Consider the following 127,798-nt stretch of genomic DNA (forward strand, 5'->3'; position numbering starts at 1 on the left):
CTTAAATTAAAAGACAGTCAGTTAGCCACTTAATTACTAGAATATATATAAGGAAGAAGATTAGCATCTTAATTATTAGATTATATATAACAAAGACATTTTTTATGATGAAGGTGTCAAAAAAATTAAATGGGCTGCCCAGAGAGCTTTATATGCCCCATCCCTGGAAACATTCAAGCTCAGGTTGGATGGAGCTCTGGATAACTTGGTCTAGCAGAAAGTGTCCCTGCTCTTTGCATAGGGGTTGAATTAGATGATCCCTTACTACCCAAATTATTCTAGGATTCCATGAGTGTTTCCAGTAGCTTGAGGTTCCCCTCTACTCAGTACTAGTGAGGTGGCCCCTGGAGTACCGTGGGCAGTTCTGGGCCCTCAGTTTAGGAAGGACGTTGAGACTCTTGAGCCTTGAGGAAGGCAATGAGGCTGGTGAGGGGATTGGAACACAAGCCCTGTGAGGAACAGCTGAGGGAGCTGGGGTTGTTTAGCCTGGAGAAAAGGAGACTCAGAGGTGACCTTATCACTCTCTACAACCTTCTAAAAGGTGGCTGCAGCCAGTGGGGGTTGGTCTCTTTCTCCAGGCAGCAGCTGACAGAAGGAGAGGACAGTCTCAAGGCTGCACCAAGGGAAATATAGGCTGGGTATTAGGAAAAAAAATTCACAGAAAGGGTGGTAAAGTACTAGAATTGTCTGCCCAGGGAGGTGGTGGAGTGACCATCCATGGATGTGTTTAGAGAAGGACTGGATGTGGCACTCAAGGCCATGGTTTAGTTGAGGTGTTAGGGCTGGGTTGGACTCGATGATGTTGAAGGTCTCTTCCAACCCAGTGATTCTGTGAATTCTGTGAATTCTGTGAATTCTTTGAATTCTATACTGTCTCCCCAATAAAAGAGAGACATGGATGTGCTGGGGAGAGTTCAACAAAGTGGCGTGGAGATGATGAAGGGACTGGAATGTCTCTCCTATGAAGAATGCCTGGTGCAGCTGTGAGCTTTTACCCTGGAAAGAGCAGGTTGTAGTGGGATATTATCCATGGATGTAACTATCTGAGGATAGGATGTAAGTGGGAGACATGCACGTTCTTTTCACAGTGCTGTGCAGTGACAGGACAGGAGCCAATGGGCACAAACTGAAACATGAGAGGCTCTGTCTGAGCATCAGCAAAAACATTAAACTGTGACGGTGACCAGGCACTGGTACAGGTTGGCGAGGCAGGTTGTGATGTCTCCATGCTTGGAGATGTTCCAAAAACACCTGGAACTGGTCCTGAGCAATTGGAGCTTTAGGTGGCCTTGCTTGAGCAGGGGCCTTGGATCAGACAACATCTGCAGGTGCCTTCCCACCTCGACCATTTTGTGTGACGGTAGGGTAGTGTCAGTGTGCAGCAGAGTAGAAAGCAGCTCCAATTCATGCTCTGGTCACTGTCTGCATGCAAGGTTTTCCTGTCTGTGACTCATAGATCAGTGGTTTGCAGACAGTGTCTTCAGGGTGGAGAAGGCTAAGCTGGCTGCACCACAAAGGTTTGGGTGATACCACCAGAGCAGGAAGGGGAAGTGGTGCTGAGCAGGGATGTGGTGTTCAGTACGGTGGCCTCTGTGAGAACAGATATGGGGCTGCCTTCACGCTGCTGTGGCACCAGACACAGGCAGTTCTATGGACCCACAGAGGAGCTATGAACCCACCTGAGACCAGGGTTAAGCCAATCAATGAAGCTGGTGGTGACTCTCCAAAAAAAAATATTTGTAAAAGGGCAAAATGCTGCATGGTGGTGAGGAGTGAGGCAAAACAAAGTGTGAGAAACAATCCTGTGAACAGCAGACCACAGAAGGAGAGGGGAGTGCTCCAGGTGCCAGAACAGATATTCCCCTGCTGTCCTTGGGACAGACCGTGGTGGAGCAGGGATTCCCCTGCAGCCTGTGGAAAGGACCCCACTGCAAAAGGCATCCAGCCAGTGGATGAGACAGACCATGGTAGAGCAGGTGGAAGTGCCTTGAAGGAACTTGTGGAGACCCCCTGTGAAGCAGGCTGACCCTGCAGGACTGTAACAGCCCTCCTGAAACAGGATCTTAAAATATGCCCCATCTATCCAGGCAGTTTCATCTGGAGATTTCTCCTCCTTCCTGAATGCAGCCCAGAATGAGCTCAAGAGGATGTCCAAAAGGAGGAGCCAAGTGCTGGAAGTTCAGTTAGCACTGGAGCCCTGACCTGCTCCTGCTTACCCCAATGCCCAGTGGAGTGGGACTCAGAGGGCTTTAGGAGCTCATTTGCTGCTTAGGGAGAAGTTTATCCTTCATTTCCCTCCCTGACAGCAACACTGACATTGGTAAAGCTGACTTCTGCTCAAAACTTTGGCTTGTGATTCTTGGGCTTGAAAACTGACAGTCTCCTGAGCTGCACCAGGACAAGCAAAGCCCATGGAGGGAAATGTTCTTTTCCTTTCAAGAAGCCGTGGTTAGACAGGCTCTGGAATCCAGTTTGGGATCCTCCAGGATGAGAGAGTCTGATGGAGGTGACCAAGATGGCCAAGGTGCTGGAAGAGCACAGTGGGTTTGGTGAGACACAGGGAATGGGGGAGTTTCCTGGAGAACAGGAGGATTAGTGAGAGATCCCCAGTCCCACTGGACTGGCCACTGAGAAGGCAAACACAGGCCCTTGAGAGAGGTACCTGAGAGTGGGACACAACAGCAGTCACAGGCTGAGAAAGCAGAGGTTCTAAGTGATTTTCAGGAAATTGGGAAATGGCTCTGACAAGAAGGGTGCATTCACAGTGGTCTGTGGAAGTCCATCTTTCAAGGCTTTGCAGGATGGGTCTGGGCTAAACCCTGAGCAACCTGGTCTGCACTGAGGGTTGCTCCTGAATTGAGCATGAGGCCCCTCCATGTCTGAGTGAGTCTGGAATTCCATGGTTTCCTTTTTCAGACAAGTGGTTTAAAGGCCAGTGTCATATGCCAGACTCCTATAAAAAGGAGTTTCTTCAAGTTTCATGGTCCTTTCAAAGATTGGAGACTTTTGGGCTTTGTTTGTTCCTGGTCCTGCTGCCCGGGCTTTGCATTTGAGCTCTTCCCAAATCCGCAGGACCAGAGTGAGATGGAAGAGAAAAATTACATTGTCACCCATCTCACAGTTTATCCCATGAAAGAGCACTTTAGATTAACCCCATTTCTCGTGTCTTTACCTAGGCAGGCAGCTCCTTGGTTCTTGCCTGGCTAATCTCTCCATCCTCACCATCTGACACTGTGCCAGACCTTGTTGGTTCTGGTGAATCCTCAGAACCTGTGTGGACATGGAGCAGCTGGAGAGGAGCACAGGAACATGCCCTGGGGACACCCTGCTCACCTTCCACATGGCCACTGGAGCTGCTGACGACTCCTCTCCTGCTCACATGCCTGATGCCTTCGAGTGGCTACCTGTGAAGCTCTAGCCAGGTCTGGACAGAAGACACTAGGCACGATGGTATCTTGTTTGGACTTGGTTGTTTATTATGTCTTATCTAAGTTACAGCCTCATGAGGTGTGAGCTCTGTCTAACAAGACAAGAAAATGGCTGCTTCTAACTCATTTCAAGGGCTTTTAAACAATAAGCAAAACCAATTAAAACCCGACACCTAAGTTATTTTTATTTATAACCCAATTAAAGATCACTCATTGTCTGCAATCTGGCTTTCACTAACCTCTAACTCTTATCTTAGAAAAGATCACCCAAACCTGAGAAGAAGGAGGAAGATGAAAGTGAAGATGAAGGACTCAGGCAACATCCAAATGCCTCCATATTGTCCCTTATATATATTACTATATTCTATATCCCAAAACCCCAAACTTTAAGTATTTCATCCTGTGACATTACACACTTCTATACAAGTACACACACACATACTCTCCCAGGGTTATCATTCAGCTTTGGAAGCCATTCCCACAGCCTCAGGTCAAAGGCAGAGCCCTCCTGAGGGTCATCACCTGTCAGAGCAGAAAACCTGATATTTTCAGCATCCAGGGTTCCAACAGCTACCTAGAACAGAGGCAAGACAAAATTAAGAGAATAAAGTGGGTACTTACTAAAGGCCTTCAAGAGATACACATCAGATAGTCAAAAGTCTCCAAGAGGGGCTACACCCAAAATAGTCACAAGTTTTTCAGACAGTTTTAAGTTTGGTCCATTTACATATCAGGGGTTAATCCTCCAATTACAGCTTCAGGTAATGAAGGCCTTTACCCCCAGTTTGCTCCCCCCAACTCACTTTTATTTATACTTTTCCTGAGGCAGTGAGGTGTCCTTGAATTTCAGGCCTAGAAATGAATTGTTTTGTCTGACCAAAATATGAAGACAGTTAAGTAGCACTCCATATGGAGTTTAGAGTTATACACTAATGCAGGATCTAAAAAGTATAAAATCCAAAATCCTAAGGCATCATGGCATACATTGACTACATGAAAGAGAAGAAAATGCTGTACCTAGAGAAGGGTGTGTGAGGTGGAATTTGGGTGGAAAGGGCCTTTATAGGGTGGCAGATCAAAGCCAGGGTGGTACAGGACTGGATGGAGTATGGAGAGGGCATGTGCCAGATTGTGGGCATACCTTGGTCCTTTCTGGCCATGTCCTCATGTCCTCATTCTCTCAACACCCAACCCTGAGATATTTATACTCACTTATGAGATTCCCTCTCATTCTTCCCTTCCTAGACTGAACAGGCCCAGCTCCCACAGTGTTTTCTCATCAGAGATGCTCCAGTCCCTTAATCATTTGGTGGCCTCTGCTGGATCCTCTCCAGTAGCTCCTTTGCTTTCCTGTTCTGAGGAGACTAGGCCTGGGCACAGCAGCCCAAGCGTGCCTCACCAGGGCCAAGTAGAGGGGCACAATCCCCTCCTTGACCTGCTGGCCACACTCTTCCTGATGCACCTCAGGATCCTTTTGGTCCTCCTGGCCCCGAGGGTACACTGCCAGCTCATGGTCAACTTGTCACCCACCAAAACCCCCAGGTCTTTCTCTGCAGAGCTGCTCTCTGGTAGGTCAGCCCCCAGCCAGGAACTTGGGGTTATTCCTCCCCCAGTGCAGGACCCTACACTTGTCCTTGTTGAGCCTCTTTAGGTTTCTCTCTGCCCAAATCTCCAGCCTGTCCAGGTTCCACTGAGTGACAGAAGAGCCTTCTGGTCTCTCACCTACTCCCTTCAGTTTTGCAACATCAGCAAACTTGCTGACGGCACATTTTATGCCTTCTTAGATGATCTCATGTGATCTCCCCTTGCATGTGGAGATGCCTCTGTTTCTGAAGGGCTGGATAAATGTTGTGTACAGGCTGTTGGATCAACCTGCTGGCTTGACTGCAAGAGGCTGATGGAGACAAGGGGAGCATTTGCAGCATTTGGGGACAGACCTGTACTGCATGTCCCACCTACAGCCTGGCTCAGGTTCTCCCAGAGAGTGTCATCTCCTCCTTCTCACACTCAGGGTTTGCACCCTGCTCCCAAGAAGGCTGCAGACACAAGCAAGTTTGAACATGCTTTTATTGATGGCCAGAAAGCAGAGCTGGAGCAGCAATGGGAGAAGGGGAACAATGGGGAGCTGTGTGTACTTGGGAACTGCATTTTCACCTTGCCACGGAGACTCTTCTGAGTGCCAAAGCCTGTGCCTGCACCATGGGGGCTTCTCTGACTCCACTTCAGCTGCCTCAGGAGCTTCTGAGCACCAAGGTGTTTGATGCATTGTGGAGAAGGGGCACTGAGCATTTTAGTCGAAGGATGGAAAATCAGGCAGCTCTTGGAGTGCAAAATTCCTCAGCTGCTCACGTATCCAGGGCTCAAAATACGAGATCCTGGTAAACACCTCAGGGAAGAGGTTGCTTTCACGTGCATGAGAAACAATGCCATGAGCCTTCTGTTTGCAGACTAATGGGCCACCAGAATCACCCTGTGTCAGGAAAGGAGTGACAGGGGTCAGACATGCCACAGCACAGCTCTCCCTGCCTTAAAGAACAAGCTTCTTTGAGGGCCCTCAGCTCATCTTTCTGAAAGTCCTGGTTCATTCTGTTGTCCTTTTACTTTCACCTGTCCAGCCCCAACCCCCTCCCAAGCTTGCAGCCCAAAACAACACTTACATAGTAAGTTGCCTTTTTACTGAAGTCATCACCAACACAGATCATGGACTGACGCTGGTATTTCTTGAAAAGCTGATGACATATTGTCCCATTTTGCACCTTCAGTTCCACCTCCCTCATCACATTAGTCGTGTCCTGTGTTACAGATGTCCAGCCCCAGCCAGCCACCTTACATTTAGCTCCTGCTCTCACATGTTCCTTTCTACTGGGGATGGAGATAAGCTGCACATACTTATTGATCCTGGCCTTTGGCTTCAGCTGTCAGGCAGAGAGAACGTGGGGTCAGAGCCAGCAAAGGATTAGGAACAAGTTCAGAGGTTTGGGGAGGTGAGCAGAGGGAGATGTGTTGGGCCCTACCTTCAGCAGCACAATGTCATTTTTGAAGCCATCACGGGAATATTTGGGGTGGATGACCCAGTGTCTGACATGGATCCTCTGTTGGCTCCGCTCTCGGCCACGGATGTTGTGGGCTCCCAGAATCACAGTGATTCTCACTTTCCTGCAAGGGAACACCAACAACAGCTGCATTGGGCACAGGAACAGCCCCCAGTGCAGGTGGCTGGAGGGAGGTGATGGTGGGATAAACCTCCCCAGAGAGAAGCCCTCAGTAATTTGCCCTCTGTAACCTGGGTTCCCTCCACAATCCAGATGAGGATCCCTCACCCCACACTGACACAGGTGGCAGCTGCCCCATTCGGCAGACAAAGGGAAGCAGGGAAGGGGAGACACTGGACCCTCTTCTCCAGCAGCAGCTCAAAGCCATGCTAGGAACCATCACCCTGGAGGCCACTGTGGGCATTCCTGTCCCCAGGGAAGAGGGGACAGCCCCTGGCAGACAATTCCTGCAGCTCACAGAGGATAGCTCAGCTCAAGATCCCTGCTCTGCCTGAGGAGACACAGGGCACTGTTTCAGCCCAGAGCAGAGCTGAGGCCTTTGGGGACTATGTGAGGCTGGGAAAAATCACCTGTACAACCAAGGCAGGCTCTTACCCTTCCATATCCACACAGTGAGCTGCTGAGAGCACTGCATCTGGGCGAATCAGGAACCCTCCACAGGAAAAAGAAACTCTGTCATTTTGAATTTCTAAATAAGCCATGTAGGGTCTGGAGTGGGGCTTAACTTCCCGTCCACCAATGATCCTTGCTGGAAGAGAGATGGGAAATGTTAATATGACATATGCTGCTATCTCCTGTCAAGTCTGGGGCTGCATGAAGGGAGAGGCTCATCCTCTAATGTCATGTGCCAGTGATGCCAACAACCCTCCTTCCTGGGCCCGTCCAAAGCACTGCTGGTGCACAGTGGAGAGAAAGACAAGCAGCACTGTCTGGGGGACCGACCACACCTGGCTCTGGGTGGCTGAAATGCCATCTGAGGGCACAGCTCTAGTGCCTGTAATTCCTCACTGATTTCAGGCACAGTCTGAGCTGAGAGATAAGAGGAGAGAGGAAAGTAGGAGAATAGGGAAAGGAGAGAAGGCGAGGCAGGAATCTTGCCTGAGATTGACTACTCTGTGTCCAACATTGCATGTTGTCCAAGTCCCATCTCTGTGTACTCACCAGCCCCAGTGCAGGGCAGAAGGACAAAAGCACTTGTGAGCAGAAGGAGAAGCAGCATCTTCTACCACTGTCCTGAGGAGCCAAACCAGTTGCTATGGCCAGGCAGGAGACAGGTACAGAATAGCAACCTCTATATATTTTATGTGGAGCTGAAACAGGAAACCTCAGCCTGACTGCAGTTGTCTCATTTGCTGACTGCAGTTGTCTCATTTGCTGCTTTTGTTCTCACAACCCCTGACTGTGGCTTGGTGAGGGGTTCTTGAGACATTCTCTGCATTTTTGTGACAATCTTCTCAGAAAGGTAGAGAGATCTGGGCTTGTTCAGAGTGCACAGGGAGAGGAATGGGGTATCTGTTGAGTCCATTCCCATCCGAGACCTTTGGAGAGAGACACTGGGACCCTGCATGTGGGCTGGTTCCATCTGGATTTTTTTCTTCTTGTTTTTTGTTTCCCCCCTGTCCACTGACAGGAATGGGGAGAACTGACCAGGGCCAGGCAAAGATGCTGGTTCTTATCAGAGGGGCTGACTGCCATCAGAGATGTCCCTGTGAAATCAGACATCGCCAATCAGAGCAGCATGGGGACAAGGCCAGTGGGAGCCTCCCAGCCTCAGGCACTGGTGTTCTAGATGAGCTGACAAGTCCATGGTGAGGAGAAAGTCTGAGGTCCAGCTGGGGAGTCAGTCTGTGGGCCTAGGTCCAGATCAGCAGGTGCCCTGGCCAGGTGCAGACCTGGCTGAGACACAGCTGGAGCTCAGGTGAGGACCGGGCTCAGGGTGTCTGCATGAGAAGGGAGCAGCCCTGCCTGAGGCCTCTCTGGGTCCTCCCTGCGAACTCTGTCTCCAGTGTTACAATCTGCAAGGGACTCAGCCCCTGTTTCCCTGACCCTCCTTTGGCCGTGAGCCCAGCCACTTAAAGCTCCAGGATGCTCCCAGTTTTACATGGCTTTGGTCCAGATAAATTCAGTAAATTCTCTAGAGCACACTGCCATTGCCCCTTCCCCTGTGTTCTAAAAAAGACAATGGACTGTAGAATGTGTCCTGGACATCCTCCTGAAACCTGTTTGGGGGAAGGGAAGGGAGGGGAAGGGAAAGGAAGGGGAGGGGAGGGCTGCCATCAAAGCTTGCAGAGCAGAAGCAGCAATCCTCCAGAGCCAGAGTGTGACTGGCTCACAGTAAGAGGTGACTCTGCCTTGTCCCAATCATGGTCTGTAATCAGCCCCTTCAGGGCTGCAGTAAGGTGGCCTCAGCTATGGTGTAAATGGAGCTTTCCCTCTGTGGTGTAAATCTGATCTACATCGATGTGGTATGAATGGACCTTTAGGTCCAGCCATCCCTTTCCTTCAGCACTGTGGACGCTCTGGAGAAAGGAGGTTTGTGCAGAATAAGGAGGGAAAAAATACAGGAAGGAAAGAGGCAGAAGCAGGAGAGGCTATCCCAGTGAGTGGAGGGGCAGGGTATCTGTGCAAGAAAAGCTTGAATGACCCAGGCTAGAGGACAGGGTGGGTGTGATCCAGCTGCAGGGCATCAGGTGGGAGTGGGCAGGATAGAGATTTGGGGTGACACTGTGGGAGCTGGATCCCTCCATTACTGGAGGCTCTCTGCCATGAGCAGCAGGGCACTGCTGTGTAGCAATCTTTGCTTTTACTGCTTGGACAGAGAATGCCAGGCCAGCAGCCCCAGCGCAGATATGAACCTGTTTAGTACTTCAGGTGTTCAGTATTTAAGCCATACAACATTGTTTTCCTATTTCACAGGAATATCTTGAGAACAATGTATTTCTGGCATATAACCATTATGTACTTAGGCTGTTTCTTCTCTTTTTTTGTTGTCTTAAAAAAGTAAAAATAAAGTAAAAAATATAGATTAAAAAAATTAAGAAGTAAATATTTGGATGAAGGAGGGAAAATTATGGCCACTATCCCGAGACTGAGTACATAATCAGGGTGAATAATTTCTCCTAATGCTAAATGATGATTCAAATGATGATTTGTGTTCTTCACTAAAGCTCTGATTTTATATTAGAAAACTTTAAAAACATAACTATTAGATAGATTCTTGATGGGTGCTCTGGGGTGAACAAAGGAGGCCACTCTCATTCACCAAAGGCAGAATCAGGCCTTCAAGGTATAATTTCAGAACTAGTGGGAGATCTGGACAATTCACATGAATTCCGTCCTTAGAGTGTTTTTTCCTCTCTGCTGACCACACAGGGGGACTGGCTCAGAAGATCACCAGCACTTGCATGTCATCAGATGGCTACAGAAAAGAAATCTCCATTTGCTAACCTCTCGTGTATGGATGAGAAGCAAATGCTGTGAAATTAAAAGATTCAGTTATTGAATTAAGAAACTTCATTTTCCCCCCTCACTTCAATCTCCTATTTGTTATTGACCCCTTCACCTCTGATGCAAATTTGGTCCTCATTCTCTGGTTTTCTTGTCAGTCTTTTTCCAGACCAGGTGTGTCTGAGCACATCAGGGAGTGATGCTGCTCACAGCTGTGTTTAGGTTGGTACTAAGTACAGATTTAATTTGTGCAATTCCAATCAAATCTGATTTTCATTTGACTGGATCTTTTTTTCCTACTGTAATTGATAGGAAATTACCCGTATTTGTATTGTTGAGGAAGGAAGGCACCAAGGCAGGAAGGAGGGCAGGAAGGGAGGAAGGCAGGAAGGATTCACACTTGTCAACAGTCACTTAAGATTGAAGAATGAACTGTGAGTGGCTGGAGTTGAATGAAAATTCTCCTAGCAGAGACAGCACTGCCCCTAAAGGCACCCAGCCCAATTAAACAAAGGCAGCAGACAACATCGGGCTAATTCTGTCCTCGGAGTCACTCATCCCTTGATGTTTCCAGCTGCTGCTCAGACCTGTCAGCTTAACAATCAGCCACCAGCTGCTGAGGATGCAGAGTTCAGAGCCTTAGACATGTAAGACAGGAGATGCCTGTGTCTGAAGAAATCCCTCTGGTCCCTCTTTACAGAAGCTGGAGGGAAGGCTGCCATCCAGAACAGCTTCTCAGGGCTGTTAGAAGGATGTCATTGTTTACTCCATCCCCTTGCCCACAGAGGGAGCACGGCTCTGAGCAACCATCCCTGACAGACCTGAACTCAGATTAAATCAATCCCACCTGTAGGGGATTTAGGGCTTTCAAGAGACTCTGCTTAAGCCAGGTGGAAGAGGCAGCTCAGCTGTTCCCTTCATGGGCAAAAAATAGAGATGCTTTGAGGTGTCTGCCTTTTCAGCTGCTGTCAATTCAAATGAGATGAAACAAATCTAAGAAAAACCTTTCCTTTCTCTCTGTGAGGTGAGTCTTTGGCTGATTTTCTATGGTGTATGCCATGTGTTAATGTCAACAGATTATTCCAGCTGTGGCAGAAGATCATCTGCATTTAAAATACAGCTTTTAATCTGCAATGTAAGTTGACATTAGGAATCATCAGCCTAACACCATTCCTAATGTAAGAAAACAAGGGAAATTCTTCTATCAAAATTTGAACCACCCATTTTGGAGGCACTGGATGGCAGAATTGCTGGAGGTAGGACACTTTGCTTCAAAATGTCTATTTTGAATGTGTAAAGAAAATCCAAGGAAGAGCTAAGCTCAAAACTAACTTAAAGGGCTTCAGAGCCACTACATACAAATGACATAAATAGAGGGTTGTTTCTTAGATGGGTTCTGAATTAAGGAATAAAAGACTAACTGTCAGTAAAACAGTGGCTGCTGTAAGTGTTGTTGACTTTAACAAAGAGTTAATGATCACAGCGACTTAAGTCTAAAATTTTCATATGGGCTTGGAGACCAGAACTAGGTCGTTTCCATTTCAGCCACATGGATCTAACAAGTTAAGAAAACCAGTGTGAATGTGTGCTGTTAGGGACTGCACGGAGGTTTTCATGTCCTTCTCTACCTGTAATGTGCAGGCTATATTGAGATATCCCTCAGAAAAGTGTCCGTTCATTCCTCTGTTAATGGATACAGTCAAACCCAGAAAGATCCCTTTTAAATACATCAGACCATCAAACGTCGGAAAATATTGGGAGTTTCTTGATTGTTCTTGTGTCTTAAAGTCATCTGTGGCTCTGAGATCCACACCTTGCACCTGAAACCCACAGATGGAGGATCTGTGTGAGTCACAGATGTCTTGTGAGTTACAGCCTGAAGGGGAAACCAGACAGAGTCAGCCTGAGGGTGACTGGTCATGGCAGAGCTGTGGCACTGCTCTTGCTTTGAGGCTCTGTTCTCCTCTGTGTGCCAGCTCTGTTGATGTGGTTCCTGTGCTTACAGAGCAAAGGATGCTTCCCCCCTCTGTGCCCATTCACGGATCCATTTCTGATGGCAAAATGCATTTTGTGCCTTGAGATTTGCTGGGGTAGGGCTGTCGCTGGTGGCCCCTTTGGTAAGTGGTGCTGAGTCTGAAGGACACAGAATTAACCACCCCCCTCTCTTCTGTGGTGGACTGATCTCTTCTCTCTTTCAGTGCCTCAGTTTCCTGTCCTGGGCAGTGAGAAACCACAGTGCTGGTCCAGCACTGCGTGAACATCCCACAGACACCAACACCCCTCAGGGGAACGAGGCCATGTGAGTCATGAACTGATGGTCCTGAGCTTCACCCTCTGCAGTTCCTTATCATTCTCTCTGGACACCTCTGCCTTGAATTGTTCCTTCTTCCTTTGCCTGCCTACAGACAGATTTTTTCTTTACTTTAGTGCTGCTTTCTTTGGTCTGAGTGTGTGTTGGTGGATAGGAGTTGGCTTAGGTCTTCCCTTCACAGCTTCTGCTTGCTCCACTGGGGAGTGCTTTCCCCAGAGCTTGGCTCCTGGAGGTATTTCTGTCCCACTGACAGCTGGGCATTGATGTGAATATGAGACAAAGCCTCCTGCAGCCTGAACTTCCCTGGCTTTCATCTGAACTTGAGTTGCTCTAAAGGTGACTTCAGATGTCTTGGAGGAAGGCTGCCTGCCCTGTCAGCCCACTCAGCAGGAAAAACAGAGTGCAAGGAGCAGTGCCCACTGCTCCCTAAGCTAACAAAAGGTGTTTTCTCGCTTTGGTCTGTGCTTGTTTCTGTTGTCACCTGGGCATTCCCCTCACTGCAGGAGGTGCCTGCGGGACCAGCTGGGAGCACAGACCTGACATCTGGGGGGAGAGCACATCCTCAGCAATTAACCCTGCAGCCATGATGGAGCCACCCCTTAAATGCCCACCCCTCTTAGACCAGGGCTTGGTGACTGTCTCAAGCAATGACACTTGGGGGGCACTGACACCGCACACAGCCATTGCCTCCTCCATGGGCTCAGGCCAACCTGCTCTAGAGTTCCACCCTTTGTTCCAGCATCTCTCCAGGCATTCCCAAGACACTCCTGGTTGGAGTAACTGGCTGAAGTGCTGTGCTCTTGGTGCAGCAACTACAGCTCTGAGAGTCTGTCCCTCTGATTCCTCCCAGATGGAGCCAGAAGAGGAACAAGTTGCAGGAAACCACACCCTGCTGACTGAATTTGTGCTCTCTGCATTATCCAGCCGCCCAGAACTTCAGCAGCTGCTGTTCTTCACAATCTGCTTGGTTTACAGCATGACTCTCATTGGGAACCTTCTCATCTGCATGGTCACAGTGCACCCCGCCCTCCACATGCCCATGTACTTCTTCCTCCGTGTCCTGTCCCTCCTGGATATTTCCACAGCAACGGTCGTTGTCCCCAAGATGCTGGTGAACCTCCTGTCAGAGGACAGGAGCATCTCCTACCTGGGCTGTGTCACACAGCTCTACTGTGTGGTTTTCTTAGCGGCCACTGAGTGGTACCTGTTGGCAGCCATGGCCTACGACCGCTACGTGGCTGTGTGCAGACCCCTGCGGTACTCTGCCATCATGAGCACCAGAGCTTGCCTCTCCTTAGTGCTGCTCTGCTGCTGCAGTGGCCAAGTGGTGTCGGTGGTGCAGACAGCCTGGGTGTTCACCCTGTCCCTGTGCGGGCCCAGGAGGATCAACTACTTCTTCTGTGACATTCCCCCGCTCGTCATGCTTTCCTGCACGGACACCTCGCTGTACGAGAGGCAGCTCATCTCGGCCACAGTGCTTGTCATCTTCACACCCTTCTGCCTCATCCTGCTGTCCTACATCTGCATCATCTCCAGCATCCTGAAGATTTCCTCTGCAGAGAGCAGGCAAAAGACCTTCTCTACCTGTTCCTCACACCTTACTGTTGTAACGCTGTACTGTGCAAGTGGGACTTTAATTTACTTACAGCCCAAATCCAGTAATTCACAAGACGCTAAGAAAATCATTGCTCTCATATACACAACTGTAATTCCCACATTAAACCCCCTGATTTACAGCCTGAGGAATAAAGAAGTGAAAGAAGTACTAATCAGAGCGATGGCTGTGTTGATGAAGAAATAAAGATTTTCTTGTCCATGAAGGTGTGGATTTAAAACCTTATTTCCATTTTTGGTGGGTTTTAATGGTTTACTAGCTCAGGGGAAACTGCAGGCACAAAGACCTCTTTCACAACTGTAACTATTTTGTCTTCATTCTTTGTTTCAGAAGCAAATAATTTAGAATTTCTGTCTCAATTTCTTCCTTAGGAGTACAATACATATACCGGACATTTCTTCTAAAGCAGAACACTTCCCATATCTAATGCAAGTATCCAGGTTGGAACTTCTCATTTCAATTGCAGGAGTTCACCTCACCCTCTCACTGAAGAAATATTCTTTCATAGTGAACTTTCCAGGCTAAGCATACACTAATTGATAGGGACTACATGTTTTGCTTTGCCTTTTTTTTTTTCCTTTTTATATATTTTCCATTCCTTCCAGCAGAAAAGAGGTTCACTGAATGAATAAGGAAATTAGTTCACTTCTTTCAGAGCCTTGTGTTTTTCATTTAACGTGTGGGAAAAGTAAAGGGAAGGAAGATTAACTAATGCTCATTCCTTATTTCCAGCAAGAACCCAGCATTTAATACAGTGCAGTGCCCACACCCTCCAAGCACTGTGGAGTCTGAGTCATGGGATAAGAGTATTCTGCAAGTGTCAGCTGGAAAAATTCACCCAGGCATGAAAAGAAGAATTTCTGGAGGATTAGCTGATATCTGCAAGGGCACACAGAGAAAAGGGCTGCTACAACATAGGAGTATTCCTTTGGGAGGCTTTTGAAGTTTATTCTGAATAGAACAGCTGCTCTGGCTTGGTGAATAGCTCAGGCCTGAGCCTGTAATATTCAAACTGTACTTTCCATACTGAAGTCAAGCAAAAGAAATCTTCATTCAGTGTGGCCACACTGACCTTTGAGGGCTGTGTCTGTTTCATCTGACTGAGTTCCTGATCATAAAGGCAGTAAAGGGCAGTAAAATTGAGTTTATTGTTCTTCTTTTGGTTTAGTTGCTTGTAAAAGAGAAAGGCAATGTAAGTCATCTCAGGATGAAGTCACTGCCTGACTTCAGAAACTTCACAGCAGTGAGTTAATGACAAAGTGATTAATTAATTGCATTTGGCAATGTTGTTTGCTTAGACTCCTCTAGGGAACTTGTCTCTGTATTGTTGAAAGCCTTTTTTCTTCATAATTTGAACACTGGAGAAAGAGTTAATGAAGCTTCATTTACATTTCTACAGACTTTGCTTCTGGGAGCTGATCTACTTTTACCTCTGTAAAAACAGAGATTTTTTTCTTGTTTTATTACTTGAAAAGATAATACCGAAAGAAGCATTTCTTTAAAAAAAATTAATTACTCTAGTATAATAACAGTAGTGTTAATCACTTTAAGGGACATTGCATTCCAGATAGTTAAAGCTTTTAATTTTGTCTCTTTTTATGATGTTTCAGGCCCAAGGAGAAAGAGACATCCAGAATCATTCATCCTTTGGAATAAGCCTTTTTTATACCTGCTTCAGTGCCCTCCCAGCAAACACTGTCAGCAACTATCTGTTTTTCCTGAATTCATCTCTTCTGTTTTCTGCTTCCAAATGCCACATGTGCATGAAGGATACCCCAAATAAAAGCTGCTGTGGTAGAAAGCAAGACAGGTGTTCAGCTGGTTAAATCAGAATATCACCTCTAGCAAGGAGCACTGATTTTTGGTCTCTAAGAAACACAGCCATCGGTTTTGCCAGAGCCGAGCTCACTTACACCATCCTCTCCTCTATGAAAAAAGGGACGTTCTGGTTAAATTATGCTGTTCAGTGGATCACAGCTTCACAAACAGACCACGACAGAAGTTTGTGCCTGGATTCATCTCCCCATCCCCAGTATGTGAACCATTGATCCTAGCATTTTTATAGAAGAATGCATTTTTAAAAATCATATATTTTAACATTTTAATTTCTTTCTATTAATTATTTTCAGAAGTCTGTGTGAAATGGTATTTAATAACTAATTAATTTACCTTTTCTGGTAAAAGTTGGTACTGATTTAAATGTCTGTCTTGATATGGGCTGCTGAGCTCTTGCCATGCTGCCACAATTTATGGCTCTGTCAAATCACCTCCTGTCATGGATGCACTTGATCTCCTTAAGGAAGCTCCAAGAAAACAGCTAAATTAGTCATTAGATATGCAGTATTTGATTCTTCACTCTAGAACCACATAATAAAGTCTTTGTATTGTTGGAATGTGCTGCTTCTTTAATTCAGCTTATGACATTAAAGGTCAGTGTTGAGTTTAATGTTTTATTAGCATTACAAGGGGTTTAGTAATATACATGTATCTATATAGTATCGAATGGAAGGGAGGAAGGGAAAGGAAAGAGAAAGAAAGAAGGAGAAAAAGGGAGGAAGGGAGGGAAGGAGGGAAGGAAGGAAGGAAGGAAGGAAGGAAGGAAGGAAGGAAGGAAGGAAGGAAGGAAGGAAGGAAGGAAGGAAGGAAGGAAGGAAGGAAGGAAGGAAGGAAGGAAGGAAGGAAGGAAGGAAGGAAGGAAGGAAGGAAGGAAAGTTTGATTTATTGAATTAACATTATAGGTGATCTGGAGAATTCTATATGATAGCTTCTAGAGGTCACATGGTTCAGGAATAATATAAGTTACAAGAAATAATAAATACAACAAATAATTACAAATAAATTAATGCACCTTAGAGCTTTAAGACCCCATGGCACCTGAGTTAGCACTCCGGAACCACAGCTGATGCCACAATTCTATAATTATCACCCTTGGAGCCAGAAACAACCAGCACACTGAGAAGACAGAGAAAACTTTATCTAAAGGATGCAGAGGCAAACCCTTCCCCAGTCTCTGCCACACGATGTTCACCCTCCCTCAGCAGAGACTGAGTGCAGCAGCTCAGATCAGAGGCAGTCTGGGCACAGCCTCTAGTGCCAGTGCTGACATTTGGGCAGGCAGATGAGTAAGGATTAGCAATTAATTAAATTAACTGAGAAATTAAATATCACTCAATTTATACACAGCCAGCACAATGGGCCCTTCAGCTCTCCATGGAGGGAAGGAAGAATGGAGAAAATAAGGAATGTCAAGAAATGTTTTATTTCAAGACATGACATGAAATTTTGACCTTTAACAAAAGCATCAAAATGTGACATAAAGAGGTTTTGCCTCTTGTTGGCTTTTATTACTTTTTTTTTTTCCTTTTATTATTCTGAATTCTACTTCCTCTTATCATTTTTTTTTTTCCCGTCAGTTGTTTATATGTTTTGTGGGAGTTTTTTTTCCTACTGTCAAGAGGGATTTCATTTCTCACTTGTCTCTCTAAGGGAATTAAACTCAAACAGATCTAAACTGAAATGATCCTTACAAGTCTGAGAATTTTCTCCCACTAAAGCATTTTCAGAATGCTTTTTTCTCTATCTTATCATTGCTGGTGAAGTTACTAATGCAGTAATGTGCAGATGCCATTGTGCTGATGCCAAATAAATTTTTGGTTTTTTTTTCTTTTATATATTCTCTGTATTCTTTACACATATTTGTATCTCTACAGCCTATTATTGTATTCTAGTAGTTTTCCCAGTACTTTTCCCTGCCCTAATAGGTAGAAAGACAAAACACATTCCAAGGCTCCGATCCCATCTTGGTTCTCCCTAGGAACCAAGGTTGAGACCAGCTCTTCAAGACATATTTTTATGAACAAAGTTTACTTTCCATCTGAGGGGAGAGGATGCAGAGAAGGTTGAACTGGGGGAAATTGTATCACCTCTTGTGCTCCTAATTGGTGATTTTTGCCAATTATGCTCATTTGCTAAACTTATAAAACTGTGTTCACCCCGTGGGGGGTGGACATTTTGTGGATATTTTTCCATATCTGCCACTGGAGTCCTCTAATAAAGACCAGCCTTTATATTCCCTCCTATACTAATATTATCTCAAAGTGTTTTATTTCCAGGTTCAGTAAGGCATCAGTGCTAACTTAGAGATGAAACTAAGAGTGCTAAAGGGAAGTGAGACATGCTGGAGTGGAAGCTCAGCTGTGATTTGCACAGGAGAGAATGAAGGGGTGGGTGGGGGCCCTTGCAGGTCACTGCCCAGGGTGTGTCATGGGGATGTCTTTGCAGGTCATTTATTGCAGACAACTTTTATTAAGCCCTAGACATTCCACCATACTGCACACTCCATGTGACTGACCTCCCTAAACTGATGGGAGGTGAATGTTCTCCCCATCTCACATCTAGAAAGTTGCTCACTTACTGAAGGAGCAGTAATATCATTGATGAACACAGTTTACTCATGGAAACACCAGATTTGATGTCTTTGGATCTACTGTCCGGGTTGGTTTCTGTATTCCTGCTGACAAAAATATTTTCCCCAGTGTTCTCCTGATGGCCTTTTTCATCTCAGTGTTTCTCAGCGTGTAGATCATCGGGTTTAGCATTGGAGTGACCACAGTGTAAACAATGGAGGCCACCTTGTCCCTAGGGTATTTCTTATAAGGCTGGGCATAGGTGAATATGCAGGGTATGAATATTAAGCTCACAACAGTTACCTGTGTTCCACAGGTAGACAGAGCTTTTCGCTTCCCTTCTGTGATGCATGTCCTTATCTTAAGCAAGATGGCAATGTAAGAAATAATCAAGATTACAAAAAGGGTGATGAGGACCCCTCCATTATTAAAGATCATTTGCATTTCAGCCGTACGAGTGTCAGTGCAGGCCAGCTTGATGACTTGAGGGACGTCACAGTAAAAATTGTCCAGTACATTTGGGCCACAGAATGGCAGCTGGAGAAGAAAACCAATTTGTATAACTGAATGAAGAAACCCACTGAACCATGCAGCTGCCACCAATCCTGTGCACATGTTCCAGTTCATGATGGACAAGTAGCGCAGTGGCTCACAGATGGCCACGTACCGATCAACTGTCATCCCTACGAGCAGAAAAGCCATTGCACCTGCAATGAAATGGAAGAAGAACATCTGGAGGAAACACTCACTGAACGAGATCACTGTGTGCTGGGTGAGGAGGCCTGACAGCAGTTTGGGAGTATTGACTGAGGAATCGCTGATGTCAAGGAAAGCGAGGTTGGCCAGGAGAAAGTACATGGGGGTGTGGAGCTGCTGATCCACAGCCACAGTGGCAATGATGGTGAAATTCAGGAGCCAAGTTATTATATAGATGAGAAAGAAGATCACATAGAGACAATACTGCAGCTTGTGATTCTGTGTCAGGCCCAACAGGACAAATTCTGTCACAGTGGTGGTGATGTTCTCTGATTCCATTCTTTATCCCTGCACAAACAAGAGCTATAAATGTGTGTCAGACTATAGAATTATTAAAACATAGAATCATACAATAATTTCTGTTATGGAGGGATTTCTGGAAGTCATCAGGTCTCACAAACTCTGTGGAATGTTCAAGTATATGACCAGTCTTACAGAAAAACAAACAAACAAATTCCCTTACATTGTGTCTGTTACCTTTCATCTTATTGTTGTACACTTCCAGGAAGGCTGTATCTCCTCTGCATCCTCATCTCACCAGCTAGTTATACACAGAAATGAGGTTTCCCCTTAGCCCTCTCTTCTATATGGGTGAACAAATCCAGTTCTCAGCCTCTTCTGAATGTCAGGTGATCCAGCTCAGTGATTAATTTGGAGGCCCTCCAAGAAGTCAGTCGAGTGTATGTATCACTGTCTTTCTTGTCCTGGAGAGCTGTGGTTTTGAAACAGCCCTGCACTGATGGAGGGCTGGGATCATTTCCCTGCATTCGCTGGCCAGACCTTTGCTTGCAGAGCTGAAGCTAACTCCTCCTTGACAGAGGAACACATTCCCATCTCCTATCCAGCTGTTTGCCCACCAGGGTCATACAAAGCTGCTTCCTGGACAGACCACTAGCCTGATTGCACAGGCTTGTCCTTTCCCAGAAGCAAGATGACACATTTACTTATGTCAGATTTTATGATGTTTGTACCAACCTATTTCTCCCAATTGTCCCTACAAATATCAGCCCTGCCATCCAGTGTACTGATTACTTTCCCCATTTTGCTGTCCTCAACAACTCCTATCACCACATGCCTTTGTATAAAGTCCCTCTATTTCTCTTGTAGGCCACTTTCTGGTACTGGAAGGCTGCTGAAAGGTTTCCTCAGAGCTTTCTCTCCTCTCCATACATTAAATAACTCCAGATCACTCAGCCTATTCTCACAGGGGAGGTTCTCCAGCCTCCTGACCATGTCTGTGGCCCTCCTTGGATCAGGAGGTCCATGGCCCATTTGTGCAGGTCCATGTGCTCCTTTTGCTTCGGGCCCCAGAGCTGCAGGTGGGGAGTCAGGAGAGGAGAATTTATGGGCAGAATTATCTCCCTTGACTTGCTGGCCATGCTGCTTTTGATGCAGCCCAGGACATGATTGGTTTCTGGGCTGTGAGCGGACATTGACAGGACATACCGAGTTTTTCATCCACCAAACACCCCCTCCTCTGCAGGGCTACTCTCAATCCAAGCATTGCCCAGCCTTGGGATTGCCCTCACCCATGTGCAGGACCCTGCACTTGGTCTTGTTGCACTTTCTGAGGTTTGCCCCAGCCCACTTCTAATGCACCTCACCTAAAGCAAGGATTTGCAAGTTAGACTGAGCTGAAGCTTATCCATGGAGCTGCAGGGGCTTTCTGTCTAAATATAGACAAAAGAGTCACCCACACAAGACCTGTTTTCCCTAATCCTCCATTCTCATTGTTGTGGCTGGCTGGACCTATAAATCCACATGAGCCAGGTGACCTGTGCACTAAAAAATAAGTCAGGACAAGGGAAGTGACTGTCTCAGCTCCCATCAGAGTCAAGAAGTCTGGAGAGGGAATGTGCTCACCCTAAATGTAACATCACTGGCCAAGCTACTCCTCCTTAGGCTTCATGGACAGATAAGTCTCAACTCCAATTTCTTTCCAAGTTCTAGTCTTCCCTTACATTAGATTATCACAAAGATCTCTGCATCACAGTCCTTTTTCAAACTTCTTTTCAGTCAGATAAATGGCATGAGTTAAAAATCACAGAGACAGTGTCTCAAGATTTAGAAAAAATGAAGTTGTTAAATCCAGTGAATTTGGAGACACTGTGGGGCAGTTGTAAGAGTAGATGGCAAGTGCCCACCTGCACCCACAGCCCAAGATGACTGAGCCATTTCCCTGATGGGAACTTACTACCTCTAGTTGGCTGCTGAAACAAAAATCTAATTTCTCACAAGAAAAAGCCACATGCAGAATAAACTACAACTTTTTTATTTTCCTCTATAAACTGTTAAACTACTCCCATAATGGAATTTCAGAGAACTGTAGAAACGAAAACTTCCTGCAAATTTCCATTGCCTCTGGTGAATACTCTGCAGGGATACTGTAATTTCTTCCCATCACAGTTTGCTCCTTAGTGTCAGTGAATAATTCCATTTTAAATCCTTATATGCATAATCCCATTTTCTGCTTGCAAACTGCAGTTTTCCACAGATCCAAAAAGGAAAGCCACTTTTGGTATGAAATCATGTTTTCTAACAATCCACAGTTAATCATGTGTATTCTTTGTTCTCATTTCCCATAAAAAATAGTATTTTCATAGAAGCTTGGAGGACAGAAAAAGCTATTTGCTTTCAACTCTAATCCAGCCTTTCTCTTTTGCCTCAGTAATGTCCCTAACATAAAAGTAAGAATTTGCTCCAGCAAAAACCTGAACTACAAAAATGCTGAGACAGGAATGACTCATGCCTGCCTTCCCTCAGATCTCTCCCAACACATGCAGAGTGTCTCTGAAGATGACCCTGTTAAAGTAATATTATACATTAAAAGTGATAAACAAGCATTTTCAGGTCATTTTCTCTTCCACAGTATAATCACTGTCACTGGCAGCATGTAGAATTACTCATCCTTCCAGTATTTTTGGCAGAAATAGCAAATACCTTCAGCAAACTCCTGTTTCTGTGATCCAACTTCACACAAGCTACGAGATGTCATCCTCAAGTTACAAGATAAAACAGCACAGCCCTAGTCACAGAAGCAGGGGATGCAAACCTACCTCCAACACAAGACTCCAACCACCTTCCCTCATAGGATTCCTGATGCCTTTCTTAAGGGAAATGATGGGATTCAAGAAGAAAGCAAAATCTCAAATCACCTTGCACTTCTGGTCATTCAAAAAAGAATAACAATAATATAATTAGCAAAACTAGATATTGTCACCATGGGGCTAATTAAAAAGTTCTTGTAGTGTTTCACGTCATGTGGATCAGGACCACGTGCAGATGCAGGACCTTGTGATAATTGGAGCAGAACTAAAATGGGAATTTTCATGGTAGTGTAGTCACTTCTCCCCTTTGCAAGATGAAAAAAATGCAAATTATAACTCTCCCAACCACAGCCTTGCTGCCCTGGAGCTTGTGTTCAACTGTGCTTTGAAATACAAGTTCAGTCATTGCTACAGGATTGTCCTATCAGTAAAGCCTTCAGGGCAGTGATTATTCCAAAACATTTCTCTGCTCCTTTACAAAGTGAATCTGCTTGTACAATAAAAAGTTGGTCTACACATACACAAAGGGGCACAGATGCCCACCAGCAGGTAGGGACTGCAAGTAGCTTGGTGAGGGTTACCACTCCCTTGGCACCACTGCTAAGGTCCCATCCAGCCCCACAGGCTTATGTGAGCCTCAGCTGTGTGGAGGTCACTGCCCAGTTCCCCTTGGATTGTGGGGCTTCATTCTGCTCTCCCTGTCCTCCAGCTCAGGCAGGTGAGTACCCCAAGAACAACTGGTATGAACTGCAGCATCTTTTTGGGTTCCAAGCAGGATATGTGGGAGCCCTCACCAGGCATAAAAAGGGCTCAAAAGCACAAGTGTTAACAGCAGGGACTGCAGGAATGAGGCTTGTCCATTTCTCAACAAAGGAGGGTGGCTGAGCACACACTGTACCTCACAGCCCTCACTGGCAGGTTCAACCAGCATGAAAGCCAAGAACCTCTCCTGGACACAGAAACACAGATGCTTGCCTAGGATTTCAGCTTCAGATTTAGTTTTTTAAGCTGTGAGAAAGGACAGGGTAGTCACAACATGCCCTAAAATCTTGGAAAACTGCCCCAGTCAAGTTTGAATCATGGTTCAGTGGAAATTAAGGGGTATAAGGAGGGGAAATACCATTCCAATTAGGAAGTCAGTGTCTTACAGATCGTGAAATAATGTGTAAAGCAGATAAACAAAACAAATGGTGCAGAACTACAGCCAGTACAGAAAACTCAGAATTACAATGCCTTGCTGTATTTAATACTGTGTTGCAATTCAGCAGTCAGCCCAGAGCTAACCCCAAAGCAAGGCACCAGTGCAAATAACTGAGCTCTGCCAGAATGAGACCAAAGCTCCAGGATCCGCCTGGTCACAGACAATCACGTGCCCTGGTGCCTGGAGAGATGAGGCTTTCACAGCCAGACACTGGACTTGCCTGTAGAAACTGATACAAAGGTGCTACTGATCCTGAGTGCCTCAGTGTGATCCTGCCTATTGCCTCTGATGGGGGCCCAGTGACTGCAGCCCTTGTTGGCACACGCAGCCCCTCCAGTGCCCAGAGCGGTCACTGCCCTCGTGAGTGCAGCCCATGGAGAGGCCCATTCAGGCCCCAGGGAGTGAAGAGTGCAGCCTCTGTGAGAGTCCTGCAGCAGGGCAGTGTCAGGGATATCATTTGGGGATATCTGGTCAAAGGTGCCATAGAAGGCCTAGAGATAAACCAGATGTGATGGGAGGCTGTGATGAGAACAAACCTGATCAGCCACCCAAACGGGTAAGGATGTGTGAGGCTAACACTTATTTTTACAGTAGGGAAGTAATGGGAGACACAGTCATAAAACCTGACCAACTAGTGTTAAGGCAAATAACCACAAACAAATGGCATCACTCACAGCATCTGATGAGCTCTCAAGAAGCTACAGGCAGCCCAGGACTTTGCAAGTGATAAGGATGCAAAGCTCAGTGTCCAGGATGTCAGATGAAGACAGTGGGATGTCGGCTGTTGAGGAACTATGCAGGGACACAGAGCAGCCAAGAGGGGTTAGACAGAAAAGCCTTGTAAGAGGCTGGGTGTAAACCTGGGCCAGTCAGTGCTGGGCTGGCTGAGCCCTACACTTGACCACCACAGTCCTGGCTTATTTAATCTTTCTGTAACTCTCTGTACAACCTCCCAGGGTCCCATTTGTGTACTGCAAGGACCAAGTGCCAGCTACTGGGCAGCCAGCATGTGCAGATTCGGGCCTAGTTCCTGAAATCAGACAGAGGGACAGGGAGAGCAAAGCCCCCAGCCTGTGGTAGCAGCTCCTGGAGCCAGTGGGAACTCACCCTACAGTCACTGAGGCAGGAATACTTCATATCCACAAGAGCAGCTGCTGGGGGGGCAAGCATGAGCAACGGCAGTGAGGGGCTCCATGCCAGCAGCTGGAGTAGGACAGCCACTCACAACTTGTGCTGATTCTAGGGGAGGCAACTCTGTGTACATCCCACAAACCAGGTGACCAACATGTGTATCCAGCAGCAGTAATTCAGAGAAGCTGCCAAGTAGGGGACTCCAGGTATGGGCAGAGTTATCAGGAGGGCAAGGGATCCATGTTGGTACCTGGAGACACTCAAGTGAGGTGTGCCTTTGGGATGAGCATCTGAGTGATGCTGAGTCTTTGGTGTGACAAGCTGGGGCAGCTGGCAAGGAGGGGAGCTGTGGAATGGGTCAGGAGGCTGTGCTCCATGCTGGAGCGCTGGGACAGAGGGGTCACACTAGTGCTCAAAGGATTCATGAGTGTGCATGTCCTTGTGAACCCTGAAGGTGTCACTGAGTCTGCCAGCCCCATCTGCACAGTGCCTGTGTCACCTGTGTCCTGTGTGGGGGTGCTGCTAACAGCCATGTCAGTGTCATCTGTGTGTCACTATCCACATGTCTGTGTGTGACAGCAGCTCAGCATCAGGGCTGGCGGACCCTTCAAACAGGAAAGAACAGCTGTGTCCTCAGCTTGGACAGAAACCCTGGCTACCAGGCCCCAGGCTGGGATGTCAGTGGCCACACAGGAGGGTCCTGGGCCAATTCTGCTGAAGGCAGCAGCTGCTTTCTACAGGGCTTAACAAAAGCACTCACTTTAAAGGAACAGACACCTGCCCCGAGGCAGAGCGGCACAGCACTAGCTCAGATATGCCTGCAGAAACACTCTGCTAGCCCTGAGCACTGCAATGCCAGAACTGGGGTAACACAACAGTGTTATCTGTATTCAGGATCACAAAGCCTTTGCAGCCTGGGGACCCGGGCTTCCTTAAGGTCACCAAAACTAGACACATCCAATCGAGACTTCAGCCTTCTGTCACCCAAACATGCACCTTTTCTGGCTCAACTGCAGAGACAGGGGAATGGGGCATGTGTGAATTCATCATGATGGAAAGTCTTAACTGCACTCAGAACAGTGCTTCCAGATCCCATATACAGATTCAGATGACAGAAGCTCATTTAAACCTTGTGATGTATTTAAGCCAAACACCATACAGAGGCAACGTTTCCAAAGTCCTGAGTTAGTTACATACACATCCAGGCAGTGAGTCCAAGGCCTGGGAACTCTGCTTAGTGGCAGTTCTCTGTGGGATACAAACAACTCTTCCAGAAGGGCTGAAGGTGGCAGCTCTTCTCCAGCCTTACTTGTTCTCATTATCATCAAGGTTTATACAGGTACAGCAACAACCTAACTGGGCTGGTTAACCAGTCTGGCTGACAGAAGGCTGCTGCAGACCACAACATCTGTGGAAGCTCTGAGGCCTGAGGCTCTAAAAACTCAGCTGAAATAACTAAAGCAGCACTGATGAATGTCCCCATTGTACTGGCCCACAAGGAACTGGGTCTGTATCTCCAAGTATGTCAGCCTACTCTCACAGACAGGAAACTGAAGCTCTTGGGAAATGGAAGGAAGCTGCACCTAACTTACAGGCAGCAAAGGTACAGTCTAAGCAATCCACATGCATCTCAAACTATGTTGCTTTCATGACTATTCCCAAAGTCCCATTTCACCTGGCTGTGCTTACACTAACTGCAAGGACTATCCCTCTACAGTCCTACTCTAGTTTTCTTGCCTGGAAAGCCAGCAGATTGCCATTCTGTCTCCAGTATGTACTGAGCAGAGTCAGGAAAGTGAGGCATCTGGACTTCGCCAAGACTGATCCTTCACCTACTCTGACGAGAGCATGGCATAAACCAGAAACACACGGACTGCTGTTGTTCTGAGTGGTAAAGAGTAGGTCTTTATCTGCCTGAAGTGCCTTTTAATAGGATTTTCTAGCCTCAACTCACATCACACTAGGAATATTTCTCCAGAAGTATTGATGTAACAAACTTCACTGCTCTGTGAACTTCACACCCTGCAACCCACTTTAGGATATGGAAGTGTGTCAAGGGAAGCATGTGGATACATTTCCTGCCACTGTGAGATGGTGAAATTGCAATCTGCTTTATGAAGGAAGAGGTACTGCTTCCCAAGGCAAAACAGCATAGTCTCAGTGCCCTGTCAGGGGGAACACCCTGAACACAAGCACCACCTCATGGGATCAGTAAAAGGAAATCACCCTGATCTGAGGTAAGCACAATGAAGGCAATAGCTGAAATGCTCCTTTAGACTAAAGCTGTGACTTGCACTGCCTCACACTGTGATGTAGCACCCAGCTATCCTGAGCTCAAGCTTAGATGTAATGGGCACTTAGCAAAGGCAAAGCAGTCCAAGGGCCACAGTCTGACTGTCACCCTTTCCCCTACAGGCCAGCAAAGCAGTGTTCCTCCTCATTCCTGCCACAGCACCAGGGGTATGGAACCCTGGAAGGGTGTAACTCTTCTGTAGACTCAGCTGAAGGTACTGATACATCAGCTTGGTACCAGCCAAGAAAAGAGTGGACAGAGTCTCCAAGCAATCGGTATTCAGCACCCTAAGATGGATCTTCTCCTACAACCACCAAGACTAAGAAAGAGACTTAGGCTCTTCTGCTTTGCCTGGATCATCATGGGGAAAAACAGAAAGGGTGACTTCCAGTACCACGGAAGAGTCACAACAGCATTAGGACCTGTTTCCTGCTGCCACATCTCTCAGGGGAGAAGCCATTACACCCCAAGCTGCTTTGCCAGCAGTTCACACACACACCATGCAAAAGGGAAGATGGGCAATTCCACAGTCCTTTGAGGGGCTGGTGCCCTTCCCCAAATGCACGTAATGGCAAGATTCAGATAGCAGTAAGAGTGATGATTCCTAAACTGGGGGTGCACACAGTGAGATACAGGAGGGAGGGATCTCTCACCCTTTCTGTATGGGGCAGTGTCAAGGGGCAGGGCTCCTCTCTTTCAGGCGTGTGAGCTCACACAAACAGGGCCCAGCCCAGCCCAACCGGGCAGGCCTTAACCCACAATGTCCTTCAGGGCTGCAGGCAGCTCGGGGAAGATGAACTGGTACCCGCTCTCCAGGGTGCGCTTTGGCAGCACCCTCTGCCCCTCCAGCAGCATCCCCGCCCGCTCGGGCCCGAAGACGGCGCGCACAGCCCAGGCCGGCAGCGGCAGCAGCGCCGGGCGCCCCAGGGCTGCCCCCAGCGCCCGGGCAAAGCCGCCGTTGGACGTGCCAGGGGAGGACGGGGAAACACCGTTCAGGATGCCCCGCACAGAGTCCTTCTCCAGGGCGTGACACACAATCCCAGACAGGTCCTGGATGTGGATCCATGGGAAGGGCTGGAGTCCAGAGCCCATGGGGCCTCCAAGTCCCAGACGGAAAGGCAGGAGCATCTGAGAGATCGCACCACCATCTCGACCCAGCACTACACCTGTGGGGAGAAGAGGGTGACACCAGGTGCCCCTACCCTTCACACCCAGACCTACAAGCAGGAGAATCCTTAGAGGGCTGGACTGCAACAGGACCCCAACAAGGAGAGACAGAAGAGCTGATGCCCTTTACCCACCCCAGCAGTAAAGCAGAGTCACCATTAATAAGGATGATGCCCCATCTCACCTGATCTCACCACAACGCCACGAGTTGGGCTCCCAGGGGTGAGAGCTGCAGCCTCCCACGAGCTCACCAGACGTGAGAAGAAGTCAAAATCCCCTCCTGGACTGTCTTCAGTGTACTCAGCTGTGGGGCTGGGGCGGTAATAACCTGCAGGGTAACAGCAGAAAGGGGGTCAGGGTTGAATGATGACACCAAGCCCCCCCTTCCCCATCAAACCATCTTCTCTGCCTCCAGGAGCCCAGAACTACTGTGAGGAAAATCCTGAGAGAACTGGGATTGTTCAGCCTGAAAAAGAGACGTAACTGCAACTTTCCAGTACCTGAAGGGAGCCTACAAGAAAGAGAGACTACAAGGGCCTGGAGTGCCAGGACAAGGGGGAATTGCTTCAAACTGAAAGTCAGTTTAGATTGGCTATTAGGAGGAAAATCTACCCTGTGAGGATGGGGAGGCCCTGGCACAGGATGCACAGAGAAGCTGTTGCTGCCCCTGGATCCCTGGAAGTGTCCAAGGCCAGGCTGGACAGGGCTTGGGGCAACCTGGGACAGTGGAAGGTGTCCCTGCCCATGGCAGGAGGTGGGACTGGATGGTTTTAAAGGCTCCTTCCAACACAAACCATCCTGGGATTCTGTGAGCTCGATCACTCCACCAGGGACATCCTCACACGAACAGCACAGGGTCTCTGATGGCAATGCTGACAAGTTTCTGAACTGCCAATCTGCTCTACAGGTTCAGTGGGATGCACTAACACTCAAGCAGCCCCAAAACCCAAACAGGCCTGCAAGCAACACACTGAACTGGCTGGAAGGTGCCTGCTTTAATATTGGGCCTCACAGAGGATAAACCATGGCAGTTTAAAGACTGCAGCAAGCACAAAGTTGGAGATAATGCAGAGAGCTTCAGCTGAGGCCTTACACAAATTGATTCTGTGGGATGCCCAAAGGCCTTCACAGGAAAACACAGAAAAGCTTCTGCCCTAATGACACTAAGACAAAGCACAGGGACCCAAATTCCTCTCTAGCAGCACTAAAAAGCCAATCAAGGCTTGCCTAAACACAGTGACACTGAAGGCAATAAAGCTGACATTTCAAGGCAAGACACGTGCTCCTGTGTGGAGGAACAGGAACTGTGTTTCTGTCTGCAGGCAAAGCCTCTCCAGGTCAGCACGAGTGATGTCCTGGCCAGGCCCCACCAATACCTACGCCAGTGACGAGGACCCAGGCACAGGGGGGCTGCTCAGCAGCAGCAATGGCCTTAGCCAAGGTCTTCGTGGTCTCCACCCGGCTGCTGATGACCTCCTTGCAGAAGGCATCACCCCACCTGGGAAAGGGAGAAGCCGGGATTAAACACCTCACAGGGACACCCCAGGAAACACTGCCACCAAGGGGGACCCAGCCAACACCAGTTCACAAGCACAGGAGAGGTCACAGGAACTCCCCTCACCCCAGGGCAACGGGAGGACATCATGTTACAGCAGAAGTGCAGAGGAACTTTGGAAGATGGCTCTTCACATCCCTTAAAAGATTGTGGGGTTTGGACTGCCTTTGGACCAAGTCAACAAAGAGCTAGACACCAAAGCTGGTGTTCCTCCTAGAACTCAAACTTTGGTTCTGATTTTGCATTATCAAATGCAGGCACTGCACCCAATGTCCTTTTGGAAATGTGGAACTCATTTTTTCTGGTCTCCAGCTGTAGATCCAGGAGAGAACCTTTCTTCCAAAGGTCTCTCCAAACCTACCATGCTGACAGAAAAATGTTCTGGATACTTGAGGATGCAAATGTCAACAGCTGGCTAACTCAAGAACTTCCTGGTCATGTTGTTTCCTCCCTTTCCATATTCTCTGACAACTCAGGACTGTCCTGCCTCCACCTTGTCCCAACAGGACTGTGGAATATCAAGTTACCTGCGGAAAGGGTTGAGGACATTTTCCCCAGCCAAGTTGACCACAGCATCACACAGGGGCAGCCCGGAGCGGGACACCTCTTCCTAGGCAGGAGTAACAGAGATATCACACATCAGCCCTCCCCTCTGCTCAAGCCTTCCCTGCAAAGAAGCAGGGCAGGCTGCTAAGAACTTCCTGACATTTGTGGACTATAAGCACGAATGGAGAAGGTTTTGCTCCTTGGAGCTACAGTAGTACCCATTCCAATGACTGTGACCCATGGAGCACCCAGCAGCCCAAAAGAACATCCACAGGAGCCAGACCTCCCTTGGCAGAGCACTCTCTAAGCCATGGAAAGCCAGGGCACGCAGGCTGGTTTCTCGGCCCTGTCACATTTCCCCTCCTGTGACCGCTCTCATCTCATACCCAGGTGATCCGATCCTTGCCCTGTCGTCGCGACACATGGGTCACTTGGTGCCCTCGGCTCCGCAGCAGCTGGGTCAGGGCTCTGCCCACGAAACCTGTCCCACCACCTGGTGACAGAGACAGAGAAGCCGTCACGGCTGTGTCCTTGGGCCATCACCCCCGGCAGCAAAGGCGCCCAGCGCCCGGGCGTGCATCACCGCAGCCCCAGCAGCGCCGCCGGGCCCTGGCCCCCGCACCACGGCCAGCCCCCCACACCCGGGGGGAGGAGACTCCAACCCAGCGGGCAGCGCCCGCCATCCAGGACCGCCTGCCCCTTCTCTAAAACTCGGTTCCGCTCGCAACTCCCGCTCCCTCATGGACCCCGCTCCCTCACGGGGCCCGCTCCCTCACGGGCCTACTCCCTCAGTGTCCCCGCACTCACCCACCACCACCCGCATTGCGGAGCCGCGCATGCGCACGCAGCGCCCAACGCGCATGCGCCCCCCGCCCCGCACGGTGCCCCCCAGCGGCGGGGAGGCCCTTAAAGGGCCAGCGCGCCTCAGGGTGTGCGGGGTTGGGATGTGTCGGACGAATCGGGTCGGTGCGGGGCTGGGGACACTCGGGGCACGGCCCGGGGCTGTGGGGACACTCGGGGCACGGCTCGGGGCTGTGGGGACACTCGGGGCACGGCTCGGGGCTGTGGGGACACTCGGGGCACGGCTGGGCCCAGGGGCTACGCCTGGCACTGCGCTGAGCAGGGCAGAAGCGGGGACGCAGCAACGCGAGGAGTTTGTCAGGGCAATTTATCAGTTCGTTCAAAGCGCAGGAGTGAATGCCCAGAGCAGCTGTGGCTGCCCCTGGATCCCTGGAAGTGTCCAAGGCCAGCTTGGACAGGGCTTGAGCAGCCTGGGACAGTGGGAGGTGTCCCTGCCCATGGGAGGGAGTAGAACGAGGTGAGCTTTAGGGCACCTTTCAACCCAAACCAGTCCAAGATTCTATGATTCTGTTATTCTATGAAGTGATTTTAATACTGCTAGTGGAAAATGAAGAATCGTGCAGTTGGGAATTGGGCAGGGGCTGTTGTCACTGACCCTGAACTTCCCTTCTCTCTGAGACCTGCTTGCATGTCTTCTTGGGGTCATGGGTAAAGAAATTCTTTCAAGGATGTAATTCTGGCCACTGGGCTTGAAATGTCTCTCCTGAGATGCAATGAAACACATCGGAGACACATCTAACCACCTGCAGGCAGCTGGAGCAGCCTTTGCTTCACGCAGAGTTGCCCGTGTTGTCAGCTCCTTTTACCTGTGTCCTGTGAAGAGCAGAGGGTGACAACAGCCTGTAGGCAACATCTCTACACGTTGGTGGCTCTTCAGGAACAGGAACAAATGCTTAGTCCACCTTGTCTGCACATACAGCTGTAGCCATTGCACCACCTGTCCATCCATCCATCCATCCATCCATCCATCCATCCATCCATCCATCCATCCATCCACACTACAGAGCAGTGTCACCTGAAAGCTCTGGGCTGCCCCTGATGTGCTGCAATGGTCTGAGTGAGCAGAAAAGAAACAAACAAGCACAAATGAGCTCTTCACAATTTCACACCACTGTGGAATATTTGAAGAGCAAGACAAGGCTCTGTTGGTACCCAGGGTAATGACAGCTTTGGATATGACAAAACTCTTGGCAGCTGAGGTGAAGCCACTGACAGCTTACGTTGCAGGTCTGTGTTAGAAAATGGTGAACAGTGAAACAGTGAAAATTCTGGGGAATACACCTGCCTGCAGCCAGCACTGTGCCCAGGGCTGTCCTTGCAGCAGAACTGCTACATATAAAGGCCAGATGGGTCTGCACACCTCTAACAGCAGCAACGAGAATATCATTCCCACTCTGTCTCAGTCCCTAGAGCAGGAGACTTTTAATGTTGGGGTTGTGTGTTGCAATGTGATGGTAACCAGGAGGGGCCCTGGGCTGAGGCTTTCTGCAGCAGGGTGAGCCAAGTAAGAAAATTGTTAGAAATTGTTAGAGCCTTGTTAGAAAATTCTCACCTCCAAGTGCAGAAATCTCCCTTGTACCTGAATACAAATATCTGAGAGGGGAGCTGCATTCCATGCAGGTGTTTTCTACTAGTTTAGCTCCTTTGGAAGGCTGGTGGGCACTGATGTTACAGTAGTGGCTGTCGGAAAATGCTCACAGAAATTCTGGTTCCCACAGTCTTCACAGAGGGATTGATCTGGTATTTTTTCCAACCACATAGGTTGGTTCTTATGCAAGGGGAAATAGATGTGTATGAGCTTATGGTACAGATACCTTTAATAGCAAAGGGAGAAAGAGGTGCCTATGGGTACTGATGTATTTTTTTCAAAGTGATCTTTTCTTTTAAGGAGAAAGTGAACAAATAATTGATTTAAATAATTACTTCCTCTGAAATGTGATTGCTGATTTCTAGTCAGCCCTGGGATTTATCTTATGATGAAATACAATGAGAATTGAGGAGTTTTCTGGTAAAAGGGTGCTTCAAAGTAAGTTCATGCTTCAGAGACTTGATCCAAAAGCTTGAAGTTGGTATTTTTGAAATGTGCCTATTTTAAACCAGAATTTCAAACCACTGCAAGCAGCTGTAACTTAAACATTATCTTCATGTCAGATTGTGTTGTTACAAGCTTACCTAACAGTCATGTGAACATGCACACAAACACATGGAAACGGAATCCTGCTCTTTTTTTGCCCTTTCTTTTGTGTCAAAGAGCATTTTAGGCACAGTATTTCAATTGTCCTTTAATGCTTAATGATTGTAACCTTGATTTCAGTGGTTCTACTGAAAGATAAGTGATTAAAAGCAAAACTGAGACAAAAAAATTAGAAATACTAGGAGTCACAGACAAATCTTCCAGTTCACTCATGTCTGACTTAATTTAGCTGTGGATGTGTAGAGTGAGAATGCCTCCACCTAAACTGGCTGTGTTCCAACGCACAGAAATAAGGTACTGCCAGAGTCTGAGTTTTGTGTCCTATTTTAGCTGCTCAGTACACTTAAATACTCTTCAAACTGTCCGATCCAGTAGTATTAATTGTGGCTTTAAAATGCTGGTATCTTTTGAATGGCTACAAGAGGCCTGTAAATTACAGGTCTGATGGATTGTAAATGTCTAATGATGGTTACATGAAACCTCACTTTCATCTGCTCTAGAAAAGGAATACAGCTAGCCAGAGGAGAATAAGAAAAAAAAGATGCTTTTGTCCACAATAATGTAAAAGAAAACATCAGAATTGTGTGTCACTGTGGTCAGCCATTTAACAGATGTGTGGTCTTGGCTTAATTAATTGACCTTATTCTTGAATTCTTTTTTTTTTTTTTATTCTGGTTTTATGTGTAAGCATCAATGATTTAAGTGTAATAGATGTAAACTTATGAAATAATTTCATGATAATCAAACATAGTGTCCATTGAAGGATATCCTACATCCTATCAAATATTATTTAGTTGAAATAACAGTTACTAGATTCTATTAGATTTATTTCTATTTAATGCTTTTACTGACCTCTAGAAACACAAAAGACTCTTGAAAGCAGGTCCTGATATCCTTTATTTTACATTCTAAGCATCTGTCTGTACCAAATTGGACACTGTGCACATTCTCAACTTCAGTAAAGGTGCTAAAAAAACCCTTTCCTTTTTAACAGTTTTTTCAGAGACACTTTCACCTCCCTGTTTCGGAGGGTGTAAATGAAAGGGTTTAGCATGGGAATAACAACAGTGTAGAAGACTGAGATAGTGTTGCTTTTGTTGGGTGAAGATGTGGCTCCAGGCTGAGCATACATGAAGAACGCTGTCCCAAAGAACAAGCAGATTGTCATCATGTGAGAAGAGCAAGTGGAGAAGGCTTTGTGCCTGCTTTCAGCTGAAGGCATTTGGACTATTGTGATGATTATATAACCATAGGAGATAAAAACCACCAAGGCAGTGCCCACAATTATTGACCCACACACAGCCAGCATGACGAGTTCATTGACAAGTGTGTCGGAGCAGGAGGCGTGGATCACTGCAGCAACATCACAGAAGAAGTGTTTTATTTCTCTGCGCCCACAGAAGGACAAACTGAACGTGAAGCCTGTCTGAATGGTGCTGTTGATGCAGCCTGACAGATAAGAGCCCACCACCATGAGAACACAAAGCCTTCTGTTCATAATGACTGGGTAGAGCAGTGGGTTGCAGATGGCAGTGAAGCGATCATAAGCCATCACAGCAAGGAAGAAAGCTTCTGTTGTACCAAAGAGAGAGAAGAAGAACATTTGTGAAGCACAGCCATTGTAGGAAATGCTTCTTCTGCCCAGTAAGAATGCCAGTGCCGCCCTGGGAGTGATGACAGAGGAATAACAGATGTCCAGGGTGGACAAGTTCTCTAGGAAAAAGTACATTGGGGTGTGCAGGTTGGAGTCCATCCTGATGATGAGAATCATACAGATGTTTCCCACCACAGTGACAATGTACATTGTGGAGAAGAGAACAGAGAGGAGGAGTTGTGATCCTGGGTGGGATTTGAAGCCAACCAAAATGAACTCACTTATCCTGGTGTGGTTTTCCATCTTTGCTTTCAGATGATGTTCCAAAAGGAAATTAGGATGCAGTAGATTGCAGATAGTTTGCCCGGAGAAGCAATTATAGAAGAATAAGACAAACAATGAGATATATGAAACATAAGAAATATTATATATAGCGAGACAGATGGAAAAAAAATTACAAATTCATTGATATATCATATCTGCAGATTTTTGTCAACAATTACAGGGTAATTTGTAAACTAATAATCCTGTAATATTATCTTCAGTATAAAAAAAACATTCTGCATGCAGCTTATCCAACCCATTTTAATTTCATGAATTTTACAACCAACTAGAAACAGATATTTCATTCTACAGTTGATGCCCTATTTCAGATTTAACTGGGCAAAAAATAATCTCATCCTAAGACTGCAACTAACCCACAAAAGACTGCTCTCCCCTAAATAAAAGAACAAGGGAATGTGCTTCTTCAGATGATGCAAAACAATTGAAAATATATGAACCAAGAAATGTATTAAAATAATGTGGATAATTGTTTTTAAAAAACAACCCAAGTCTATTATTTTTAAAACCCACATTGTTTCATGTGAGAAACTGAGTTTTTTCTTTTATAAAAGTACTGAAAAAAACTCTTCAAAATTGAGATTTCTGAAATAAGTTTCTCTACTCAAATATTAATTCATTTAATGTTAAAATTGACTAATTGACAGAATGTTTCAAGTAATTCTTTTTTAATTCTATTTAGTAATTTTAATTTTAGTTTCATAAACTAGTTGTCCTCTCACCTAGGCTTGAATGTATTCTGTGGGTTGATGCCTACATTAGAACTCATAGTTTGGGTGCCTTTAAATTCAGTGGACAGAGAGAAACACTCCAGCATTAGAATATTTACTGTAGATGGTATGAATCATGTTTTAAGATTTTCTGGTTTTCTCTATTGATCTAAAGGGAAGTCCAGCTATTCTGTCTGTGAAAAGATGGACATAGATGTAAAAAGCATGTACCTAATCTTTTCAAAGCACCGAATTAATTTTTAACACATTTCTCCAGCTACTCCCCCATAGTCCTTGAAATGTAGCCTCAGCTCTGGGTACCCTCAGCAGCTCTATATAATCCTTTGTTCTTATTTACCCATGAGTCTTAGGAAAGGGAAATAAATTTGGAGAAGGAATTTCTCTTTGCATAACCTTGCTCATCAAATATTTTGGCTGGTTTTCCAGGGGAGTTTTGTGTGCAGAGAGCTCAGGTTTAGGCAGCCAAGCTCCTTTTCCAGTCAAAGCCTTTTCAAACCTGTTGTCTACAGCTTTCACAGTTCCTAAAGCTTCCTCTATTATCAAAAGAGAGAAATAGATGCATCCACAATGGGATTCTTCTAGTCCCACGCTACCTGTTCAAAACAGGGGAAAAAAAGTCCCTTAGAAAAAGCTGTCTTTGTTAAAAAAGGAATACAGCTAGTCAGAAGAGAATAAGAAAAAAGAGATACTTCTGTTCACAATAATGTAAAAGAAAACATCAGAATTTTGTGTCACTATGGTCAGCCATTTAACAGATGTGTTTGTGGCTTATGTAATTGACCTTATTTTTAAATTCTTATTTTTATTCTCGTTTTATGTGTAAGTGTCAAGGATTTAAGTGTAATAGATGTAAACTTATGAAATAATTCCTTGATAATCAAACATATTGTCCATTGAAGGATATCCTACATCCTGTCCAAAATTGTTTTGCTGAAATAACAATTACTACTGCTTTAAGTAAACGGCTTTTTAAAGAGGCTAACAAAAACTTCAGTTAAGAATGAAGATGCTGGAGATACTTTTTTAGCCAGTGAGAGGAGAAGATTTTTGATTCACCTGAGAAGTTCCTGGAACTGTCTGTCTCTGACTGGTCAAACAGAAAGTCTAGAATGCAGACACATTAAATACTGACTTCCTGTTAATGCACCTAATTTCCAGAAGAACTAACTGTATTCATAAGCCCTAATTACTACATGCTATATAATGAAAAAAAGATAAAATACTTTTTAGTCCAGTTCTGTCACTAAATTTAACAAAGCTCAGATTTCACACACCACAATACACATACCTTGTAATACGGTCATTAAAGCCAGATTTGGTTTATCGGAATTCAGGTTTCTTGAACACGTTGCCAAAAAATACTGAACTTTTTTTTTCTCCTCGGCTGAATTTTTAGTAGTCTCTTGTAATAAACACATCACTGACCTTTCATCTGACTGGTTCTAAGGGCATTCTCCTTAGCATGTTGCTTATATATACTTTAATAGAATTGCATAAAAACACCAGGGATTCAGTTTCCAGAGTGCTGGACCTTCACAGCAAACATCTGAACCTCAAATGAGACATTTTTCCCTTGTGCCATTTTTCTTTGCCTTGCAAAAGAAGAAAAACATAAGGACTAGAGAGACTAAAATAATAAGGAATAAAACACAAACAATAAAAGTGTAAAGCTGTTTCTCCGTGTCTTCTACCCGTACTTTTTCACTGTTTCTCATGCAGAACCCTTCCTGCCCCTTGTAGATTTCTTTCTGCTGAGCAAAACACTGTGGACCTAATCAAGACCTCATTAGCCATTAGAATCTGCTTCCTTCCAGATTATCAAAATAGAACAGACACAATTGCCTTCTCCCCAAGCAGTTATGCTTCTCTTCTCTAAACAAAAGCAAATTTTCGCTAAGTGTATTCACTTCTCTGGCTGGCAGGGAGAGTGCACTCACCACCTAAAACTTGGAAGTTTGATTCAGATGAGGGTGCAGCCTCTAAGGGAACAGTGATCTGGAGTGCAGCAATCACTCCAGGAAGGGAAAAAGCATCTCACAATTCTTGTTTGGGTATCTCAGGCACCCTAGGATGTGGCTGTTTTTAAAAAGCAGATTTGCATTCTTCTCAGCACGTTTAGTTACAGTAAACTATATTAATTTTTCTGTGTTTTGGCATGTGGTTTTAAATAAACCTACATGAAACAGATGTTTCTGTTTTTGATATAATAGCTTCCCAAATTTTGCGACTGACAATAGATCGATATCTACTAAGCCCAGACTATCTTACATTTGCATACATTCTTATCAGCCCCAGAGGCAGAGAGTAAGATTAAGAGAGAAGGGCAGAGAGTAAGATTAAGAGAGAAGGGAAGTTTCTCAAAAGCTAAGATTGGATTTAGCTTTAAATTCTTTACCTGTGGCTAGTGACTTATTGACAGTACTTTAAAGGCACTCAAACATGATTTTGTGAAAATGTTTATTAGGAAAACTTCCAGAAATAAACTTAGTTCTTGCATTCTCAAAAGGTTTGTGTTTGTGTAAGATTTTTCTGTGTTTTCTTCTTCCCTAAGAACACTTGAGAACCCCTGTTGAATAGGTTATGAATTATTTGTTTCAGTTTTTCTAACAACATTATTATTAGTGTACATAAACCCCATAATAATTGGATGATAATCCTCTTCACAGTGTATTTGAAAGATTTTCCTGACATTATTTCAAAACAATCACTTCAGATCAGTGCTTTAAAACCTGTCAATGTGTGCAGCCAAATGACTGTCTTAAAGGAACTTTACACCTTGCAAAATTTCAATGAAAAACTCACTAAGGAGTACTGAAATGCTGTGGTTTGCATTTTACATATGAAAAACTGAAACAAGAGAAGAACTAGATCAGGTGATTATTGGTGTATCAGTACTTTAATCCATTGCAATAAGAATGAAGCAAGCCTGATGCTGTTCTGATTTTGTCTTGCATAGGGACTAAATAGCTTGTATGGGACTAAATTCTGGATTTGTGATGAAAACCATATTGGGAACACAGGAATGTTTCAGTTATTGCTGAACACTGCTGGCACAGGCTGGGAGGGAGCAAGAAGCTGTGAGGGGACACAGCTGGGACAGCTGGCTCCAGCTGACCAGAGAGACATTCCAGGCCATGTGGCATCATGGTCAGCAATGAAAACTGCAGGGAAAAGGAGAAACGAGTGTCTTTTCCAAAGTAACTGTTAAGTGTAATCCCCATTTTCTTGGAGATGGCTGAACATAAAAGCATATGTTATAGATAAAGAATGTATTTCTAGGGTGTTAATCCATATCCATGAGTAGTAAAGGTGCTGAGGGTAGTTTGCTTAGATGTCTAAGTAGACGTGTCTAAACTTTAAATATTTTTTAGAAGAATTCATATCTAGCTATATCTGTGGCTCTTGATTTTTAATGCAAATCTAAAGAACTCCTGGATTATTTCTTGTTCCTTTACAACAGTTCATACCATAATGTATATTCATTTTGTGTCAATTATTTATTTTCTCACAGCAGATTTTCTGCTAATACCTGGATTACAGCCAGCACTCCGCATTTCTGGTGAGAGCTCCCCACTATGGTGAGCTTCAAGCTGTTCCTAATAATCTCTCCTAAATATTGTGTCCAAGTCCTCAAAAAGGTCTTGTGTGAAACAATTGGCAATACATGGCACAGTATGCATAGAAAAGTTTCTTCCAGGTTTCTTCCCTGGAAAACTGAATGCTTCATCTGCAAAACTGGAGAAGTCAGTATGCTAGTACAGAGCATAGAATATCAGATACCATGGTCTCAGTCATAACTTAATATGGTCACATGGAGATGCATTCTGCTGACAGATTGATTTATTTGTTTATTACAGAATATTAAAAGTTCTGAAGCACTGTGATAGTCTGAAGACAGAGCAGTTTTCTTAGAGGCACCATTTTATTTCTAATTGATAATCAGATTTCCTCACAGGTGATCCATGTTCTGCTCAGATTCACCAGCTGTGTTTCCAGACTCCTGCATGAGGTCATTGCTCCTGATGAAATACTGCTGCATCCAATGCAGCCTGAAGGAAATATTGAAGTGATTTATCTTTTTAGGCGTGTCAGAATTTCTTCATGAAAAACATATTTTGGTGCACATAAGGTTATTTAGGGTGCCTTGGTCCTGTTGTGAAGCTGAGACAGAGGCCAAGTGACAATGCAGCTGTAGCATGAATACAACGAGCAACTCATGTTAAACCTTTTCTAATGCCATATTAGAAAAATTTTCTTCTTCAGAGCATGCTTCCTTTTATCCTACACCAGGTATTTAGGAATGTTACTATTACCCATCCTTTTCTGCTGCCTATTTCTTTCAAGGGATAATAACAAAATCTTGGACTAAATGAATCACACATAGATAGCTGATTTTCACACACATTTTACAATGTTTTCTGGACTCTGTTCCATCTAGGGCAAACAAATCTGGGGTTCATTTTCTAGCATTTCCAAATATCTTTAAAAACAGAGCAGTCATTCAGCCAGAGACTTTTAAGAAAGGGTGACAGCATAGATTCTTAGGGAGAAAACAAGCAAAAAAACCCCAAACTCACACATCTCAAAGTCACAGTAAATACACAGATCTAACTTAGATATTTTAAGGGCTAGTTCAATAAATATGAGTAGTGTTTGCATGAATAGGAGAGTTTGGCATGGATTAAGGTGTGGACCTCCTGACTTCAGCTCATCAGCACTGCCAGTTGATCTTCATGAGCAAAGCCCCTTCTCTGGGACTGTTTAGTTGATTTCTCCGGTGTGTCTTCTGCAAGTAAAAGTCTTTCTCATGGCAGACCTGACTTCTTTGTTTCTAAGACAATATATGAGAGGATTCAGCAGTGGCACAACCACCGTGTACAGGACTGACACCAGCTTGTTGGCACGGTAGGTGTACATGAGCTTGGGGTGGGCATAAGTGAAAAGAGTGGTGGAGTAGAACAAAACCACCACGGTCAGGTGGGAGCTGCAGGTGGAAAAGGCCTTTTGCCTCCCCTGAGAAGAGGGAATCTTCAACACGGTGAACAGGATGCAAATGTAGGAGGCCACCACAGTGCACAGAGGCACCATGATAACCAGCAGAGCCAAGATGAAGTCCACGAGCTCAGCCAAAGAGGAATCGCTGCAGGAGATGTTCAGTAGGGGTGAAATGTCACAGAAATAATGATTGATCCTGTCCACATCACAGAATGAGAGCCGGGCTATAAAGCTCAGCTTGATGGAAGAAGTGGTCAAGCCACACATCCAACAGTCAGCTATCAGCTGAGCACAAAACCTGTGACTCATGATGAGGGGGTACCTGAGAGGTTTGCATATGGCCACAAAGCGGTCATAGGCCATCACAGCTAGCAGAACATACTCAGTGCAAACAAAGGTCACAAAGAAATGCAGCTGTGTCATGCACCCCTGGAATGAGATACGTTTGTCATGAGATAGGACATCTACGATCATCTTTGGCTCAATGACAGAAACATACCAGATCTCTAAGAAAGATAGGTTCCCTAGGAAGAAATACATGGGTTTTTGCAGGCTGTGGTTATTTCGGATGGTGAGAATGATAAGGACGTTTTCCAACACAGTTAATAAATAAACCAGAAGTAAAGCAGAGAAGAGAAGCAGCTGCTGTTCAGCAGTGGTGGAAAAACCCAGGAGAATGAAATACATGACTTTGGTTTCATTCCTCCCACCCATTCTGTAGAAGAAAGATGAACCTTATCCACCTGCAATAAATTAATATAATGACACCTAACTACAGAGGCTTAAATTCACAGCCATATGTTACACCACCACTTAAAGACACTGTAAGAGCTCAGACATTTTGTTGCCAGGTTTTTAGAAATTAACTTTGTGAAATCTATCTGCTCAATTCAACATTTTTCATTTTAAAAATCAAAGCATGCTTTTTAATTTACATTTCATGGAGATAAATATACATTACAAATCTTGTCTCATCTAAGACAAATGATGAATGATGCTAATATATTATTTATCCAGTATAAAGAAATCACAGGTTATGAGCTTATAGAGAGACATTCACATTTCCAATGCTTTAGTTTCTACATCTAAACATTTCTAAAGCAATATCATATATATTCCATGAGCTGTAAGAGAAATGTGAAGTACCACAAGGATACTAAAAAGGATAATAAAAAACCCTCCAAACACATCTGAAGTAGCCGACTAGAGGTTTCTGTATCTGGCTCTGAGCACACTTACATCTAAAGTCTATTGAGATGTTACATGTAGCATCCCAGACACAGCATAAGTGCAAGCAAATTAAAATTCTGGGTCTGGTTTGTTTGCAACTAACTCAGGTTAATCCTTCAAAAATAAGAATGGCTCAGCCTTTGCTGCTAAAAAGAAAGCTATTCTCAACCTTCTGTAGTGGGCATCCACTGCCTTAGTTGATCCTGGAGAATATGATCAGTAGGGTGCAACTGAAGTGCAGACTCATGTGCCAGTTGTGTGATTTATACCAGCACGGATAAATCAACACTTTATTTACCTTTGGTGTCTCATGAGATCTGATTCAGAAATTATAGCTAGCCTCCCAATGGAAGCAATCACAGAAAGAGGAGGGATGTTATTGTTTCCTCTGTGATTCCATGCAGAGTAGAAGAAACTCTGAAGATTTTTTTTCTGAGACAATGAACAATGAAAAAATAACAGCTAGTGTCTACTGATTTTTATAGGGCAGAGGAAAGTAAAAACATGCCCTGAAGGAGAGGATATGGCAGTCTTTTATGAAAAGGTAATCTAGAAAAAAGTTTTAGATTAGTGCCCTAATCTAAATCAGTAACCTTAACTTGTAATTGCTTTTGGAATAAGTGATTTTGGGTAAGTGTGGTTTCACCCACATTGGAGTTAGGTGTACAATTTTCAGACACACCAATAACCAAGCTATGCATTTTCTGAATTTTGTGATACAGTGCAAATATGTCAAGAGCAAAAGGAGGATCAGAGATAACATTGATCTGTTACCTGTTGAGGTCAGTTGCTTCCAAAGTAAAGCTGAGGTGCTGCTGCAGGATTCTGTAGCACAAAGAATACAAAACCTGCTCTGGTGCCCCCCACACTGTCAGGGGGGAGCAGTACCTGGAGTCAGCTATTTGGAAAATCACCTTCCAGTTGGTCCCATGTGAATCAGATACCTTATTTAAGCCAGAACCATGATTAAAATTGCATTCATACAGTGAGAATAATTGGGGTTTAGCATCTAGGAGAGCTGGAATTACAGAAGTTTTTTGGCTGTTGGAGCATACAGTTTGATTTATTTTCCAAATATGTAAAAATCTAGTTACATTTGACATACCTTATGGTATGCTGGTTGAACTCTATTTACTGGCCAAAGCCATATGTGCATGCTCAGGAATGTAAGGACATTTCATGAAGAAGACAGCTTTAAAATAATGTAAGTGCATGGAGAAGGGAGAGCAGTGCTCTCAGAAGCACGAGTGTCAGTTCTTCCCTCATTTCTGTTAGGCTGGTGAGGGTCCAACTCCCATGGACCAATTTTGGGATCCCTGCAATTCAAGGAAAATATGGATAAACTAGAGAGGTGCTTACTAAAGCCTGCTAAGATGTGAGGATATGACTCAGGGTACATGCACCATGAAAAGAAGTTGATGTAGCTGGGTTTGTTCAAAATGGGGTAATGGAGGCTGTGCTGTGGTCTAGCAGTGACAAGCTATAAAAAGGGACAAAGACAATAATTTGCAACTCAGTAGCTGCTATTTAGGCAATTAGAAGATGTGAGGTCAGAACAGTGCTTTAACAGCTTCCCTGAGAGGTTTCAGTACCTCTGACATTTTCAGCTCTCAGCTAGACCAAACCACAGCTGTCATTATAGAGATATGGCGAGAGTTATGCTATAAAAGGAAACTCAAATGAAATATATTCATATATAAAATATATTCACATCTGGAGTGCTGCATCCAGTTCTGGGCTCCCCAGTGGAAGAGTGACATGGATATACTGGAGAGCATCCATTCCCTGGATAGCACACACCTTGAACACATTGCTCATATGTTGAAATCTACTCAGTGGGTACCTACAGCCAGATTCACTTCCCTGAACATCAAATTCTGTTGCAGTTTGAGATGCCACAGGCTTTTCCATTTGACATCCAGATCAAAGAATCACACAAAAACTTGGGTTGGAAGGACAGAACTTTACTTCCAGAATGTTTTAACTCACTGTGCTGTCACAAACATATTTCAGGGTGGTCAGGTTTTTCAGGGACTTGTCAGGTCAAGCTTTGAAAAGCTCAGAGGACAGAGATTTCATTACCTTTTTGGGACTGTGTTGTGGTGCTTTATCACTCTGATTGATTTTGTTTGATATTTTTCTTTTTTGGACTCTCTTATCTGAATTTAATTTGTTGGAACAAGTTCCTGTTACTTTTGGCTTTTCAGGCATGCACCATTAAGAATTGCATCTATCTCCTCTACAACACCCTTCAGGTGGTGGCAGGCTTCAGCTAAACTCCTCCTCAACATTCTCTTTCCCAGACTTTAAAAACTGCTTCCATCTGTCTCTCTCTGTATGCTGTGTGGTCCCACCCTTCTGTCATTTGGTCACTCTCTGCTGGACTGTCCATTTTGTCCTTCTTATGGTGGGGAGCGCGAAACTGGACACAGTAATGTTGATGTAGTCCTGGGTAACAAACAGAGTCAAGGATCATTTGCCATCAGGCCTGATTGTGCAAGATTTTGCATCTGTGTCTTAAACTACCTTAAAGTTCTTCCTGACCCTCTCCTTTGAATGTTACTTTAGGAAAGACCTGTGTTCAGACAACTGATTCTTCGCTTACTACTTATATCTCCTCATGTAATGTTGAAGGATCACAGGAAAATAACATTTAAAAACCGGGAGTCTTGTTTAGCATTTAAAATGGAAATTAACCCTCTTCCCCAAAAGTAAAGGTTTGTTGTCTGAATCTGAGCTAACTCCCAAAGTTATATTTGAAGTTAATAAAGAAGAAACTTCTCAGTCGTGGCTCATGGTCTCCTATCACAGCAATCTAAAATGACTGTTATTATCTGAATTACTGCAGTTCCCATCCTCATTCCTGTGAAGAAGATTGACATAACTATTTATTTGGTGCCTCAGGTTCTTGAATCCTAGTTTCATGTTAAGTTGGATCAAGGTCAGAGTGCAATTTTGTTCTTTGATGCATATCAAAAAGAATACATTAAGAGAAGGCCATTATGTTTATTGCCTTTTCTACTCCTCAGGAATGATGTGTGATGTGTTCAGTTAGAACATTTTACATTTTACATTCACATAGATTCACAGATTTAACTGAACATGCAGATTGACTTGGGAGAAGGAATTGTTAAGCACTGATGTTGAAAGAGAACCCTAATAACCAGTCAAAGTAAAAATCTTATTAGGCTTTCATAGGATTCAGACACATTTAGTTGGAAGATTATCTTCCAAGCATTACATTAGTGATCAGATGCAGAAACTCTGGAGACAGCAGCCCTGCTTCGCAAGAACTTCAGTAAAGTGTCCTTCACTTCCTGGTTCCTCAGGCAGTAAATTAATGGATTTAGCATTGGAGTGACTATGGTATAAATTATGGAAATCAGCTTGTTGAGATCCCTGGAGTTCACACTCCTGGGCCGAGCGTACATGAAGAGGGTGGCTGAGAAGAAAATTATGACCACAGCCAGGTGAGAAGCACAGGTGGAGAAAGCTTTCTTCCTGTTCTGGGCCTTGGGAATGAGCAAAATGGTTCTGATTATGCAGGTGTAAGAAATGATGATGACAGAGAGGGGGATCAACAAAGTAAACAAGGCCGAGATGAAGTCCACCGTCTCAGCGAGTCGCCGCTTGGCGCAGGAGAGGTTGAGCAGCGGGCTGATGTCGCAGTAGAAGTGGTTGATGACCCCGGGGCCGCAGAAGGAGAGCTGGGAGATGAAGGAGACCTTGAGCACAGATATCAGGAAGCCGAGCAGCCAGGAGGCCGTGGCCAGCTGCAGGCAGGCCCGGTGGCTCATGGTGAGCGCGTAGTGCAGCGGGGCGCAGATGGCCGCGTAGCGGTCGTAGGCCATGACGGCCAGGAGGACGCACTCCGTGCACACCAGGGCGATGAAAAAGTACAGCTGGGCCATGCAGCCTGTGAAGGAGATGCTCTTATTCCTCACCACAAAGGTGACCAGCAGCTTGGGAACGGTGACTGAGATGTAGCAGGCCTCCAGGAAAGCTAGATGGCCCAGGAAAAAGTACATGGGCTTGTGGAGCTGGCGGTGGGTTATGATTAAAGTGGTGATGATGATGTTCTCAGTGACAGTCAGCAAATACACTGCCAGGAAAATCACAAACAGCAGAGCCTGTAGCTTTGTAGTGGTAGGGAATCCCAAGAGGATGAACTCATGGATTTGAGTGTCATTTTCTTGTTCCATGATGACCTCGAAGGCCTGGAATGTGTGAGGAGGGAAAAGGAAAGAAATAGGGAACATTTTGTATTATCTCCCCCAAGCATCTTCTTCACACTGGACTTGCAAATACAGTTTAAGTAGAGATTCCACACCAGTTATTTAATTGACATTCCTTATTATTCAACCGCTTCTGATTTTTTTTTGTCTGTGTGTCCTACAGCAGGATTGGTGATTCGGACACTGGCTCCAAGAAAATATTTGGGCTTCACTGAACTTTTTCACAGACCTTCTTACCCCTTTCTTCACTTAAAACACAGTCAAAGGGGAAGAGACAACATTATTAAATGTGGATTTGATCTCAGTTCTGAGCTACCCCTCCGACAGAAGCACACTCTTGCTGAGTGACTGCACTCATGCACAGCAAACTTGGCTTCAGCTGTTTTATTGTCTCACTTACTCTTGAATATTTGCAGAAGAAAACAAGTGTTTGTTCTCTCCCATAGAGTACTTGAAATTAGTTTGCTGTTGTTAAGGGGTATCTGCATTTGGGTTTTTTCTTTTGAAATTGGAAAGGACCTGTGCATCTGAAAATTTCTCTCATTTTCAATGAATTGACTACTTCTCCCCCCAAATAGCAGTTTTTACATAGAGTCTTAGACTACAATAATTACAGTAGTCATCCATAATTTTTCTTCTGCATAAATCAATAGAATTAATCTTTATTTTTCACAAAATATCTGAAGTTTGATGTTTATGCCTGTTCTTTTCCACTTCTTAGGGAAGATTTCAAATAAAGTGGTTTTTTACCTATTCCTGCACATTCCTATCCAATACTCAACTAACTTTATAGAATGATGTTCAGTATTTGTTATTCACTAAATATTTTTCATATAAAACATTAAGGAAAAAATCCATAAATGTTATGAAGAAAAATAAATATGTATTTTTGTGACATCATTATTTATTTGTCTTTGAGTTTCAAAATATTTATTTCAGATTAGATTTTCCTCTTGCATATGGATAATCTGTGTAGAATCAGTCTGTTTACACAACTTACATTTTTCATTACAAGTACATCACTGCTGCCAAATAATAAAGTGACAGAATACTAAATACAATTTCATTTCTAAGGATGGCTTTCACATCTCCCAGCCTTCCATGAGATTTAAGCTGTGGTAAATACTGACAGGTAAGGCAGGTAACTCATTTTCCAGTATAGCCAGTAGAGATTCAAGCAGCAGAAGGAAAAAAACCTAGTTTAAGTGATTTAGCATGCTATAGAATACAAACCATAATTGAAAAGTGCCTGAATGAAAAGCTCATCAAAAAGAGAAAAGAGAAATTATGGCTCCCCGTTCCAATATAGGCTTTTAAAATTCCCTATCTACCTTATAGTGCCTTAGAATATTGACTGGCATTACTTTAATTTTAAAAGGGTGATTAATTGGAGGATTTCAGGTACCTATCCTCAAATAGCAGATCATTCCCAGGTGGCACAGAAAGATAACTTCCATGTTTCAAGAATGAAGCTTTTCAGGGTAAAAATAATGGTGAAAGTTTTTTACATTCTAGTCCACTGAAAGTAGAATACAAATGCCTTTTTTATCACATAAACATGTTCAGTAGTACTGCTACTGCATAGAAAACACAGAGAGAGAGTGAGGGAAAGGTTATATTTAACTTATACTCTCAACAGAGGTCATAAGATTTTTAAAAGCACATAAAGTACAGTGAGAAATTTCCATATTTCTAGTCTAATCTGTTAAGTCCAGCTCTGTTTTCCTTTGCAATCAATCCCTCTCTCTTCTCTCTCACGCTTTGAGAAACATGTCCATGTTTCTCTTGAAAACTACTCACAGATTCACAGAATCCCAGAATGGGTTGGAAGAACTTTAAAGCTCAGCCCATTCCACCCCTGCCATGGCAGGGACACCTTCCACTGTCCCAGGCTGCTCCAAGCCCCAGTGTCCAACCTGGCCTTGGACGCTTCCAGGGATCCAGGGGCAGCCACAGCTGCTCTGGACATCCTGTGCCAGGGCCTCCCCACCCTCCCAGGGAAGGATTTCTTTCCAATATCTGATCTAAACTTACTCCTTTTCAGTTTAAAGCCATTCCCCCTTGTCCTGTCCCTCCAGTTCCTGATAAGAACTGGGAATGACATTTCCAAGACACTCACAACTTACATTGGAATTCTCAGAGCTCAGGTGAGATCAGATGAGAAGAAACATCTGTAACAAACCTAGAGGAAAAGAAATTAAATGCTCTTTGTCTGAGCAAGAGATCAGTATCTAAGCTTCTTTCTCTCCTTCGTTTAGCTAAAACCTTCCCCCTTTGCTTTCCTATTTCTCTCTGAATGGCTGGAGGCTGGTGGATTCGTAAAAAGCTGTGAGCATAAACAGTTCCTGCAGGCTTCTGTCGCTTCAGCTGAGCCTAAGATTTCCCAGGATGGTAAAATATCTCTCAGCACATTATCCTTCAAAGCCCAAGAGAACCGGGAACAGAAGTAGAGGGAATAAATTTCCCTCCTCTCTAAACCTCATGGAAGGTGTTGCTCTGCTGGTGGGTGGTTGTTTGCTTGTTAATTTTTTTATGTGCTAACTAGCTATTGTAGCACTATTCATACTTTTTTTATTTCTTTCTCCAAAGTCTGTATGACAAAGCATCAGACTAGAACTCAGGACATTTGTACTTTGCTGGTGGCTCATGATGGGTAGCTCTGACCAGTAAAACTCTTCACTTGTCAGTGCCTTAATTTCTCTATTCATTAAATAATTATTGTACTGGTCTTGAATATCACTTGAGGTTCAGCAGAGAAAGTGGTACTCAAGTATTAAGTATCATTAATATTTTAGGTGTGAAAGACACCATTCAGAGGGGAAATCCAACTCCCTACAGCTACAGCTTAGAGTGAAATACAGCCCAGAGAGAGGACACCCAAATACAAGGGAGAATGGTGCAAATTTCCATGTGGGAACTACATGACTGAACTCCCAATAAAGTCAACAGGGAGAGAGTCAACAGAAAAAAAGTCTAGACAGTGTTTCACCTCATTCAAAAGAAACCAAATTGTTTGGGATTCAATTTTCAAAATGTGTATCTTTTCAAACACTGCTGAGTGATATTCACAGCCTTCAGCTCTGTATTTTTTGGGATCTTCCAGACTTGTGAAGATATCCTGGACACCCAAGGCACTAAGAATCTGTTCCCTTCTCCAGAGGATTCAAATAAAGCAGATGTATCCCAGACACCTATGTGTGGCTACAGGAACTTCAGCTTTGTGCTGCTGGAGACTCCATTGCTTGGAGTGTTGTCAAACAAAAAGGGAGCAGTGAAGCACTCCAAAAGAGACCTGTTAAGTTTTCAGGCAGGCCTGCATGGATTTTTGCAAATAAATTCTGTTTCTAACTTAATCCATCGAAATCCTGAGTTGTCCATTAGACACACCTTTATGCGTCATGCAGAGTTAAAGATCCCAGAAGCCAACAGTCTGTTTGACAGAACTGAAAACACACTTTTCTGGACTGTAATATAACTTGGAGTTACTTCAAAGAGAAATCTCAAAGAGTTCACAGCAGTACAAGACAGAACACAGGGAAGACTTGGGTGAAATGCTGTGATGTGATGAGCTCATAGCAATCAACTCTATGGGTTTAATTGCCAGGTAAATTTGATCAGGGGGGCATGGATCACTTGGGGTGGGCTGTTATTAACAGCAGACCTGAAGACAGAGTTTGTATTTGTCGTATTTATTGATGCTCTGACGAAATTCATGTTAACAACTGGAACTGTGAATAAACTTTTAGAGTTGTACCAAGCATAATTAAAGACATAAATAACAACCAGTTTTGAACACGGTACTTTGGGTGCCTGCAGACTGGGAGGATGAAATTAAGAAAAGCTGGGTATTTGTAAGTCTAATTGTGGCCTGCTAATTCTCATTCCCTGCTTCTCAGTATTCTGTTAAATTAATGATCTTTCAGGGATATAAACAGTAATGATGCAAGAGAGCTCTGCAAAACATTTAAATAATTTTGCCTATGTGACCACTGACCTTCATTTTTATGCCTTATTTTCTTGTTACTTCTCATCTACCCTTTCTTTAGTCTACCTATTTCATTATTCCTCATACACTTTCTAGCATTTTCCTAGCATTGTAAATTAGAAGTAAGCTTCATTTTTAGGCATGTAGGATGCTGTTGTCCTGGTTTAGGGACATCCTGTAACAGACTGGCAGCAACAGAACACAACACCTTATGTAGGTCTTGAATAATTCTTTGTAGACAACTCTATTTTCCATAAGTAAATGAAGATAAACTCTCAGTGGAGTCACTCCCTTAAGCATCCTTTAGCTCTGGTGTATCTAAAGGTCTCCTTTAAGATGAAATTAATTGTGAAATTACCTGAAAGTGTTTATTTCTCTCCTGTGACTACAAGAAGCTTTTTCATTTCAGTGTGGTTGGAAATGTTTATATTATAGATATTTGCCTCTAGGACAACTCTTAAAAAAATCTACATTCCAAAAAGAAAAAAATTCTCCACATTGAAAGTTTGGGCAGTCACCTTCTTGCTCATCAGAAATCTCAGTGTTGTGATGCCTTAGGATTTGAGCTTTTATATTTTTCATGTATTTGTAATCCTGTAATTCTTTAGAGTAGAACTCTAAACTCCATACACAGTGTGAGCTGCTGCTTTCCCATTCTGGTCAGACACAACAATTCCTCTCCAGGCCTGGCAATCAAGGACACCTCACTGACAAAAGTCAGTTGGGGGGAGCAAACTGGGAGTAACTTCATTACCCGAAGCTGGAAGAGGAAGATTAACCCCCGATATGCAAATGGACCAACCTCATAAAAGTGTGAAAACCCATGATCCATGGTCCATTTTTGGGGTGTAGCCCCTGGGGGGCTTTGCCTGCCCTAAAGGTACCTAAAGGCCCTTCAATAAACAGAACAGTTTTTTATTCCCTTAATTTTGTCCGCTTTTAGGTAACCCATAAAGGCGTCAGTGGCAGTGCTAGGGAATAAGTGGCTGTTGCAGGTTTGTTGTTGTTTCCCCATCGCTCAGCAGAGCACTCCCACAGAAGGTGACACCTGTGTGTCACCTGGCCCCGAGCCCGGGGCTGACACGGGGCTGAGGCACAGGAAAGATCTGCCTCAGCAGGTGGGTGAGCACAGGGGAGGCAGGAGAGCAGGAGAGCAGGAGCTGCTGAGCTGTGAGCTTTGAAAGCACCACGGTGAGTCTTGTGGCTGGGGTTAGGCTGAGGAAGGAGGAGATACTGGAGAGCAGCTGAGAGCAGGGGATGGTAACACTGACAGGCAGAATGTTCCAGAAGGCTGGAACAAAGGAAGATGTGGCTGAACCATAGGTGTGAACAGCCCCAGAATGGATGGAGAAGCTGACCTAGAGAAAAGGGTTGTGACCTTCAACTTAGAAAGAGAACTGCTGCAGTGAGAGAGAGTAGAAAGCCCAAGGAATCCAATGAAGTGAGCTCAGAAAGAAGAGCTAGATTGGAAAACAGGGAGAAAGAGGGAGAAAAAAGAAAGAAAGAGAAAGAAAGCAAGAAAGAGAGCAGGAAAGAAAGCAAGAAAGAAAGCAAGAAAGAAAGCAAGCTAGCAAGAAAGAAAGTCAGACAAAGAAGGCACTGGCTGGGGAAAAAAATAAAACCTGATTCAGGTTTGATTGATCTGAAATGAGAATTACAGGTTTGAACAATTTAAAATGGTTTACTATACTATTTTAAAATGAGAGCTCAGTGTGTAGCATATCTATTGAAAAGATGTAGTATGTGTAGTATGTATTATAAATACCTAGATGTAAAACTTTCTATCTGGAAAAACTATTTTTTCTCTGTATATGTCCAGACCTGCAGGGCAAAACAAAATACTTACTCAGTATTTAATAACTACAGTGTTTTCTGCCTTTTTGTTTTTGTGTTTTGTTTTGGTTTTTTTCCACTTTGCTGTCAGTCCAGATTTCACAATCTTTTTTGCAGCACTAAGGACATGGGAATCACAAAATTACATGGCCTGGCTATTCTAGTGACAGCAGGAATCACTGGTGCAATCTGGTGGGTGTTTAACCTTTGATAAATATTCTCAACTAGCATTTATTTCTATTGCCCAGACTGAGACAGGTTCCTTCTAACTACGCCTATGCAAATACAATGTAAGCATTTACACAAAGCTAAATTCAAAATCCCCTATTACATTCAAAAGATGAAAATAAGCAAGTGTGGACACTTTTAACCTCTTCTGTGAAATTCTAAAATGATGATTAATTGTCTCTGTATATTCCTGTGAGCCCAAGCGTGTGTTTTCATGTTTACATCCCACACCTCTGTGCTCCAGTGATCCTGCACAGGGATCCTGGCCCAGAGCTGGAGCTCTGCGGAGTGGATTTAGCTCCACAGAGCTAAATAAACACATTTAGTGTTTATTCTGCACCGTGGTTGGTTTGAGCCTGCCTTGGTTCTCATGTCTGTCACAGCAAGGCCTTCACAGTGTCTATTCAGTGCTCTGGAGCCTGAAATCACATCAGGTGGGGTTAATTCAGAGTTTGCTGGAACAGTTTTGAAGATCTGTTCCAATTGGAGGAATTAGGACAAGGTTTTCACCCACACACTTTCTCTGCAGCAGAGCATCTGTCACAAATGCTCACATTTTTGTTTAAAATTACAGTCAGGCTCACATCAGAGGACATCCTCTGATGGCCAGAGCAAAGTGAACACCTTCCTTCAAGAGGCAACTGCACAGTCAGTTTTCAGCATCAGCTGAAGCCAAGCTCAGCTGTAAAGCAGAAACATTTCCTTTGGTGCAAGTAGTCTTGGGCAAATTAAATCATTCACAGATCCTCAGAGTTAACAGATCTTCAGATAACTTTAGGCTAAACACCTGTCTTGAAACAGCTGGGATTTGCAAATCCTCATCACCATCCTGATCCCAAAAATGTGTATTCTGTCAGCTTTGGTTTATAGTTTCAGTCACAAAGGGAGTGGAGGAGAGGTTGATTTTTGTTTTTATCATTGACTCATTGCTTTTTTATCCTATCCAAGGTACCACTACCCCTTCACCCCAACCAGAGCCCAGGAACACGAAGCCTCCCCTGAAGGGGATTCAGTTCTGTAAGTTAATTCTGCATGAATTCTGTCATTCCAGGCCACGAACACAACATTCATCTAAAAAGAATCATTCTTAAGCACAAGATCCATGCCCTAGAAGTGTCAATTTCCATTTTAATAGAAGCCATTCTCCAGCGCCCAGCAGAAACTCAATATGGGCAAACATGAATCCATTGATGCAGCTCCCCCAAAATCATGCAATGAAAAGGCAGCTCAATCCCACCTGGTTTGGACTCCTAGAAGCTGCTGTCTGTACAAGGAACTCATCCAAGTTTCCTCTGTATTCATTAAAAAAGGTGGGCCCTTTGGGATATTGTCTACTTCCCCTGATTTAGTGTTGTCCACAAACTTGATAAGAACCAACAGATTCTGGATATGGAATCAAGAAAGAGTTCAACATGGTAGTTTACCACACTGAAACTTCCTTTTAATGGGTTTTTAATGCTTAGTTTCATTTAACTGAACCATATTTTACTACTGTCTTTTTTTTGTGTCTTACGAATGATCTTTTCTTATCCCCACTGCTTTTTCGGCTTTGGTTTCCCCCCTTGATCACTTCTTTTATAATACACACAGTTGTGTAATTCTCTAGAAATGCTATTCTAAGGAGTCTAGCATATATGACTAGGGGAGAAATAAACTTTAATGCTAATAAAGCAATATGACAGAAATAAACTTTACTGCTAATAAAGCGATATGACCAAAAACAATGCATTCTTTTTGTAATTAATTTGAAAGTTAAAAGATTCCAGTATGAGACAGCATTTTCATACCACCACTACTCCCCCACCCCAACAGAAAGTTAATACGGCTACATATCTTTCTGGTTTTGTGTGTATGTGATTCTTTTAATTTCCCTCTATTGGCTTGTTTAATCTTTTAATTTTTCTAAGTGTTTCCACTTTACAAAACCTGTTTTTCTTGGTGGAAAATCTAGGAATCAAGACTGGTGGGTTCCCATTCAGTGACCCATCCACAGGAACCTGCATATGAGAATGGAGAGCAGTGACCTCTGCTCTGTGTCCTGTGGATATCAACCTGCCAGAAAAATACAAACTTTGTGCAAGGGGTTTGGCCTTACTGGACCAGGTTCTCACTGTGTAGAAGTAAAACTGAATTTTCCAAAGATGCACCACAGAAACAGACACGTGGAAAATCATTTTAAAACTGATAAATTTGGATTCAGCTCTACTTACAACATCTGAGTCTGTTAAATGTAGCTCACATTGTATATGAACTAATGTAAACAATATAATAGTGTTTGTGATGGACATTGAATCACAGGGCAGTACACAGAGAGATCTCTTGTGGGACTCATCTCTCAGAAAAACAAAATCTGAAACTTCTGTGCTATCATGTATTTACGTATCTTTCATTTCTCCCTCATTTGCAGAAAAATAAACTTACATGAAACATCTCTGGTGCTGCCATGGTAAGTGTAACTCCTCTGGCTTCATTAACAAGAAATCCCATTGTTCTCAGAAACAGAGTCTGACTCTGGCACAGACAGGTCAGGGCAGCTGAGAGCCAGATTGAATGAACAGGAAAGGATGTTTAACTAGAAAAGCAACTCCTCCAGAAACCATTAGAAGGGCATGGATGAAGAATCTTTAATTTGTTACTTTCAGAAAGGAAACGGAGGAATTACGGTGAATATTGAACATATTTTGGTTTAATTTTATCTTAATTCATTTTTGCATCCTCTGTCACCAGTCATCAAGCTAAAAAACAGGAGGCCTTGGCTGATACTATTTTTAGTGGTAACAGTCAGCATCATATATGATGTGTAAATGCCTGTAGAATGAACATTTTAGGTCCCTGAGATGAATTATTTTCAGGAATTGCCTATTATAGAGCCATTTGCTCTAGGGAAAAAAAAAAACCAAAACAAAATTAAAAAGTAATAAAAGAGGTATAGACATACTGGAGAGAGTTTACCAAAGGCTCATGAAGGGGCTGGAACATTTCTCCTGTGAGGTAAGGCTGGGAGAGCTGGGACTGTGCAGCACAGAGCAGAGAAAGGTCTCCCATCTGCTCTGGAAAGAAGCCTGGCTGAACTTATTAGCAGAGCTCTAAACTCCACTCCTTGTGGGAAGGGGATGTTCTTCTGAGTGTCAGAGATAAACCAGTAAATAACACCCTAGGAAGCATCAGGGTGTTGTGACCTGTCCATCATCCCAAAGGAATTAGGGAGTGCTCTTTCCAAAAGAGGAGGAAATCAACAGCCCAGCTGAAGAGCCTCCATCAACACAGAGGTGACAAGCAGAAGGAGCAGAAATCTGTGGTGCAATCAGAGATCTGTGGCGCAATTGCTGTCACAGAAACACAGTGCAGAGCTGCATATCTGGAATCCTGCAGCTGAGGGCTGCCAGCTTTTCAGAAGGGACAGGCTGGGAACAAGGGGTGGGTGTGCTGTGCTCAGTGTTAAGGATTGGATGGATTGTGAAAAGCTGCCTCTGAGTGGCAGCCACCAACAGCTTGGGAGCTGGTGGGTGAAAATCAAGGATAGACAGCTATTTCAGGTGTCTGCTCCAGGAGAAGGTGGCTCATATCTCAGATTTTGCTGACAGTAATTTCTTGACCCCGAATTATTTCAAAGGGAGATGGGTGTGGAATCCTTTGAACCCCTCAGGGGAATTCCCAGGGCCATGTCCTGGAAGAATACAGCACAGAGTCTGCACCTGGGCTGAAAGAAAAGATTTCCCCCATGGTGCCCTGCAACACTGTGCGATCTACCCCAGTTCTGATCTCCCCATATGCCCCCAGTTCTCGTGGTTTCTCCTTTCCCTGTTTTCCCATTGGTTGTGGTATCCCTGGTGACTGCCCCATGTCCCCTACAGGGCCCTTTGTACCCCCCCTGTGCCTCAGACCACTGGCCACTGACCCCTCCTTAACCACTGAGCACCACGTGGCCTTGGTCTTTTGTTCCTGGTCCCCTCTGGCGTGCTGGAATGAACCTTTGCTGGAATTTATCACAAAAAAGGCCCTTCTTGCCTCTCTTGGCTGAGCCAGCCATGGTGTGTGTGGTGTGTGGGCTTTGCCTGAGTGCCTCCCCAAGCAGCCTTTCCAAAAGAGCTTATTGGGAAGTAGGCAGCAGCAACCACCATCTAAACCCCGCATTGCTACAGATGGGGAAGATTAACTCAGACATCTGTGCTGAAGAAGCTTGTGTTTGTCTTCATGAATGTCCTGGGCATTCTAAATTTTAATCTAAACACTGCCTTCATTCTCACCCCCTTGTAGGAGACAGGATGTGCTGATGTTGACACCATGGTTGGCTCCAATTGTCTGGGAAGGCACATTCAGCAGAGACATCCTGAATGCTCAGTATCTGCAGAAGAACTTGGTCACTGGAGTGGTCACTTTTGCTGTTGAAAAGTATTGGTTTGTCATTTATTTCTTGTCAAATAGTTAAACCTCTCACCTGGCAGTTGTGCTGCAATGCTGCTCATGCAGCACAAGTGAAAAACATTGCAAAGACTGAATATGAGCAGCTGTAGACTGGGAGAAATGTGACGTGTGAGTGTCACCTTCCAAAGTGAGGCAACTGGCTGGGATATTGCTTTGAATAGGACAAAAATATCCTTGGAAAAATAACTAGCATTCTGACCCATTGAAATAAAAATTCTAGCTCCTGCTACATTTCTAACAACAAGCTTTCCCTCTATCCTGCACTAAAAAATAGAAAAATTCTGTAAAGCTGAGATTTTATTGGGTTTCTGTAAGAGTTTAAAGGTAAAATGTTAGCTCTAGTGAAAATATTAACCACACTGTTGTTTGAGGAGGTTCTTTTTCGAGTTTCTGAGTGAAGAGCTATACTCTCTCTATCTCCACTGGCACCTCAGAGTTACACAGCTACTTCAGGTAATTCAAGGCAATCAAAACTACTTAACTGATAATTTTGACCCTCTCCTATGCAAACAGGCTAAGACAGTTGGGATTGTTGAGCCTGGAGGAAACAAGGCTCCAAGAAGACCTTGGAGCCCCTCCTGTACCTAAAGGGGCCCTACAGGAAAGTGGGAGAGGGATTTTTCACAAAGGTGGGTAGTGACAGAATGGAGGAGAATGGCTTTAAACTGAAAGAGGGTAGATTTAGATCAGAAGAAGAAATTCCTCCCTGTGAGGGCAGGGAGGTCCTGGCACAGGGTGCCCAGAGCAGCTGTGGCTGCCCCTGGATCCCTGGCAGTGTCCAAGGCCAGGTTGGACAGGGCTTGGAGCAGCCTGGGATAGTGGCTGGTGTCCCTGCCTATGGAATGAAATGGCCTCTAAGGTCCCTTCCAACACAAACCATTCCATGATTCCCTGTTGATCCTCTCTAGGAAGTTCAAATATTCCAGAGCAGAAAGAGTGCCAGGGAGCAGGTAAAATGGAGGGATGAGAGGAAGTGTTTACATTATGGAGTGAAATTAGAGAGCAGCACTGGATGGGAGGCACATGTTCTGTGCACAGTGAAAGCTAAAATGTGCTATAATGTGCACAGATAAATGAATTAATGAATCTGAGATGCTTCGATGCCCTTGGAAGCCTACTGAGATAGATTTAGGGTTTATGCTAAAGCAGTCTTTAGGCAATGCTATTCTGCACTGACAATTATCCCAGAAAGTCTCAAATCCCAAACCTTGGTCCCAGGTCATCCATGATTACCTTGGACTACTTTCAAACATGAGTAGACAGACTAGTCCTGAGGAGTGGATCCAAGTTCATCTGTTTTAGGTCCAAGAAGTTATCCTCATTTCTGATGAGGGTAAAATTTCACATCAAAGAGGTCCCAGATTATAAAAGCAGCATGGGGAAGTCTTGAAGGGCAGCAGCTGTGTTAAATAAAGAGCACTAACATGGTGAGAAGGAGCAATGGATAGAAAAAGACAAAGAAAATTAACTTGAAAAGCTGTCATTCTTCAGAAGGAGCAGCCTCTCTCCATTATTTTCCTTTTCATGTCTCTTAGATATGTCCAGTTCATAGAAGGGTTCATGAGATCTGCCAACAAGTACTTCCTTACTGGGCACCACGTGAACTTCTACTTGTTCACAGACAACCCTGAGAAGATCTCTCACCTTCGGATGGCCCCTGAGAACCAGCTGTTTATCATCCCTGTCCAGAATGACCCCAGGTTGCAGGACAGCCCCAGGAGCCACATGGACATCCTTAGCTCCTACATCCACAGCCAGTTCCAGCACGAGGTGGACTATCTGTACTGCGTGGACATCGACGTCCAGCTCCTGGCAAACATCGGTGTGGAGATCATTGACACCCTGGTGGCAACCATCAGCTCCTGGCAAGTCCTCCCCCAGCACGAGGACAAAGCCTATGAGACACACTCAGGGTCACAGGCTGCCACCCCTGAGGGCCAAGGGGATTTCCATTACACAGCAAGCTTCTATGGGGGCAGCGTGGCCGAGGTCTACAAACTGACCCGAGCCTGTTCTCAAGCAGAGATAGAGGACAGAGAAAATGGCATTGAGGCTTGGTGGCACCATGAGAGCCACCTCAACAGGTACCTCCTGCACCACAGGCCCACACGCCTGCTGTCCCCAGAGTACTACTGGGACACAGAGCTGAGCTCCAGCGCCATCCTGGTGAAGAGGATGTGCCCTGTGCACTGGGACAGCTTGAGGCAAGCTCCTGAAACAAAGGATGTGGAGCCTTCCCTCTTCACAGCCCCACTAAACTGAGGGTAATGGGTAAAAGAATCTCCCTCTGTTTGCAGGACTGCACACATTTTCTGCACGACTTAGCCCATGAAGTGGGTCACCTTGTGCTGGCATGCATCCCACACCCCCAGCAGGTGTTTCCAAATAGGGGAAGAGGTTCAGTTTACCTTAGACATTTTAGGAAGTTTAACTAGAAAGTCCTGTGCCTTTCTCATTGTAATTGGCTCAGCTGCCAGCACAGAGGCATGGATTGGGCTCGGAGAGTGTAACTCAAAGCCTGCTGCTGATCTCACTGGGCCAAGAGCCAAATAGCCCACCTGAACTATTAAGTACTAAAGAGAGAGAACAAAGAAGCTCCACGCTTTTCGAGGTGTTGTAGCAAGTAGAAGACCTGTCTCTATACTGTGTTCAGCTTTGCCTTTGTTTTTGTATTATTTTCTTTCCTTATTAAAACCTTTTTGCTCTTCCAAGACACACTCGATCATGGCATCTCTCTAATTGATTTTAGCCACTTCTCTGCAAAGGCTGTACCCTCAGAGGTATTGGGAAAACCCATAAACTTAGCTAGAGACTACTAAACCCAGAAATTTCTTTTATTAGCAACTTCTTTTTCAACTTTTTGCTTTTCAGCTGTCCTTTCATCTGCATGTTTACAAGCACCGGCTTCTTGCCATCCTGAGAACATATCAAAATTGACATGCACATGCTCAAAATGAGAATATTTAGTCATCTGAATGAAGCCAGTTTGCAAATTTACAAATGGTCCCCACAGATTAGGATCTGCAATTATACTTGTCTTCTGCTGTCTTGTATTATTTACTGAAAAGATGTCCTAACAATATGTTAATTTAAGAATTTGAACAATACATTACTAGCAAGCTTCAATCATTTACTCCTCAGTTTCTGACAAAATGAAAGCCCCTTCCTCATTGTTCAAGTTATAGAACTATCGGATTAATGAAAAACATGTGTGATTCTACAAATCCTAAATGCATGTGGACTATGAAAAGAAAATTAAATCACATTTGAAGTTTTTCAACTTCCTTTTTTCAGTATTAGCTGTATCTTCAGATACAGCAATATTTTAACATCATCATTAGCTGAAGGACTTCATTAAAGCTTTCTATCACTCTCAATAGAAATGAGAATAGACAAATAACTGAAAATTATGTACACAAGAAAAAACTGGGGCAAACCAATCCTGTCACAGAGCTGCAGTCATAACTCTGTGCTGCTGTGGGCCACTGAAAAGGCCACAGGAGGAAGAGAAGTCCATCCGTTATTCTTGCTTACTCCTGTCATTAATGGGTATCTTAGATTGTCCAAAGAACCCCTGTCAAAGGGACCAGAGAAAGTGCTTCCATTGAAATACAATGTTGTAAAAATGCAATTTAACAAAGGTAAGCACAAATCAGAGCAAGAGGTAGTGTGGCTGAGCCATACTTGGGCCACATGAGCAAACCAGGCTGTGCAGGAGAATGAAGTGCATGAGACTACCTCTCATTTGTCTGGGTTATACATTTGTCATAACATCTGTTATGAAAGTGTTGCTCTTTGCTCCATGTATCTTGTTTGGTCTTTTAAGGGTGTTACCTGCTTTATTGCAATTGTATTCCTTAAGAGTGGTTTCCCGGATTTGAAAACAGAACAAGAAGATAATATCATGATCAAACATGGTTTGTCCAAAGGCTGGGCAGTAAAAGGTTACTGAAAAAGGGCCAGGCAAGAGGAATCTGTGTGATATGAGGAGTTTTCAGATAAAGATTGGTGTGAAAGTTCAGCTGAAGCATTCTGAGGAACTGAGTTAGCATACTTAGGTGAAAGTAATCAAATAATTTTAGATTAATGGAACAGGACACACATTGAGTTGTAAGACTCAGAGAAAAGTCAATTCTGGTATGAACCAGCCCTTTTGAATCACTTCAGAAAACACAGATGATGATGGTCCTATCAAATCATAGTGTCGAATTAGGTGAGGGGGTAATTTAATATTCTTTTTGCAGCATTTCCCCTCTGCAGGGCTTAATCCTCTCTTGCTATCTGATTTCTTAGTCACACTGTCTGCCACTGCCAAACGGGTTTAACGTGTGAAACCCGACCCCTTGGGAGACAGGACACTGCAAGGATCCCACTCCCACTTCCCAGTGGAGAACAAAGACCTCCACAGGTTCCACAGCCCCACTCCCCTGGAACACCCTGCGGACTGGAAGATCTCTCCTATCCATGAAGTTTCCATGCCCAAAGCCTCTGGAAACTGGAAACAGGTTTCCTTCCCAGACAGGAGTGAACACACAAGGCACGGAGAAGATCTGAGCTGGCAACTGTGAATAAGGACTACCAAATGCTCTGCCTTAGTAGCCCTCATCTGAGCAAGGTAAGAAAATTTGGCTGATCCTTGCACTGTGTGAATTCCTGCCTTGTGCTGAGGTTAAACCTGGCTAGGAAAGAGGGTTAATGGAGGTGGGTCATGGCAAAATGTACAGCAACTGCATGAATAGAACAGGCTTCAGCAGAGTTCTGTACCTGGGCCAGAGTAACACAATGCAGCAGGACAGATTAGGCCAGGGTAATTGCAATCTTCTACTATTTCCATTCAGTCAAATGGCTGGAAAGGACGGTATAATAGAGAGTCTGTGCTGAGTTACAGTTTAACTTCTAAGACAGTACAAAGATTTCTTGTGAGATTTAGCCTTACCAGCTTCCAACATCTGGTCCCACTGGTAATAAAAAATCAGTCTTTAAAGGCTCACAGGTGGTTTGGCCTCCCGGACAATCTGACACACATTGTCAGGCCTGCTGACCATGCCAAGGCCTTCCATTATCAGGGATGGAATGGGCTGTGGATGTTGTAACTCACTCCTGTGGTATTTCCCACCTCTTGCACAGGAAGAGCAGTAAGAACCCAGTAAGGGGGATGTTTAGAGATGATAGTGAATGGCTGTGCTTGGGAGGAAGGGACAAAGAGCTGACACCATCATGTCAGGCCAGGCAGGGATGTGTCAGGATGAGCTGGGATGTGTCACTGAGTTACACTCACGTAATGTGGGGAAAAGAACACAGGACAGAAAGTTAGAACAGTGCACAAAGTCTCCATGGCTCCTAACCTAGGGGTAAGGCTGAACCAGGATGCCTTTCAGAGCTTAAAAGAGAACTGGGGAGGAAAAATGAAATTGGTCATTTCCTCACACTCCTTAATAGGCCACACTACCTAGAAAAAATGTCCAGGATCTTTACAGCTCCATATGTTTGTCCACAAAGACTCTGCAAAGGACAAACCAGATTTCCACACACTTAAATATATGCCAGGATATTATGGCTTAGGCTGGCAGCTGGAGCAGATTGCTGGTGATCCTTCAGTGTCTCTGTGCTTAAGTGCTTCCGTTACATGAAGCTGGTGAAATAGGTCTCCTGAAACACATCAGTGATAGCTCCGAGGGGTATTGCCACTTCTTTGGCCTAAATGGGGTGAGATCTCACTGCTGTAATCCCCCATACCTCAACACATGGCTAAGTTGTTATCCCTAAGAGGAAAATACATTATTTCACCTGAGAGAACGAGAGCCAGGTGTGCATGTTCATATATCAAGAGGTTCTTATTAAATCTCAGCTTCAGATAATATGAAAAATTTACTGCCATCACGACATTCTTACTTTTTTCCTCCATCTACACTAAATCCACTTGTTTTGTTGAAGTGTGGATAGAAACTGAATATTAATTAGTTAGCCCAGAGGAAGGTGCATTTTGGTTTTTTGGGGCTTATGGATGTCAGTGAAACAATAGGTTTGAGTAAGATTGAGAAAATGGGTGTAAAATGGGCAGAACAAACTAAACTAAAGAACTAAGAGTGATGGATCTGGGCAACAAAACAGTAGGATAGGTGACCAACACATTAGAGTACTGGATTGGGCTCAGATCTTCAAACTTGAACAAAACCTCATGCATTAAAATTGAGGACAAACAGTAACAAATAGCACCAGGCCAGAGCAGAAAGAAAAGAAATTATAGATAACATAAGGACATAGCTTTAAGATAATCTCTGAATTCTTCTTCCCATCAGGACTCAAATAAGTAAATAATTTTGATTTTAAGGCAGTGAATGGGCACCAGATATCCAGATCCTATTGTTTTTACTCTAATGAAGTAAAATGTCACTTTAATGTAATCAAAATAGTTCCATTGCTTTCTCTGCACTCTTATTTATTACTGTGATAATAGTGCTGTGATATTCACTCTGCCTATAATCAGACTAAGGCTACAACATCCTTCCTAAGAATTTTTTCTCAGAAAACCATTGTCCCAGGTCATCCATGATTACCTTGGACTACTTCCAAACATGAGTAGACAGACTGGTCCTGAGGAGTGGATCCAAGTTCATCTGTTTTAGGTCCAAGAAGTTATCCTCATTTCTGATGAGGGTAAAATTTCAGATCAAAGAGGTCCCAGATTATAAAAATGAACACCAGAAACCTTTTTCAGACCCTTTTAATTAACCCACTAATCAATTAATTTATTCACCCTCTATTGAAACATAATCATCTCCCCTAGGAGAAGAGCACTGACCACAGACAGGGGAGGGGCCTGTGTACCCTGGGTGGGCTCACTCAGATCTCAGTAAGTTCCATGTCTCTCACCGAAGCACTGTGTCTCTAAAAGTGGACAAATCTGTAACAGTATTTTTTTTCCTTTTTTCACCCCTTTTTTATGAGATCAGGCAGTGGATTGATTTTTGGAACCATGTTTGTATATAAGGCTTGTGAAGGAGCTTCTTGAAGAATGAAGATGCCTATGTAAACTACTCCTCATGGAAAAAATAAATCTTAACATTGGTGCATTAAATTGGTGCCTGTTTCATACATCAGTTTCTACGCTCTACTTAGAACCCTTACAAATCTCTACAAATCCATTACAAACTTCTTTATACTTGCAGGAATGTGAAATACAGGATTTGTAGTCAGGGAACACAAGACAGGAACCATGGCTGGTTCATGGTCAGAGGTCAGATTCACTCCCTGGTAGACCCTGTCATCCAAATGTTTGAAGGAAATTCAGAGTGATGCATCCAAAAGAATTCCCAAGAACGAGTTTTCTCACTGAGGGAGCAGGGGGCTGTGCATTTTAATTGGCACCTGCAGGAAGAGGAGGCAAGTGGCTGAACCTGTCCAGGGCAGTGGAACTCTTGACAGAGCAGACCAGGGCAGCTGGTGAATGCAGAAGGACTGGCTGTGGATGGGACAGGCTCAGTGCCAAGCTGATAAGGTGGAGCAGGCCAGGAAGTCAGTGATGAATCAGAATGGGTCAGTCTGTGATGACCCAGCCTCTAGCATGGTAAATCAGTGGCTCAGCATGGAAGTTGTGGCCTCTAAATAGAGATCATGCTGTGGGTCAGGTTTGACAGGACCAGGACACAGCAAATCCAGGCTTCTAAAAACATTTTTATGGGCATGGCCGAATAATGAGCGGAAATCCTTGTACCAGAACAGGGTGGCAATCTTTAGATTGGGGTAGTGGGCAAAATGTGAAGCGAGAGCAGGTTAGCTGTGATGCAGAAGTGATTGTAACTAAGGAGACAGGTCAGTCTTACCGCACTATTCTCCACTGCCAGTGAATTTTCCAGCTGTATACAAAACCCTCTCCAGAAACGCCTCCAGCAGTGCTTTGACACAGTTCTGCAAGAACCACCCCCACACAGCCTGCCCCCAACTCCTCCTTCCACAGCAGCAGCTCCAGCAGCTGGCATTCCTGTCTCTTTTCCAGGTGGTGCCTGCAGTGCAAATTCAGCAAATCCAGGCTGCTGCTCCCATCTGCTGCCTGTAGCTTTCATTGCAAGCCACTCCTTGCCCAGGAGCCATCAGGAACCGCAGCAGCAGTTTGAAACAATTTTCCCCTGCCCTGTTGCACCAGGGTTACTCAGCAAAAAGGAGAACTCAAGCTGCTCTCCACAAGTGACACTGTGGATGTACCAGATCAAAGAAGATGTTTCACTGCTGTCAGACATCAGGAAATTCTTGGTGACAGTGATGCCTTAAGTTTCAGCTTTCATGTTTTTCAGATTCTGTGCTGCCCAGGGGTGCAGTTCTGAGCTCACAGTCAGTGTCACTCAGCTCTCCACAGAGCAGGGAGACAAAACAAATCCTTTTTCTGCTGAAGACCAAGGACAACTTTCAGGCCCAAAAGCACAAACAAGGGTGGCTGAAGGGAGGAACAAGAAGGATGAGACCTCCCAACCTGGAGGTGTAATTGGACAATTAAACCCCAATACGCAAATACACCAAAACTTATAAAAATGTAAGATCTCACGACTGGGCAGCTATTTTGTGACCATTTTGGGTCCATTTTGTGACCATTTTGGGTCCACCTTGGACCACCAGGCCCTGTCCTGCCCAAGGTGGATCCTGGAGGCCTTTCAATAAATACCTACTTTATTCTCTAGCTCTGTCCAGTTTCATTTCTGCCTTCCCAAAGCATCAACAGCACGTGACTGAATGAGCCTGAGGAGTAGGCTTGGCATGAATTAATGTAGAAACACCACCCTTGACCTGCTGGCCGTGTTTTTGTCCAGACCAGGAGGAAATTGGCCTTGTGGGCTCCAAGCATGCATTGCCAGGTCACGTTGAGCTTCCCCATCCCCAAACCCCCACATCTTTCTCCTCAGGGTCAGTGACAATTCATTGTCACTCAGGATATTCCTGTGCTGGGCACTGCCCTGACCCACATGTGGGACCTCACACGTGACCTTGTTGATCACCAGATGTGCACAGGCCCATCTCCAAAGCCTGCCCAGGTCCCTCTGTATGAAATAACACTGAGCTCAGTCCTGGCACTGGGGAGCCCAGAACACAGCTCCAGGTGTGCCCTCATGAGGGCTGAGCTGAGGGCAAGGATCACTTCTCCTGACCTGGTCTCCAGCTGGACAATGAATATTGACCACAATTCTCTGAGCGTGACCATCCAGCCAGTTCCTTACACACCAGTGATCCCAGTGATCCATCTCTAGTTTAGAGAAAAGGGTGGCAGATGTTCTGCACAAGTCAAGGGAGCTGATGCCTGTTGCCCTTCCCTTGTTCACCGCTGCTGTCACCTCACACACGTTATCAGCACAACTATTACAACGATTTAAATGTTCTGTAAGCGTGACCTTTTGTGCCTAATTTAATTATACAGATAGTGATTAATCTTTAGTCAAGGAGGATTTTCCCTCCCACTCTACATACAAAATTAGATTAATTAGTGTAATCATATTTCTTTAATTCAATTTGAATTAAAGGGCTACCAAATACGTCAGGTACAATCTGCATTTAGTGAAGCCATGCTGCCTGTCACTAATCACCTCATTATTTTCCACATACCTTTGCAGCTTCCAGGAGCTCCAAGATTTTGCCAGTCACTGAGGTGAGACTGACTGGCCTGTAGTTCCCTGTGTCTTCCTAATATCCCTTTTATAATATTTGGGTTATGTTTCCCCTTTGCCAGCCCATGGGAACTACACTGGACTGCTGTGACTTCTCAAATGTAATGCAGAGTGCCTAAGCCTCTTCCTCTGTCAGTGCCCCCAGGACCCACAGGTTTGTCTTGTCAGATCCCATGAGCATGTGAACCTCCATTTCTTAAGTGTTCAGACCCAGTCTTATGCTACAGCATGAACTTCTTCATTTCCCTAATTGCTGTTTTTACCTTCTGCAGCTCATGTGATGTGTCTGGAACACCTGCAGGTGAAGAATGACACAAAAAAGTTGTTGGGTACCTCAGCCCCATATCCTTCCTGACAGGATCCACATTTTCCCTGGTTCTTCTTTTATTGCTGCTGTTCCTACAGAAGCTTTTTCTTGTCCTTGGCCAGATTTACATCTTCGAGTTCTTTAGGAAATATGCCCAGGTGAATCTTACAGCCTCCTACAGTCAAATTAATCAAAGATCCTTTGTTGCTGTCTTCCCAGGCAAATGTGGAGGAACTTTCAGATGTGATGAACTCATAAAGCTGGAGCAGACTGTTCGGTAGGACAGACACTGACACTCTCCTCTAAATACACTTCTTCTTCCTGCTGTGCACTCCTGCAGCCACTTGCCCCAGACAGTTTATTCAGGCAAGTAGGACCTCTTTTGTGTCCCAGGTAGCCTCTGACATGTGAGCATGTTTAAGGCCATTTTCCTGATCTGTACCTAGAGATTTTGGTAACAGTTTTCTCCCCACAGCAAAAGATCAGAAGGAGCACACTGCAGATGCACGTTGAAAATTCTCTGTGAAGAACTGCAAAGGGTGGTTATCAACAGAGCAGAGCACAGACGACACTGACTTCCACAGTTCCATTTGTTGAACAGAAGCTTCATTTTGGTGAGTTTTAATCCAGTGTAATTTTCTAAGGTATTAGGAGGAAAAGGAGGGAGTGAGGCATGGAAAGGGTGTTTCAGTCCACCATGGAGTTCTGATGGACTCAGCTGGCGGAGTGGGCAGCAAAAATAGGCATAAATTGTGGTGGAAAGGCCAGTGGAAATGTACAGCACAAGGGCAGATGGTTGAGGTCACTTTGAAGGCTGAGGGTGCCAATGAAAAGGCCATGATGCTTGATGAAATAACACTTGTCAGTGGTGGGGCAAATGTAGCTGGAGCAGGATAGAGGCGTGTCCTGAAGTGGATAGGCAAAGCCAGAACCACAGAACAACACGTGGAGAATTCTGGAACAGTGATCAAGTGCCAAAGGTCAGGAATGACACCAGAGTCAAATGTGTTCACTGGAGAAGAAGCTGCTTTGCCAGGTTTGGAAAGGCCACATCCATAGGTTAACTCAGATGTGCTGAAATGAGCCAGAAAATAAAAAAAAAAGGGTAAGGCCAGAGCAGAGTTAATGTGGGCAGCAGAGAAAGAAAAGGATGAGGAATATATCCAAGGTCAACGGATATATTGGAATATTATATATATAATATTATATTTATATTTATTTATTTATATATATATAGATATACTATATATACTATAATTAATATAATATTATATATATTATATGTAGCATATATATTATGTGTAATTATATATATGTGTGTATGAAAGTATATATATTGGATATATACTTGGGAAGGCAAATTCTGTCAGTCCAAACATTCCCCTTCCTGCTTCCTCCCCCACTCCATATACTGCACATGATGTCCTGTGGTGTGGAATATCCCTCTGTCCCAGCTGTGTTTCCTTCCTCCTTCCTTGCCAGCAGGGCACTGTAAGGAGCAGAAGAGGCCTTGGCTCTGTCCAAGCACAGCTCAGCAATAAAAAACCCTTATGTTTACATGGAGATTCTGGTGAGAAAAAGGGAATCAGTACATTGCTAGGAGAGGAAATACTTTCATCTGCTTCTTTATCTACTGGTAATGGTGAGAAAGAGGAGGTTTAGTCTGTGTTTCCAGGACACTCATTGATGTTTCCCACTGAGATACAGGAGGACATCATGCCCTGCTTGTTCTGTTAGAGATATTTTTGTTTTACACTAGAGCATGTGTTTTTGAACTTTTGAGCAAGAGCTTTGGTTAAAGGAACTTACACCAGCCACCAATAATACCTATGATCTCTGTCTCTTGCTGGGAAGTGATTCTTGCTTCCCTTTGGTCTTTGCTCCTGGGATTTGTTAATGTCTGGGCAGAGGTAAACCAGGCCTTTTAGGAGGCATGTGCAATGTTGTCCTCATGAACACAATGCAATGTCCTGACAGCCCCTGGAGCTGTTCTGAAGTTTTTAAAAAGTCCTAACTCTCTCCAGCTCTGATGTTAGAAGGGTGTAGCACCAAAGGGCAGCAGTATTCCCAGTCTCATTTAGATTTGCCTTGATGTGATCCTGCCAGTCCTTCAGAAAAGGAAACATTTGTGTTTGCTAAAAAGCTAGGAGCAATTAGCTGGAGCTAACAAGGACTTCTGCAATTAGACTCACTCCTGAGGTTCAGAACTTTCCTAGCTGGTGATTGGCCCTCTCCCCAATTCTCTACAGCCCAGTGTCCCCTCTGGGAGGGACTCAGCTAAACACTAAGGCCTAGTTAAAACTTGGTGAAACTCTAATGCCTTGGGATGTCTGCACTCAGTGTCTTGGAAAGAAACTTCTTTGAGAAGAGGGAATAGGCAGCAAGGGATGTGAGCAAGGCCACAGGGGAAGAGCTGGAGAAACAAAGACAAAGGTAAACTCAAGATACTTATAATTATATCAATGACTGCAGACTGAGATGCTGCAGTTAGTTCGTGATCTGTCCCAGTTTAAGGTCAAAATAGTCTGCTCATGAGCACAAGAATAATTGTCTTGTTTCAGAGCAGATTTGCTGTGGGACCTGAGGCATCACACCCATTATGTCCAGGGCTGGTGACAGAGGAGGTCAGTTCTGTGAGGACATTGGCAAGCAGGCTGTCAGAAAGGTGGGTCTGCAAGGTCCCAGAACCACAGAAAATCCTGAGCTGGAAGGGACCTGTCAGGATCATCCACTGCAGCTCCTGGCCCTGCACAGGGCACCCCAAGAGTCACAACACCTGTCTGAGAACATTGTCCAGACAATTCTTGAGCTCAGAAGGACTTGGTGCTGAGTCCACTTCCTTGGGGAGGCACTTCCAGTGCCAAACCACCCTCTGGGTGAAAGAGCTATTTCTTGATATCCAACCTAAAGCTGCTCTTACTCAGCTCCAGCTGTTTCCTCAAGTCCTGTCACTGGTCATGAGAATGAAAAGATCCATACCTGCCCCTCTGCTGCCCCTCAGGAGGATGGTGAAGACCACAGTGAGGTCTGACCTCAGGGTCCTCACCTCCAGGCCAGATGCCCTCCTCCAGAGCTCTGCAGTTTCAAAGAAACTTCTCCACAGGAGTAGCACACGTGACACAGATGACCACAAATTCTGTCATTGTCCAGTGGAGGGGTTCAGAGGTGATGAGAATCCCTCTCATGAGGACAGGCTGAGGTAGCTGGTGTTGGAACCCTGGGCACTGAGAATTTTAGACTTTCTATGCTGACAGGCACTGGCCCCCAAGAAAACACAGCAGTTGACCTGAGGCCGTGGAAAAGGCTTCCAAACTTGAGTGACAGCACTGGGATTGTGGGTGTGGGTTTGGATAGAAGTGTGTGATATCACAGGGTGGAAAACTTAAAATTTAAGGTTTTAGAATATAGTAATATATTTATATATAAATCAAGATGGATGATTAAGGGCATAGGCTGAGTCCTTCTTTTTCTTCTTCTTCTCCATGGGTTTGGGTGGTATTTTTTAATTGGATAGAAAAATCCACATTGCGGGCCACGGGTGGTTGGTTATTGGGTTAAAAGTAAAAATAATTTAGGTGTCCTTTCATAATTGGACAGTTCATTCTTAAAAGACCTTGTGGAGAGATAGAGATATAGCCATTTTCTACTTTGATAGCAAGAACTCACAGCTTGTGAGACTGTACTGTAGATAAGAATTAAGAAACATCTGAGTCCAAACATGAAATCCATCTCTCAAGCATTTAATCCTGGCTCGAACAGAAGAAAAGAAGATTTAAAAGCTGTAAGCTGGGCCTGGTCAGCCCTGGGAAGACTGAGAGGGGATCTTATCACCAGATAAAAGTATCTGCAGTGAGGTTGTGCAGCAGGGCATTCCCCCCCCAACAGGAGCTTATCTGTTGTTTGTTACATGGTCAGATAACTCAGACAGGACAAGCTCTCCTGTACAGAGTTGGTTTGGTCCCATGGGGTTAATACTGATCTGGCATCTCCCAACTGCACAAAAACATCTTCCTGGTTTGGAGTGAGATCTGGAAGACAAACTGGGTTTCTGACAGGCAGGCACATCATGTCTTGAAGTGAGTCTCCTTAGCTAGAGACTGCTAAACCCAGAAATTTCTTTTATTAGCAACTTCTTTTTCAACTTTTTGCTTTTCAGCTGTCCTTTCATCTGCATGTTTACAAGCACAGGCTTCTTGCCATCCATATCAAAACTGACATAGGACATAATCAAAATGAGAATAGTTAGTCATCTGAATAAAAGTCAGTTTGCAAATTTACAAATGATCCCCACAGATTAGGGTCTGCAATTATACTTGTCTTATGCTGCCTTATATTATTTGCTGAAAAAATGTCCTAACAATATGATAATTTAAGAATTTGAATGATACAAACTTTATAAAAGCTACACCAAACTTTCACAAAGCAAAAATCTTCTGTACATTCCATGGAAATATGTGGAGTTTCTCCCATGCATAGGAACACTGCTTTGGGGTTGTTCCCATGGGGTTAAGTGCAGGAATACATACATTATCATCATTTCAGTGCTAAGTTACATTTGATTCCTAATCAATTCTATTTCTTTTGCTAGCTTTAGTACAGCTGCCTTGATACAGTGCACTGTTTTTTGTTATGCTGTAATCTACTGGTAGTTCTTTAGGTTCATATTGTGTACTAAGGAAATCTGATTGAGATCTTTCATCTGCTATCTCTTGCCTGTTTAATAAATAATTCATTTTTATAAACAGACCTGATTTGCCATCATTAAAAGTTGCAGGCCAGAGTGATTCTTAAATTTAAGCTGTTTCCAAAATCTGAGGCTGAAGCAGGGCTGGTCTGAGGCTCCCACCCACCCTGTGGCAGTGGTCAGACCAAGCTCTGCTCAGCAGAAGGATGAAAGGCAGAAACTGATGAGCAGGCAATTCCACCTGAATATCAGAAAGACTTTCCCAGGATGTTTGAGATATTAACAGGAGTCTGCCTTAGGCTATCGAGTCAAGCCTGGAAAAGGAGATCTCGAGCTTTATGTGTGTGGTTTATCCCGTGACAGTTTGGGCACATAAATATCAATCATTTGGAATCTAATCTGACTCCAGACCCAGATATCGATTTGCAGGTGTCTGAATTCCCACCACAGTCAAAACTAATCAAATGTTAATGGAATCTGGTGACCAAATCTGCTGCAAAGTGTAGCTGGCATCTATAAGCCATAGTGACAATTTCAAATGTGGACATTTGGCTAATCTAATTGACTGAATTCTGACTGAATTAAATGTTTAGCATAATTTTACATCTCCAGGAGTGCTGTGCCTGCCTGACAAATGCCATTCCAAAATAATGAGTGCCTCTTACAGCAGCTGTGGCTCCCAGTTTTATGTCAGAAGTATCATTCCTAATTATTAATTCATGCTAAAAATCACTTGATAGATGTCAAAACCATCATTCACAGAGTACATGTGGTAAGTCCAAGGTGAAGTAAATTGTTCCCAAGCAACAGAATTTCTGCTTTTTTCTTAAAATCTCTATATGTTCAACCTTTAACAACGACCACTGGATCACTGCTCCTTATCTTTGGTACAGTGAAAGTAGATAGGATGTATAATAAAAAGATATCATTAAAGTATAAAAAACATATAATTAAAAATATTTAAAACATATAATTAAAACATCAATTCCTGCCCTCCATTATAAGCAAAAAATTAAACATCCCCTCAGTATAAATCCTTCAAGTCATAGTGTACGTTATTTTCTAATTACATCAACAGTGATGGAAAATATGTCTCAAATACACTTTTATATTTTAAATCAGAGATGAGCTTTGAAAAGATGATTAATTAAATCTCTTGTTGGTGGTTCATTTTCTTTTTTAATGAATGCTGAAAAATATTCTACATTTTTCTGCTTTAATAATTTTTTTGGTACAAAATAAGATGTGATTAAAAACAAACATGTGAAGATTCTGCGAAGAGTTATACCATATAATTTTGAAGTGTACCGAGAAATTAATTTTACTGAACAAGAATTTAGAGTGAAAAATACCATTACAAACACCTGAAACAACACAAATATCCTATTTCATTTCCACACTAAATTAGTTTTTCTCCATTTTTTCTTCAGGGCTCCTTTCACCTCCTTGCTCCTCAAGCTATAAATGATGGGATTCAACAGAGGAGTCACCACAGAATAGGAAAGTGAGAGGAATTTATCCACAGATGCACAGTAGCTGTATTTTGGCCGCAGGTACATGGAGCTTGCAGTGCCATAAAAAAGAGCCACAACCAAGAGGTGTGAGGAGCAAGTGGAAAACGCTTTCTGTCGGCTCTCAGCTGATGCCATGTGAAGAATTGTGGAGATTATACGAATATAGGAATAAATGATCAGTAAGAAAGGGCTGAGAATAGCAAAGACAGCCACCACAATGACTTGGATTTCTCTTTGGAAAGTGTTGCCACAGTGCAGGTCCAGGAAAGGCTGAATCTCACAGAAGAAGTGGTCGATGGTAGAGCCACACAGGGGTGAGCTGAACGTTGTGAGGGTGTGAACCAAGCCCACAGCAGCTCCACAGATGTAACTCCCAGCCACCAGGCTCCTGCAGACCCTGCTGCTCATGATGATTGTGTAATGCAAGGGGTAGCAAATGGCAAAATAACGATCCAGGGACATGGCAGCCAAGAGAAAACATTCAGCAACTCCAAAGAAAAGGAAGAAAAACATTTGCAGTGCACATCTTGTCTGGGAAATACTTACTGTTCCCACCAGCAGGTTCTCCAGAATAGTTGGGATAATGACTGATAAATAGCAGATATCCAAACAGGACAGCTGGGTGAGGAAGAAGTACATGGGGGTATGAAGGGTATTGTCACTGTTTATAATGAAAACTATCACTGTGTTAGCCATCAAGGTGAGGATATAAAGAGATAATAAAACTACAAAGAGCAAAGGGTGCAAATGAGAGATTTCAGGAAAACCCAGGAGTCTGAATTCACTCAATCCACTGAGGTTCCCAATGATCATCCTTCTTTGGTGCTTTGTAGAACTCACTTCGTTTTAGTGTTCAGCAGCTGATGAAGCTGCAAACAGCCAGGCAAATCTGCAATCAAAACACAACTGGCTGCTTGAAAAGACAAAAGGATGACTAGAATTTAGAAACTGAACAGATTTTGAAAAGATCTTCTGAACAGATTATAAAATGTTTCTAAAGAAAATAAGACAGTCTTATGTGTTTATTTTTGACTGATTCTTCTTTCATAGCACTGCCGTCAAAGTTTGCATATTCAGTACTGTCTTCAAATGCTCAGCTATCACTTTTACCCTGTAGAAAAAGAAAAAAAAACATGGCAGATATCTTTTTATGGACTAACCAGTTCAAGTCCCAAAATCATCAGTAGCAACATTTGAATATAACAAAGGTAATTTCTCTGTTACCTGTTGGGGAGTGTTGTGGAAGAAGAGGAAGGGAAAAAACCCCTAAATTATGAGGTCTCCAGAAAAGCTTTCAACTCTGAGCACTCTGCAGTGAAGTAGAAGAGAGGCTTTTCCACAGCTCTTTATACTATTTGTATGTATTTATAAAGTCCACCGAGACTGGCTAGTGCTGATTGGAGCAATAAGGAAGAGCTGTTGGATAAATATGATGCATATGTATGAGTTGACTCACAGCCACCTCTAGTTTTACATAACTTGGAAAGCATTTCTGTATAAACCCAGATATCCTACAGAAATACAAGGTCTGGTTTTACTTTTCAGTAATTACTATTACTCCATAATGCAGCCAGATTAATGACAGAGTTGCCACACAGTTTTCTCAACAAAATTTGAAGGTGAAGCAAAGATGCAGTCTATGTTTGGGGATAAGGGACAAAAGATTCACTCATTACCAATCTTAATTTTTATTGTATCCTATTTAAAGATCTTTTTTTATTTAGCCGTTGTTTGGTTTATTATGTGGTCTCTTATTCAGATCCATCAGCAACCCCACATCACCTCTCTCACCACAATGCCCCTTTCAATGCCAAAGAGATCGATTAAAGGTTGAATTTCTGGCTGATACTCACATTTCCGGTGTTAAGACGTCTCATTCGGTCTGATCCTTTCTGCTCTGACTGTAGGACTGTCTTTCTCCACTTTTATCCTCAGTCATTGACTGTAGGGTGACCTCTGCATCACAGTCATATCCTGTGAACAGCAGAAAGTGATTTTGTAGGGAAGAACCACCTAATGTGATGTAGGTGTCTTCTCTATGGTAAGTGAAAGCTTGAAAGTGCAGTATCTTTGTTTATGCAAACAGAAATATAATAAAGACATATTCCTTATCATGCACCAGCGGCCGGGAAAGTTGAACGGTGCAATGGCCTGCTTAAAACTACCTTGAAGGCACTGGGTGGGGGAACCTTCAAGAATTGGGATATTAATTTAGCAAAGGCCACCTGGTTGGTGAACACTCGAGGTTCCACCAACCGAGCAGGTCCTGCCCAATCTGAGCCCTTGCAAACGACAGAGGGAGATAAGGTTCCAGTGGTACACGAGAGGTATGCTGGAAAAAACTGTTTGGATTAATCCTGCCTCCAGCAAAGACAATCCCATCCGTGGGGTTGTCTTCGCTCAGGAACCAGGTTGCACCTGGTGGGTGATGCAAAAGGATGGAGAGACCCGATGCATACCTCAAAGGGACCTTGTTTTGGGGTGAACTACCCATGACAATGTGGCTGTATCCATATTTGCATGTATGTAGAGATAGATATATATTTTAACAGTTTCAACTCAATGTAATATGTTGGTATGGGAAAAAAATTCGGGGTGGATAATGTTGGGGGTTAGGTTTGTTCCTTCTTTCTCTAAAGAATTTTTTCCCCATAAGTTACCAAGGAGACCAAGTGTTGGATACTTGAGAGTACTTAACTGAAACAAAGAGGTGGACAAAGCTGGAAGGGGGAGATAACCAGGTGAAAGACAAAGCTTGAGGCAGCTGCGGGCCCATCTTTTTCCGGCGTTCGGGGAGGGAGAGAACGGCTGTTGCTGGCTGGAAGAGTTTCACTGTGGCCAAAGGGATCCAGTCCTGGAAAATCTACTATCACCAGTTTGGCCTAAATCCTGAGTTTTCCCGGCCACCTGCAGGAGCTGGTCCAGGCCCTGCCTCGCCTTCGGCTTCTTCGGCGCTGCTCCTCTTGCTGCAGCGTGACCCTGCACCCCCTGCGCTGCCGGGACATCCTGCCCCTGCCTGCCGGGACACCCTGCCATCCCAGCTACCAGCCCGGGACTTTTCCACTGTTTCAGCTTGGTGCTCTGAGGATCCTGCAGGGACACCGAGACCGAACTGCCCTGGGTTTTGTGAAACAAAGCCCTCAAGGTTCTTGGTACTGTTTTCGTTTGTTATTAATGCTGTAGATGTTTGGTGGGGGGATTTTTTGTGTTTGTTTGCTTTGTAATACATACTAGTAAAGAACTGCTATTCCTATTTCCCAAATCTTTGCCTAAGAGCCTCTGATTGTAAATTTATAATTGAAAAAGAAAAAAAAAAAAGGTGGAGGGGGGGTTTACACTCTCCATTCCAAAGGAAACTCCAGTTGTTTTTTTTTTTTTTATTACCTAGCAAATACCTGTCTTCCCAAACCAAGACAAATGTTATTATTTTTTTCTGGGGACCTACCTTTAGCTTTCCCAAGGGCTCATTCCATGTCTTGGTCCCCAAAATGAAAAGCCCCCGACACCCCTAATCTTCTTGAAAAACCTTTTCATCCTTTATTCTTTTTCTGCAATCCTTCTTTAGGTGCCCCTTCTTTTTGCAGTAAAAACATTCAGGGGGCTCCCTTTTTGATCTGAAATCCTTATCTGAAGGATTTGTGGGTTTTCTCTGCGTTCTTCTTACCTTATCTCGATAACGTTCTTGTTTTTGCACCTCCTTTACAGCTGCTACCAATACCTTAGCCTGTACCTTTTGCTTTTCTTCATCCCTCCTCATGTATATCTTTTGGGCTTCCCTCAATAATTCCTGCAAGGTTTTCTCCTGCCAATTATCCATTTTTTCCAATTTCCTCCTTATGTCCTCCCAAGATTTTGCAACGAATTGTGTTTTTAACACTTCCCCGATAAGGGAATTGGGATCCGCTCCGGAATATACCTGTAAACTTTTCCGGAGTCGGTCCAACCAAACGGATGGGGATTCTTCCTTTCCCTGACATTCTCCAAACACTTTACTGATGTTTTGCCCCCTTGGTACTGCTTCCCTTATGCCCTGAATCATGATACTCCTAAAGTCTATCATATTTCGCCCACCTTCCTCGGTCTGAGAATTCCATCCCGGACTTAGGCTAGGCCATTTCAGGTCCCCGGGAGCACCCTGGGGGTTGCAGCGATCCCAATCTCAGATCCCCGCCTGTCGGATCATGTCCCTTTCTTCGGGGTTAAACTGTGATCTTAAACTGGACATGAGGTCTTCGTAAGTGTAAATGCTACCTCCCAGAAAATCATCGAATCTTTCAGCCACCCCAAAAGGATCATCCAATAACCTGCCCATCTCCTTTTTGAAAGCCCTTACATCCCCGGTATTGACTGGAACATTTACAAAACCAATAATCCCAGGGGCCGTGGGCACTTCCCTTAGAGGGAAGAGATGGTGCTTTTCCTCCTCATTCTCGCTTCCTTCCTCGTTCGCTTGCTTCGCCTTTCGTCGGGTTCGGCTAGCAGGGGGGGAGATCCACTGGAGTCAGTTTTCTGACTCCCGTGGGTTGCGGGGCTGGTGGAGGAGGGAAGAATGGCTGCGGTGAAATCAGAGGCTGTGCCAAGGGACGTGATCCTTCCGATGGCTGTGAGGGAAATGGGGATGGGTTCTGTGAAGGGGCTTGTGGCACTTGTAGTCCCTGAGCCTGCGGGTGTTGTGCCTCTAGGGTTGGAGGAGGCAGCGCCGGGGGTTCTGGTGTGTCTTTCAGAGTTGTGAGAAGAGGTGTATGATTAGAAGGTGTGTCGGGAGGTAGGGGCAAAAGTGGCGGGGGGCAATGGAGTTGTTTTTGAGTCCTGTGGCGTTAAGGTATGTAAGGTTTTGGTCCGGTCCCGCCATCGGGATTCCTTGTGAGGGGCCCGGAGCCGGTGCTGGCTGTATTAAAGGTCCCGGAGGTGCCGAGGGGGACGCCTGAGCCGGTACAGGCGGAGGTGTGGGTCTTAGGTATGGAGGTGGGAGATAGTCAGGGGGATCCCATGTGTCACCCGGAGCTGAGACACCCCTCTTGGATCTTAGAGTAAACAATCCCGTCCTGGATCCTACCCGCAATTTTGCATACATTTTTTCCTCATGGTCTTGTGGTTCTTTATTAGCCACATAGTTACATAAAGCCTTGCAAGTCCATTTTTCAAATGTGCCAAAAGTGGGCCAAATTACATGATTCCTTAACTCTTTTCCTCCCCAAACCTCCATGCAAAAATAAATCATTTTTTCCTTGGACTTACCTTTCCTTTTAGAACATTCCTCCCAATGTTCTAGCATCCATCCCAATGGACTTTCCCGTGGGATCTCGAGGGATTTATCCTCTGATTCTGGACCTTGTTTTTCTTTGGCTTCTTTCTGGAACTTACTCTTTTTCTGTCCCCTTTTCCACGGGCAGCTCACCTTTTCAGAGGTGTTTTCTTAGCTTTTCGCTAAGAGCCGATTTCCTCTCTAAGGTGTTTCCACACACACCGGGTCCCACTTTCTGAGCAGGTTTACTTACCCTTTCGGTGAGCTGAGCTGAGGGCTTTTTCCACCAGCGACGGTCCTCTGCCTTGTGTCCTGGCCTCTTACCAAGCCCCTAGGCAAAAGGTTTACCGATTTCCCGAACTCAAAGGAACGTAACCTTCCCTTTTAGCTTTCCCGTGATCGGTCCCCCGGATTCCCCTTGAATCCGGGTTTTATGAGCAAAATGAGTTTTGCCGTTTCGCTTCCCTGTTTGCCGACCAAGTCCCTCGCGGGAGATTGGAAATGCAGCGCGCAGGCCCACACCCGGTTCGTGACAAAGCCACGTCTCACTCACTCACCCAAACACACTCACTCCACCCGCAATACTTGCAGCTATTTTCCTGCGTGGAGTCTTCGTGCACGGAGAATTTTACGAGTGAAAGTTTTAGCCGCGGCTCCGAAGGACCTTCCCTGGTCCTTCCTGAGTTCCCTGATATTTCTGGATCCAGAACCTCCTTTCATCGTGGCGTTCAACCTAAATTTGTTCAACCTAAATTTGTTCGTGATACAATAGCTACCACGGGGTTTCCCGTTTTGCGGAGGCCGCCGAAAAAAAATCGGCAGAGGCGCCTTCCCACGCAAAGGGGTTCCGCAGCACCGATATTGTATCCGAGTCACGGCACCAATTTGTTTTAAATGATCAGAGCCAATTTCCAAAATCAAAGATTTAGTTAACAAATTTGAAAAGCAATTTCGGGGACAACATCGATCGAATGTTGGGTGAACAATCCAGGAGCAGCAAAGGGTGCTTCTCCAGAGTACTGCCCACGCATTCGGGGTCTCAGGGGAGGTGTTTTAGACCATTTTTCTACCCTGAGGCGTAAACAAGACGGTAACGAACCCGAAGAATATGACATCATATACATAATACAATCATTGGAATGTCCGGTATCCCACAAGGAATATCTGAAAGAGTTTCCTGAGAAATTAAAAAGATGTCTGAATGAAAAAGTCTCCGAATCTTCTGTCGGGAGGTTTCTGCCGCCCTCCACCCAGATTGGTATGGGATCTCCTGATGAACTGTGAAGATGTGGTCAGCCCGCGATTAATGGGTCGTTTCCCGCTTATGTCTCTGGCAGATGTCGAGGTAACACCTTTGGACTGTGAAAAGACTGTGGTGTGGAAAGAGATGCCCTGGAACTGTTTCCAGGAATTCAGGGGTTTTTACATTACACTGTAAAGTTTTAATACACACAACTTTAATCCATGCATTTAATGCTACGTATCTATTACGTGATCTCCTATTCTGCTTCAGCCAAGGCCACAATCTGCCTGCACCAGCCCCGGGGCGCCCTGACTTTGAAAGGCGTCACTGGGGCATGGAAAGCCTCCTCTTCCTTGCCGCAGGGAGCTGGGCTCTGCACTGCACAAAGCGGCTGCGGAGGTCATAGCCCAGCTCACTCAGCCTGGGCCCGGATGGCTCCTGAGCAGCCCCGAGCACTGGAGACTGCCTCAAGCCTAGCACTGCACTCTCAACGAGGCTTTGGTGACAATGTGGAGGATCTGTAGTCTGCCTCCTCCTCTTCCTCGGCAGGGACTCGTGGTCAGTGTGCTGCACAAAGCGGCTGCGGAGGTCGTAGCTGCCCAGCACGGATCCGCTCGTGTCTCTGGGCCACAGCGGGGTTTGCTCCTCAGCAGCCCTGGGGGCACCAGCGCACCACAAGCTCCTGCTGGAAGGTCCTGAAGCTGCCCCGTTCCCAGAAGCGTGGTCACAGCTTGCAGGGTCCCTTCTCTCTGCAGGGTGCTCACAGTCCATGGTGTCCACAGAGCAGCTGTGGCTGTCCCTGCCCCACAGCGGGGATCTGCTCCAGGCCTGCTCCCTGCCAAGCTCTTCCACAGCCACCAGCATGTCCTGGAAAGAGAACAGTGGAGAGTTGCTGCCCTTCCCTCCTGAAAGGGCCACAGTCAGTGGGGAACCCCCACAAGTTCTGGGAGGGGACATTTCCGAGCCTCACAAAGGCTCTTCTGGAGGGCTGACAAGGCCGAAGGGCCAAAGGCCCACACATGGGATGGATCCAGATGGGATGAATCCAGGTGGGATGCTTTGAGAGGAAGCAGCATTATGGCTGAGAAGAATGCTGCAGGGTGGGACCGGGAAAAGGAAAAATGCTGCGATCCTAGCAAGAAATCCACTGCTCCTCTGGTGCCCTGGCCCTCCATCCCAGAGTTACCTTTATCGTGCCCAGCAGCCCCTGTGGGCCAACAGAAGCCGCCTGCTTGCTGCTGGCTGCTGCCCAGTGGCTGAGGAAGGGAGTGGCATATGGTGGTGCCTGTGAGGAAGAAGCCTTCTCTACAATCTTCAGATCAGAGCATCTGGAGAAAAAAAGGGTCATCTCAGTTTAGGGCTGTTGGCGCAGCCTCCTCTGGGGTTCAGTCGTTTTCTTGCAGAGGTTTCTGTGACAGAAGACTTAACCAAGGCCACTGCTGGCAAGTTCAGCTAGAGCCTTCCCACCCAGTCTGCTCCTGTCACAGCAAATCCTCACCTTTATACCTTCCACAGCCTCCGTTTCATAAATTCACAGACTTGCTTGGGCGGGAAGGGACCTTAAGGCTCATTTTGTTCCACCCCCCTGACATGGGCAGGAATGCCTTACAGTGGACCAGGCTTCTCCATGCCCTGTCCAACCTGGCCTTGAGCACTTCCAGGGATGGGGCACCCACAACTTCTTTGGGCAGCCCCTTCCACTGTCTCATCACCCTCACACTGAAGCATTTCTTCCTAATATCTAACGTAAACCTGCCCTGGGTCAGCTGAAAACTGATACCCTTCATCCTGTCCAACCCTCCCTGATGAAGAGTCCCTCCCCATCTTCCCTGGAAGGCCCCTTTTAATTCTCTTGCTCTTCTCTACATAAGTCCAGCATCAGAGAGCAGACAAGTTACATCAGGGCAGCAGCCTGAAGGAGAGACATGGGGTAGTAGAGGTTTCATAGCACTGAATGATGCAGGTAGTGATTGCATTCAGTGACAAAAACACTCTGGAGTATGAGAAGCAAAACAATGAACAGGGAAAAGGAAATGCCTTCTGAACACATCTGATCCTGGTTGTTACCTGGCATAAAAGAGCAGGTAGGCTTGCTGCCGGAGAGCTGTGTCAAGGCAAGAAAGCTCCACAGACTCATCGTTCATCTGGTACCACAGCCCATTGCTGGCCTGTGAAAACAAGGCAAGGATTTCCTCATGGTTTCTGTCCAAAAACACTGGCAGAAAACTAAAACAAATTGTACGTCAAAAAAACACCAGTCCAGCACCTAAAGAGATCTTCTGCCCCAAAACCTTGGCTGTCAGTAGCACTGACGGGAAAGTTTCTTTTCCCCAACACACATTCTCCGCATTGGGAAGGAAGGAAGTTGCTCTTTACCTTTGTGTAGCAGAAATAGTGTCCTTCATGGCAGCTGACCCCACTGTGCACCAGGACAGCATACAAGGAGTAAAGGACGGCTTCTCCCTCCGCCTGGGACATGTACGGGCGAAGGTCCAGGTACTCGGGGTACTCCACAATCTATAGAGACACCAAGAGGGCTCACAAGTGACCCTGATCTGTGACACAGAACAGCCTGCCACATCCAGGCTCCACAGGTGTGGAAATACATCCTAGGGGCTCATGAACAGCTGGTTTTCCATAAAGCGACATGTCATGGTTCGGGTGGCCGGAAACTGCTCTTGGCCAAAGCGGCTCTGTTGGAGAAGACAGCTTGCCTGTCTTCCTAAGGGAATCCTCTCCCCAGAAGGGAACGTGACTAAGCCAACACGAGTGGCTCGTGACAAGCTCTGGGAAATCTGTTCCAGGAGGAGAAAGCTGCCCAGCAGTTGTGTACACACCTTGTGGATCTTCCCGCCGGTGAAACAGTCAAACCTTTTCAGACACACCGTGAGAACCTTGGGTGCGCAGTGGACTGTGAACGTCTTGGAAGCAGCAGCATACTTCTTACACCTTGAAACCAAGCACAGAGCCCAGTGCTGAAATGCACCCAGTTCTACCCCAAGCTGGACAGGCAAGCTCTCCTGTCTCACACAGCTTTTGTTATTTTAAGGCTATTCACTGCCATATTTTTTAAAAAGCTGCATCTCATCCGTGTGCAGTAAACCTCCAGCAGAAGATGACTTCTGCTCAATGACATGCAGCCCCCTGACACAGGATCTGGTGTTAATATGTTCTCAGTAATCATCTTACTGGCTACATTGAAAGCAGTTTTCACCGTCCAGGTGCTCGGGTGTCACAAAGTCCTCCAGGGCTGCACCGAGGGACAAGGCTGCCTGGGGGAGTAAGAAATGAGCATGCTGAGCTGCAGGAAATTCCCTCACCCAAACATTTCCCAGGAGCTGACAAGAAAACCCCTGCAGCTGATGCTGAAGAGATCCACCATGAACCCATCCAGAAGGAGGCAGAAAGAGAGGATGATGCTGAACATCTCCCTGTGTCCCAGCAGCTCCTGGAGCCATCAAGAGCACCCTTCCTGTACCACCACTCCTTCCAACTAATGACAGTGTGCAGGGGCAGCAGTGGTGCCAACAATCCAACCCACCAGCCTGGGAGCCAGACAGGTGTCATGGGAGGGCAAAGGGAAGAGGGACGAGGATATATCAAGGGCGCAGAGAGGATAATGCTGCTTGTCCAGCTTCAAAACAGCACCTACAGAGAGATCAGTGCCACGGCCTCTGCAGGAGGCCATCCATTCCCCTTCCCACCCACCCCCCAGATCTCTTGGTGTTCGCAGTCTACATCTTTAAGGGAAATAAATGTGTTGACTCTGGATAGCTGCAGGGGCCTTGGGAATGTCTTCAAGCACAACTGCAGAGCCTCTTACCTTGATATCCAAAGGGACATCCAGGAAGGGCTCATAGGAGTCAGAAATGGCTTTGCAGTTGGAGCAGATGACTGCAAGGAAAAATTCAAATGCTGAGCAATGGGAAGCTGACTGGCCATTGCCCATTTACACATTGTACCTTGTCCCACCAGCCCCAGGACCAACTGTCAGGCACAGGCAGACAGAAGGGCACAAGCAATGTCAAAGAGAGCAAGAGTTGTGGAAACGTACCTCTGGATCTCAGAAAGCCCCCAAATATCTGATGGACAAGGGTAGTGGATTGAGAAGAGAGGTCCAAGCTGGAAACAAGAAGTAAGACAGAGCATTATCTCCTCAAAGGGTTTTGCTTGGCCTGAAAGCCCAGGGTTTAGGTTTTCCCTTGAGGGGAGCACATCAAGCAGTCCAAAGGGTTCAGAGCTTTGTGAGAGTGATTTGCTTGTGCTTACTTGCTGAATCCACTCAGACAAGCTGTCTGCATGGCATTGACAGTACAGCAGAAGAAATCATGGGCGTCTTCCTCCCTGCCAGGCTCAAAATGTTCTCCAATGCCTAAGAAAGAAGAAGTTTGCAGTTCTCTCACACAAGAAGGGAAGAAAACCTGTCTAAGCAGCTGGCATGACTTACGTGTCAAAACCCTGAGGACAGTCAGAGGCAGGATGACACTGACAGGGGAATGCATGACCTGGTTAACGTGGGCTTCCATGATGCACAGCATGCAGAAACCCTTCTGGTGACCTGAAGAGGGACACAGGGAAGGTCCTCGGGTTAGCAAAATATCCGCGCAGTGGGATACTCCTTCTCTTCCACTCCCACCCCAGTGCAATACTCCACTCCTCCCAATATCCCAACGATCCCAGGGCATTTTAGTGGGCAGGAGATGTTCTTGAGAGAGATGCTAAACTGACGGTTTTCTGTGCAATAAGCCAAGAGGGTTTAACTTGCAGGAATAAAGACTTGGAGCTAGAAAGAGGTGTCTTTGTGAAGGCTAAGACAGCTGGGCAGGACAAGTGGCTTCTAGGCTAGAGTGTTCAATGAACATAAACTCATGGGGCTGACAAAGGGCTGCTGTTCTCCCAAATGGGATTCCAGGTTCTGGGAATCTTTGGTATTTGATTCAGAGGTTTTCAGGAGATGTTCCAAAAGCACTCACAGGTCCGGCTGTGCTCTCGGGACAGCAGGTAGTTGGCCAGTGGGGGGGTGTAGGTCAGGCACTGCAGGACAGAGTTGAGGAAGCACGTGTTGCCCACATTGAGGAGCCCTGTTCCAGCCCTCTGACTCTGCTGCCAGACCATGCAAATCTTCTCCGGTGGAAAGAGGATCCTTTCTGGAGGAGCCATTCCCTCAGCAACGACTGCAGAGAAACGCCATTTGAAAGGAGATGAGGGGAGGAACAAAAGCACATTTAAACTTTGAATTTTCTACACAAGCAGTCAGGACAACCAGCTCAAACCTTCAACTCCGTATCAGGGGAAGCCTAGCACTGCCATTGAAATTTACTGGTTGGGAAAAGTCTGGTCCCCTGCTTACTTTGCCAAGAGTCCAACAAACCCCAACTCTGATTTCTGGGCCTCAGGGTACCTCCCTTTCTCACCAGAGTTGCAGATTGCATTGCTTTCCCAGATTGCAACTGATTGTAACTTATTGAAAACGAGCAAGTGCTGATCACAAAAGGTAACTCCAGGATGTCAGACCTCTCTGTGAGCAACGATGCTTCAGAGGCCTGTACATAGTGACACAGGAGAGACAAAAGGTGTTTTCCTGTGACTAATCATAAGCACCTGGCTCAGTCTGGCTGCTCTCAGGAAACATCCCAGAGTTCACTCTAGGATGTGTGCACATCACTCTGGGATCTGACCACCAGTCATGTCACTTGCCTGTGGGATTCACAAAGTCCAAACCTGCCAGTGAGGCTGTTACTCACAGGAATTGTTCCCTGGTGTGGTCATTGCCTCCTCTCTCAGGAACAGAGGGCACGGCTCTCGATGACCAAGGAGATCAGGACGTGCTCCAGAAAGAGATCAGTGTCAATCCTGTCACCTGATTGCAAAGAAATTACTGCAGCTCACCAAAAGTATAAAAACCCCAAAGAAATACAACCTATAGAACAGCATTTGCCATCAAGACTTTCAGTGATGCTTGTACCAGCTGCTGAACTGCAGGCTCACACCTTTGTGATCAGTGTCAGAGCCCCAGGGCACAGGAGGTTCAAGGCTCCTTCTGAAGTGCCCCAGTGCAGGTTACCTTCTCTGAAGAGGCCCTGCTGCTGCTGTCACAGCATCAACAGCAGACTCTCTGTGGCTTTCCCACCTCCTCTGCAGGAGTGACCAGCTTTCAGCCACTGACTTAACTCCTGCCTTTGCTGCTCTCCTTTTTCCGCCTTTTCTGCGTGCCTCCCCCCTGCAGCAGCCAAGGTGGGCTTTTTGCCATGCTGCACCCTACACACTACAGTCACCCCCTAATTAGCTATCCTAGACTATAGTAAAGAAAAGAGAATCAGCAAATAAGAATTCTAGCCTAGGCTGTATCTGGGTAGCCTACGAAGGCGTGACAGCTCAGCCTTCAGCTAGGAAGGTATAAACCAGCCTAGACTTTCATCCCATACCTCCTTCCGCCATCTATCCCAAGAGTCAAATCATGATTACCTTTGACAGGATGAAAGCTGAAGACAACAGTAAACAATACTGGTCAAAAGTAAACAAATTTCTTCAATAGACTGCCACGTCAGTAGCGAAAACCGATGCTGAGTTATCCTGAAGGCCAGCTCTTTTGTTAGCCTGCTTTCAGGATACCAACCCTGAGGTAAGTGGGCTCAGGTGGAGTCATTGGGCAGGTGAGGTCACAATCACTGCAGAGGTGGCACATCTCTGCCCCTCTGTGACACAGGGCCACACAGGGATGAGGCCCATGGAGACCACCGAGCCACGTGGTTCCTGGGCACAGGAACTCACACGGTTCCTGTCACAGGTGGAAGTCACTGAGACACCTGCTGATGAAGGGGGGAGTTAATTTCATTGACAGGCTGGCAGTGCTGCCACTCCTTCATCCAATAGGGTGAAGTTTAATAAATCCAAGTACCGAGTCCTGCATTCTGGCCACAAAAACCCCCTGCAACGTTATAGGCTGGGGACGGTGTGGCTGGACAGTGCCCAGGCAGAAAGGGCCCTGGGGGTTCTGGTACACAGCTGACTGAACATGAGCCAGCAGTGTGCCCAGGTGGCCAAGAAGGCCAATGGCTCCTGGCCTGGATCAGGAATGGTGTGGCCAGCAGGAGCAGGGAGGTCATTCTTCCCTTGTACTCAGCATTGGGGAGGCAGCACCTCGAGTGCTGTGTCCAGTTCTGGCCCCTCAGTTTAGGACGTGGAGACGCTTGAGCACATCCAGAGGAGGCAATGAGGCTGGTGAGGGGTCTGGAACACAAACCCTGTGAGGAATGACTGAGGGAGCTGGGGATGTTTAGCCTGGAGAAAAGGAGACTCAGAGGTGACCTCATCACTCTCTACAACTCCCTGAAAGGTGGCTGTAGTCAGGTGGTGGTTGGTCTCTTTCTCCAGGCAGCAACTGACAGAACAAGAGGACACAGTCTTAAGCTTCGCCAAGGGAAATACAGGCTGGATATTAGGAAAGAAGTTTTTACAGAAAGGATAATAAAGTATTGCAGTGGTCTACCTGGGGAGGTGGTGGATTAAGAAAAGATGCGTTTAAGAAAAGACTGGATGTGACACTTGGTGCCATGGTTTAGTTGAGGTTAGCGTTGGATTGGACTTGATGGTCTTGGAGGTCTCTCCCAACCTAATGATTCTGTGATTCTGTGACTCCTCCCCCAAAGCACAGAGCCCACACAGTGCAGGCCTGCCCAGAGCTGGCACAAGGCCGATCACAGCTCTCTCTGGCACGCAGGCTGCTGGGGATTTCTGTTCCACTCCTCCCAGGCACACTCCTGTGCCTCTGAGGCTCACCCAAGCTGTCACAGGGTCATTCCCAGTGAATTTTATCTGCCCTCAAGGTACACCCATGGCCTGACACTGGACTGGCACCTCCAGAGGCTGTGTTGGGTGAGCCTTGGCTGCCAGGCCCACACCCAGTTGCTGCCTCTCCTGGGCAGCTTTTTAGCAGCTTCACATTCCCTCCTTCCTCCAGGCCTGCTTAGGCTGGGTTTCATCAGACACAGCTTTAGCCAGGTTCCCACTCAGGGTGCTTGGAGGCAGTTCTGTTCCTGCTGCACTTGACCCGCCTGGTTTTGGCCTGTGCAGCAGGCAGTTGGTGTTCCTCGTGCTCCAAGGAGGCAGGCAGCTGGTTGCTATTCACCCCTGATGCCTTAAGATTTTCGCTTTTTTCATAAATTTGTAATCCTGCAATTCTGTAGTGTAGAACTCTAAACTCCATATACAGTGTGGGCTGCTGTCTCCCCATTTTGGTCAGACACAACAATTCCTCTCCAGGCCTGGCAATCAAGGACACCTCACTGCCTCAGGCCCTGAGAAATGGAAACAAAAGTCAGTTGGGGGGAGCAAACTGGGAGTAACTTCATTACCCGAAGCTGGAAGAGGAAGATTAAGCCCCGATATGCAAACGGACCAACCTCATCAAAGTGTGAAAACCCGTGACCCGGGGTCCATTATTGGGTGTAGCCCTTGGGGGCCTTTTTCTGCCCTACATGTACCTGAAGGCCTTTCAATAGATAGAACAGCTTTTTACTCCCAAAACAGCTGGGAGCTGCTTTGGGGCGGCTTGGGGACATTTTGGTCACTTGCAGGGAGGCTCGGGAGGCCTTGGAGTTCCCCTGCCTGCTCCAGACCCAAAGTGCTGGGAGTTTTCTCTCTCTCCCTGCCCTCTTCCCTCCCCAGCCCACGCGCTCCCAGAGCTGTCCCTGGGGCTCTGCGTGGGGCGGGCCGGGCGGTGCTCCCGTCCCAGGCCAAGCCATTCCTTGGTGTGGCTTTGACCTTCCCCAGCCAGACTGCTGCAGGAGCGCCAGGCTCTTCTGGGGAATTGGGGCTGAATCGTAGAAGAAGGACTTCACCATTAGAAAATTGTAAAGCAGTAATGTTTTATTTCCAGCTGGGACACACTGGGGGATATCTCCTCCAACGTCTGCGTACCTGGTGAGGAAAAGCTCCAGGTTTAAATACACATTGATCCCACAAACCCACACCTCCGCACCTGCCCATTTCCCTCCTTTTCTCATTTCCTATTCTGATTAGCTGTCACACCTCCTGGCGGTTGTGACTTGGGGTCTCGGGAGGAAGGCCAACGTCTTCTTCAGGTTGATCTTCACTTCTGGGCAGGCACACTGGAGGTTTGGCTATTTTTCAGGTCACTTTGCTCTTGCCAAAGATGAAGAGCTTGATTTTGTTGGATTCAAGCCACAAAGTTCTGCTTTATCAATTTTTGATAAATACCTAGGTCCCGCTTTGCTGAGTTTCACCAATATACATCTTACCTATATGACTTCTACCTAGTAACTACCTAACAACCAAGCTTAATAGCTGATCTTCTATGTGTCCTCAGTACAGGCTGTTTCTCTACTTCTACAAAATCACCAAAAGCTGCTTCTAAAATCTCGTCTTTTCATATCCATAAACGTCCCCCATATCAGGGCTGTTTTGGAGACTCAGCCAGAGCCTTGCTTTGGGGACTGGGACAGGTCCAGCAGCACAAAGCCAGCTCAGGGGCACTGAGCAGGACACAAAATCTGCTACAGAGGTGCCACTGGCCACAAGAGCAAATGAGGAAATGTTCCTCCCCCTGCAGGTCAGAGGGAGCAGTGGGTGTCATCAGTGGGGTTTGATGTAAGGTGGAGGTTGGAGCAGGCTGTAAAAGGGACTGGCTGGAGGAGGGCAAGGCTGGACACTGCAGTGGTCAGTGTGACACGGAGCTGTGGCAGGCCTGGTCAGTGCAGGTCAGAGGCTCGGGCACCTCTGTTTGGAGGCACAGGGCACCTCAGGGGCTGGAGCCTAGCTGCTGGCAGGAGAGGCTGCACTCAGCAGTGCCTCTGGAGTTGAGAATCTCTCTCTGATTCCCTTGTGGCTCTTGTGCCACTTCCCAAACAGCACAGAGAAACCCACCTCTGCCTTCAGTGTGCTTTGAGAAAGCCCAGCTCAGATCTGCCTCTTTTTCTAGAGCGGGAATTTCTCTTTCTCCACAGGCTGCAGAACCCAGGAGCAGGTTGCAAAGTGTGGACAGCTGGATGTTTTCAGTGACCACTGGGGCTTTGGGCCTGTGTAAATCCATGGGGCAGAGGGTGGAGGATGCTGGGATCAAGTGCCAGGATTCTTGTCTGCAAGCTGCAGTGGAGTGCATTGTGTAATTCCTGAAGCAGAGATGCTCACCTGCCTCTCCCGTCAAGTGGGTTTGCATTTCGGGGTCCTGTATTTCTTTCTTGTTCTCTTTCGCAAATCCAGGCAAAAACGCGCATTTTATTTCAGTTCTTCCCCTCACCTAATCCCCTACCCAGCACCTTGCTGAACTCTCCTGGGGTGCTGCTGACTCCTAGGCTTGTGTCATATGTCCTTTCTCGAGGATTATTTTATTCAGCAAACTCCCTGGGGAGGACAGGAAAGCTGCAGAGGTGAGCCCAGATGTCAGCGCAGAGCCTGGGTGTCCTGAGGCAGGACGTGGAGCTGATGCAGGCCAAAACTGGCCCAGGCAGGTACATGGAGCTTGCAGTGCCATAAAAAAGAGCCACAACCAAGAGGTGTGAGGAGCAAGTGGAAAACGCTTTCTGTCGGCTCTCAGCTGATGCCATGTGAAGACTTGTGGAGATTATACGAATATAGGAATAAATGATCAGTAAGAAAGGGCTGAGAATAGCAAAGACAGCCACCACAATGACTTGGATTTCTCTTTGGAAAGTGTTGCCACAGTGCAGGTCCAGGAAAGGCTGAATCTCACAGAAGAAGCGGTCGATGGTAGAGCCACACAGGGGTGAGCTGAACGTTGTGAGGGTGTGAACCAAGGCCACAGCAGCTCCACAGATGTAACTCCCAGCCACCAGGCTCCTGCAGACCCTGCTGCTCATGATGATTGTGTAATGCAAGGGGTAGCAAATGGCAAAATAACGATCCAGGGACATGGCAGCCAAGAGAAAACATTCAGCAACTCCAAAGAAAAGGAAGAAAAACATTTGCAGTGCACATCTTGTCTGGGAAATACTTACTGTTCCCACCAGCAGGTTCTCCAGAATAGTTGGGATAATGACTGATAAATAGCAGATATCCAAACAGGACAGCTGGGTGAGGAAGAAGTACATGGGGGTATGAAGGGTATTGTCACTGTTTATAATGAAAACTATCACTGTGTTAGCCATCAAGGTGAGGATATAAAGAGATAATAAAACTACAAAGAGCAAAGGGTGCAAATGAGAGATTTCAGGAAAACCCAGGAGTCTGAATTCACTCAATCCACTGAGGTTCCCAATGATCATCCTTCTTTGGTGCTTTGTAGAACTCACTTCGTTTTAGTGTTCAGCAGCTGATGAAGCTGCAAACAGCCAGGCAAATCTGCAATCAAAACACAACTGGCTGCTTGAAAAGACAAAAGGATGACTAGAATTTAGAAACTGAACAGATTTTGAAAAGATCTTCTGAACAGATTATAAAATGTTTCTAAAGAAAATAAGACAGTCTTATGTGTTTATTTTTGACTGATTCTTCTTTCATAGCACTGCCGTCAAAGTTTGCATATTCAGTACTGTCTTCAAATGCTCAGCTATCACTTTTACCCTGTAGAAAAAGAAAAAAAAACATGGCAGATCTCTTTTTATGGACTAACCAGTTCAAGTCCCAAAATCATCAGTAGCAACATTTGAATATAACAAAGGTAATTTCTCTGTTACCTGTTGGGGAGTGTTGTGGAAGAAGAGGAAGGGAAAAAACCCCTAAATTATGAGGTCTCCAGAAAAGCTTTCAACTCTGAGCACTCTGCAGTGAAGTAGAAGAGAGGCTTTTCCACAGCTCTTTATACTATTTGTATGTATTTATAAAGTCCACCGAGACTGGCTAGTGCTGATTGGAGCAATAAGGAAGAGCTGTTGGATAAATATGATGCATATGTATGAGTTGACTCACAGCCACCTCTAGTTTTACATAACTTGGAAAGCATTTCTGTATAAACCCAGATATCCTACAGAAATACAAGGTCTGGTTTTACTTTTCAGTAATTACTATGACTTCATAACGCAGCCAGATTAATGACAGAGTTGCCACACAGTTTTCTCAACAAAATTTGAAGGTGAAGCAAAGATGCAGTCTATATTTGTTTGGGGATAAGGGACAAAAGATTCACTCATTACCAATCTTAATTTTTATTGTATCCTATTTAAAGATCTTTTTTTATTTAGCCGTTGTTTGGTTTATTATGTGGTCTCTTATTCAGATCCATCAGCAACCCCACATCACCTCTCTCACCACAATGCCCCTTTCAATGCCAAAGAGATTGATTAAAGGTTGAATTTCTGGCTGATACTCACATTTCCGGTGTTAAGACGTCTCATTCGGTCTGATCCTTTCTGCTCTGACTGTAGGACTGTCTTTCCCCACTTTTATCCTCAGTCATTGACTGTAGGGTGACCTCTGCATCACAGGCATACCCTGTGAACAGCAGAAAGTGATTTTGTAGGGAAGAACCACCTAATGTGATGTAGGTGTCTTCTCTATGGTAAGTGAAAGCTTGAAAGTGCAGTATCTTTGTTTATGTAAACAGAAATATAATAAAGACATATTCCTTATCATGCACCAGCGGCCGGGAAAGTTGAACGGTGCAATGGCCTGCTTAAAACTACCTTGAAGGCACTGGGTGGGGGAACCTTCAAGAATTGGGATATTAATTTAGCAAAGGCCACCTGGTTGGTGAACACTCGAGGTTCCACCAACCGAGCAGGTCCTGCCCAATCTGAGCCCTTGCAAACGACAGAGGGAGATAAGGTTCCAGTGGTACACATGAGAGGTATGCTGGGAAAAACTGTTTGGATTAATCCTGCCTCCAGCAAAGACAATCCCATCCGTGGGGTTGTCTTCGCTCAGGAACCAGGTTGCACCTGGTGGGTGATGCAAAAGGATGGAGAGACCCGATGCATACCTCAAAGGGACCTTGTTTTGGGGTGAACTACCCATGACAATGTGGCTGTATCCATATTTGCATGTATGTAGAGATAGATATATATTTTAACAGTTTCAACTCAATGTAATATGTTGGTATGGGAAAAAAATTCGGGGTGGATAATGTTGGGGGTTAGGTTTGTTCCTTCTTTCTCTAAAGAATTTTTTCCCCATAAGTTACCAAGGAGACCAAGTGTTGGATACTTGAGAGTACTTAACCGAAACAAAGAGGTGGACAAAGCTGGAAGGGGGAGATAACCAGGTGAAAGACAAAGCTTGAGGCAGCTGCGGGCCCATCTTTTTCCGGCGTTCGGGGAGGGAGAGAACGGCTGTTGCTGGCTGGAAGAGTTTCACTGTGGCCAAAGGGATCCAGTCCTGGAAAATCTACTATCACCAGTTTGGCCTAAATCCTGAGTTTTCCCGGCCACCTGCAGGAGCTGGTCCAGGCCCTGCCTCGCCTTCGGCTTCTTCGGCGCTGCTCCTCTTGCTGCAGCGTGACCCTGCACCCCCTGCGCTGCCGGGACATCCTGCCCCTGCCTGCCGGGACACCCTGCCATCCCAGCTACCAGCCCGGGACTTTTCCACTGTTTCAGCTTGGTGCTCTGAGGATCCTGCAGGGACACCGAGACCGAACTGCCCTGGGTTTTGTGAAACAAAGCCCTCAAGGTTCTTGGTACTGTTTTCCTTTGTTATTAATGCTGTAGATGTTTGGTGGGGGGATTTTTTGTGTTTGTTTGCTTTGTAATACATACTAGTAAAGAACTGCTATTCCTATTTCCCAAATCTTTGCCTAAGAGCCTCTGATTGTAAATTTATAATTGAAAAAAAAAAAAAAAAAAAAAGGTGGAGGGGGGGTTTACACTCTCCATTCCAAAGGAAACTCCAGTTGTTTTTTTTTTTTTTTTTATTATTACCTAGCAAATACCCGTCTTCCCAAACCAAGACAAAATGTTATTATTTTTTTCTGGGGACCTACCTTTAGCTTTACCAAGGGCTCATTCCATGTCTTGGTCCCCAAAATGAAAAGCCCCCGACACCCCTAATCTTCTTGAAAAACCTTTTCATCCTTTATTCTTTTTCTGCAATCCTTCTTTAGGTGCCCCTTCTTTTTGCAGTAAAAACATTCAGGGGGCTCCCTTTTTGATCTGAAATCCTTATCTGAAGGATTTGTGGGTTTTCTCTGCGTTCTTCTTACCTTATCTCGATAACGTTCTTGTTTTTGCACCTCCTTTACAGCTGCTACCAATACCTTAGCCTGTACCTTTTGCTTTTCTTCATCCCTCCTCATGTATATCTTTTGGGCTTCCCTCAATAATTCCTGCAAGGTTTTCTCCTGCCAATTATCCATTTTTTCCAATTTCCTCCTTATGTCCTCCCAAGATTTTGCAACGAATTGTGTTTTTAAGACTTCCCTGATAAGGGAATTGGGATCCGCTCCGGAATATACCTGTAAACTTTTCCGGAGTCGGTCCAACCAAACGGATGGGGATTCTTCCTTTCCCTGACATTCTCCAAACACTTTACTGATGTTTTGCCCCCTTGGTACTGCTTCCCTTATGCCCCGAATCATGATACTCCTAAAGTCTATCATATTTCGCCCACCTTCCTCGGTCTGAGAATTCCATCCTGGACTTAGGCTAGGCCATTTCAGGTCCCCGGGAGCACCCTGGGGGTTGCAGCGATCCCAATCTCAGATCCCCGCCTGTCGGATCATGTCCCTTTCTTCGGGGTTAAACTGTGATCTTAAACTGGACATGAGGTCTTCGTAAGTGTAAATGCTACCTCCCAGAAAATCATCGAATCTTTCAGCCACCCCAAAAGGATCATCCAATAACCTGCCCATCTCCTTTTTGAAAGCCCTTACATCCCCGGTATTGACTGGAACATTTACAAAACCAATAATCCCAGGGGCCGTGGGCACTTCCCTTAGAGGGAAGAGATGGTGCTTTTCCTCCTCATTCTCGCTTCCTTCCTCGTTCGCTTGCTTCGCCTTTCGTCGGGTTCGGCTAGCAGGGGGGGAGATCCACTGGAGTCAGTTTTCTGACTCCCGTGGGTTGCGGGGCTGGTGGAGGAGGGAAGAATGGCTGCGGTGAAATCAGAGGCTGTGCCAAGGGACGTGATCCTTCCGATGGCTGTGAGGGAAATGGGGATGGGTTCTGTGAAGGGGCTTGTGGCACTTGTAGTCCCTGAGCCTGCGGGTGTTGTGCCTCTAGGGTTGGAGGAGGCAGCGCCGGGGCTTCTGGTGTGTCTTTCAGAGTTGTGAGAAGAGGTGTATGATTAGAAGGTGTGTCGGGAGGTAGGGGCAAAAGTGGCGGGGGGCAATGGAGTTGTTTTTGAGTCCTGTGGCGTTAAGGTATGTAAGGTTTTGGTCCGGTCCCGCCATCGGGATTCCTTGTGAGGGGCCCGGAGCCGGTGCTGGCTGTATTAAAGGTCCCGGAGGTGCCGAGGGGGACGCCTGAGCCGGTACAGGCGGAGGTGTGGGTCTTAGGTATGGAGGTGGGAGATAGTCAGGGGGATCCCATGTGTCACCCGGAGCTGAGACACCCCTCTTGGATCTTAGAGTAAACAAGCCCGTCCTGGATCCTACCCGCAATTTTGCATACATTTTTTCCTCATGGTCTTGTGGTTCTTTATTAGCCACATAGTTACATAAAGCCTTGCAAGTCCATTTTTCAAATGTGCCAAAAGTGGGCCAAATTACATGATTCCTTAACCCTTTTCCTCCCCAAACCTCTATGCAAAAATAAATCATTTTTTCCTTGGACTTACCTTTCCTTTTAGAACATTCCTCCCAATGTTCTAGCATCCATCCCAATGGACTTTCCCGTGGGATCTCGAGGGATTTATCCTCTGATGCTGAACCTTGTTTTTCTTTGGCTTCTTTCTGGAACTTACTCTTTTTCTGTCCCCTTTTCCAAGGGCAGCTCACCTTTTCAGAGGTGTTTTCTTAGCTTTTCGCTAAGAGCCGGTTTCCTCTCCAAGGTGTTTCCACACACACCGGGTCCCACTTTCTGAGCAGGTTTACTTACCCTTTCAGTGAGCTGAGCTGAGGGCTTTTTCCACCAGCGACGGTCCTCTGCCTTGTGTCCTGGCCTCTTACCAAGCCCCTAGGCAAAAGGTTTACCGATTTCCCGAACTCAAAGGAACGTAACCTTCCCTTTTAGCTTTCCCGTGATCGGTCCCCCGGATTCCCCTTGAATCCGGGTTTTATGAGCAAAATGAGTTTTGCCGTTTCGCTTCCCTGTTTGCCGACCAAGTCCCTCGCGGGAGATTGGAAATGCAGCGCGCAGGCCCACACCCGGTTCGTGACAAAGCCACGTCTCACTCACTCACCCAAACACACTCACTCCACCCGCAATACTTGCAGCTATTTTCCTGCGTGGAGTCTTCGTGCACGGAGAATTTTACGAGTGAAAGTTTTAGCCGCGGCTCCGAAGGACCTTCCCTGGTCCTTCCTGAGTTCCCTGATATTTCTGGATCCAGAACCTCCTTTCATCGTGGCGTTCAACCTAAATTTGTTCAACCTAAATTTGTTCGTGATACAATAGCTACCACGGGGTTTCCCGTTTTGCGGGGGCCGCCGAAAAAAAATCGGCAGAGGCGCCTTCCCACGCAAAGGGGTTCCGCAGCACCGGTATTGTATCCGAGTCACGGCACCAATTTGTTTTAAATGATCAGAGCCAATTTCCAAAATCAAAGATTTAGTTAACAAATTTGAAAAGCAATTTCGGGGACAACATCGATCGAATGTTGGGTGAACAATCCAGGAGCAGCAAAGGGTGCTTCTCCAGAGTACTGCCCACGCATTCGGGGTCTCAGGGGAGGTGTTTTAGACCATTTTTCTACCCTGAGGCGTAAACAAGACGGTAACGAACCCGAAGAATATGACATCATATACATAATACAATCATTGGAATGTCCGGTATCCCACAAGGAATATCTGAAAGAGTTTCCTGAGAAATTAAAAAGATGTCTGAATGAAAAAGTCTCCGAATCTTCTGTCGGGAGGTTTCTGCCGCCCTGCACCCAGATTGGTATGGGATCTCCTGATGAACTGTGAAGATGTGGTCAGCCCGCGATTAATGGGTCGTTTCCCGGTTATGTCTCTGGCAGATGTCGAGGTAACACCTTTGGACTGTGAAAAGACTGTGGTGTGGAAAGAGATGCCCTGGAACTGTTTCCAGGAATTCAGGGGTTTTTACATTACACTGTAAAGTTTTAATACACACAACTTTAATCCATGCATTTAATGCTACGTATCTATTACGTGATCTTCCATTCTGCTTCAGCCAAGGCCACAATCTGCCTGCACCAGCCCCGGGGCGCCCTGACTTTGAAAGGCGTCACTGGGGCATGGAAAGCCTCCTCTTCCTTGCCGCAGGGAGCTGGGCTCTGCACTGCACAAAGCGGCTGCGGAGGTCATAGCCCAGCTCACTCAGCCTGGGCCCGGATGGCTCCTGAGCAGCCCCGAGCACTGGAGACTGCCTCAAGCCTAGCACTGCACTCTCAACGAGGCTTTGGTGACAATGTGGAGGATCTGTAGTCTGCCTCCTCCTCTTCCTCGGCAGGGACTCGTGGTCAGTGTGCTGCACAAAGCGGCTGCGGAGGTCGTAGCTGCCCAGCACGGATCCGCTCGTGTCTCTGGGCCACAGCGGGGTTTGCTCCTCAGCAGCCCTGGGGGCACCAGCGCACCACAAGCTCCTGCTGGAAGGTCCTGAAGCTGCCCCGTTCCCAGAAGCGTGGTCACAGCTTGCAGGGTCCCTTCTCTCCGCAGGGTGCTCACAGTCCATGGTGTCCACAGAGCAGTTGTGGCTGTCCCTGCCCCACAGCGGGGATCTGCTCCAGGCCTGCTCCCTGCCAAGCTCTTCCACAGCCACCAGCATGTCCTGGAAAGAGAACAGTGGAGAGTTGCTGCCCTTCCCTCCTGAAAGGGCCACAGTCAGTGGGGAACCCCCACAAGTTCTGGGAGGGGACATTTCCGAGCCTCACAAAGGCTCTTCTGGAGGGCTGACAAGGCCGAAGGGCCAAAGGCCCACACATGGGATGGATCCAGATGGGATGAATCCAGGTGGGATGCTTTGAGAGGAAGCAGCATTATGGCTGAGAAGAATGCTGCAGGGTGGGACGGGGAAAAGGAAAAATGCTGCGATCCTAGCAAGAAATCCACTGCTCCTCCGGTGCCCTGGCCCTCCATCCCAGAGTTACCTTTATCGTGCCCAGCAGCCCCTGTGGGCCAACAGAAGCCGCCTGCTTGCTGCTGGCTGCTGCCCAGTGGCTGAGGAAGGGAGTGGCATATGGTGGTGCCCGTGAGGAAGAAGCCTTCTCTACAATCTTCAGATCAGAGCATCTGGAGAAAAAAAGGGTCATCTCAGTTTAGGGCTGTTGGCGCAGCCTCCTCTGGGGTTCAGTCGTTTTCTTGCAGAGGTTTCTGTGACAGAAGACTTAACCAAGGCCACTGCTGGCAAGTTCAGCTAGAGCCTTCCCACCCAGTCTGCTCCTGTCACAGCAAATCCTCACCTTTATACCTTCCACAGCCTCCGTTTCATAAATTCACAGACTTGCTTGGGCGGGAAGGGACCTTAAGGCTCATTTTGTTCCACCCCCCTGACATGGGCAGGAATGCCTTACAGTGGACCAGGCTTCTCCATGCCCTGTCCAACCTGGCCTTGAGCACTTCCAGGGATGGGGCACCCACAACTTCTTTGGGCAGCCCCTTCCACTGTCTCATCACCCTCACACTGAAGCATTTCTTCCTAATATCTAACGTAAACCTGCCCTGGGTCAGCTGAAAACTGATACCCTTCATCCTGTCCAACCCTCCCTGATGAAGAGTCCCTCCCCATCTTCCCTGGAAGGCCCCTTTTAATTCTCTTGCTCTTCTCTACATAAGTCCAGCATCAGAGAGCAGACAAGTTACATCAGGGCAGCAGCCTGAAGCAGAGACATGGGGTAGTAGAGGTTTCATAGCACTGAATGATGCAGGTAGTGATTGCATTCAGTGACAAAAACACTCTGGAGTATGAGAAGCAAAACAATGAACAGGGAAAAGGAAATGCCTTCTGAACACATCTGATCCTGGTTGTTACCTGGCATAAAAGAGCAGGTAGGCTTGCTGCCGGAGAGCTGTGTCAAGGCAACAAAGCTCCACAGACTCATCGTTCATCTGGTACCACAGCCCATTGCTGGCCTGTGAAAACAAGGCAAGGATTTCCTCATGGTTTCTGTCCAAAAACACTGGCAGAAAACTAAAACAAATTGTACGTCAAAAAAACACCAGTCCAGCACCTAAAGAGATCTTCTGCCCCAAAACCTTGGCTGTCAGTAGCACTGACGGGAAAGTTTCTTTTCCCCAACACACATTCTCCGCATTGGGAAGGAAGGAAGTTGCTCTTTACCTTTGTGTAGCAGAAATAGTGTCCTTCATGGCAGCTGACCCCACTGTGCACCAGGACAGCATACAAGGAGTAAAGGACGGCTTCTCCCTCCGCCTGGGACATGTACGGGCGAAGGTCCAGGTACTCGGGGTACTCCACAATCTATAGAGACACCAAGAGGGCTCACAAGTGACCCTGATCTGTGGCACAGAACAGCCTGCCACATCCAGGCTCCACAGGTGTGGAAATACATCCTAGGGGCTCATGAACAGCTGGTTTTCCACAAAGCGACATGTCATGGTTCGGGTGGCCGGAAACTGCTCTTGGTCAAAGCGGCTCTGTTGGAGAAGACAGCTTGCCTGTCTTCCTAAGGGAATCCTCTCCCCAGAAGGGAACGTGACTAAGCCAACACGAGTGGCTCGTGACAAGCTCTGGGAAATCTGTTCCAGGAGGAGAAAGCTGCCCAGCAGTTGTGTACACACCTTGTGGATCTTCCCGCCGGTGAAACAGTCAAACCTTTTCAGACACACCGTGAGAACCTTGGGTGCGCAGTGGACTGTGAACGTCTTGGAAGCAGCAGCATACTTCTTACACCTTGAAACCAAGCACAGAGCCCAGTGCTGAAATGCACCCAGTTCTACCCCAAGCTGGACAGGCAAGCTCTCCTGTCTCACACAGCTTTTGTTATTTTAAGGCTATTCACTGCCATATTTTTTAAAAAGCTGCATCTCATCCGTGTGCAGTAAACCTCCAGCAGAAGATGACTTCTGCTCAATGACATGCAGCCCCCTGACACAGGATCTGGTGTTAATATGTTCTCAGTAATTGTCTTACTGGCTACATTGAAAGCAGTTTTCACCGTCCAGGTGCTCGGGTGTCACAAAGTCCTCCAGGGCTGCACCGAGGGACAAGGCTGCCTGGGGGAGTAAGAAATGAGCATGCTGAGCTGCAGGAAATTCCCTCACCCAAACATTTCCCAGGAGCTGACAAGAAAACCCCTGCAGCTGATGCTGAAGAGATCCACCATGAACCCATCCAGAAGGAGGCAGAAAGAGAGGATGATGCTGAACATCTCCCTGTGTCCCAGCAGCTCCTGGAGCCATCAAGAGCACCCTTCCTGTACCACCATTCCTTCCAACTAATGACAGTGTGCAGGGGCAGCAGTGGTGCCAACAATCCAAGCCATCAGCCTGGGAGCCAGACAGGTGTCATGGGAGGGCAAAGGGAAGAGGGACGAGGATATATCAAGGGCGCAGAGAGGATAATGCTGCTTGTCCAGCTTCAAAACAGCACCTACAGAGAGACCAGTGCCACGGCCTCTGCAGGAGGCCATCCATTCCCCTTCCCACCCACCCCCCAGATCTCTTGGTGTTCGCAGTCTACGTTTTTAAGGGAAATAAATGTGTTGACTCTGGAAAGCTGCAGGGGCCTTGGGAATGTCTTCAAGCACAACTGCAGAGCCTCTTACCTTGATATCCAAAGGGACATCCAGGAAGGGCTCATAGGAGTCAGAAATGGCTTTGCAGTTGGAGCAGATGACTGCAAGGAAAAATTCAAATGCTGAGCAATGGGAAGCTGACTGGCCATTGCCCATTTACACATTGTACCTTGTCCCACCAGCCCCAGGACCAACTGTCAGGCACAGGCAGACAGAAGGGCACAAGCAATGTCAAAGAGAGCAAGAGTTGTGGAAACGTACCTCTGGATCTCAGAAAGCCCCCAAATATCTGATGGACAAGGGTAGTGGATTGAGAAGAGAGGTCCAAGCTGGAAACAAGAAGTAAGACAGAGCATTATCTCCTCAAAGGGTTTTGCTTGGCCTGAAAGCCCAGGGTTTAGGTTTTCCCTTGAGGGGAGCACATCAAGCAGTCCAAAGGGTTCAGAGCTTTGTGAGAGTGATTTGCTTGTGCTTACTTGCTGAATCCACTCAGACAAGCTGTCTGCATGGCATTGACAGTACAGCAGAAGAAATCATGGGCGTCTTCCTCCCTGCCAGGCTCAAAATGTTCTCCAATGCCTAAGAAAGAAGAAGTTTGCAGTTCTCTCACACAAGAAGGGAAGAAAACCTGTCTAAGCAGCTGGCATGACTTACGTGTCAAAACCCTGAGGACAGTCAGAGGCAGGATGACACTGTCAGGGGAATGCATGACCTGGTTAACGTGGGCTTCCATGATGCACAGCATGCAGAAACCCTTCTGGTGACCTGAAGAGGGACACAGGGAAGGTCCTCGGGTTAGCAAAATATCCGCGCAGTGGGATACTCCTTCTCTTCCACTCCCGCCCCAGTGCAATACTCCACTCCTCCCAATATCCCAACGATCCCAGGGCATTTTAGTGGGCAGGAGATGTTCTTGAGAGAGATGCTAAACTGACAGTTTTCTGTGCAATAAGCCAAGAGGGTTTAACTTGCAGGAATAAAGACTTGGAGCTAGAAAGAGGTGTCTTTGTGAAGGCTAAGACAGCTGGGCAGGACAAGTGGCTTCTAGGCTAGAGTGTTCAATGAACATAAACTCATGGGGCTGACAAAGGGCTGCTGTTCTCCCAAATGGGATTCCAGGTTCTGGGAATCTTTGGTATTTGATTCAGAGGTTTTCAGGAGATGTTCCAAAAGCACTCACAGGTCCGGCTGTGCTCTCGGGACAGCAGGTAGTTGGCCAGTGGGGGGGTGTAGGTCAGGCACTGCAGGACAGAGTTGAGGAAGCACGTGTTGCCCACATTGAGGAGCCCTGTTCCAGCCCTCTGACTCTGCTGCCAGACCATGCAAATCTTCTCCGGTGGAAAGAGGATCCTTTCTGGAGGAGCCATTCCCTCAGCAACGACTGCAGAGAAACGCCATTTGAAAGGAGATGAGGGGAGGAACAAAAGCACATTTAAACTTTGAATTTTCTACACAAGCAGTCAGGACAACCAGCTCAAACCTTCAACTCCGTATCAGGGGAAGCCTAGCACTGCCATTGAAATTTACTGGTTGGGAAAAGTCTGGTCCCCTGCTTACTTTGCCAAGAGTCCAACAAACCCCAACTCTGATTTCTGGGCCTCAGGGTACCTCCCTTTCTCACCAGAGTTGCAGATTGCATTGCTTTCCCAGATTGCAACTGATTGTAACTTCTTGAAAACGAGCAAGTGCTGATCACAAAAGGTAACTCCAGGATGTCAGACCTCTCTGTGAGCAACGATGCTTCAGAGGCCTGTACATAGTGACACAGGAGAGACAAAAGGTGTTTTCCTGTGACTAATCATAAGCACCTGGCTCAGTCTGGCTGCTCTCAGGAAACATCCCAGAGTTCACTCTAGGATGTGTGCACATCACTCTGGGATCTGACCACCAGTCATGTCAGTTGCCTGTGGGATTCACAAAGTCCAAACCTGCCAGTGAGGCTGTTACTCACAGGAATTGTTCCCTGGTGTGGTCATTGCCTCCTCTCTCAGGAACAGAGGGCACGGCTCTCGATGACCAAGGAGATCAGGACGTGCTCCAGAAAGAGATCAGTGTCAATCCTGTCACCTGATTGCAAAGAAATTACTGCAGCTCACCAAAAGTATAAAAACCCCAAAGAAATACAACCTATAGAACAGCATTTGCCATCGAGACTTTCAGTGATGCTTGTACCAGCTGCTGAACTGCAGGCTCACACCTTTGTGATCAGTGTCAGAGCCCCAGGGCACAGGAGGTTCAAGGCTCCTTCTGAAGTGCCCCAGTGCAGGTTACCTTCTCTGAAGAGGCCCTGCTGCTGCTGTCACAGCATCAACGGCAGACTCTCTGTGGCTTTCCCACCTCCTCTGCAGGAGTGACCAGCTTTCAGCCACTGACTTAACTCCTGCCTTTGCTGCTCTCCTTTTTCCGCCTTTTCTGCCTCCCTCCCCCCTGCAGCAGCCAAGGTGGGCTTTTTGCCATGCTGCACACTACACACTACAGTCACCCCCTAATTAGCTATCCTAGACTATAGTAAAGAAAAGAGAATCAGCAAATAAGAATTCTAGCCTAGGCTGTATCTGGGTAGCCTACGAAGGCGTGACAGCTCAGCCTTCAGCTAGGAAGGTATAAACCAGCCTGGACTTTCATCCCATACCTCCTTCCGCCATCTATCCCAAGAGTCAAATCATGATTACCTTTGACAGGATGAAAGCTGAAGACAACAGTAAACAATACTGGTCAAAAGTAAACAAATTTCTTCAATAGACTGCCACGTCAGTAGCGAAAACCGATGCTGAGTTATCCTGAAGGCCAGCTCTTTTGTTAGCCTGCTTTCAGGATACCAACCCTGAGGTAAGTGGGCTCAGGTGGAGTCATTGGGCAGGTGAGGTCACAATCACTGCAGAGGTGTCACATCTCTGCCCCTCTGTGACACAGGGCCACACAGGGATGAGGCCCATGGAGACCACCGAGCCACGTGGTTCCTGGGCACAGGAACTCACACGGTTCCTGTCACAGGTGGAAGTCACTGAGACACCTGCTGATGAAGGGGGGAGTTAATTTCATTGACAGGCTGGCAGTGCTGCCACTCCTTCATCCAATAGGGTGAAGTTTAATAAATCCAAGTACCGAGTCCTGCATTCTGGCCACAAAAACCCCCTGCAACGTTATAGGCTGGGGACGGTGTGGCTGGACAGTGCCCAGGCAGAAAGGGCCCTGGGGGTTCTGGTACACAGCTGACTGAACATGAGCCAGCAGTGTGCCCAGGTGGCCAAGAAGGCCAATGGCTCCTGGCCTGGATCAGGAATGGTGTGGCCAGCAGGAGCAGGGAGGTCATTCTTCCCTTGTACTCAGCATTGGGGAGGCAGCACCTCGAGTGCTGTGTCCAGTTCTGGCCCCTCAGTTTAGGACGTGGAGACGCTTGAGCACATCCAGAGGAGGCAATGAGGCTGGTGAGGGGTCTGGAACACAAACCCTGTGAGGAATGACTGAGGGAGCTGGGGATGTTTAGCCTGGAGAAAAGGAGACTCAGAGGTGACCTCATCACTCTCTACAACTCCCTGAAAGGTGGCTGTAGTCAGGTGGTGGTTGGTCTCTTTCTCCAGGCAGCAGCTGACAGAACAAGAGGACACAGTCTTAAGCTTCACCAAGGGAAATACAGGCTGGATATTAGGAAAAAAGTTTTTACAGAAAGGATAATAAAGTATTGCAGTGGTCTACCTGGGGAGGTGGTGGATTAAGAAAAGATGCGTTTAAGAAAAGACTGGATGTGACACTTGGTGCCATGGTTTAGTTGAGGTTAGGGTTGGATTGGACTTGATGGTCTTGGAGGTCTCTCCCAACCTAATGATTCTGTGATTCTGTGACTCCTCCCCCAAAGCACAGAGCCCACACAGTGCAGGCCTGCCCAGAGCTGGCACAAGGCCGATCACAGCTCTCTCTGGCACGCAGGCTGCTGGGGATTTCTGTTCCACTCCTCCCAGGCACACTCCTGTGCCTCTGAGGCTCACCCAAGCTGTCACAGGGTCATTCCCAGTGAATTTTATCTGCCCTCAAGGTACACCCATGGCCTGACACTGGACTGGCACCTCCAGAGGCTGTGTTGGGTGAGCCTTGGCTGCCAGGCCCACACCCAGTTGCTGCCTCTCCTGGGCAGCTTTTTAGCAGCTTCACATTCCCTCCTTCCTCCAGGCCTGCTTAGGCTGGGTTTCATCAGACACAGCTTTAGCCAGGTTCCCACTCAGGGTGCTTGGAGGCAGTTCTGTTCCTGCTGCACTTGACCCGCCTGGTTTTGGCCTGTGCAGCAGGCAGTTGGTGTTCCTCGTGCTCCAAGGAGGCAGGCAGCTGGTTGCTATTCACCCCTGATGCCTTAAGATTTTCGCTTTTTTCATAAATTTGTAATCCTGCAATTCTGTAGTGTAGAACTCTAAACTCCATATACAGTGTGGGCTGCTGTCTCCCCATTTTGGTCAGACACAACAATTCCTCTCCAGGCCTGGCAATCAAGGACACCTCACTGCCTCAGGCCCTGAGAAATGGAAACAAAAGTCAGTTGGGGGGAGCAAACTGGGAGTAACTTCATTACCTGAAGCTGGAAGAGGAAGATTAACCCCCGATATGCAAATGGACCAACCTCATCAAAGTGTGAAAACCCGTGACCCGGGGTCCATTTTTGGGTGTAGCCCTTGGGGGCCTTTTTCTGCCCTACATGTACCTGAAGGCCTTTCAATAGATAGAACAGCTTTTTACTCCCAAAACAGCTGGGAGCTGCTTTGGGGCGGCTTGGGGACATTTTGGTCACTTGCAGGGAGGCTCGGGAGGCCTTGGAGTTCCCCTGCCTGCTCCAGCCCCAAAGTGCTGGGAGTTTTCTCTCTCTCCCTGCCCTCTTCCCTCCCCAGCCCACGCGCTCCCAGAGCTGTCCCTGGGGCTCTGCGTGGGGCGGGCCGGGCGGTGCTCCCGTCCCAGGCCAAGCCATTCCTTGGTGTGGCTTTGACCTTCCCCAGCCAGACTGCTGCAGGAGCGCCAGGCTCTTCTGGGGAATTGGGGCTGAATCGTAGAAGAAGGACTTCACCATTAGAAAATTGTAAAGCAGTAATGTTTTATTTCCAGCTGGGACACACTGGGGGATATCTCCTCCAACGTCTGCGTACCTGGTGAGGAAAAGCTCCAGGTTTAAATACACATTGATCCCACAAACCCACACCTCCGCACCTGCCCATTTCCCGCCTTTTCTCATTTCCTATTCTGATTAGCTGTCACACCTCCTGGCGGTTGTGACTTGGGGTCTCGGGAGGAAGGCCAACGTCTTCTTCAGGTTGATCTTCACTTCTGGGCAGGCGCACTGGAGGTTTGGCTATTTTTCAGGTCACTTTGCTCTTGCCAAAGATGAAGAGCTTGATTTTGTTGGATTCAAGCCACAAAGTTCTGCTTTATCAATTTTTGATAAATACCTAGGTCCCGCTTTGCCGAGTTTCACCAATATACATCTTACCTATATGACTTCTACCTAGTAACTACCTAACAACCAAGCTTAATAGCTGATCTTCTATGTGTCCTCAGTACAGGCTGTTTCTCTACTTCTACAAAATCACCAAAAGCTGCTTCTAAAATCTCGTCTTTTCATATCCATAAACGTCCCCCATATCAGGGCTGTTTTGGAGACTCAGCCAGAGCCTTGCTTTGGGGACTGGGACAGGTCCAGCAGCACAAAGCCAGCTCAGGGGCACTGAGCAGGACACAAAATCTGCTACAGAGGTGCCACTGGCCACAAGAGCAAATGAGGAAATGTTCCTCCCCCTGCAGGTCAGAGGGAGCAGTGGGTGTCATCAGTGGGGTTTGATGTAAGGTGGAGGTTGGAGCAGGCTGTAAAAGGGACTGGCTGGAGGAGGGCAAGGCTGGACACTGCAGTGGTCGGTGTGACACAGAGCTGTGGCAGGCCTGGTCAGTGCAGGTCAGAGGCTCGGGCACCTCTGTTTGGAGGCACAGGGCACCTCAGGGGCTGGAGCCTAGCTGCTGTCAGGAGAGGCTGCACTCAGCAGTGCCTCTGGAGTTGAGAATCTCTCTCTGATTCCCTTGTGGCTCTTGTGCCACTTCCCAAACAGCACAGAGAAACCCACCTCTGCCTTCAGTGTGCTTTGAGAAAGCCCAGCTCAGATCTGCCTCTTTTCCTAGAGCGGGAATTTCTCTTTCTCCACAGGCTGCAGAACCCAGGAGCAGGTTGCAAAGTGTGGACAGCTGGATGTTTTCAGTGACCACTGGGGCTTTGGGCCTGTGTAAATCCATGGGGCAGAGGGTGGAGGATGCTGGGATCAAGTGCCAGGATTCTTGTCTGCAAGCTGCAGTGGAGTGCATTGTGTAATTCCTGAAGCAGAGATGCTCACCTGCCTCTCCCATCAAGTGGGTTTGCATTTCGGGGTCCTGTATTTCTTTCTTGTTGTCTTTCGCAAATCCAGGCAAAAACGCGCATTTTATTTCAGTTCTTCCCCTCACCTAATCCCCTACCCAGCACCTTGCTGAACTCTCCTGGGGTGCTGCTGACTCCTAGGCTTGTGTCATATGTCCTTTCTCGAGGATTATTTTATTCAGCAAACTCCCTGGGGAGGACAGGAAAGCTGCAGAGGTGAGCCCAGATGTCAGCGCAGAGCCTGGGTGTCCTGAGGCAGGACGTGGAGCTGATGCAGGCCAAAACTGGCCCAGGCAGGTACATGGAGCTTGCAGTGCCATAAAAAAGAGCCACAACCAAGAGGTGTGAGGAGCAAGTGGAAAACGCTTTCTGTCGGCTCTCAGCTGATGCCATGTGAAGACTTGTGGAGATTATACGAATATAGGAATAAATGATCAGTAAGAAAGGGCTGAGAATAGCAAAGACAGCCACCACAATGACTTGGATTTCTCTTTGGAAAGTGTTGCCACAGTGCAGGTCCAGGAAAGGCTGAATCTCACAGAAGAAGCGGTCAATGGTAGAGCCACACAGGGGTGAGCTGAACGTTGTGAGGGTGTGAACCAAGGCCACAGCAGCTCCACAGATGTAACTCCCAGCCACCAGGCTCCTGCAGACCCTGCTGCTCATGATGATTGTGTAATGCAAGGGGTAGCAAATGGCAAAATAACGATCCAGGGACATGGCAGCCAAGAGAAAACATTCAGCAACTCCAAAGAAAAGGAAGAAAAACATTTGCAGTGCACATCTTGTCGGGGAAATACTTACTGTTCCCACCAGCAGGTTCTCCAGAATAGTTGGGATAATGACTGATAAATAGCAGATATCCAAACAGGACAGCTGGGTGAGGAAGAAGTACATGGGGGTATGAAGGGTATTGTCACTGTTTATAATGAAAACTATCACTGTGTTAGCCATCAAGGTGAGGATATAAAGAGATAATAAAACTACAAAGAGCAAAGGGTGCAAATGAGAGATTTCAGGAAAACCCAGGAGTCTGAATTCACTCAATCCACTGAGGTTCCCAATGATCATCCTTCTTTGGTGCTTTGTAGAACTCACTTCGTTTTAGTGTTCAGCAGCTGATGAAGCTGCAAACAGCCAGGCAAATCTGCAATCAAAACACAACTGGCTGCTTGAAAAGACAAAAGGATGACTAGAATTTAGAAACTGAACAGATTTTGAAAAGATCTTCTGAACAGATTATAAAATGTTTCTAAAGAAAATAAGACAGTCTTATGTGTTTATTTTTGACTGATTCTTCTTTCATAGCACTGCCGTCAAAGTTTGCATATTCAGTACTGTCTTCAAATGCTCAGCTATCACTTTTACCCTGTAGAAAAAGAAAAAAAAACATGGCAGATATCTTTTTATGGACTAACCAGTTCAAGTCCCAAAATCATCAGTAGCAACATTTGAATATAACAAAGGTAATTTCTCTGTTACCTGTTGGGGAGTGTTGTGGAAGAAGAGGAAGGGAAAAAACCCCTAAATTATGAGGTCTCCAGAAAAGCTTTCAACTCTGAGCACTCTGCAGTGAAGTAGAAGAGAGGCTTTTCCACAGCTCTTTATACTATTTGTATGTATTTATAAAGTCCACCGAGACTGGCTAGTGCTGATTGGAGCAATAAGGAAGAGCTGTTGGATAAATATGATGCATATGTATGAGTTGACTCACAGCCACCTCTAGTTTTACATAACTTGGAAAGCATTTCTGTATAAACCCAGATATCCTACAGAAATACAAGGTCTGGTTTTACTTTTCAGTAATTACTATTACTTCATAACGCAGCCAGATTAATGACAGAGTTGCCACACAGTTTTCTCAACAAAATTTGAAGGTGAAGCAAAGATGCAGTCTATATTTGTTTGGGGATAAGGGACAAAAGATTCACTCATTACCAATCTTAATTTTTATTGTATCCTATTTAAAGATCTTTTTTTATTTAGCCGTTGTTTGGTTTATTATGTGGTCTCTTATTCAGATCCATCAGCAACCCCACATCACCTCTCTCACCACAATGCCCCTTTCAATGCCAAAGAGATTGATTAAAGGTTGAATTTCTGGCTGATACTCACATTTCCGGTGTTAAGACGTCTCATTCGGTCTGATCCTTTCTGCTCTGACTGTAGGACTGTCTTTCCCCACTTTTATCCTCAGTCATTGACTGTAGGGTGACCTCTGCATCACAGTCATATCCTGTGAACAGCAGAAAGTGATTTTGTAGGGAAGAACCACCTAATGTGATGTAGGTGTCTTCTCTATGGTAAGTGAAAGCTTGAAAGTGCAGTATCTTTGTTTATGTAAACAGAAATATAATAAAGACATATTCCTTATCATGCACCAGCGGCCGGGAAAGTTGAACGGTGCAATGGCCTGCTTAAAACTACCTTGAAGGCACTGGGTGGGGGAACCTTCAAGAATTGGGATATTAATTTAGCAAAGGCCACCTGGTTGGTGAACACTCGAGGTTCCACCAACCGAGCAGGTCCTGCCCAATCTGAGCCCTTGCAAACGACAGAGGGAGATAAGGTTCCAGTGGTACACATGAGAGGTATGCTGGAAAAAACTGTTTGGATTAATCCTGCCTCCAGCAAAGACAATCCCATCCGTGGGGTTGTCTTCTCTCAGGAACCAGGTTGCACCTGGTGGGTGATGCAAAAGGATGGAGAGACCCGATGCATACCTCAAAGGGACCTTGTTTTGGGGTGAACTACCCATGACAGTGTGGCTGTATCCATATTTGCATGTATGTAGAGATAGATATATATTTTAACAGTTTCAACTCAATGTAATATGTTGGTATGGGAAAAAAATTCGGGGTGGATAATGTTGGGGGTTAGGTTTGTTCCTTCTTTCTCTAAAGAATTTTTTCCCCATAAGTTACCAAGGAGACCAAGTGTTGGATACTTGAGAGTACTTAACCGAAACAAAGAGGTGGACAAAGGTGGAAGGGGGAGATAACCAGGTGAAAGACAAAGCTTGAGGCAGCTGCGGGCCCATCTTTTTCCGGCGTTCAGGGAGGGAGAGAACGGCTGTTGCTGGCTGGAAGAGTTTCACTGTGGCCAAAGGGATCCAGTCCTGGAAAATCTACTATCACCAGTTTGGCCTAAATCCTGAGTTTTCCCGGCCACCTGCAGGAGCTGGTCCAGGCCCTGCCTCGCCTTCGGCTTCTTCGGCGCTGCTCCTCTTGCTGCAGCGTGACCCTGCACCCCCTGCGCTGCCGGGACATCCTGCCCCTGCCTGCCGGGACACCCTGCCATCCCAGCGACCAGCCCGGGACTTTTCCACTGTTTCAGCTTGGTGCTCTGAGGATCCTGCAGGGACACCGAGACCGAACTGCCCTGGGTTTTGTGAAACAAAGCCCTCAAGGTTCTTGGTACTGTTTTCGTTTGTTATTAATGCTGTAGATGTTTGGTGGGGGGATTTTTTGTGTTTGTTTGCTTTGTAATACATACTACTAACTGCTATTCCTATTTCCCAAATCTTTGCCTAAGAGCCTCTGATTGTAAATTTATAATTGAAAAAGAAAAAAAAAAAAAAAGGTGGAGGGGGGGTTTACACTCTCCATTCCAAAGGAAACTCCAGTTGTTTTTTTTTTTTTTTTTTTTTTTATTACCTAGCAAATACCTGTCTTCCCAAACCAAGACAAAATGTTATTATTTTTTTCTGGGGACCTACCTTTAGCTTTCCCAAGGGCTCATTCCATGTCTTGATCCCCAAAATGAAAAGCCCCCGACACCCCTAATCTTCTTGAAAAACCTTTTCATCCTTTATTCTTTTTCTGCAATCCTTCTTTAGGTGCCCCTTCTTTTTGCAGTAAAAACATTCAGGGGGCTCCCCTTTTGATCTGAAATCCTTATCTGAAGGATTTGTGGGTTTTCTCTGTGTTCTTCTTACCTTATCTCGATAACGTTCTTGTTTTTGCACCTCCTTTACAGCTGCTACCAATACCTTAGCCTGTACCTTTTGCTTTTCTTCATCCCTCCTCATGTATATCTTTTGGGCTTCCCTCAATAATTCCTGCAAGGTTTTCTCCTGCCAATTATCCATTTTTTCCAATTTCCTCCTTATGTCCTCCCAAGATTTTGCAACGAATTGTGTTTTTAACACTTCCCCGATAGGGGAATTGGGATCCGCTCCGGAATATACCTGTAAACTTTTCCGGAGTCGGTCCAACCAAACGGATGGGGATTCTTCCTTTCCCTGACATTCTCCAAACACTTTACTGATGTTTTGCCCCCTTGGTACTGCTTCCCTTATGCCCCGAATCATGATACTCCTAAAGTCTATCATATTTCGCCCACCTTCCTCGGTCTGAGAATTCCATCCCGGACTTAGGCTAGGCCATTTCAGGTCCCCGGGAGCACCCTGGGGGTTGCGGCGATCCCAATCTCAGATCCCCGCCTGTCGGATCATGTCCCTTTCTTCGGGGTTAAACTGTGATCTTAAACTGGACATGAGGTCTTCGTAAGTGTAAATGCTACCTCCCAGAAAATCATCGAATCTTTCAGCCACCCCAAAAGGATCATCCAATAACCTGCCCATCTCCTTTTTGAAAGCCCTTACATCCCCGGTATTGACTGGAACATTTACAAAACCAATAATCCCAGGGGCCGTGGGCACTTCCCTTAGAGGGAAGAGATGGTGCTTTTCCTCCTCATTCTCGCTTCCTTCCTCGTTCGCTTGCTTCGCCTTTCGTCGGGTTCGGCTAGCAGGGGGGGAGATCCACTGGAGTCAGTTTTCTGACTCCCGTGGGTTGCGGGGCTGGTGGAGGAGGGAAGAATGGCTGCGGTGAAATCAGAGGCTGTGCCAAGGGACGTGATCCTTCCGATGGCTGTGAGGGAAATGGGGATGGGTTCTGTGAAGGGGCTTGTGGCACTTGTAGTCCCTGAGCCTGCGGGTGTTGTGCCTCTAGGGTTGGAGGAGGCAGCGCCGGGGGTTCTGGTGTGTCTTTCAGAGTTGTGAGAAGAGGTGTATGATTAGAAGGTGTGTCGGGAGGTAGGGGCAAAAGTGGCGGGGGGCAATGGAGTTGTTTTTGAGTCCTGTGGCGTTAAGGTATGTAAGGTTTTGGTCCGGTCCCGCCATCGGGATTCCTTGTGAGGGGCCCGGAGCCGGTGCTGGCTGTATTAAAGGTCCCGGAGGTGCCGAGGGGGACGCCTGAGCCGGTACAGGCGGAGGTGTGGGTCTTAGGTATGGAGGTGGGAGATAGTCAGGGGGATCCCATGTGTCACCCGGAGCTGAGACACCCCTCTTGGATCTTAGAGTAAACAATCCCGTCCTGGATCCTACCCGCAATTTTGCATACATTTTTTCCTCATGGTCTTGTGGTTCTTTATTAGCCACATAGTTACATAAAGCCTTGCAAGTCCATTTTTCAAATGTGCCAAAAGTGGGCCAAATTACATGATTCCTTAACCCTTTTCCTCCCCAAACCTCTATGCAAAAATAAATCATTTTTTCCTTGGACTTACCTTTCCTTTTAGAACATTCCTCCCAATGTTCTAGCATCCATCCCAATGGACTTTCCCGTGGGATCTCGAGGGATTTATCATCTGATTCCGAACCTTGTTTTTCTTTGGCTTCTTTCTGGAACTTACTCTTTTTCTGTCCCCTTTTCCAAGGGCAGCTCACCTTTTCAATGGTGTTTTCTTAGCTTTTCGCTAAGAGCCGGTTTCCTCTCCAAGGTGTTTCCACACACACCGGGTCCCACTTTCTGAGCAGGTTTACTTACCCTTTCGGTGAGCTGAGCTGAGGGCTTTTTCCACCAGCGACGGTCCTCTGCCTTGTGTCCTGGCCTCTTACCAAGCCCCTAGGCAAAAGGTTTACCGATTTCCCGAACTCAAAGGAACGTAACCTTCCCTTTTAGCTTTCCCGTGATCGGTCCCCCGGATTCCCCTTGAATCCGGGTTTTATGAGCAAAATGAGTTTTGCCGTTTCGCTTCCCTGTTTGCCGACCAAGTCCCTCGCGGGAGATTGGAAATGCAGCGCGCAGGCCCACACCCGGTTCGTGACAAAGCCACGTCTCACTCACTCACCCAAACACACTCACTCCACCCGCAATACTTGCAGCTATTTTCCTGCGTGGAGTCTTCGTGCACGGAGAATTTTACGAGTGAAAGTTTTAGCCGCGGCTCCGAAGGACCTTCCCTGGTCCTTCCTGAGTTCCCTGATATTTCTGGATCCAGAACCTCCTTTCATCGTGGCGTTCAACCTAAATTTGTTCAACCTAAATTTGTTCGTGATGCAATAACTACCACGGGGTTTCCCGTTTTGCGGGGGCCGCCGAAAAAAAATCGGCAGAGGCGCCTTCCCACGCAAAGGGGTTCCGCAGCACCGATATTGTATCCGAGTCACGGCACCAATTTGTTTTAAATGATCAGAGCCAATTTCCAAAATCAAAGATTTGGTTAACAAATTTGAAAAGCAATTTCGGGGACAACATCGATCGAATGTTGGGTGAACAATCCAGGAGCAGCAAAGGGTGCTTCTCCAGAGTACTGCCCACGCATTCGGGGTCTCAGGGGAGGTGTTTTAGACCATTTTTCTACCCTGAGGCGTAAACAAGACGGTAACGAACCCGAAGAATATGACATCATATACATAATACAGTCATTGGAATGTCCGGTATCCCACAAGGAATATCTGAAAGAGTTTCCTGAGAAATTAAAAAGATGTCTGAATGAAAAAGTCTCGGAATCTTCTGTCGGGAGGTTTCTGCCGCCCTCCACCCAGATTGGTATGGGATCTCCTGATGAACTGTGAAGATGTGGTCAGCCCGCGATTAATGGGTCGTTTCCCGGTTATGTCTCTGGCAGATGTCGAGGTAACACCGTTGGACTGTGAAAAAGACTGTGGTGTGGAAAGAGATGCCCTGGAACTGTTTCCAGGAACTCAGGGGTTTTTACATTACACTGTAAAGTTTTAATACACACAACTTTAATCCATGCATTTAATGCTATGTATCTATTACATGATCTTCCATTCTGCTTCAGCCAAGGCCACAATCTGCCTGCACCAGCCCCGGGGCGCCCTGACTTTGAAAGGCGTCACTGGGGCATGGAAAGCCTCCTCTTCCTTGCCGCAGGGAGCTGGGCTCTGCACTGCACAAAGCGGCTGCGGAGGTCATAGCCCAGCTCACTCAGCCTGGGCCCGGATGGCTCCTGAGCAGCCCCGAGCACTGGAGACTGCCTCAAGCCTAGCACTGCACTCTCAACAAGGCTTTGGTGACAATGTGGAGGATCTGTAGTCTGCCTCCTCCTCTTCCTCGGCAGGGACTCGTGGTCAGTGTGCTGCACAAAGCGGCTGCGGAGGTCGTAGCTGCCCAGCACGGATCCGCTCGTGTCTCTGGGCCACAGCGGGGTTTGCTCCTCAGCAGCCCTGGGGGCACCAGCGCACCACAAGCTCCTGCTGGAAGGTCCTGAAGCTGCCCCGTTCCCAGAAGCGTGGTCACAGCTTGCAGGGTCCCTTCTCTCTGCAGGGTGCTCACAGTCCATGGTGTCCACAGAGCAGCTGTGGCTGTCCCTGCCCCACAGCGGGGATCTGCTCCAGGCCTGCTCCCTGCCAAGCTCTTCCACAGCCACCAGCATGTCCTGGAAAGAGAACAGTGGAGAGTTGCTGCCCTTCCCTCCTGAAAGGGCCACAGTCAGTGGGGAACCCCCACAAGTTCTGGGAGGGGACATTTCCGAGCCTCACAAAGGCTCTTCTGGAGGGCTGACAAGGCCGAAGGGCCAAAGGCCCACACATGGGATGGATCCAGATGGGATGAATCCAGGTGGGATGCTTTGAGAGGAAGCAGCATTATGGCTGAGAAGAATGCTGCAGAGTGGGACGGGGAAAAGGAAAAATGCTGCGATCCTAGCAAGAAATCCACTGCTCCTCTGGTGCCCTGGCCCTCCATCCCAGAGTTACCTTTATCGTGCCCAGCAGCCCCTGTGGGCCAATAGAAGCCGCCTGCTTGCTGCTGGCTGCTGCCCAGTGGCTGAGGAAGGGAGTGGCATATGGTGGTGCCTGTGAGGAAGAAGCCTTCTCTACAATCTTCAGATCAGAGCATCTGGAGAAAAAAAGGGTCATCTCAGTTTAGGGCTGTTGGCGCAGCCTCCTCTGGGGTTCAGTCGTTTTCTTGCAGAGGTTTCTGTGACAGAAGACTTAACCAAGGCCACTGCTGGCAAGTTCAGCTAGAGCCTTCCCACCCAGTCTGCTCCTGTCACAGCAAATCCTCACCTTTATACCTTCCACAGCCTCCGTTTCATAAATTCACAGACTTGCTTGGGTGGGAAGGGACCTTAAGGCTCATTTTGTTCCACCCCCCTGACATGGGCAGGAATGCCTTACAGTGGACCAGGCTTCTCCATGCCCTGTCCAACCTGGCCTTGAGCACTTCCAGGGATGGGGCACCCACAACTTCTTTGGGCAGCCCCTTCCACTGTCTCATCACCCTCACACTGAAGCATTTCTTCCTAATATCTAACGTAAACCTGCCCTGGGTCAGCTGAAAACTGATACCCTTCATCCTGTCCAACCCTCCCTGATGAAGAGTCCCTCCCCATCTTCCCTGGAAGGCCCCTTTTAATTCTCTTGCTCTTCTCTACATAAGTCCAGCATCAGAGAGCAGACAAGTTACATCAGGGCAGCAGCCTGAAGGAGAGACATGGGGTAGTAGAGGTTTCATAGCACTGAATGATGCAGGTAGTGATTGCATTCAGTGACAAAAACACTCTGGAGTATGAGAAGCAAAACAATGAACAGGGAAAAGGAAATGCCTTCTGAACACATCTGATCCTGGTTGTTACCTGGCATAAAAGAGCAGGTAGGCTTGCTGCCGGAGAGCTGTGTCAAGGCAACAAAGCTCCACAGACTCATCGTTCATCTGGTACCACAGCCCATTGCTGGCCTGTGAAAACAAGGCAAGGATTTCCTCATGGTTTCTGTCCAAAAACACTGGCAGAAAACTAAAACAAATTGTACGTCAAAAAAACACCAGTCCAGCACCTAAAGAGATCTTCTGCCCCAAAACCTTGGCTGTCAGTAGCACTGACGGGAAAGTTTCTTTTCCCCAACACACATTCTCCGCATTGGGAAGGAAGGAAGTTGCTCTTTACCTTTGTGTAGCAGAAATAGTGTCCTTCATGGCAGCTGACCCCACTGTGCACCAGGACAGCATACAAGGAGTAAAGGACGGCTTCTCCCTCCGCCTGGGACATGTACGGGCGAAGGTCCAGGTACTCGGGGTACTCCACAATCTATAGAGACACCAAGAGGGCTCACAAGTGACCCTGATCTGTGGCACAGAACAGCCTGCCACATCCAGGCTCCACAGGTGTGGAAATACATCCTAGGGGCTCATGAACAGCTGGTTTTCCATCAAGCGACATGTCGTGGTTCGGGTGGCCGGAAACTGCTCTTGGCCAAAGCGGCTCTGTTGGAGAAGACAGCTTGCCTGTCTTCCTAAGGGAATCCTCTCCCCAGAAGGGAACATGACTAAGCCAACACGAGTGGCTCGTGACAAGCTCTGGGAAATCTGTTCCAGGAGGAGAAAGCTGCCCAGCAGTTGTGTACGCACCTTGTGGATCTTCCCGCCGGTGAAACAGTCAAACCTTTTCAGACACACCGTGAGAACCTTGGGTGCGCAGTGGACTGTGAACGTCTTGGAAGCAGCAGCATACTTCTTACACCTTGAAACCAAGCACAGAGCCCAGTGCTGAAATGCACCCAGTTCTACCCCAAGCTGGACAGGCAAGCTCTCCTGTCTCACACAGCTTTTGTTATTTTAAGGCTATTCACTGCCATATTTTTTAAAAAGCTGCATCTCATCCGTGTGCAGTAAACCTCCAGCAGAAGATGACTTCTGCTCAATGACATGCAGCCCCCTGACACAGGATCTGCTGTTAATATGTTCTCAGTAATCATCTTACTGGCTACATTGAAAGCAGTTTTCACCGTCCAGGTGCTCGGGTGTCACAAAGTCCTCCAGGGCTGCACCGAGGGACAAGGCTGCCTGGGGGAGTAAGAAATGAGCATGCTGAGCTGCAGGAAATTCCCTCACCCAAACATTTCCCAGGAGCTGACAAGAAAACCCCTGCAGCTGATGCTGAAGAGATCCACCATGAACCCATCCAGAAGGAGGCAGAAAGAGAGGATGATGCTGAACATCTCCCTGTGTCCCAGCAGCTCCTGGAGCCATCAAGAGCACCCTTCCTGTACCACCACTCCTTCCAACTAATGACAGTGTGCAGGGGCAGCAGTGGTGCCAACAATCCAAGCCATCAGCCTGGGAGCCAGACAGGTGTCATGGGAGGGCAAAGGGAAGAGGGACGAGGATATATCAAGGGCGCAGAGAGGATAATGCTGCTTGTCCAGCTTCAAAACAGCACCTACAGAGAGACCAGTGCCACGGCCTCTGCAGGAGGCCATCCATTCCCCTTCCCACCCACCCCCCAGATCTCTTGGTGTTCGCAGTCTACATTTTTAAGGGAAATAAATGTGTTGACTCTGGAAAGCTGCAGGGGCCTTGGGAATGTCTTCAAGCACAACTGCAGAGCCTCTTACCTTGATATCCAAAGGGACATCCAGGAAGGGCTCATAGGAGTCAGAAATGGCTTTGCAGTTGGAGCAGATGACTGCAAGGAAAAATTCAAATGCTGAGCAATGGGAAGCTGACTGGCCATTGCCCATTTACACATTGTACCTTGTCCCACCAGCCCCAGGACCAACTGTCAGGCACAGGCAGACAGAAGGGCACAAGCAATGTCAAAGAGAGCAAGAGTTGTGGAAACGTACCTCTGGATCTCAGAAAGCCCCCAAATATCTGATGGACAAGGGTAGTGGATTGAGAAGAGAGGTCCAAGCTGGAAACAAGAAGTAAGACAGAGCATTATCTCCTCAAAGGGTTTTGCTTGGCCTGAAAGCCCAGGGTTTAGGTTTTCCCTTGAGGGGAGCACATCAAGCAGTCCAAAGGGTTCAGAGCTTTGTGAGAGTGATTTGCTTGTGCTTACTTGCTGAATCCACTCAGACAAGCTGTCTGCATGGCATTGACAGTACAGCAGAAGAAATCATGGGCGTCTTCCTCCCTGCCAGGCTCAAAATGCTCTCCAATGCCTAAGAAAGAAGAAGTTTGCAGTTCTCTCACACAAGAAGGGAAGAAAACCTGTCTAAGCAGCTGGCATGACTTACGTGTCAAAACCCTGAGGACAGTCAGAGGCAGGATGACACTGACAGGGGAATGCATGACCTGGTTAACGTGGGCTTCCATGATGCACAGCATGCAGAAACCCTTCTGGTGACCTGAAGAGGGACACAGGGAAGGTCCTCGGGTTAGCAAAATATCCGCGCAGTGGGATACTCCTTCTCTTCCACTCCCGCCCCAGTGCAATACTCCACTCCTCCCAATATCCCAACGATCCCAGGGCATTTTAGTGGGCAGGAGATGTTCTTGAGAGAGATGCTAAACTGACAGTTTTCTGTGCAATAAGCCAAGAGGGTTTAACTTGCAGGAATAAAGACTTGGAGCTAGAAAGAGGTGTCTTTGTGAAGGCTAAGACAGCTGGGCAGGACAAGTGGCTTCTAGGCTAGAGTGTTCAATGAACATAAACTCATGGGGCTGACAAAGGGCTGCTGTTCTCCCAAATGGGATTCCAGGTTCTGGGAATCTTTGGTATTTGATTCAGAGGTTTTCAGGAGATGTTCCAAAAGCACTCACAGGTCCGGCTGTGCTCTCGGGACAGCAGGTAGTTGGCCAGTGGGGGGGTGTAGGTCAGGCACTGCAGGACAGAGTTGAGGAAGCACGTGTTGCCCACATTGAGGAGCCCTGTTCCAGCCCTCTGACTCTGCTGCCAGACCATGCAAATCTTCTCCGGTGGAAAGAGGATCCTTTCTGGAGGAGCCATTCCCTCAGCAACGACTGCAGAGAAACGCCATTTGAAAGGAGATGAGGGGAGGAACAAAAGCACATTTAAACTTTGAATTTTCTACACAAGCAGTCAGGACAACCAGCTCAAACCTTCAACTCCGTATCAGGGGAAGCCTAGCACTGCCATTGAAATTTACTGGTTGGGAAAAGTCTGGTCCCCTGCTTACTTTGCCAAGAGTCCAACAAACCCCAACTCTGATTTCTGGGCCTCAGGGTACCTCCCTTTCTCACCAGAGTTGCAGATTGCATTGCTTTCCCAGATTGCAACTGATTGTAACTTATTGAAAACGAGCAAGTGCTGATCACAAAAGGTAACTCCAGGATGTCAGACCTCTCTGTGAGCAACGATGCTTCAGAGGCCTGTACATAGTGACACAGGAGAGACAAAAGGTGTTTTCCTGTGACTAATCATAAGCACCTGGCTCAGTCTGGCTGCTCTCAGGAAACATCCCAGAGTTCACTCTAGGATGTGTGCACATCACTCTGGGATCTGACCACCAGTCATGTCAGTTGCCTGTGGGATTCACAAAGTCCAAACCTGCCAGTGAGGCTGTTACTCACAGGAATTGTTCCCTGGTGTGGTCATTGCCTCCTCTCTCAGGAACAGAGGGCACGGCTCTCGATGACCAAGGAGATCAGGACGTGCTCCAGAAAGAGATCAGTGTCAATCCTGTCACCTGATTGCAAAGAAATTACTGCAGCTCACCAAAAGTATAAAAACCCCAAAGAAATACAACCTATGGAACAGCATTTGCCATCAAGACTTTCAGTGATGCTTGTACCAGCTGCTGAACTGCAGGCTCACACCTTTGTGATCAGTGTCAGAGCCCCAGGGCACAGGAGGTTCAAGGCTCCTTCTGAAGTGCCCCAGTGCAGGTTACCTTCTCTGAAGAGGCCCTGCTGCTGCTGTCACAGCATCAACAGCAGACTCTCTGTGGCTTTCCCACCTCCTCTGCAGGAGTGACCAGCTTTCAGCCACTGACTTAACTCCTGCCTTTGCTGCTCTCCTTTTTCCGCCTTTTCTGCCTCCCTCCCCCCTGCAGCAGCCAAGGTGGGCTTTTTGCCATGCTGCACCCTACACACTACAGTCACCCCCTAATTAGCTATCCTAGACTATAGTAAAGAAAAGAGAATCAGCAAATAAGAATTCTAGCCTAGGCTGTATCTGGGTAGCCTACGAAGGCGTGACAGCTCAGCCTTCAGCTAGGAAGGTATAAACCAGCCTAGACTTTCATCCCATACCTCCTTCCGCCATCTATCCCAAGAGTCAAATCATGATTACCTTTGACAGGATGAAAGCTGAAGACAACAGTAAACAATACTGGTCAAAAGTAAACAAATTTCTTCAATAGACTGCCACGTCAGTAGCGAAAACCGATGCTGAGTTATCCTGAAGGCCAGCTCTTTTGTTAGCCTGCTTTCAGGATACCAACCCTGAGGTAAGTGGGCTCAGGTGGAGTCATTGGGCAGGTGAGGTCACCATCACTGCAGAGGTGTCACATCTCTGCCCCTCTGTGACACAGGGCCACACAGGGATGAGGCCCATGGAGACCACCGAGCCACGTGGTTCCTGGGCACAGGAACTCACACGGTTCCTGTCACAGGTGGAAGTCACTGAGACACCTGCTGATGAAGGGGGGAGTTAATTTCATTGACAGGCTGGCAGTGCTGCCACTCCTTCATCCAATAGGGTGAAGTTTAATAAATCCAAGTACCGAGTCCTGCATTCTGGCCACAAAAACCCCCTGCAACGTTATAGGCTGGGGACGGTGTGGCTGGACAGTGCCCAGGCAGAAAGGGCCCTGGGGGTTCTGGTACACAGCTGACTGAACATGAGCCAGCAGTGTGCCCAGGTGGCCAAGAAGGCCAATGGCTCCTGGCCTGGATCAGGAATGGTGTGGCCAGCAGGAGCAGGGAGGTCATTCTTCCCTTGTACTCAGCATTGGGGAGGCAGCACCTCGAGTGCTGTGTCCAGTTCTGGCCCCTCAGTTTAGGACGTGGAGACGCTTGAGCACATCCAGAGGAGGCAATGAGGCTGGTGAGGGGTCTGGAACACAAACCCTGTGAGGAATGACTGAGGGAGCTGGGGATGTTTAGCCTGGAGAAAAGGAGACTCAGAGGTGACCTCATCACTCTCTACAACTCCCTGAAAGGTGGCTGTAGTCAGGTGGTGGTTGGTCTCTTTCTCCAGGCAGCAACTGACAGAACAAGAGGACACAGTCTTAAGCTTCACCAAGGGAAATACAGGCTGGATATTAGGAAAAAAGTTTTTACAGAAAGGATAATAAAGTATTGCAGTGGTCTACCTGGGGAGGTGGTGGATTAAGAAAAGATGCGTTTAAGAAAAGACTGGATGTGACACTTGGTGCCATGGTTTAGTTGAGGTTAGGGTTGGATTGGACTTGATGGTCTTGGAGGTCTCTCCCAACCTAATGATTCTGTGATTCTGTGACTCCTCCCCCAAAGCACAGAGCCCACACAGTGCAGGCCTGCCCAGAGCTGGCACAAGGCCGATCACAGCTCTCTCTGGCACGCAGGCTGCTGGGGATTTCTGTTCCACTCCTCCCAGGCACACTCCTGTGCCTCTGAGGCTCACCCAAGCTGTCACAGGGTCATTCCCAGTGAATTTTATCTGCCCTCAAGGTACACCCATGGCCTGACACTGGACTGGCACCTCCAGAGGCTGTGTTGGGTGAGCCTTGGCTGCCAGGCCCACACCCAGTTGCTGCCTCTCCTGGGCAGCTTTTTAGCAGCTTCACATTCCCTCCTTCCTCCAGGCCTGCTTAGGCTGGGTTTCATCAGACACAGCTTTAGCCAGGTTCCCACTCAGGGTGCTTGGAGGCAGTTCTGTTCCTGCTGCACTTGACCCGCCTGGTTTTGGCCTGTGCAGCAGGCAGTTGGTGTTCCTCGTGCTCCAAGGAGGCAGGCAGCTGGTTGCTATTCACCCCTGATGCCTTAAGATTTTCGCTTTTTTCATAAATTTGTAATCCTGCAATTCTGTAGTGTAGAACTCTAAACTCCATATACAGTGTGGGCTGCTGTCTCCCCATTTTGGTCAGACACAACAATTCCTCTCCAGGCCTGGCAATCAAGGACACCTCACTGCCTCAGGCCCTGAGAAATGGAAACAAAAGTCAGTTGGGGGGAGCAAACTGGGAGTAACTTCATTACCCGAAGCTGGAAGAGGAAGATTAACCCCCGATATGCAAATGGACCAACCTCATCAAAGTGTGAAAACCCGTGACCCGGGGTCCATTTTTGGGTGTAGCCCTTGGGGGCCTTTTTCTGCCCTACATGTACCTGAAGGCCTTTCAATAGATAGAACAGCTTTTTACTCCCAAAACAGCTGGGAGCTGCTTTGGGGCGGCTTGGGGACATTTTGGTCACTTGCAGGGAGGCTCGGGAGGCCTTGGAGTTCCCCTGCCTGCTCCAGCCCCAAAGTGCTGGGAGTTTTCTCTCTCTCCCTGCCCTCTTCCCTCCCCAGCCCACGTGCTCCCAGAGCTGTCCCTGGGGCTCTGCGTGGGGCGGGCCGGGCGGTGCTCCCGTCCCAGGCCAAGCCATTCCTTGGTGTGGCTTTGACCTTCCCCAGCCAGACTGCTGCAGGAGCGCCAGGCTCTTCTGGGGAATTGGGGCTGAATCGTAGAAGAAGGACTTCACCATTAGAAAATTGTAAAGCAGTAATGTTTTATTTCCAGCTGGGACACACTGGGGGATATCTCCTCCAACGTCTGCGTACCTGGTGAGGAAAAGCTCCAGGTTTAAATACACATTGATCCCACAAACCCACACCTCCGCACCTGCCCATTTCCCGCCTTTTCTCATTTCCTATTCTGATTAGCTGTCACACCTCCTGGCGGTTGTGACTTGGGGTCTCGGGAGGAAGGCCAACGTCTTCTTCAGGTTGATCTTCACTTCTGGGCAGGCGCACTGGAGGTTTGGCTATTTTTCAGGTCACTTTGCTCTTGCCAAAGATGAAGAGCTTGATTTTGTTGGATTCAAGCCACAAAGTTCTGCTTTATCAATTTTTGATAAATACCTAGGTCCCGCTTTGCTGAGTTTCACCAATATACATCTTACCTATATGACTTCTACCTAGTAACTACCTAACAACCAAGCTTAATAGCTGATCTTCTATGTGTCCTCAGTACAGGCTGTTTCTCTACTTCTACAAAATCACCAAAAGCTGCTTCTAAAATCTCGTCTTTTCATATCCATAAACGTCCCCCATATCAGGGCTGTTTTGGAGACTCAGCCAGAGCCTTGCTTTGGGGACTGGGACAGGTCCAGCAGCACAAAGCCAGCTCAGGGGCACTGAGCAGGACACAAAATCTGCTACAGAGGTGCCACTGGCCACAAGAGCAAATGAGGAAATGTTCCTCCCCCTGCAGGTCAGAGGGAGCAGTGGGTGTCATCAGTGGGGTTTGATGTAAGGTGGAGGTTGGAGCAGGCTGTAAAAGGGACTGGCTGGAGGAGGGCAAGGCTGGACACTGCAGTGGTCGGTGTGACACGGAGCTGTGGCAGGCCTGGTCAGTGCAGGTCAGAGGCTCGGGCACCTCTGTTTGGAGGCACAGGGCACCTCAGGGGCTGGAGCCTAGCTGCTGTCAGGAGAGGCTGCACTCAGCAGTGCCTCTGGAGTTGAGAATCTCTCTCTGATTCCCTTGTGGCTCTTGTGCCACTTCCCAAACAGCACAGAGAAACCCACCTCTGCCTTCAGTGTGCTTTGAGAAAGCCCAGCTCAGATCTGCCTCTTTTTCTAGAGCGGGAATTTCTCTTTCTCCACAGGCTGCAGAACCCAGGAGCAGGTTGCAAAGTGTGGACAGCTGGATGTTTTCAGTGACCACTGGGGCTTTGGGCCTGTGTAAATCCATGGGGCAGAGGGTGGAGGATGCTGGGATCAAGTGCCAGGATTCTTGTCTGCAAGCTGCAGTGGAGTGCATTGTGTAATTCCTGAAGCAGAGATGCTCACCTGCCTCTCCCATCAAGTGGGTTTGCATTTCGGGGTCCTGTATTTCTTTCTTGTTGTCTTTCGCAAATCCAGGCAAAAACGCGCATTTTATTTCAGTTCTTCCCCTCACCTAATCCCCTACCCAGCACCTTGCTGAACTCTCCTGGGGTGCTGCTGACTCCTAGGCTTGTGTCATATGTCCTTTCTCGAGGATTATTTTATTCAGCAAACTCCCTGGGGAGGACAGGAAAGCTGCAGAGGTGAGCCCAGATGTCAGCGCAGAGCCTGGGTGTCCTGAGGCAGGACGTGGAGCTGATGCAGGCCAAAACTGGCCCAGGCAGGTACATGGAGCTTGCAGTGCCATAAAAAAGAGCCACAACCAAGAGGTGTGAGGAGCAAGTGGAAAACGCTTTCTGTCGGCTCTCAGCTGATGCCATGTGAAGACTTGTGGAGATTATACGAATATAGGAACAAATGATCAGTAAGAAAGGGCTGAGAATAGCAAAGACAGCCACCACAATGACTTGGATTTCTCTTTGGAAAGTGTTGCCACAGTGCAGGTCCAGGAAAGGCTGAATCTCACAGAAGAAGCGGTCGATGGTAGAGCCACACAGGGGTGAGCTGAACGTTGTGAGGGTGTGAACCAAGGCCACAGCAGCTCCACAGATGTAACTCCCAGCCACCAGGCTCCTGCAGACCCTGCTGCTCATGATGATTGTGTAATGCAAGGGGTAGCAAATGGCAAAATAACGATCCAGGGACATGGCAGCCAAGAGAAAACATTCAGCAACTCCAAAGAAAAGGAAGAAAAACATTTGCAGTGCACATCTTGTCTGGGAAATACTTACTGTTCCCACCAGCAGGTTCTCCAGAATAGTTGGGATAATGACTGATAAATAGCAGATATCCAAACAGGACAGCTGGGTGAGGAAGAAGTACATGGGGGTATGAAGGGTATTGTCACTGTTTATAATGAAAACTATCACTGTGTTAGCCATCAAGGTGAGGATATAAAGAGATAATAAAACTACAAAGAGCAAAGGGTGCAAATGAGAGATTTCAGGAAAACCCAGGAGTCTGAATTCACTCAATCCACTGAGGTTCCCAATGATCATCCTTCTTTGGTGCTTTGTAGAACTCACTTCGTTTTAGTGTTCAGCAGCTGATGAAGCTGCAAACAGCCAGGCAAATCTGCAATCAAAACACAACTGGCTGCTTGAAAAGACAAAAGGATGACTAGAATTTAGAAACTGAACAGATTTTGAAAAGATCTTCTGAACAGATTATAAAATGTTTCTAAAGAAAATAAGACAGTCTTATGTGTTTATTTTTGACTGATTCTTCTTTCATAGCACTGCCGTCAAAGTTTGCATATTCAGTACTGTCTTCAAATGCTCAGCTATCACTTTTACCCTGTAGAAAAAGAAAAAAAAACATGGCAGATATCTTTTTATGGACTAACCAGTTCAAGTCCCAAAATCATCAGTAGCAACATTTGAATATAACAAAGGTAATTTCTCTGTTACCTGTTGGGGAGTGTTGTGGAAGAAGAGGAAGGGAAAAAACCCCTAAATTATGAGGTCTCCAGAAAAGCTTTCAACTCTGAGCACTCTGCAGTGAAGTAGAAGAGAGGCTTTTCCACAGCTCTTTATACTATTTGTATGTATTTATAAAGTCCACCGAGACTGGCTAGTGCTGATTGGAGCAATAAGGAAGAGCTGTTGGATAAATATGATGCATATGTATGAGTTGACTCACAGCCACCTCTAGTTTTACATAACTTGGAAAGCATTTCTGTATAAACCCAGATATCCTACAGAAATACAAGGTCTGGTTTTACTTTTCAGTAATTACTATTACTTCATAACGCAGCCAGATTAATGACAGAATTGCCACACAGTTTTCTCAACAAAATTTGAAGGTGAAGCAAAGATGCAGTCTATATTTGTTTGGGGATAAGGGACAAAAGATTCACTCATTACCAATCTTAATTTTTATTGTATCCTATTTAAAGATCTTTTCTTATTTAGCCGTTGTTTGGTTTATTATGTGGTCTCTTATTCAGATCCATCAGCAACCCCACATCACCTCTCTCACCACAATGCCCCTTTCAATGCCAAAGAGATTGATTAAAGGTTGAATTTCTGGCTGATACTCATATTTCCGGTGTTAAGACGTCTCATTCGGTCTGATCCTTTCTGCTCTGACTGTAGGACTGTCTTTCCCCACTTTTATCCTCAGTCATTGACTGTAGGGTGACCTCTGCATCACAGTCATATCCTGTGAACAGCAGAAAGTGATTTTGTGGGGAAGAACCACCTAATGTGATGTAGGTGTCTTCTCTATGGTAAGTGAAAGCTTGAAAGTGCAGTATCTTTGTTTATGTAAACAGAAATATAATAAAGACATATTCCTTATCATGCACCAGCGGCCGGGAAAGTTGAACGGTGCAATGGCCTGCTTAAAACTACCTTGAAGGCACTGGGTGGGGGAACCTTCAAGAATTGGGATATTAATTTAGCAAAGGCCACCTGGTTGGTGAACACTCGAGGTTCCACCAACCGAGCAGGTCCTGCCCAATCTGAGCCCTTGCAAACGACAGAGGGAGATAAGGTTCCAGTGGTACACATGAGAGGTATGCTGGGAAAAACTGTTTGGATTAATCCTGCCTCCAGCAAAGACAATCCCATCCGTGGGGTTGTCTTCGCTCAGGAACCAGGTTGCACCTGGTGGGTGATGCAAAAGGATGGAGAGACCCGATGCATACCTCAAAGGGACCTTGTTTTGGGGTGAACTACCCATGACAATGTGGCTGTATCCATATTTGCATGTATGTAGAGATAGATATATATTTTAACAGTTTCAACTCAATGTAATATGTTGGTATGGGAAAAAAATTCGGGGTGGATAATGTTGGGGGTTAGGTTTGTTCTTTCTTTCTCTAAAGAATTTTTTCCCCATAAGTTACCAAGGAGACCAAGTGTTGGATACTTGAGAGTACTTAACCGAAACAAAGAGGTGGACAAAGCTGGAAGGGGGAGATAACCAGGTGAAAGACAAAGCTTGAGGCAGCTGCGGGCCCATCTTTTTCCGGCGTTCGGGGAGGGAGAGAACGGCTGTTGCTGGCTGGAAGAGTTTCACTGTGGCCAAAGGGATCCAGTCCTGGAAAATCTACTATCACCAGTTTGGCCTAAATCCTGAGTTTTCCCGGCCACCTGCAGGAGCTGGTCCAGGCCCTGCCTCGCCTTCGGCTTCTTCGGCGCTGCTCCTCTTGCTGCAGCGTGACCCTGCACCCCCTGCGCTGCCGGGACATCCTGCCCCTGCCTGCCGGGACACCCTGCCATCCCAGCGACCAGCCCGGGACTTTTCCACTGTTTCAGCTTGGTGCTCTGAGGATCCTGCAGGGACACCGAGACCGAACTGCCCTGGGTTTTGTGAAACAAAGCCCTCAAGGTTCTTGGTACTGTTTTCGTTTGTTATTACTGCTGTAGATGTTTGGTGGGGGGATTTTTTGTGTTTGTTTGCTTTGTAATACATACTAGTAAAGAACTGCTATTCCTATTTCCCAAATCTTTGCCTAAGAGCCTCCGATTGTAAATTTATAATTGAAAAAGAAAAAAAAAAAAAAAAGGTGGAGGGAGGGTTTACACTCTCCATTCCAAAGGAAACTCCAGTTGTTTTTTTTTTTTTTTTTTATTACCTAGCAAATACCTGTCTTCCCAAACCAAGACAAAATGTTATTATTTTTTTTCTGGGGACCTACCTTTAGCTTTCCCAAGGGCTCATTCCATGTCTTGGTCCCCAAAATGAAAAGCCCCCGAAACCCCTAATCTTCTTGAAAAACCTTTTCATCCTTTATTCTTTTTCTGCAATCCTTCTTTAGGTGCCCCTTCTTTTTGCAGTAAAAACATTCAGGGGGCTCCCTTTTTGATCTGAAATCCTTATCTGAAGGATTTGTGGGTTTTCTCTGCGTTCTTCTTACCTTATCTCGATAACGTTCTTGTTTTTGCACCTCCTTTACAGCTGCTACCAATACCTTAGCCTGTACCTTTTGCTTTTCTTCATCCCTCCTCATGTATATCTTTTGGGCTTCCCTCAATAATTCCTGCAAGGTTTTCTCCTGCCAATTATCCATTTTTTCCAATTTCCTCCTTATGTCCTCCCAAGATTTTGCAACGAATTGTGTTTTTAACACTTCCCCGATAAGGGAATTGGGATCCGCTCCGGAATATACCTGTAAACTTTTCCGGAGTCGGTCCAACCAAACGGATGGGGATTCTTCCTTTCCCTGACATTCTCCAAACACTTTACTGATGTTTGGCCCCCTTGGTACTGCTTCCCTTATGCCCTGAATCATGATACTCCTAAAGTCTATCATATTTCGCCCACCTTCCTCGGTCTGAGAATTCCATCCCGGACTTAGGCTAGGCCATTTCAGGTCCCCGGGAGCACCCTGGGGGTTGCAGCGATCCCAATCTCAGATCCCCGCCTGTCGGATCATGTCCCTTTCTTCGGGGTTAAACTGTGATCTTAAACTGGACATGAGGTCT

The 127,798-nt window shown here is 46.4% G+C and overlaps 12 protein-coding genes across 20 annotated transcripts; 2 read left to right on the forward strand and 10 right to left on the reverse strand.

Annotated features, from left to right (window-relative positions):
- Positions 1 to 5,395: 5,395 nt before the first annotated feature.
- LOC136301857 (cathepsin G-like) lies at positions 5,396 to 8,154 on the reverse strand. The gene is made up of 5 exons (XM_066205081.1): positions 7,643 to 8,154; positions 7,076 to 7,229; positions 6,443 to 6,584; positions 6,086 to 6,343; positions 5,396 to 5,898 (listed from the first exon to the last, which is right to left on the reverse strand). Exons 1-5 carry the CDS (start codon positions 7,698 to 7,700, stop codon positions 5,719 to 5,721), a joined length of 792 nt encoding a protein of 263 aa, XP_066061178.1. The 5' UTR covers positions 7,701 to 8,154; the 3' UTR covers positions 5,396 to 5,718.
- A 2,709-nt stretch (positions 8,155 to 10,863) lies between these two features.
- Positions 10,864 to 16,339, forward strand: LOC136301797 (olfactory receptor 10A7-like). Of its 4 annotated transcripts, XM_066205007.1 has the most exons (4): positions 10,961 to 11,184; positions 11,934 to 12,045; positions 12,127 to 12,227; positions 13,090 to 14,059. In XM_066205007.1, exon 4 carries the CDS (start codon positions 13,090 to 13,092, stop codon positions 14,038 to 14,040), a length of 951 nt encoding a protein of 316 aa, XP_066061104.1. In that variant the 5' UTR covers positions 10,961 to 11,184; positions 11,934 to 12,045; positions 12,127 to 12,227; the 3' UTR covers positions 14,041 to 14,059. The 4 variants fall into 4 exon arrangements, with proteins under 4 accessions (XP_066061105.1, XP_066061104.1, XP_066061102.1 ...); XM_066205008.1 differs by lacking the exons at positions 10,961 to 11,184; positions 11,934 to 12,045 and adding an exon at positions 10,864 to 10,952; XM_066205005.1 differs by lacking the exons at positions 11,934 to 12,045; positions 12,127 to 12,227 and adding an exon at positions 15,465 to 16,339 and having other exon boundaries at positions 13,090 to 14,060.
- Positions 16,296 to 20,223, reverse strand: LOC136301796 (olfactory receptor 4D1-like). Its single transcript, XM_066205003.1, has one exon. It carries the CDS (start codon positions 19,293 to 19,295, stop codon positions 18,306 to 18,308), a length of 990 nt encoding a protein of 329 aa, XP_066061100.1. The 5' UTR covers positions 19,296 to 20,223; the 3' UTR covers positions 16,296 to 18,305.
- A 5,240-nt stretch (positions 20,224 to 25,463) lies between these two features.
- Positions 25,464 to 30,794, reverse strand: SDR39U1 (short chain dehydrogenase/reductase family 39U member 1). Of its 2 annotated transcripts, XM_066205165.1 has the most exons (6): positions 30,764 to 30,794; positions 30,343 to 30,449; positions 29,938 to 30,020; positions 29,232 to 29,353; positions 28,040 to 28,183; positions 25,465 to 27,854 (listed from the first exon to the last, which is right to left on the reverse strand). In XM_066205165.1, exons 1-6 carry the CDS (start codon positions 30,792 to 30,794, stop codon positions 27,439 to 27,441), a joined length of 903 nt encoding a protein of 300 aa, XP_066061262.1. In that variant the 3' UTR covers positions 25,465 to 27,438. The 2 variants fall into 2 exon arrangements, with proteins under 2 accessions (XP_066061261.1, XP_066061262.1); XM_066205164.1 differs by lacking the exon at positions 30,764 to 30,794 and having other exon boundaries at positions 25,464 to 27,854; positions 29,938 to 30,016; positions 30,343 to 30,742.
- Positions 30,795 to 33,978: 3,184 nt separating this feature from the next.
- LOC136301823 (olfactory receptor 9S13-like) lies at positions 33,979 to 34,920 on the reverse strand. The gene has a single exon (XM_066205043.1). It carries the CDS (start codon positions 34,906 to 34,908, stop codon positions 33,979 to 33,981), a length of 930 nt encoding a protein of 309 aa, XP_066061140.1. The 5' UTR covers positions 34,909 to 34,920.
- A 5,371-nt stretch (positions 34,921 to 40,291) lies between these two features.
- Positions 40,292 to 41,387, reverse strand: LOC136301827 (olfactory receptor 6Y1-like). The gene is given in 2 exon segments (XM_066205048.1): positions 40,292 to 40,472; positions 40,474 to 41,387. Coding segments are annotated over 2 exon segments (1,005 nt in total). The 3' UTR covers positions 40,292 to 40,381.
- A 3,758-nt stretch (positions 41,388 to 45,145) lies between these two features.
- LOC136301776 (olfactory receptor 6B1-like) lies at positions 45,146 to 66,258 on the reverse strand. Of its 2 annotated transcripts, none has more exons than XM_066204978.1 (2): positions 66,198 to 66,258; positions 45,146 to 46,120 (listed from the first exon to the last, which is right to left on the reverse strand). In XM_066204978.1, exon 2 carries the CDS (start codon positions 46,103 to 46,105, stop codon positions 45,146 to 45,148), a length of 960 nt encoding a protein of 319 aa, XP_066061075.1. In that variant the 5' UTR covers positions 46,106 to 46,120; positions 66,198 to 66,258. The 2 variants fall into 2 exon arrangements, with proteins under 2 accessions (XP_066061075.1, XP_066061076.1); XM_066204979.1 differs by lacking the exon at positions 66,198 to 66,258 and adding an exon at positions 46,753 to 46,761 and having other exon boundaries at positions 45,146 to 46,111.
- Positions 51,250 to 60,014, forward strand: LOC136301864 (histo-blood group ABO system transferase 2-like). 4 transcript variants are annotated; one of them, XR_010723949.1, is made up of 7 exons: positions 51,250 to 51,314; positions 52,074 to 52,148; positions 53,133 to 53,201; positions 54,592 to 54,630; positions 56,442 to 56,576; positions 58,145 to 59,389; positions 59,481 to 60,014. XR_010723949.1 is itself a non-coding variant. In XM_066205088.1 (6 exons), exons 2-6 carry the CDS (start codon positions 52,084 to 52,086, stop codon positions 58,869 to 58,871), a joined length of 1,035 nt encoding a protein of 344 aa, XP_066061185.1. In that variant the 5' UTR covers positions 51,250 to 51,314; positions 52,074 to 52,083; the 3' UTR covers positions 58,872 to 60,014. The 4 variants fall into 4 exon arrangements, 3 of the variants coding, with proteins under 3 accessions (XP_066061185.1, XP_066061186.1, XP_066061187.1); XM_066205088.1 differs by having other exon boundaries at positions 58,145 to 60,014; XM_066205089.1 differs by lacking the exon at positions 52,074 to 52,148 and having other exon boundaries at positions 51,265 to 51,314; positions 58,145 to 60,014.
- A 6,380-nt stretch (positions 66,259 to 72,638) lies between the features above and the next one.
- On the reverse strand, positions 72,639 to 73,577 carry LOC136301761 (olfactory receptor 10C1-like). Its single transcript, XM_066204957.1, has one exon. It carries the CDS (start codon positions 73,575 to 73,577, stop codon positions 72,639 to 72,641), a length of 939 nt encoding a protein of 312 aa, XP_066061054.1.
- A 16,021-nt stretch (positions 73,578 to 89,598) lies between these two features.
- LOC136301647 (olfactory receptor 10C1-like) lies at positions 89,599 to 90,495 on the reverse strand. The gene has a single exon (XM_066204769.1). It carries the CDS (start codon positions 90,493 to 90,495, stop codon positions 89,599 to 89,601), a length of 897 nt encoding a protein of 298 aa, XP_066060866.1.
- A 13,629-nt stretch (positions 90,496 to 104,124) lies between these two features.
- LOC136301648 (olfactory receptor 10C1-like) lies at positions 104,125 to 107,429 on the reverse strand. The gene is made up of 3 exons (XM_066204770.1): positions 106,654 to 107,429; positions 104,670 to 104,736; positions 104,125 to 104,157 (listed from the first exon to the last, which is right to left on the reverse strand). Exons 1-3 carry the CDS (start codon positions 107,427 to 107,429, stop codon positions 104,125 to 104,127), a joined length of 876 nt encoding a protein of 291 aa, XP_066060867.1.
- Positions 107,430 to 121,402: 13,973 nt separating this feature from the next.
- On the reverse strand, positions 121,403 to 124,363 carry LOC136301649 (olfactory receptor 10C1-like). The gene is made up of 3 exons (XM_066204771.1): positions 123,588 to 124,363; positions 121,523 to 121,670; positions 121,403 to 121,417 (listed from the first exon to the last, which is right to left on the reverse strand). The coding sequence occupies exons 1-3, from the start codon at positions 124,361 to 124,363 to the stop codon at positions 121,403 to 121,405; spliced, it is 939 nt and encodes a 312-aa protein (XP_066060868.1).
- Between the last annotated feature and the right edge of the window lie 3,435 nt (positions 124,364 to 127,798).

The sequence above is a fragment of the Chamaea fasciata genome, unplaced genomic scaffold (assembly GCF_029207755.1).
Source record: "Chamaea fasciata isolate MVZ Bird 193981 ecotype frontalis unplaced genomic scaffold, bChaFas1.0.hap1 SCAF_27, whole genome shotgun sequence".
Lineage (NCBI taxonomy): Eukaryota > Metazoa > Chordata > Aves > Passeriformes > Sylviidae > Chamaea > Chamaea fasciata.

Coding starts and splice junctions, on each gene's coding strand:
- LOC136301857 (XM_066205081.1), bottom strand. CDS start 7,700: ATGCTGCTTCTCCTTCTGCTCACAAGTGCTTTTGTCCTTCTGCCCTGC. Junction 7,230..7,642: donor TCTGCCCTGCACTGGGGCTG/GTGAGTACACAG, acceptor TCTCTCTTCCAG/CAAGGATCATTGGTGGACGG. Junction 6,344..6,442: donor ATGACATTGTGCTGCTGAAG/GTAGGGCCCAAC, acceptor TCTGCCTGACAG/CTGAAGCCAAAGGCCAGGAT.
- LOC136301796 (XM_066205003.1), bottom strand. CDS start 19,295: ATGGAATCAGAGAACATCACCACCACTGTGACAGAATTTGTCCTGTTG.
- SDR39U1 (XM_066205164.1), bottom strand. CDS start 30,496: ATGGCCCAAGGACACAGCCGTGACGGCTTCTCTGTCTCTGTCACCAGG. Junction 30,017..30,342: donor GCAAGGATCGGATCACCTGG/GTATGAGATGAG, acceptor CTGCCTAGGAAG/AGGTGTCCCGCTCCGGGCTG. Junction 29,354..29,937: donor GTCCTCAACCCTTTCCGCAG/GTAACTTGATAT, acceptor TCCCTTTCCCAG/GTGGGGTGATGCCTTCTGCA.
- LOC136301823 (XM_066205043.1), bottom strand. CDS start 34,908: ATGGAAAACCACACCAGGATAAGTGAGTTCATTTTGGTTGGCTTCAAA.
- LOC136301864 (XM_066205088.1), top strand. CDS start 52,084: ATGGGAATCACAAAATTACATGGCCTGGCTATTCTAGTGACAGCAGGA. Junction 52,149..53,132: donor GGAATCACTGGTGCAATCTG/GTGGGTGTTTAA, acceptor ATCCTATCCAAG/GTACCACTACCCCTTCACCC. Junction 54,631..56,441: donor ACATCTCTGGTGCTGCCATG/GTAAGTGTAACT, acceptor ACCCCCTTGTAG/GAGACAGGATGTGCTGATGT.
- LOC136301761 (XM_066204957.1), bottom strand. CDS start 73,577: ATGATCATTGGGAACCTCAGTGGATTGAGTGAATTCAGACTCCTGGGT.
- LOC136301647 (XM_066204769.1), bottom strand. CDS start 90,495: ATGATCATTGGGAACCTCAGTGGATTGAGTGAATTCAGACTCCTGGGT.
- LOC136301648 (XM_066204770.1), bottom strand. CDS start 107,429: ATGATCATTGGGAACCTCAGTGGATTGAGTGAATTCAGACTCCTGGGT. Junction 104,737..106,653: donor ACTGCAAGCTCCATGTACCT/GCCTGGGCCAGT, acceptor AATGTCCCCAAG/CCGCCCCAAAGCAGCTCCCA. Junction 104,158..104,669: donor ATCTATTGAAAGGCCTTCAG/GTACATGTAGGG, acceptor GATGAAACCCAG/CCTAAGCAGGCCTGGAGGAA.
- LOC136301649 (XM_066204771.1), bottom strand. CDS start 124,363: ATGATCATTGGGAACCTCAGTGGATTGAGTGAATTCAGACTCCTGGGT. Junction 121,671..123,587: donor ACTGCAAGCTCCATGTACCT/GCCTGGGCCAGT, acceptor AATGTCCCCAAG/CCGCCCCAAAGCAGCTCCCA.